At 45.5% G+C, this 143,974-nt stretch overlaps 2 protein-coding genes across 3 annotated transcripts; both read right to left on the bottom strand.

Annotated features, from left to right (window-relative positions):
• Nucleotides 1-33,090: 33,090 nt before the first annotated feature.
• On the bottom strand, nucleotides 33,091-50,096 carry LOC140723153 (uncharacterized). Its single transcript, XM_073037778.1, has 4 exons — nucleotides 50,033-50,096; nucleotides 45,445-46,315; nucleotides 38,237-38,496; nucleotides 33,091-33,213 (listed from the first exon to the last, which is right to left on the bottom strand). The coding sequence occupies exons 2-4, from the start codon at nucleotides 45,914-45,916 to the stop codon at nucleotides 33,091-33,093; spliced, it is 855 nt and encodes a 284-aa protein (XP_072893879.1). The 5' UTR covers nucleotides 45,917-46,315; nucleotides 50,033-50,096.
• A 4,243-nt stretch (nucleotides 50,097-54,339) lies between these two features.
• Nucleotides 54,340-105,851, bottom strand: LOC140723143 (NACHT, LRR and PYD domains-containing protein 12-like). Of its 2 annotated transcripts, XM_073037771.1 has the most exons (15): nucleotides 105,770-105,851; nucleotides 80,966-81,058; nucleotides 74,314-74,480; nucleotides 73,243-73,414; nucleotides 73,096-73,146; nucleotides 66,991-68,728; nucleotides 65,824-65,910; nucleotides 65,498-65,668; nucleotides 65,172-65,342; nucleotides 64,846-65,016; nucleotides 60,368-60,538; nucleotides 60,042-60,212; nucleotides 55,563-55,733; nucleotides 55,240-55,407; nucleotides 54,340-55,075 (listed from the first exon to the last, which is right to left on the bottom strand). In XM_073037771.1, the coding sequence occupies exons 2-15, from the start codon at nucleotides 81,024-81,026 to the stop codon at nucleotides 54,973-54,975; spliced, it is 3,573 nt and encodes a 1,190-aa protein (XP_072893872.1). In that variant the 5' UTR covers nucleotides 81,027-81,058; nucleotides 105,770-105,851; the 3' UTR covers nucleotides 54,340-54,972. The 2 variants fall into 2 exon arrangements, with proteins under 2 accessions (XP_072893872.1, XP_072893873.1); XM_073037772.1 differs by lacking the exons at nucleotides 73,243-73,414; nucleotides 74,314-74,480; nucleotides 80,966-81,058; nucleotides 105,770-105,851 and having other exon boundaries at nucleotides 73,014-73,129.
• Nucleotides 105,852-143,974: the final 38,123 nt, after the last annotated feature.

Here is a 143,974-nt window from a genome sequence, read left to right as displayed (position 1 = left end):
ATAGCAGGGTAGTAAATGTCTTATATCCGCCAGATTACTGGATATCCCATTTGAGTGAAGCAGTGAACGCGATTGCTCTGAATTCCACAGCTCGACAAGACACTCTGGGCTGATGTACTGCAACAGGCTCTGATTTATACAGGGGATCGATCTCCAGTGACAAGGTCCCACCTCTGACCATTGTTATTGAACAAACAAATTACATCACCGGCAGTGTCTCAGGTGCAATTATTGTGGGCATGTAACACGAGCACATCAATGACCACATTTCTATTCCTTTGTGTAATTAGAGCAAAATGTGTAATGAGACCTGTAAGTGAGCAATGAGCGGCTCTGTTTACAACTCTGCCACAGTTGTATTTACAGCAGTCACGACTGTTCACATTTTCCAAACTGAAACTTACACTGTGGTCCACAAGCACCCCGGAATCGACGTTTCCAGCTTTTTGAACCATTTTCGTTGTCACATCTGTTTCATCTACAAATAGATCCGGTTTCCCTGCAGTGTTCTCTGGATCCCGGGGCACATGAACACCCCCTCCAGTCTCCTCCTGCAGACTTCAGTTTAATATCGTCCAATTTTTCTTAATTCAGGAGCCCCACTCTGGCCGCTCAGGCACAAACCCACCCTAACCCGTCCCGCTACGTGCCACCAGATATAAAACATCCCCGCTGTATACACAGACATTCTGTCCGGTTCTCCATCGGCCCTGGACGACATCGATGCTTACGTCATTTTGATCAGCTTCTTCAGGTAAATGTTTATTTCCGACACCTCCATGTTCAGAGCGGTCCACGGATCCCTCCATCTCTTCAACTAACTTCTCCACTTCTATCGGATGTGTGTGTGTGTGTGTGTGTGTGTGTGTGTGTGTGTGTGTGTGTGTGTGTGTGTGTGTTTATTATTTTATCCTGTCGTTGAGAGAATTTGTATTTACGGACAACTGTATCCATTGTCTCAAGGAAAAGAGCACGTGAATTTACACAAATAAATACCGGTGTGAACGCCGAGTAAATTTCCCTGAACCTACGCAAGCAATCAAGGATTATAAAAAGTGACAGCCGGATAGGGTCTTGTGCTGGCCAAGTGTTCCCAATCTTATTTTCACGGGTACAACTTCGGATCATTTCCCTCAATACTCAGCGATGTTTCGTGTACGAGGAGTTTTTCTTTGAAGCTCCTTCAAACAGTACTTATCAGTTCAAATATTCCGCTTTAACCTCATCCCTTGACTTCATATCACGGACTTGGCTCACCTTCTAGTTGGCCCTGGACCAAGCCAGTATCCATTAATTGCCCTCTTCTCCAAGTGTCATTGCTAATTTATGGCTCCATGTTCTAAATCAGTTCGCAAACACGTAACCAGCTTGAATCACTCAGGGAATACACAGACCCCATCATTCAGAAACCTGCATGTTATTTCATTACAAAGAACACCACACAGATAAGTTCTTGCTTGGAAGTTATCTCCGGTCCAGCACATTACCTGGAGCACCATTGCGTTGAGTGAGCAGAGAAACACCAGTTCACATAATGGAGGATGCAGAGTAGCTTCTCAAAATGGCAGCCTCCTTTCTTTGTAAACATCACTTCACTCTTTCAGAAAGGGGACCATATAAAAAAATAATAATATAGGCCAGTTAACCTGACTTCAGTGGTTTGAAAGGTCTACCATTAAGAATAGGGTTTCGTAGTATTTGGAGACACGTGGTAAAATTTGCAAAGTCAGCTCCAATCTCCGGCCCTCTCCCCGTATCCCCTCATGGTCTAACTAATCAAGAATCTGTACACGTCTGCTTTAAATATATGCAATGACCTGGCATTTACAGCCGCCCGTGGTAAGGAATTCCCAAGATCCACCATACTTAGGCTAAATAAATTCCTCCATATTCCCGTTCTAAAAGGACATCCCTCTATTCTGAGTGTGTATTCCGCTCTCATACTCCCCCACCGCCGGAAGCATCCTCTACACATCACATCACCTCTACCGAGGCGTCTCGCGATTCGATAGGTTTCAGTTCGGTCATCTCTCATTATTGTCAATTCCAGTGCGTGGAGGCCCAGAGGCATCAATTGCTCCTCATATGACAAGCCGTTCAATCCGGGAATCGCTTTCGTGAAGTGAACCCTCTTTGAACATTTCCAATGTTAGCATATCCTTCCATAGATAAGAGACCCAAAACATGTTCATAATACTCCAAGTGAGGCCTCCCCGATGATTTATAAAACCATCCTTGTTTTTATCGTCTCGCCCTCTTGAAATGCCTTCCAGATTTCGCTGACAGATGGAGGGTCTAGGCGCGGTCATAGAGAAAATCTGGGGATGGTACAGAGACAAACATAGAGAAAGATGGGGGAGAATTTGGAGGGAGAGAGAAACCGATGGAAAGCGAGAGTCTGGGATTGAGAGCGAATCAGGTGGACAGGGTGAATCGATGGAATGGGAGACTGTGTGGGGCGAAAGAGCGCGGAGGGAGACGGATGGACACTGATACGGACGTGAGTGAAGGAAATGGAATGAAGGAGACCGGTAGAGAGGGACGTGGAGAAAGAGAGTCGGGGAGAAATAATGGGAAAGAGACAAAGAGCGATAGCTGAGAGGGAGATGTGGTAGCGAGAGGCTGATGGAGAAAGAGATACTGGGGAGAAAGGGTCTAGGATTCAAGCTGAGGGGTCAGAGACCTGGTGTAATGAGAAACTAAGGGAGTAGGGAGATGGAGAAATGGATGATAAGTAGACTAGCACGATCGTGAGTGGGAACTAAGAATAGTGGAGGATAAGCGAAAGTGGGACATTGAGGCCGAGAGAGACCGGAATGAGAGTGAGTGGGGTTGGAGACTGGGGGAGCAAGACGGGGCAGAGAGAGACACCAAGCTGACAGTGAGTGACTGTGGTAAAGATTCACCGTGAGAGAGATTGGGAGAGAGAGGGAGAATGGAAGAGTAAGATTTTGTGCGAAAAGGACAGGGTAGGAGGGCCGGGAGAGTTAGTGACACCGGAGGGACAGAGAGACTTAAGGAGAGAGAAAGGGTAAGAGTGACTAGGGAGGGACTAGTGAATAAGAGAGATAGCGAGTGAAGCAGGTGCCACGATGAGAGAGGGACTGAGGTGTAGAGAGCGAGACATATTGTGGAAAAAGAGACTGCGGTGTCAGAAAATCTTGTGGGAGAAAAAGAAAAGCAGGAAGATTAAGGAGCGAGAGAGGCAGACGAGAGAGCGAGAGAGAGAACGTGGGAATTAGACACTGTGAAGAGAAAGGAAACTAGAAGTTTGTGACGGGGTGTACGCAGATAGACTGGGGGAGGGGAGAACCAGACTCCGGGTTTGAGCACAGAGATAGCGTGAGAAAGACGTATGGCGGTACGTCGGGTTAACCCGCTCCTTCTGCGCCGTATCCAATATCCCCTCCCTCCTCCAACCCGACTTGAGACTATCACATTCCTTTCTTCGCCCTCTGATCTCCTACCTCCCTCTCTGTGGAAGACATTTTCGGATATAAAGTTTACAGGGCTCTATGGTGTTTTAGTTTTGTGACATAGGGGACTTCTGTGTTTTCCACGAGAATATCGTTCTTGTCACTACTACTCCTCAGAACGATAACACAGCTGCACAATTGAGATGAGTGTAAACGGATGAGCCACAAATCAGGTAAACAATATTGTGAACTATTTCAACTGTTCTAAGGTTTTGCACTCTCCTCTGCTACTAGATGTAAAGGCAAGCTTTTTACTTGTACCTCAGAGTACCGGACATGTGGGCTGTCCGTGATATCGTGCTAATATAAAAGATCGCTAGTTGAAGTCTGCTACTGAACTTCATTTTGAAACATCTCTGACATGTTGGCGTGATCGAGCAAGATCCCGACAAAACGGGGTCAAACGATGGAGTAACTGAGGGTCGCAAAGGCAACTAGAGTTAGTGCCCCGTTGCGAGGTCAGCTTTCAGCCTCCCCGATTCTGTCCCACGACCGGGTAGAGAGGACGGGATCGTCAAGACCAAGCAGGAAAGACCGCAGCGTTATGTGAAGTGTTCTGTGAAAAAAGGAAGTCAGGATCCGGACCCTAGTCACACCCTAAAGGGTCTCCGATTAGTAAATAAGACCAATAGATATAAATAAGACTTCAAGTTCTCAGTTTTCATTAAAGTACCTGGTATGTACGAGGGGTGATTGATAGGTTCGTGGCCTAAGGTAGAAGGAGTCAATTTTACAAAACCTAGCACATTTACTTTTCAACATAGTCCCCTCCTACATTTATACACAGTCCAGCGGCATTGCGCGTACGGATCTTGGACATGCAGGTCAACTCTTTGAGTGATTATGCTGAAATTTTAAAGTTAATAACTCATTAACTTCTTCCTTGGGCCACGAACTTATCAATCACCCCGATGAGTTATTAACTTCAGACTTACTGCATAATCAAAGCGTTGACCCGTACGAGAGCTGTATAACTCACCTCCTTCTACCTTAGGCTAAGATCTTATCATTCATCCATGCTGTGGACATTTTCTAGAGGTCCAGGATCCGTATGTTCCACGACCGCTGAACTAACTATAAATGTAGGAGCGACTATGTTGAAAAATAAATGTGGCAAGTTTTCTAAAATTGACTCCTTCTACCTTGGGCCACGATCGTATCAATCGCCCCTCGTAGATTGAAATAGAATGGGAAGTCGTAGCAGTAAATTTGATTTGGAATACGAGGCAGAGAGTTCACTGTAAAGATAAAGATGAAAACCAGTTAAGTAGCTTAAGGGAAGATGGTAAGTGATGACAGTCATATTGATGAGTGAAATGCGGGGAGATTTTTCTCTGTAAAGGTAAAGAAGAAAGCGAGAAAGAAACACCAGAAGATTAAACAAGTAAAGAAATCCCAGGGAGATCCGCTGGTGCCGTCAGTCTCCCCGGGTGATCAGGTCTGGTTGGAAAGTGGATGTAATAGACATGTGATTCCTTTTACTGGTGCTTTGTGTGGTTGAACACAAGGATGTTGGCCTCATACAGATTTTTTGAGATAAAGAAAATATATATTTTTAAATAAGATACTGGTGGCGGAATCGAAGATCAAAGTGACTATGAGAATATGATAACGTGCTTTGATTCATGCTCTTTACTCTGTTTATTTGGGCGCGGCTCATCGGAGAATCCTGTCCTTGCTTTCAGAAGTGTTTGTGTGTTGTGTGTGTTGTGCTGTGCTTTACACCCTGAGTTGGAGAAACGTTGTTCCGTTTGTCGGTGAGCATGTGTGTAGTTAAATGACAATAAACCGGACTTGACTTGACTTGAATAAGTGCTGGAGGAGGCTAAGTGACATCAGCCTCCGAAACAAAAAAAAAAAACACCGACTGTCCTAACGATGTCCAAACAAAAGAATCGGGGGGTGTCTCGGGGCTATCATCAGCACCTAGATAATCTAAGACAGCCGGAGCCCGGTCCCGATCATCCTCAATGTCGGCAGAAGCGATACGACAGAATCAAACACCCCAAACAATCTCACCTTTCAGCGCCCAGACAAACGAAGTCGAAGAGCAGGAGGGGGAGAAAACCCCAGACAAAGAACGATCCAGGATGAAGCCACACTCAAGTTGGAGGAACAACACCTCCTATTTCGTCTGTGTAGCGTCCAAACTGATGGCATGAACATTGATTTCTAACTTCCGTCAATGCTCCTCCTCCCCCTCTTACCCCACCCTTTATCTATCTATCTATCTATCTATCTATCTATCTATTTCTTTCTTTCTTTCTTTCTTTTCTTTCTTTCTTTATTTATTTACTTCCTTGCTTACTATTTTTTCCGGTTTTTTCTTTTCTTTCTTTCCCTCCGCAATAACTATTTCTCTATTCTCCATCTCCCTCTGGTGCTCCCCTCCCCTTTTCTTCCTCCCACGGCCTCCCGTCACGTGATCTTTTCCCTTCTCCAGCTCTGTATCATTTTTGCCAATCATCTTTCCAGATCTTAGTTTCATCCCACCCCCTCTGGTCTTCTCCTATCATTTTGGATTTCCCCCTCCCTTTCCCACTTTCAAATCTCTTAATATCTCTTCTTTCAGTTAGTCATGACGAAGCGTCTAGGCCCGAAACATCGACAGTGCTTCTTCCTATAGATGCTGCCTGGCCTGCTGCGTTCCACCAGCATTTTGTGTGTTTTCCAAGGAAAGATGAGCCCATTGTCAGGGTCGCATGTGCATTGGTGGAAGGGGCTGAAAAGAAACGGAACATCACTAGAATAGAAAATAGCGAGAAAGAAAAGCAAAGCGAAGTCACAGATAAATACTGTTACACAATATCCAAAAAAATATTATTGGCACCACCGCGGTAAACCGGCCGTTGACCCTATCCCAAGTTCGGGCTGTGGAACAAGTTTGTGAAATTTATAACCCCTTGCCAGAAAATGTTCAGATGTTATTGAAAGTGGTGTGCGGAACCCACTTGGCCTGCAGTGCCAGGCAATTTTGAAGTCCTCAGAGGAATAGAGAGAGAGAAACGATAATGACGGAGTTAACATTACCAATATAAAGTTGTTCAAGGGGACTGTGTAAGGCTTCCGCTGTGGGGCATTCCGTCAGCATAATGATTTTGAAGAGATTACCAGGTGTTGGCAAAAAGCAGAAAATATAACTGACTGCATTTCCCTTTCCTTGACACATGGGGATCATCTGTGGGAAGAGACCTGCAGGACAACTCTGCGCTACAGTACAGATAGTGCAGACAGTCTTAAACTGCCTAACGACGCTTATTATGAACGACAGCTTATTCTGACATGCCGACCTCTGATACGTTTCCATCGCACCGTCCGATACACTGAAACATCTCAGCCGAACGATCACCAGAAGCTCCTGTCCGTGATTAACAGAGCAGAAACTCTTTCTTTAACCGGACGCATCCATTACGGTTCAGAGGACGTAGTGGCAGAAGTTTGTTGAGTGCAGAACAGAATGAGCGGTTTAATTGCCAAACTCAAACCCTCATGTCACTATAGTCATCAAACTCCCTGCAACTCCTCAACTACTCGGACCCGTGCTTCAGACTTTACAGGAGGTAAACCGCACACAGCGGATAACTCTGCTAATACTAGCATTACTCGACAACTCCATTTCACTCAGGCTTCTTCATTTCCTTCTTCATCGTTAAAACAAAGTTTGATCTGATTGCTCACCCTGCTTTGCCTGAGCATGCCGGACACGTATTGCTTTCGCAGATTTCCCTCCCTCCTTGTGGGCGATAGACAAAAATCACGTGGGATCGTACATTCCGCCCCACCACAGGAAGACCAATGCTATTCTACTCTCTGTACGGCAATATAATTTGTCAACGGGGACAGTAAAAGTCATCATAAAAAGCATAAAAAAGCACTTTTGGATCAGGAAGTTCTGCTACCAACCTGTCGTCGCTGTAATTTTCCAATTTTACCAGTTCCAAAACCAGGTCGCGATAATGAGTAACAATTTGTACAAGAGATAAGGGGTATTAACAAGATATTTATACCTCTTCCTTCCGTCGTACTCGACTAAACTTATCCTCTAAACTTATCGACTAAACTTATCCGGTATTCATGCCGCATTTGAATTTTTTTTCTGTTATAGACCCTGTTCTGCCTTTCTCTCCATCCCATTACATAAGGTCAGTCAGTATTTGCTTGTTTTTACTAACAGTGAGAGTGGACAGTGAACTCGGACCAGGTGTATCATGGGTAAATTGAGAGACCCTCGGTTTATGCCGCAGCAGTCACATGAGATTTAAGCGCCCTGCGGTTTCCAGGGGAAAGTAGAATTTATGAAGTGCCGATTATCTGCTTCTTGCCTCTCCCGCCCGTGTTAATTGTGAAAAAAGACATTGTTGCTTTTTGAGAAACCTGGCTGAAAAAGGGAAACGGGGTAACCCTCAATAAACTGCACCATTGTCAGCCCACTCTCCATTATTTGGGACACATGCTTTCTTAAGGAACTGAGCAACTTGCCAAAGAACGAATTGCAGCTTTTATTAATTCGCCACCTCCCCGCACCCGAACTGAAACGCTTCCCGTTTTGGGAATGGTCAATTACAGTAGACATTAGATTCCTGAATATCGAGTAATGGAGGCTCCTCTTCGACAATCCTCATTATTGAGCATGTCTGTCGAAATACAGTGGACTCAGGAAATAAACACGGCCTTTAATGATATTAACTATCCATCTCCTTTCCAATTATTTGTAAATGAGCAGCAAGGGTTTGCTTGTGGCAGTTCAACACAACGACATGGGGGCCTTCGACGACCCATCGTATATTACTCGGTGAAATTGCCACCAGTTGTAAGAGGGATGTCTGTTTGTCTGAGATCTGTCGCCGACACTGCAGTTATGGTCGAAAATTCCAATCATAATGTATTGGAACGACTTTCTTGTTCATCAGCCTGATGGAGCGTCTAGGCCCGAAATATCGACTGTTTACATAGTTGCTGCCTGTCCTGTTGAATTCATTCTGGATGTTGTGTGTATCACTTTGATTTCCAGTATCTGCAGGCTTGCTATTGTTTCTAGTTGGACTCACAGAGCACTGAATGCCAGAAAGACGTGTGCTATATACAGTCAGCAAGGTTAATCCCATGTCACAACCATCTCCGGAATTTAAGGTCTTGCCAGGAAATTATGGGGTTGTGGGTACTAAACCACGCAATCTGATTGGGAGTTAAACTGGCCAAGACTAGAATGAGGTCCCTTACGTATTATTGGAAAATTATTTATGACAAAGCGTTGATTTATAGATAACAGGCGCGAGGTCCCAGTTCTGCGCACGAAAGGTTACCATCCGTGTCAACTCTTTCTTCGGTCAAAACCCGGGCGTGAACAGTCACCGGTGTTGTATAACGCTGAACGGTGGCAGGACGGGCCATCAGCGTGACGGAATTGGAAAGCAACAGTGAGTAATGTCCCGTCGGAAAGCGGCACAACATCATTTGAAGTAATTCTGCGATATTTCTATGTGTGGTTTCCTGCAGCGGATAATCAATGTGAAGGATACAACGTCCGAATCCTCAGACGAGAGTTATGTGATATTTTTATTTATCCCTGTGATGAACCGTAAGCACGGATGACTGAAATATTAATAAATATTTTAACCGACCGTACCTTACAAGCTGAGCGTTTCCAGTAATTTATATTGAATTCGGAATTCCTGTATCATTTTTTATGTTTCACAAAAGTCGATTACACTTCCAGGTAGAGCAAAGTTAGTTTAGAGAGAGAGAGGAAAAGTCAAAGAACATTTTCCCGTGACTTTAGAAATTTTCTAAGGTTTTACATAGGTTTATTTACAATGTAAGTATATTTTCCCACATTCTGCAGTGAGATTTAATTTGTTCATTAGTGGACCGACCGTGTGGTCAGGGAGAAACAGAGAGCAGAACGAGAACTATGGAATCAGATTGTCACGGGGACACGGGATGTGAACGGAGATAAAGACGGAGATGTGCACGGACAAAGTGGGAGAAGTCCTGAGAAGGAGCCGGAGTTGAAAAAGAAAATTTTATAATTTTATAATTCCAAAGAGTTAACATATTAGCTTTCGTCCACAATTGAATAACATTTTCCACCCTACAATCATCGAGTTCTCCTTCCGTCGCCAGCGAAGACACAAATATCCCGTCCAAAAGCTTAGGAATAACTTCGCTCGCCTTCCAAAGTTACCAGGACTACATCCTTTCTGGCACCGGAGAATCATCTATCATAAAGTTTTCTAAGTTTGCAGCACATCCTCTTTCTGAGCGTCGGCATATTCAAGCATATCTGCCTTTTTACACCGTGTTCACATTCATCAATATTATCAGTAAGGAGCTTCACTGCCTCCTTGACTCCAAACACAATTTTCCTTTCACCTCTGATCTGCCCACGCTATCTCTAGTTATCCTCCTGTTCTTCACTTACCTTAGTGCAAATTGCCATGACAATCTCACGTCCCTATCTACCTCTTCGAAGTCCATTGTTAAATTCTTCCCTGTCTTTTTTGTGACTCGCCGTAACCCCACTCGATCTTTTCTTCCTAAATCTTAAGTATCTTTCTTTCTTCCCCTTGGCGAGTTGTTGCAAATTCCTTGTCACCCAGCGTTACTTTATGCTCTCATCCTTGCCCTGCGTCAAAGAGACAAGCTTATACTGAACCCCAAGTTATTACTCACTAAGCAAACTCCACGTATCTGTCGCTCATTTACCTGAGTACACCATTTCCCAGCGTACGTTCCCAAGTTCCTGACAGGTAGCACCACACATCGCTAACCCAGAATTCCATGCTCCCTGGTCCTATCACTATGCAAGGTAAATGTCGGGGAGTCCTGCGCTATCGTTCTGAAATGCTGACCCGCGGAGAGATCTGTCACGTGATCCGTTTCCTTTTCTAATATTTGACCCGGTACGGACTGTTCGCTAGTCCTCCTGTCGACATATAGTGACATGAATCCTTCCTGGAAACAACTAAAAAGTTATCCCATAACTAAACCTTTTACCCTGGGGAAGTGCCAAAGAATATTAGGGAAGTTTCAGTTTTCCGCTCCAATAACCTTGCACATGTCCATTTTCCGCTTCCCGGTGGGCTCCTCACTGTTCCCGTTGCATTTTTTGTTAATCTAGGGATGGCTGTACAGAATACTCCATATACGGTGATCGTGCCCTTCAGGTTTCTGTGTTCGTCTCACAGTCTATCAACAAACGAACGCTCCACGTTGTCCTCCCTTTCTGCAGCTGCGATACTATCCCTGGTTTCCCATCGCACTCCCTTTACACTCTGTTACCCGACCCTGTCCATTTTGAAACATCTAAACCCCGGGAAGTCCTGCAGCCATCCCTGCCCTTGTGACAGTCGAGTGTCTGTGATAGTTCGGAACATACTTCAACCAAAGTGACAATCACGCCAGCAGCATTGAACGTTTGTATTGCTACCTACCTGAACTGTATGAAGTCAGCAATCTTCCGCCAATTCTGCAATTTCCGGATGACCAGCAATATGATTGTTTGAATTTATGACATATTTGCCAATGCTGTTCATTGCAAAACGGCTTTATTTGAAAACTCCGCTGAATTGTAATTGGACATGGGCGTTATCTACACAGATGGCCATTTAATGTAAACACATACTTCATTCCATTCCTCAGCTCTTTTCTGAATTTCCTCTGTGTCAGTGTATAGATACAAGTATTGGTGCACACGCTGAGCATTTGCAACATGAACGCAAATTGCTGTAGGATGTATACCGGGGAACTCAAATATCTGTCCTGGTAAAAATAGTTCTCTGGTTGCCATTTCAGGGAATGGACTACATAGGGCATCCAAAATAATATGAAATTAGCAGATATAGAAAACAACAAAATCATCGATTTTCTGCGTTTTTCCACCTCGGCATCTTTCTGATTGTCGCTGCTGTACCGAAGCTTTCTGCGGACTCTATTTGCTACAACGATATACCTTACGGTTAACCCGTTAAACACCAGGATTAATCCGATTGGTAGCAATGGTGTTAAAATACTGTCCAGTAATTCGTAACCTCTCCACACGGGTGAAGTAACGTATTCATGTATGCCGATGCACCGCCACGGCGTGTTGTCAATGATGACGTAAGGTTCAAGGGCAAAGTATAACGGGGCACTTCTCCCGCAGCTCACTATAACCACGGTCACCATAACCACCGTTGCTGTTCTCTCGGTGCAGTATCGCTCCCGCAGCTTTCGGCAACATATTGCGATGAAACGATCGAAGGTAAAACTGACCGTAAACCAAACAGAACAGTCTGTTGTTAAGACCCTAAGTACAAGTGTCAGAGCGCATACAGGAGTGATGAGCAAGGATCTGGAATAAATGTAGATATTGTTGATTTGTTCTACTAAAGCAACAACGATAATCACCATCAGATCCGATGTTGCCATTCCAAACAGGTAACGGGTGATGCATTTGGAGAGTCCGCATTTTCCACAAGATAGGATCACAATCGCCGTTAAATTAACTGCAATAAATTGGAAAATGGAAATAAAATTAGAATAAATGTAGATATTGTTGGTCTTTTCCACTAAAGCAACAAGAATAGTCACCATCAGATCCGCTGTTGCCATTCCGACCAGGTAACGGGTGATGCATTTGGAGAGTCCGCATTTTCCCCGAGAGAGGATCACAATTGCCGTTAAATTACCCTCAAGAAATTGGAAAGCAAAATAAAAATATGGACAACAGCAAATCTCTGAATGTCCCCATTCTTGCCATGCTATGCAGGGTATGGTCTGTTTGGAAGTGGAAAGCGGGAATCTAGTCTGTGCGGTCTCGGTCGCTGCGCTCCTGCTGGAGGACAATGACAGATGTGAATGTCAGAGGATTGGCGACATTCCGACAATTTTGAGCAAAGAATCTGAGTTCCACGGTTCACGGACCGGTGAACGGACGATCGTCCCAGTAAAGAACACCATTTCCATTATTAGGGGCGAAACAGTTGAAGGGATTGTTTGCAGCAGTGACAAAGTGGAATCAAAAGACAATTTATCATTTACTGACTTATGTAAGAACAGATCTATGTGTCGAAAATAGACTGGACCATCATTTAAATAAGCTGCCACGTTGTTATAAGGTCAAAGTGTCTGCACTGATAGAAACTGGGACCTAGAATAACATATACCAGCATCAGCTCAGAAAGTATAGCGAGGCGAAATTCTGAAACAATGTCAATATCGTCACGAACTTAATTGACAAAAAAAAAATCACTGCGGCCAAAATAGGGAAAATGAAAATAAAACAATCAGGTTCCGGAATCCTCCATTCCCAAAACACGTTTCAGCCGACGGTAGCATCTGTGCTCAGTATCAGTGCGGATACCGCAGCAGAGTAACGACGGCACCATACATAAAGTGACCAGCTCCGGCATCTTACCGGAGACACCAACCGCTACAAGTGTGGGATAGAAAATGGCCGCGATGTAGTAAATCGCCGGATATCCCATATTCCGTCAGAAGACGCGTTCAGTTGTACAGAGCGTTTCAGCTGCTCAGATGGACTGGTGATCGGTTTAGCAGAATTTTATTGAGGTGAGAGCTATTCCACTGAGGCAATTAGCGTGGCTATCACGTCAGGGACATTAGTGACAACCAACTGCACAAACACTTACGTTAAACTATTTTTACTCATTGTTCTCTCGTCATGAATTTGAGTCTTCAAGGGATATTGCAATCTATTTACTTTAAACCAAAATACGATGTGCTTTTCTCCAGGTTATTTTCCATGAGACCTGTCATCAGCTGTTTAAACAGCATATTTTTATATCATTCTTGCTTTAAAACAGGCATTCATCTTGAAGTCGATTTACTTTGTAATTTTTGACCGTGCCCATTCGCTTCTGAAATTGAGGGAAGGAGTTTGTTCTGGCAGGTGAAATGGAGAACACTTCTTTATTAAAGGGGAACATTCGCTCTTTCTTTTCTTTCGTTCATTGCAGTCATTCCATGCTCTTTGAGTGGTGGAATTGATAATGACAGCTGACTTATATTACAATAACACTGTACTTATGTTCCTCCAAACACTTTTAAAGATCCACAGCGATATTCCAGAGACGTGTGATCAAAAATCGAACGTGTGTTCAGGAAAGTAGCAAAGGCTGTGGACAGTTTGAAGAACAATATTTTCCAACGCACACATGGGCCGTTTGCCAGGAACCTGACCTCTACCAGTGAATGACTTGATCTCCCATTCCCGTGGCGTGCGATGCCGTTTATTGAACTTTAATGATATTCTCAAACCTGCCGAAACTATCATTCTCAGTTTGAATAAACTGTGATCTATCTGCAGGTTCCCAGGCTGTTCTATTATTTGCCACGAAGCTGTATTTTTTTCCTCCTGATTTACTGTCAGGTATATTGCCTTTCGAGCGTCACTATGAGCACTTCAAGCTCACCTGCCAATCACACTTCCTTCTGCTCCTGCAATGCATCGCTCCGTGCCGATTGTGGTTCTCGTACCGATGAGCGGCCCTCGGTTTATTGGAGAAAGTCTCATCACTCTGTTTCCATTTTGGAACTCGTACTAATTTGCGGCCCTCGGTTGACTCGAGAGAGTATCACCCAGCCTTCAAATGTATCCGTCCAAAGTGAATCACTTCGTACCTTTCAGGGTTGAGCACCATCTGTAACTTCTTAGCGCTGCTCTGCTTCCTGTCACTGTCCTGTTGTAAACTCTGACTACCTTCTATACTATCCCTAATTCCACCAACCTCCACATCATTGCAAATACAATGAACCGCTTATTTATTCACATCATTTTAAAGCACAAATAACCTGGGGACTCAGAACAGATCTCTGCAGGACACCACTGGCACCAGCATCCGGGGAGAAAACGCTCCATCCACAACTATCCTCTGCCTCCTGGGGCGTCAGTCCTGAATCCACAAGCCAACATTCCCAGGATACCAAGTCTTCTAAAAGGTCCTGCCATGGTTAACCGTAAGTATAACCGTCACATCCTCACAGAATTGAACCAGGGTTGTGAGACATGATCTGCCCCTCACAAAGCCATGCTGACTCTCCAAAATTGGGTAATGTTTCTCCAAATTCTCGTAAATCCTGTTTCTAAGAAAGTTCTCTGATAATTTCCCCATCACTGAAGTAGGACTCACCGCTTCCCGCAGTCACTCAGGCTTTCTCCCAACCACACAAGAAGACGTATTTAACCTACTGTATTTTTTTTTCAAAAGTTCCAGTACATCCTCTCTCTTAACCTCGGCATGTTGTCGCACATCGGCCTGTTTAACGCTCTCCTCACAAATGTCCTTCTGAATACTGAACTGAAGTCTTCATTCAGGACTTGCTCTTCTTCTCATCAGGAAAGTAGCAAAGGCCGTGGAAAGTTTGAAGAACAATATTTTCCTACGCACAAATGGACCGTTTACCAGGAACCTGATCTCTACGAGTGAATGACTTGACCTCCCATTCCCGTGGCGTGCGATGCCGTTTATTTAACTTTAAATATATTTTCAAACCTGCCAAAACTCTGTCATTCTCAGTTTGAATAAAAGTAGTAATTCAAATCTGTGATCTATCAGCAGGTTCCCAGGCTGTTCTATTATTTGCCACGAAGTTGTATTTTTTTACTCCTAATTTACTTTCAGGTCTATTGCCTTTTGCGCGTCACTATGAGTCTGTGCAGAACAGCGGATGCGGTCAAGCTCACCTGTCAATCACACTTCCTTCTGCTCCTGCAGTGCACCGCTCAATGCCTGTTGTGGTTCTCGTACCGATGAGCGGCCCTCGCCTTATTGCAGAGAGTCTCATCACTCTGTTTCCATTGTGGAACTCGTACTGATGTGCGACACTTGTTTGACTCCAGAAAGTATCGCCTCTGCCTTCAAATCCATCCTTCAAAAAGTGAACCACACCGTAACGTTCCGGGTTGAACTCCATCTGTAACTGCTCAGCGGTGTTCTGCGTCCTGTCACCGTCCTGTTGTAATCTGTGACAACCTTCTATACTATCCGTAATTGCACCAACATTCAAATCTCTGAAAATACAATAAACCACCCTTCCACCTCCTCATCCAAATCATTAATAAAAACACAACAATCCGGAGGTCTCAGAACAGATCTCTGCAGGGCTCCACTGCTCATGGACATCCAGGGAGAACATTTTCCATCCACAACTATCCTTTGCCTTTTGTATACCTGGATACCAAACCTTCTGACATTATGAATGGTCCTACCATGGCTAACCTTAACGTCTTGTTAAAATCCAGTCATATCAGATAAATTATCCCCCACTTTATTTCCAGAAGAGCACGCAACAAACACGTTCTCCCATCTGTTTCTCTCTTCCATTGTCTCCACCTTAGCTCGGGCGAGTGTAAAGATGTGAATTATCCTCATCCTCCGGGGGCAATCTGGAAATGGTTGCCCAACTCCTCCATCCACGTCACCGTCAATTTCCTGAGATATAACTCTAACAGGATAATCACATCTCGGTCCAGGACATCCCATTGACAATATGTTTTCCGGAACTCAGCTACTAGAGGATATTGAGTATCTCCAAGAGGTTTGCGTTGTTTAATATGATATCTCCCCAACTTGTTTGGAGCGGTCTGGATTCAATATACTGACGAAATTGCTTTGTCAGCGACATCATATGTCCCTGCAGATCGCGAAGCTCTCAAGGGGCTTGGCTGATGTAGTGAATTCCTAACTTTCTGTCCTATTTCCGACTCCCGCTGTTTTGTTCGCACCTCGAAATAAGCTTTGTTTTGCTGTTTCCTCCGTCCCTTATTATGGGCGGCATCATAAGAGGTACCTTAATAGAGTCAATTAATTGCTGCTTGCATTTGTCCTTTCCAATGCCATCATACCCGGTCTGTGATAAATCTAGCCCAAAGAGGGATTCCAACCATTTCATTTCGGATAACATTGTCTTTAAAGTTCTGTTCATCCTTTCAGCAATTACACTCTATTGTGGGCGATAAGGGATACCAACTTGTGTCGCTAGAGTGCTTTGCAATCCCCAACGGGTAGAAACTCTGTCCAACAAAATCCTGGCTGTAACGTCAGCGATCTTCATTATCTGGTTGGGGAATCCTCTATCCACTTGGTGAACGCATCCACTATCTCGAAGATATATTTCAGTCCTCCGGCGGATGGAGCTGAAGATCCAACAAAATAACCCTGCAAGTTAACACATGGTCCTTCTACGGGGCGTATCCTGAAACTGCCTTTCTAGCCGATTTATCTGGGTTATCACTGGACACAAATCAAACAATTCTTGCAATAATGTACATCTCCTCGCAGTTTTGGCCACCAACACAGATTCTTCAACTGTTCCATAGTTCTATCTGATCCTTGATGCCCACAAATGTCACGGTGCAAGTACATCATCTGGTTTCTTTCACAATCCCGCTCCTCAAATTTACCACTATCAAGTATAATCCAGATTTGTGCCTGTATCCAATCGAATTTTCCCAAACTCTTCAGAATCCTCTCCTGTTTGTACCTTTGCGCACCCCTGATCCTTTTGCGGTGTCATGGCTAAGTCTATATGTGTACAGTTTGATGGTTTCTCTGTCATCCCTACCTCTACATCTGCACTCACTTTCATCACCCAAGTTGATTCCAGTTATGAATAACTCACCAACCTTCCTGCTCCTTTCTGGGGATGCCTTTAAGTGAATCTCCACCTTGCTTGTAATAATGCTGGTACATGAAACAAGCTGCTTCAGTGGGTTTTATTTCGATCAATTTATGAAATTAATTACGTACTTATTTAAAATAATTCATATATTTATTTTGTTTATTGTCATTCAACGTTTCAGAAGTTGTGTTGCCGAACCACAGAGGTTTACGGATCAGATTCTGCTCAATTGGCGCTGCGTGGTTTAGCAGCGAATAGCATGCAGAATTATGCCGGGCCGAACGGTCTGTTTGCCAAATGACCCTATGACGCTGAAAGTGCTGCTCAACACAACCGTCATTATTCATCAGTTCACAGTCCCTCTCACAATTTTAACATAATCCAACTGTAGAAGACTCTTGTTCTAAGAATAGCTCAGTGAATACAGATACTATTTTAAGAGTATTCACTAGATTGGTGGAACAGTGGGAAAGAAGGAGAAAAAAACCCACCGGCTCACACTGAGTCAGATATTCACAGGTACGGGACTGAGACAACACCCGTAACGCTCGAGCAGACAGATACAGAACGAACCCCACACTTACACGATAGTAGAGACTGACAGATATAGAATGAAACCCACACTCCCACACTGTAACAGAGACTGACAGATACAGAATGAAACCCACACTCTCACACTGTAGCAGAGACTGACAGATACAGAATGAAACCCACACTCTCACACTGTAGCAGAGACTGACAGATACAGAATGAAACCCACACTCTCACACTGTAGCAGAGACTGACAGATACAAAATGAAACCCACACCCTCACACTGTAACAGAGACTGACAGATACTGAATGAAACCTGCACTCTTAGACTGTAACAGAGACTGGCCTGTACAGAATAAAATTCACACACTCACAGAGAACCAGAGAGTGACAGAATCCCACACTCCCAGTCTGTGGGAGGGACTGCTATCCACAAAATGAATCCGCCCCCCACTCTCACATTGCGACCGAGACCGGAGGGTACAGAATGTAGCACTCTTTTCACTTTATACCGGCGACAAGCAGGGGAAAATGAAACACACATCCTCACATTATCCATCAGAATGTCTCCCCTTTGTTGATTGTCTCTGCACTGCTGTCGTTCTATCTCACTAATTCTGCATCTTATGTGAAGTACATATCAACCATCTCTTCATTTTCAGCTTGAGACCTACTGAATCATGAATCCTTTGCTCTCTGGCAGCCTGGGCTTTGCTCTTTGCTCTCCCAGTTTACTGTTTGTGTGTCATTCTGCTATGAGTATTCTTAGTTTCTACAACATGGTCCTGCGGCTGTTTCAATGTCGCTTCTGTTTCTTTTATCTCCTGATCGACATGCTGAATCTACGCGGTCGCAGTGGGAAGGGAAAGTCATGGGCAGGGAGATCGGCAAAGGATTTCATAGATGCAAGGGCGTTTATTTGCCTGTGTGTTAGGGGTGGGGAGAGAGAGAGGGAGGGTGTCTGTATTTAGGTTTGTGTGTGTGTGAGAGAGGGAACGTTCTGGATTTATGTTTCTGTGCTTGTGTATATGTGTATGTGAGAGGGATAGTATCTGTGCGTGTGTGAATGTGCGCGCGTGAGAGAGAGAGCGAGAGATAGAGAGCTAATAATGGTTTCTAACATGGTTTTATGCGATGGTGTGACCTTATTTGGTGGTGCTGTATTTATTTATTCAAAGGCATTGCGGAGGTAATGCCAAGGTCACGGGTATTCTTATGTTAAACCATGACATGAAATTGGAATCGAATCTATACACGGTAGAAGGTATTTTGTTAAATCATGTCGGTATTCACACCAGAGGCAAACGTGTTGATGGTTGTGTTCGTAACCCACGGGACAGTGAATGACAGCCTTATCATCCCATTATATTCCTACACCACAGTATTTCAGCATCTAACTGTTCCTCAGGCGGATTAACAGAGGCTTTTCCGTCACTTTACCCTTCCAAATCCACAGCACGGGTAAGAAATTTTATACATATAAATTACAAGAAGTACACTCACACAGACAGACAGACAGACAGACACACACACACACACATACACACACACACACACACACACACACACACACACACACACACACACACACACACACACACAGACAGGCAGACACACACACACACACACACACACACACACACACACTTCTTCGGCTGCCCATCAATTTTCTTTTTTTAATACTTTATTTACAATTTTCAGTTTTACAAAAACAAAACATATTGAAGACGTACAAAACAATACAAAGGAAATGCAGCTCCAGGTGGAGCACAGACAAAACAAATCAAAAACAAGAACAAAAAGGCTGCCAGACAATTTACAAGATTACATAAATATACTTTCAAAAAGAAAGTTGAAAGAATAGTGGTATCACGGAAGCAATGTGAAATAAAATGAGTAAAGGAATCCGGTTAGGCACCACACCCACTCATGGGACTAGACAGGTCAAGGTCCCTATGTATGTGAGGTAATATGAAAGGTCCCCTTATTCTCACAAATATATTCCGTGTATTGGGGTTGTGCAGATGCACAAGTTCAATCTTCCAAATTCACAATTTTTCGCTGTCTCCAAGTTAGACACTACGTTAAGGAAAAGTGCACAATCTTCGAGCCTATTTCCACCACACATCCCTTCCTTGAAAACCTTTTGCTCCCTCCAGACTCCAAAGAGTTAATATCAACATTTGTGAATTGTTTTACTCCTTTGGTTTCTACAGATTTTATTAGGGAAGCCTGGGCTAGGGACTTGAACTCAGAGATATCAGCGGAACTTTGGGAGGAGGCAATGTCCCGGGTTCACGGTTGTTCTATTAACGCTGCAGCTTAATCCAGCACAAGGTGATGCATAGATTGCATTATTCAAAAACAAAACTGAATCGCATCTTCCCATCTGTGTCTCCTGATTGCGACAAGTGCCGCTCTGCCGAGGGCTCACGAGCACATCTTTTCTGGTTTTGCCCGACATTATACAACTTCTGCACTGCAATTTTTGAGTGGCTCTCAAAAGCCTCTTCTAGAGACATTCAGCCGAATCACGACCTCGCCATCTTTGGATGCTCTGCACTGACTCTTGAGTTGCCGCACGACATGCGGATTGCTCTGCATCTAGGAATGGTGGTGACTAAGAAACTTATTCTTCTGACCTGGAAGTCTACTAATCCACCCACATTTGCACACTGGCTCAAGGAGATGTCCATCGATTTTCGATGTTGACTGAGGCCTTCGCAAGCTTGTATGGGAGACCGGCAGTTGCCCATGCTGCAAGTCTCCCCTCTTCACGCCACCGATGTTGTCGAAGGGAAGGGCATTAGGACCCATACAGCTTGGCACCGGTGTCGTCACAGAGCAATGTGTTGTTAAGTGCCTTCCTCAAGGACACACACGCAGCTAAGATCGAAACAGCGATCTTCAGATCACTAGACCGACTCCTTATCCACACACGCCGCCCACGCACGCACACACACACACACACACACACACACACACACACACACATTCACACATTCACACATATGCATACACACAGAGATACACACTCACACAGATATACACACAGACATACATACACATCTACTCATAAACACACACACACACACACACAGACACACACACACACACACACACACACACACACACACACACACACACACACACACACACACACACACACACACACACACACACACACACACACACACCAGATGTAGAGAAGATAGTTTAAGAGATGGAGGGATGGAGGGATCCCTGGACAGCTCTGAGCTTCAAGATATCGAGAATATATATTGTACTGGGAACCTGATAAAAATGACTTCAACATCGATCTCGTCAGGGCTGATGGAGAACTGGACAGAGTATCCGTGTACACAGCGAGTATGTTTTATATCTGGAGGCACATAGCGTGACGGGGTGTAGCAGCTGATTTTTTTTTTTAATGTGGAATATATTAAACTGAAGTCTGCAGGAGGAGACTGGGAGGTGAGTTCATCTGTCCCTGGATCCAGACCACACTGAGTGGAAACCGGATTTATTTGTAGATGTGACAGTGAAAAGCGGCAGAAAATGCTGGAACCACAGTGAACGTTTCTGTTTGGAAAATAGGAACAGTCGTGACCGCTGCCAATACAACTATGAAAAGTTGTAAATAGGGCGGCTCATTGTTCACTTACTGGTCTCATTACACGTTTTGGTCAAATTAGATAGAGGGATCTGACTGAGGTAATGTCAATGATACTGACGTGTTCGCGTTACATCCCCACAGCATTCACACCTGAGACACTGCCGGTGATGTAAGTTGTTTGTTCAATAACGATGATCAGAGGTGGGACCTTGTCACTGGAGATCGATCCCCTGTATAAATCAGAGCCTGTTTCAGTACGTCAGCCCAGAGTGTCTTGCCGAGCTGTGGAATTCAGAGCAATCGCGTTCACTGCATCACTCAAATGGGATATCCAGTAATCTGGCGGATAGAAGACATTTACTACCCTGTTATTTCAGCCGTTGGTATTCCCGGTAAGCCGCTGTCACTCCTGCAAACGGCAGAAACTGAGAGTTAATTCCAATGTTCTGAAGTGTTTCTCTCGCTACTTGTTTCCACAGCCACCTGTCCAGTCCACGCATTTCAGTCATGGGCGGAAGGTACTGACGATATTAATCCCATTGCTTTCGCAGCAGGAAGAGCTCCATATTGGAGCCGAGATGCTGCCTTTGACTGAAATCCTCTCCGCTGTCTCGATGTCATGTAATAATGGTGAATGGAAATGTCTGTACAGGAGGACACCGGGCTACACTGCATCCGTGGGAGCCAGCCGACCTTCTGTTCTGTCCGTATGAATCGGCTGTGAATTGCCTGACTGGGTGATGGAACAACGCGAATGGCTCATTCATGTTAGAAATATGAGCAGAGGGAACCGCCGATGTGGATTTCATTTCATTCCTGTGCTGCTCAGACCAGTGACGTTGGTATATCAGACCCATTCCTTACTGCGGCCAGGAAGCGTTTAACCAGCTGTCATCTGGTCGGTTTGGGAATTCACCCAGATTGAACCCATTTACAAAACTCGCGGAGAGTTCTCTGTCGCGCCGATATTGCACACTGTCAGCGGGTTCATATGTTCTGGGTCCAGTTTCCACCATTTGAAGCAGAAAAAAAAACACAAGATGAAGTCTAATAATAATAATTTTGCTCTATTGCCCTGGCAGGTCAGTAATTTCTCTGTTTCTTTCCCTCTCTCTTGCAGTTAACCTGGTGGCGATTGTTATCCTGTCCCGAGGAAAGTGCGGTCTCTCCAAATGCATCACTCGCTACCTGCTGGGAATGGCAGCGTCCGATCTCCTGGTCGTTATCTCTGACCCTCTGCTGAAGTGGACTGTTCTCATATACTTCTGGTCTTCCTTCCTCTATTGGACTCCCGTTTGTAGGGTTGTTCGTTGCCTGCTTTTAGCAAGCACCGGGGTCTCTGTCTGGCTGACAGTCGCGTTCACCTGTGACAGATTTGTGGCTATTTGTTGTGAAAAGCTGAAAACAAAATATTGTACCGAAACAACGGCGGCTGTGGTTATCGGGACAGTGAGTGTTCTGAGCTGTTTAGAAAGTATCCCTTTCTACTTTACATTGGAGCCTTCGGTGATAATTGATGGAGTTTTCTATGGCTGTTTGAGCAAAGAGAGTTTCTTTACGTCCCCCTCGTGGGCCGCATTTGAGATGATTCATCGCGTTTTCATGCCTTGTCTCCCGTTTGTTCTGATGTTATTGTTCAATGCTCTGACCGTTAGGCGGATCTTTTCCGCCAATAAAGTCCGGATGGGGCTCCGGGGCCGCAGCAAAGGAAAGAATGAGAAAGACCCGGAGATGGAGAACCGAAGGAAATCGGTCGTTTTACTATTCAGTATAACCGGTAGTTTTATATTTCTGTGGTTAACACTGCTGGTTTTTGATATTTACATACGGATTGCAAACATCCCTCGTTACTCGGCCACGGATCCGATTTATATCGCAGACTCCACGGCGACGATGCTGCAGATCCTCAGCTCCTGCACCAACACATGTATTTACGCCGTGACTCAGAGCAAGTTCAGAGAGGAGCTGAAGAACGCAGTGAATTACCCGCTGGAACTATTAACCAAATTCATTAAATTGTAGAGCGCCCATCTGGTTTCTACAGTGGAATTAAATCAATCGCCATGTTTCCTCCATAATCTATCCACTTGCCGATATGTGGAACCACGGGTAACAACTGAGCGCTCTGAAATACTCATGTATTTAGTGGTGATATATTTCACTCGCTGTCTATCCCGTACAGATGAAATTTTTCCTTCATCAGATTCCACTCAAATATACGAAGCTCGCCTCAGTGGAACTTCACCCAGGTGGGCTCTCTGTAGAACTCTGGAACTGTCCGGGACGGTCCAGTCAGGTCCCGCCCGTTTTATTTCATTCTGTCACTGCATCTCATTCTTTGTTGTCCTGATGCTAACAACGTTTGGCTCCGGGTTTTGCTGGTCAAGATGGTTTCTCCCCCCTTTCTCCATTCTCTCTGCTGTTTCACGTCATTCCTTTTAGAGATGTTTACGGTGTTTTACCCCCAATCACTCTCAGGATGCCCTCGATTCCAGCATCAGCTCCCCCACCCCCGCTTAATTCTTCTCCCTCGCTGATACTGTACACCAGTCTACTACCAGTCTCTCTCTCTCTCTCTCTCTCTCTCTCTCTCTCTCTCTCTCTCTCTCTCTCTCTCTCTCTCTCTCTCAGCTCTATCTGAAAGTGTATTCGGCCTTTGAGAGAAACAAAGAATGATGCTCGGAAACTGACTTCGAACATAAATTGTTGGAAACGCTTACCTTGTAAGGTACGGTCGGTTAAAATATTCATTAACATTTCAGTCATGTCTGCTTTCCGTTCATCTCAAAGGTAAATAAAAAAGTCAAACTCCTCGTATCTGAGGATTCGGACACTATCTTTTATCTGATGCGGCAAGCCATACATGGAAATATCGCAGAATTACTTTAAATTATTTTGTACCGCTTTCCGACGGCACATTACTCCTTGTGTTGCATTTCCAGTTCCGCCTCGCTTATAGCTGTCCTGCAAACGATCACCGTTATACAACATCGGTGATTCTCCTCGCCCGGGCTTTGTCGGAAGTAAGAGTTGACACGACAGATTTATCGAGTGTAGAACAGATTCACGCACCTTGTGCCAGTTATTAGTAACTCAGCAATTTCTCATCAATATTATTTCCAATGATACGAAAGGATTATGTCCCATCTCCGGCCACCACGTGAACACAATAACAGTCTGAATCCCAAAGGACTACGAAACATAGAAACATAGAAAACCTACAGCACACTAGAGGTCTTTCGGCCCAAGATGCTGTGCCGAACATCTACTTAATTTTGAAATTACTTCGTGGTACCCACAGCCCTCCATTTTTCTAAGCTCCACGTACCTATCTAGTAAACACGAAGTACAGTGCAGATGCTGTGATCAAATCCACACGTACAAACAAGCTGGATGAACTCAGCAGGTCGGGCAGCATCCGTTGAAATGAGCAGTCAACGCATCGGTCCTGACGAAGGGTCTCAGCCCGACACGTTGACTGCTCATTTCAATGGATGCTGCCCGACCTGCTGAGTTCATCCAGCTTGTTGTACGTGTTGACCTATCCAGTAGTCTCTTAAAAGACTCTATCGTGTCCGCCTCCACCAAAGACGCCGGCAGCCCATGCCACGACCTCACCACTCTCTGCATTTAAAACTTACCCCTTGATATCTCATCTGTACCTACGTCCAAGCTCCTTAAAATTGTTTCCTCTCGTGTTAGCCATTTCAGCGCTGGGAAAGATCCTCTGACTATCTACACGATCAATGCCTCTCATCATCTTATACCCCTCTATTTGGTCTACAGTCAACTTAAGTCGCTCAAGGAGAAAAGGCCAAATTTACTCAACCGATTCTCATAGGGCATGCTCCCAAACCGCGGCAACATCGTCGTAAATCTCCTTTGCACTTTTTAAATAGTTTTCACATCCTTCCTGTCGTGAGATGACCAGAGCTGAACACAGTACTCCAGGTGGGGTCTGACCAAAGTCCTGTATAGCTGTAACATTACCTTTCGGCTATTAAACTTAATCCCACAATTGATGAAGGCCAATGCACGTATGTCTTCTTAACCACAGAGTCAACTTGCGTAGCAGCTTTAAGTGTCCTATGGACTCGGACCCCAAGATCCCTCTAATCTTCCACAGTGGCAAGAGTTAACTCCAGTCTTGGCCAATTTAACACCCAATCAGGTTAATTGGTTTATCAACTGCAACTTAACTGCCTGGCAATATTAAATGACAAGACCATCGCATTCCGGAGATGGTAACGGCCTGGGGTTATCTTATTGTCTGTATGTAGCGCATGTCCTTCTGTTGTTGACTGCTGTCTAAGTCCAATCACAAACAAGAGAAAATCTGCGGATGCTGGAAATCAAAGTAATACACACAAAATCCTTCAAAATCCGTTTTTTTTAATTTGGAGAATGAAGTCGGAAGATCAGAATGTGAGTGCGGCGGGAGCCATCTTGAATTTTTCTTATTCTCATCGGAGTTGAGAGGCGTGACTGCGTAGGCGTGTGAAGGCGGGCAGTGAAGCGGGGAAGATTTAAAAAGGCTATAGCCTTGTACAGCGGGCAGCGTTGTTTTGCGGGCAGCGAAGTGAGCCGGGAGCAGAGTGAAAGCTTACGGGCTTGGGCTCAACGGGCGTAGGTGGAAACGGGCGAGGGAAGGTAGGTTTAGGTTTCAGTTTTTCCTGTTATTTGAGGAAAAGGGAAGTATGAGTGTGAGAGCAGCTTGCTGTTCTCGGTGTCGGATGTGGGAGGTCCCGGAGTCTCGTAGCCTCCCGGACGTCCACATCTGTGCCAGGTGCGCAGAGCTGCAGTTCCTAAGGGACTGTGCCAGGGAACTGGAGCTGCAGCTCGATGACCTTCGTCTGGTCAGGGAGAGCGAGGAGGTGATAGAGAGGAGTTACAGGCAGGTGGTCACACCGGGGCCATGGGAGGCAGACAGGTGGGTCACGGTTAGGAAGGGGAAGGGGAAGAGTCAGGTACGAAAGAGTACCCCAGTGGCTGTACCACTTAATAATAAGTACTCCTGTTTGAGTACTGTTGGGGGGGGGGTGGGACAGCCTACCTGGGGGAAGCAACAGTGGCCGTGCCTCCGGCACAGAGTCCGGCCCTGTAGCTCAGAAGGGTAGGGAAAGGAAGAGGAAGGCAGTAGCAATAGGGGACTCGATAGTTAGGGAGTCAGATAGGCGATTCTGTGGACGCGATCAGGAGACCCCGATGGTACTTTGCCTCCCTAGTGCCAGGGTCCGGGATGATTCTGATCGCGTCCAAGATATCCTGAAGTGGGAGGGTGAGGAGCCAGAGGTCGTGGTACATACAGGTACCAATGACATAGGTAGGAAAAGGGAAGAGGTCCTGAAAGGGAGTTAGGTAGCCAGTTGAGAAGGACCACAATGGTGGTAATCTCGGGATTACTGCCTGTGCCACGCGTCAGTGAGAGTAGGAATGGAATGAGGTGGAGGATAAATGTGTGGTTGAGGGATTGGGGCAGGGGGCAGGGATTCAAGTTTCTGGATGTTTGGGACATCTTTTGGGGCAGGTGTGACCTGTACAAAAAGGACGAGTTACAATTGAATCCTAGGGGGACCAATATCCTGCGGAAGAGATTTGCTAAGGTTACTGGGGAGACTTTAAACTATAATGGTTGGGGGGTGGGAATGAATTTGAAGAGACTAGGGGAGAGGAGGTTAGTTCACAAATAGAGGATAGGATAGGCAGGTGATAGAAAAGGGGAGCGCTCAGACCGAAGATGAAGGGGAGAAGGAAGAAAAAGATAATAAAGTTGATCGCATTGTTAGGGAGAAACAGAGAGGAAAAGGTGGAGAGTTTCTTAAATGCATCTATTTTAATGCTAGGAGCATTGTAAGAAAGGTGGATGAAAGAGCATGGAATGATACCTGCAACGATGATGTTGTAGCTATTAGTAAAACATGGTTGTAGGAGCGGTGAGGTTGGTAACTATTCCTGGATTTCGTTGCTTCTAGTGTGATAGAATCAGAAGGGCAAGAGGAGCATTGCTTGTCCGAGAAAATATTACAGCGGTGCTTTGGCAGGATAGATTAGAGGGCTCATCTAGGGAGACTATTTGGATGGAATTGAGAAATCGGAAAGGTGTAGTAACACTTATAGAGGTGTATTATAGACCACCTAATGGGGAGCGAGAATTGGAGGAGCAAATTTGTAAGGAGACAGTAGATATTTGTAGCAAGCACAAGGTTGTGGTTGTGGGAGATTTTAATTTTCCATACATAGACAGGGAAGCCCATTCTGTACAAGGGCTGGATGGTTTGGAGCTTGTAAAATGTGTGCAGGATAGTTTTTTGTAGCAATACATAGAGGTACCGACTAGAGAAGGGGCAGTGTTGGATCTCCTGTTCGGGAATGAGATAGGTCAGGTGACGGACGTAAGTGTTGGGGAGCACTTCAGGTCCAGTGATCACAATACCATTAGTTCTAATATAATTATGAAGAAGGATAGGGCTGGACCCAGGGTTGAGATTTTTGACTGGAGAGAGGCTAACTTTGAGGAGATGCGAAAGGACTTAAAAGGAGTGGATTGGGACAATTTGTTTTATGGGAAGGATGTAATGGAAAAATGGAGGTAATTTAAAGGTGTAATTTTGAGGGTACAAAATCTTTATGTTCCTGTTAGGTTGAAAGGAAAGGTTAAAAGTTTGAGAGCGCCATGGTTTTCAAGGGATATTGGAAACTTGGTTCGCAAAAAGAGGGAGATATATAGTAAATATAAGCAGCATGGAGTAAATGATGTGCTCGAGGAATATAAAGAATGTAAAAAGAATCTTAAGTAAGAAATTAGGAAAGCTAAAAGAAGATACGAGGTTGCTTTGGCAAGTAAGGTGAAAATAAATCCGAAGGGTTTCTACAGTTATATTAATAGCAAAAGGATAGTGAGGGATAAAAGTGGTCCCTTGTAGAATCAGAGTGGACAGCTATGTGTGTAGCCGAAGGAAATGAGGGAGATTTTGAACAATTTCTTTTCTTTGGTATTCACTAAAGAGAAGGATATTGAATTGTGTAAGGTAAGGGAAACAAGTAGGGAAGTTATGGAAATTATGACGATTAAAGTGGAGGAAGTACTGGCACTTTTAAGGAATATAAAAGTGGATAAATCTCCCGGTCCTGAAAGGATTTTCCTGGGACCTTGAGGGAAGTTGGTGTAGAAATAGCAGGGGCTCTGACAGAAATATTTCAAATGTCTTTAGATACGGGGATGGTGCCGGAGGATTGGCGTATTGCTTACGTGGTTCCATTGTTTAAAAAGGGTTCTAAGAGTAAACCTAGCAATTATAGGCCTGTCCGTTTGACGTCACTGGTGGGTAAATTAATGGAAAGTATTCTTAGAGATGGTATATATAATTATCTGGATAGACAGGGTCTGATTAGGAATAGTCAGCATGGATTTGTGCGTGGAAGGTCATGTTTAACAAATCTTATTGAATTTTATGAAGTGGTTACGTGGAAATTTGACGAGGGTAAAGCAGTGGATGTTGTCTATATGGACTTCAGTCCAAAGGTTCCGCACGGAAGGTTAGTTAGGAAGGTTCAATCGTTAGGTATTAATATTGAAGTCGTAAAATGGATTCAACAGTGGCTAGATGGGAGATGCCAGTGAGTAGTGGTGGATAACTGTTTGTCAGGTTGGAGGCCGGTGACTAGTGGTGTGCCTCAGGGATCTCTACTGGGTCCAATGTTGTTTCTCATATACATTAATAATCTGGATGATGGGTGGTAAATTGGATTAGTAAGTATGCAGATGATACTAAGGTAGGTGGCGTTGTGGATAATGAAGTAGGATTTCCAAGCTTGCAGAAAGATTTAGGCCAGTTAGAAGAGCGGTCTGAACAATGGCAGATGGAGTTTAAATGTGAGGTGTTACTTTTTGGTAGGAATAATCCAAATAGGACATACATGATAAATGGTAGGGCATTGAAGAATGCAGAAAAACAGAGTGATCTAGGAATAATGGTGCATTTTTTCCCCTGAAGGTGGAATCTAATGTGGATAGGGATGTGAAGAAAGCTTTTGGTATGCTGGCCTTTATAAATCAGAACATTGAGTAAAGGAGTTAGGATGTAATGTTAAAATTGTACAAGGCATTGGTAAGGCCGAATTTGGAGTATTGTGTACAGTTCTGGTCACCGAATTATAGGAAAGATATCAACAAAATAGAGAGAGTACAGAGAAGATTTACTAGATATGTTACCTGGGTTTCAGCACCTAGGTTACAGGGAAAGTCTGAACAAGCTAGGTCTTTATGCATTGGAGCGTAGAAGGTTGAAGGGGGACTTGATAAAGTTATTTAAATAATGAGGAGGATAGATCGAGTTGACATGTATAGGCTTTTTCCATTGAGAGTAAGGGAGATTCAAACAAGAGGACATGATTTGACAGTTAGGGGGCAAAAGTTTAAGGGTAACACGAGGGGGAACTTCTTTACTCAGAGAGTGGTAGGTGTGTGGATCGAGCTTCCAGTAGAAGTGGTAGAGACAGGTTTGGTATTGTCATTTAAAGTCAAATTGGATAGGTATATGGACAGGAAAGGAATGGAGGGTTATGGGCTGAGTGCAGGCCACTGGGACTAGGTGAGTGTAAGCGTCGGCACGGACAAGAAGGGCCGAGATATCCTGTTTCCGTGCTGTAATTATTATATGGTTATATGGAACTCAGCGGTCCAGACGGCATCTATGTAAAAGAGCAAACAGTCGATGTTCCGGGCCTATATCTTTTTCACAATATCTTTTTCACAATTAACCCGGGCGGGAGAGCTAATAAACAGATAATCGGCACTTTGTAAAATTCCACTTTTCCCTGGCAACCGTAGGGCTCTTTAAATCTTGTGTGACGGCCGCGGCATAAACCGAGGGGCTCTCAGTTTACCCATGATGCAACCTGGTCCGAGTTCTCTGTCCACCACTGTATGAGAAAGCAAACAATTACTGACTGTCCTTATGTAATGAGATGGAGAAAAAAGGCAGAACAGAGTATATAATAGAATAACATTCACATGCGGCAGTAATATGGAGAGGATGACGACAGTACAGTATTGGCTAGGACGGAAGGAAGAGGTACAACTATTTTGTTAATAGCCCTTAGCCCTTGTACAAATTGTCACTCATTATCGCGACATGGTGTCGGAATTGGTAGAATAGGAGATTTACAGGGACTGCAGGTTGGTACCAGGACTTCCTGAACAGAAAGTGATTTTATGACAGACTTGATACCTTCCACTGCCTCCGGTGACAAGTTATATTGCCGTATGGAGGGTAGAATAGCATTGGTCTATGTGTGGTGTGGCGGAATGTACAAGTTCCACATGATTTTTTTTGTGTATCGCCCACAGGGAGGGAGGTATCTTCGAAAGCAGCAAGTGCACGATATGGTCAGCCAAGGCAGGGGGAGCAAACAGGTCAAAATTTGTTTAAACGCGGAAGAAGGAAATCTTATAAAACCAGCCTGAGCGAAATGAGCGGAATGACGTCATACAGAAGCATCAGCAGTGTACGGTTTAACAACTTTACTTACCACGGGAATTCACCACTGCCCTCATAGTCAGTGTCTGCATTCTCCCCAGCGCTAATGCTCAGGCGACGCTTTGTGAACTGTACGGGGCTATTGCAGAACTGCTAATACCCTGATGGACAGTTTATTGTCGCTGGTGATTCCCAAATTCCATCAGTATGTGTACTTTGCAACGAGAGGGGAGAACGTGTTGGACCAGGTTTACACAAACATCCCCGACGCGTCCCGGGCGGAGCCCCGCCCCCACCTCAGTTACTCAACCACATCTCTGTTATGCTAATCCTAGCATACAGACCGCTCGTCAGAGGCTCCAAATCTGTTGAGAAGTAGGTGAAAACCTGGACAGCAGGAGCCATCTCCGCTCTTCAAGACTGCTTTGAGCACACTAACTGGCACATGTTCAGGGAGGCTGCAACCGATGGCGACTCTATCAACTTAGATGAGTCCACAGCATCAGTGACCAGCTACATCAGCAAGTGCATTGATGACGTTACCCTGTCCAAGAAAATCGCTATGCGCGCTAACCCGAAGCAATGGATGACCGCAGAAGTGCGTGCGCAGCTCTCCGCCTTCAGAGCAGGCGACAAGGCAGCCCGAACAACAGCGAGGGCCAAACTGTCCCGGGTCATCAGAGGGGCAAAGCGTGCACACGCCCACCTAATCCACAGCCATTTTCAGGACAGTGACGACACGCGGCGTATGTGGAAGGGCATCCAGGAGATGACCAATTACAGAACATCACCTGACTCTGCGGGTGATGCCTCCTTCCCTGATGCGCTGAATAACTTCTACGCTCGTTTTGAGGCGGAAAATGACGTGGTGGTGAGGAAGTCCACCCCTCCTACGAATGACCAGGTTCTGTGTCTCACCGTGGCCGATGTGAGAAGAACCCTGTGGAGAGTCAACCCACGGAAGGCTGCTGGACCAGATTACATTCCCGGTAGAGTGCTCAGAGGATGTGCAGACCAGCTAGCAGATGTTCTCACTGACATCTTCAACATCTCCCTGAGCAGCGCCAGCGTTCCAACTTGCTTCAAGGCCGCCACCATCGACCCCGTGCCGAAGAAGTCTTCAGTGTCCTGCACTTACATCCAAAATCATGGAGTGTTTCAAGAGTCTCGTCATGAGGCATACCAAGACCCTGCTGCCCCCCACACTGAACCCCCTGCAGTTTGCGTGCCGTCTCAACTGCTTAACAGACGACGCCATTGCCACCACCCTCCACCTGGCCCTAACCCACCTGGACAAAAAAGATATACGTTCGGATGCTGTTCATAGACTTCAGTTCAGCATTCAACACAATGATCCCTCAGAAACTGATTGGAAAGCTGAGCCTACTGGGTCTGAACACCTCCCTCTGCAACTGGATCCTAGACTTCCTGACTGGGAGACCTCAATCAGTCCAGATCGGAAGCAGCATCTCCAACACCATCACACTGAGCACAGAGGCCCCCCAGGGTTGCGTGCTCAGTCCACTGCTGTTCACTCTGCTGACCCACGACTGTGCTGCAACACACAGCTCGAATCATATCATCAAGTTCGCCGATGACACGACCGTGGTGGGTCTCATCAGCAAGAACGACGAGTCAGCTTACAGAGAGGAAGTGCAGCAGCTAACGGACTGGTGCAGAGCCAACAACCTGTCTCTGAATGTGAACAAAACAAAAGAGATGGTTGTTGACTTCAGGAGGGCACGGAGCGACCACTCCTCGACGGCTCCTCCGTAAAGATCGTTAAGAGCACCAAATTTGTTGATGTTCACCTGGCGGAGAATCTCACCTGGTCCCTCAACACCAGCTTCATAGCAAAGAAAGCCCAGCAGCGTCTCTACTTTCTGCGAAGCTGAGGAAAGTCCATCTCCCATCCCACATCCTCATCAGATTCTACAGGGGTTGTATTGAGAGCATCCTGAGCAGCTGCATCACTGACTGGTTCAGAAATTGCACCATCTCGGATCGCAAGACCCTCCAGCGGATAGTGAGGTTAGCTGAGAAGATCATCGGGGTCTCTCTTCCCGCCATCACGGACATTTACACTACACGCTGCATCCGCAAAGGAAACAGCATTATGAAGGACTCCACGCACCCCTTCATACAATCTCTTCTCCCTCCTGCCGTCTGGGAAAAGGCTCTGAAGCATTCGGGCTTTCACGGCCAGACTATGTAACAGTTTCTTCCCCCAAGCTATCAGACTCCTCAATACCCGAAGCCTGGACTGACACCTTGCACTATTGTCCTGTTTATTATTTATTGTAATGCCTGAAGTTTTTGTGCACTTTACGCAGTCCTGTGTAGGTCTGTAGTCCAGTATAGCTTTCACCATATTGTTGTAGTTGGTTCTTTTTTTACGTAGTTCAGTCTAGTTTTTGGCCTCACGATGTCAGCGGAGAAGGCCGCAGGCGGAGAAATAGTCCGAATGTCAGTGGAATAAGAATTAAACTGAGGTGAAGCAAGAAGCTCAGGATTAAACACGTGGACCGTAAGCAAATATTCGGCACTCCGAGCACCCAAACTCGCTTGTTGTTGTATTTTTTTTCTCTCTCTGGTGTGATGGAGACATCATTGTGGACACTGAAATTGCTGTAGCCTCGGTATGCAACTAGGCAGGTCTGCACCTAAATCTCTGCGTCAATTAATTACATGAAAATGAACAAAGAAAGCCAACACCTCACGCGAACTTACGCTAAAGCTTCCACTTCCACTCCTACTGCGTCCATTGTATTATCCACTACTGAACATTTGTATGTCGCTAATATCAACCCGCATCCCTGCCTTCAGTGAATTCTGGCCGTCCATTTCCTTGTCCGTCCCTGCATCAGCACTCTCCAGATCCTCTCACTCTTTGTGAATATTCCAGCCCTACTCATCCGTGGAACTGACTCAGTGGGTACCTCAATATTGACCCCTGTGTGCCCGTCGAGGACTATCTGAGAAGCTGATCAATTCCATACCATAACCGACGGCCCATTGGCTTATTACCGCACAGAGTAGCTGGACATGTGAAAGACTGTTCATGTGTGTCATTCATTTCAGACAGTTTAATGCATGTGCGCATCAAGGCAGCACGTCGGGGAAAAACACGGAATAGACAATGGTTGCCATGAAAGTGCAGTTCACATTGTCCAAACAAGTAAGTACGAATTTCTACCTCACTGTCAACAAAGCTATCAATTTTGTGCATCTGTAAAATAATTTTCATTGTCAAGTGTATTGAATCTTTCAAAAGTCGATAGTTTCTGGCCTGGTTCCGGAGGACTGGAAGATTGGAAATGACAGTCCGCTATTTAAGAAGGGGGCAAAAAAGCAAAAAGGAAATTATAGACCTGTTAGCTTGACATCAGTGGTTGGGAAGTTGTCGGAATCGGTTGTCGAGGATGAGGTTCCGGAGTACCTGGAGGCATATGACAAGATAGGCAGAACTCAGCATGGTTTCCTTAAAGGAAATTCCTGCCTGACAAACCTAGTGCATTTTTTTTTGAGGAAATTAAAAATAGGCGAGATAAGGGAGATGCAGTGGATGTTGTGTATTTGGATTTTCAAAAGGCCTTTGACAAGGTGCCGCACATGAGGCTGCTAAACAAGATTTCCCCGCTCATGGAATTGCGGGGAAGTTACATACGTGGATAGAGCGTTGGCTGATTGGCAGGAAACAGAGAGTGGGAATAAAAGGATCCCATTCTGGTTGGGTGCCGGTTACCTGTGGTGTTCCACAGGGGTCCATGTTGAGGCCGCTTCTTTCTACGTTGTGTATCAACGATTTGGATTATGGAATAGATGGCATTGTGGCTAAGTTTGCCCATGATACAAAGATAGGTGGATGGGCCGGTAGTGCTGAGTATCTGAGTAGTCAGGGCATCAAAACTTATGGTGAGAAGGCGGGGGAATGGGACTAAAGGGGAGATTGGATCAGCTCATGATGAAATGGTGGAAAAGACTTGATGGGCCGAATGGACGACTTCTGCTCCTTTGTCTGATGTTCTTATGATATTGCACTGAATGTCTCCCGTTTGTTGATTTTCTCTGCTCTGCTGTCGTTCTCTATCACCTATCCGTAATTCATGTGAATTCCATATCAATCGTCTCTTCATTTTCTGTTTGAAACGTATTGCATTCTGAATCATTTTCTCTCCAACAGAGTGGGCTATCACTCTCTGTTCTCCCAACTCACTTTTTTATTTTCTCTCATTCCGCTATGAATATCGTTTGATTTCGCAACAAGGTTTGCACTTCTGTTTTTTCATCGCTTAATCAATATGTAGACTCAACCGTAAAACATATTGTTTAACGCGTTCAGTGACGGAAGAGAAAGGAATGGAAAGAGTGGAGAGAAGGACACGGGACACTTCGATGAGGTAGAGAGAGGGACCAAGTAGGAAAAAACTTAATTGTGCTTATTTGTGCCCAGTCCATCTGTGGATATTGTCATTGCTTTCATAAGTGTCTGTGTGCTGTGTATGCCATTGTGTTTTATACCCATGGAACCTGGGAGTAACGATCCATCGGTGAATCCCGTACCTGTGTGCTCCTCCCGCTTGAAGGGAATGTTACCCCAAGAGGGCAGGGAATGTAGATGCGGAGGAGTCCCAGAAAGGGGTGGGAATCCGGGTGGAAGGTGCTTCTAACCCTGAACCCCCAGATGTAGCCACCAGTCCTGTGGTAGGTGGTGTGGTTGTGCAGGAAGCTAGTGCTAGGCCTGTTGGCACAACTAAAACAGACCTGGAGTCCTCCACCCAGGACTTAGCAGTAAGCGCCTCCCTGGAGGCAAGTGTATTAAACATTATGAGCGGAGAGGAGACCAAGCTCTCTCACTGTCAGCATCAGGCTGCCGGTGAATTCCTTGGACCAGAGCTGCTGGGGTCCCCTTCATACTTGTCTCCTGGGGAGGGTGATATAACCTGCATGCCGACCCCCAACAACTAATGGCCTGCAGGGAGTCACTGGGGATTTTCCCTCCATCGTCGCAACTGTGGATAAGACTGATGCGACGGTGGAGCTGGAAGGTATGAGGGAGGTACCCGCTGTGCAGTGTGGGTTACAGGGGCAGCCACCTTATACACCACATGAGGAGGAAGATGGGGAATCTGTCTGCAGTGAGGGATTGGAGGGAGACTCTTTTGATAGCGAGACAATGGACATACTCACCCCTCCTGAGAAATCCCCATTGATACCTGTGGAGGAGATCAGAGAGTTTATTCACTCCTCTGTGGGTGCAAAGCATCGGCCTAAACTAGCCTCGCTTCGCTGGCCTAGCATGTCGAGGCTGGTGAAGTCCCTGCGTGTCACCCTCAGACGGAAGGGGAAGGGGAAGGGGAATGTTGTGTCGGGGAATGACAGACGGCAGCTGAAATCCTTCCTGGATGACCTGGTGAGGGACATCAGGGTGAAAAGCAGCTTCTCTCCTTCGGGAGACGGTGGGTCACAGGGCGACGTTGGTACCAATCGGGCCCTGTCCAGTCTCTGGCTCGGAGTCCTAGACCAGGTACCGAGTACGAAGTTCCTTATCCTGGTCCCGCTTTCCTTGTCTGACTCCTGGCCCCGGCCCTGAATCCTAGTCTGTGTCAATGTCCAGCGTTGTTTCTGCCGTTGCTTTCCTGACAAACCGAGCCCTGTTCCTAGCACCTCAGTGGCTGTGTCTTGCATTTGGCTCCACTACCTGCACCCCCCTTATGACACCCGGAAGGTTCATTTACAGGTCGTTTCTATGGTAAATAAGGCAAGTGCAGTGTTAGTGTTTATTTCAAGGGGAATCGAATATAACTGCAAGGAGATAATGCTGAGCCTTTCTAAGACACTAGTCAGGCTGCATTTGGAGAATTGTCTACAGTTTTGGACTCCATATCGCAGAAAGGATGAGTTGTCACTGGAGAGAGTCCAGAGGAGTTTCACGAGGATGATTCCGGGAATGAAGGGGTTAACATAAGATGAGCGTTTGCCGGGTCTGGGCTTGTACTCGCCGGAATTCAGAGGAATGTATGGGGATCTCATTGAAAGATACCGAATGTTGACAGGACGAGATAGTATGAAGATGATTCCTCTGGCGTGGTTACCCAGAACATCCTGTCCGCCCCCTCTCACACCATCTTCACCCTTTCAATAAAATCCCCCCCCTGTCTTCTGTCGGGATTTCCACAGATGAGCCCCTCCTGTCCCCACCGGGACAAACATCCTGTCCGCCCCCTCTCTCACCATCTTCATCCTTTCAATAAAATCCCTCCCCGGGGAACCGGCATCAAACCGACGGGCCGAGCGGTCTCGTCCTACCTCTCAGCGATACATCAGACTCCGGCCGCAGGAGACGCTTCACAAACGCCCCCAATTTCCCTCGGAGGGAAATGGAAATAAATCAGAAAGCGGACATTTACTTTGAGGTTTTCTCCGCTCTGAGGAGGCGGTCGGCGCTTGAGCGGGAGACGAACTCAGCGGGGTAACGCCCACTCGGCTTGTCCGCCTCCGCGACTGGTTGTAACCTGCGATTGACATCGCTTCGCACCAATGGGAATAGCGCAGCTCCTGAATCCTCTGTTGACAGCGGTGGGGGAGGGGCTGGTCACGTGATTATTAGCCCAGCCGTTTAACCGATAAAGCTCGAGCACAGCAGCGCGTGGGTGACGTAAGACACCGCGCACGGGAGTGCAGATCCCGGTGTGGGGAGCCCATGTGTGACGTCAGGCGCGTGGGGGGAGGAGCTGTGTGACGTCACCTGTGGGAGAGCGCTGGCATTTAAAAGCACCTTAATGGACTTTTCAGTGGGACAACAACATTAATCACGGGTTTCATCACTGAATCCAGTGTTGTGGGATGTAAAGTCCGCTGTTATGTGTCCGGCTGTGCCGTGTTGTTGGTGGAGTGGGCAGCGTGGTGTTTGTCTCGATTCGGGTCACAACACCAGAATTGCCAGCGGGGTCCACACACAGTGTATTAGTCAACAGAAAACCTCTCGTCCCTGCAGTCTTTGTCTCCTGGTAAACTCAACACCCTGACAGTGTGGACCATAGATACCCCTTCCTCTCAGAGTCAGGGAATCACTCATACAGCTGATCGCTGAGAGGAATTATATTTATTGGTCATTAAAGTTCACCCAGATTTGTTTGGACGGATTTGATGTGGAGTTCGGGGTGTCACAGTGAAAGGGCCGGACGGTCGAACTCTCTCCATTGTCCAAACATCCTTCCAGGTGAGGCGACACTTCACCTGTGAATCTTCCGGGGTCGCCTGTTGTGTCCGCTGCTCCCGATGCGGCCGCCTCTACACTGGTGCTTATCCCCACCCCCCTTTATCTTTCCTCTGATTGGTTCTCCACCTGGCGTCTCTAGCCCTTCCCCCTCCCCTATCTCTATTACTGGGCTTCGGCCCTCTCTTCCCCCCCATTCCTGATGAAGGGTCTCGTCCCGAAACGTTGGCTACTCTTTTCTCACGGATGCTGAGTTCTTCCAGCGTTGTGTACGTATTATTTGTGATTTACCTCTCCGGTGCCCCTTCCGCCTCCGGCCACTGGTGGCGCTGTGCAGACCTCTGTCCACCGGTGTTGCTTCGGAGTACCTCCTGCTAAACGCAGGCGCGGCGTTTTCCTATTCGGGCAGCGGTGAGTAAGGGGCTGATCCCGGGGTTGTGTAAATCGGGGCCGACTGCAGAGGGAAAGGCCTGGGATCGAGCTCTGCCGGACGGCTGGAAGCTCCGGGCTTTCCGGTCCCGCAGCCCCGGTTTTAGCTTTGCGCCCGAACCCTGTGGGATCGGTAAGTTGTGGTTCCCCGAGCCGGAAGGATGCTTGGAACGAAGGGGATCTGTCTGTGTGTGTGGATAGAGCTGATAGGTGGATGTATAGGTGTGGGGTGAGTGGTCGGATGAGGGATGTGGGAGCAGAGTGGTGATCGGACTTTCCGTAACCCGGGGAAGAGAGGGCCCGGGACAAAATAAGTTGTTAATTAGGGAGAATCTGAGCAATTGGATGAGCCAGTTGGCGTGTCCTTTCAGGAAACAGCAATTCTCTGTTCATATTAATTACTGTGCAATCTTGCTGTTAACACTGTGTTTGTTACAAAGCCGTAGAGTCTGCGAGCCGCTGTCACCATCATGGGCTGCGACTGCTGATTGGGAAGGGGGGGGGGAGGTCAGTGACCTTTGCATCAGAGGAGGACACGGGTTTGTACAGATGGTTCGGATCTAGTGGGACATCTGGAGTTTGCAAAGGGAGAAAGAGTTATAACCAGCGCAGCATGGTCAGAGGTGGAGGGGTACAGGAGCTGTCTGATAGATCGTTTTAATAGTGTTTTTATAATCTCACAGGTGGTGACTGAGGAAGAGGTTTGTTGATGGAGGATACCCGGAGGTGAGCAGGTCAGACACGGTATCAGGAGAGTGACAGTGATGTGATTTCCTGTGTCACGGGTACAGACAGTCGTCTCAAGTGAGGAGTTTGTGTGGAGATGCAGCTTCCCTGGAGGTGGAGGAAAGAGGACACACCAACAGGTGGAACCAGCTGTGGGAAGACATGGTTTGTCAGGTCTGACGACGAGCTGAATGTACCATAACCTTCAGACTGAATGAGAAAACCATTCTGAGGGTATTTGAAATGTCAGAAGCAGGGGAGATGTGATCCCATGTCTCCATCAGACCCTCAGTGAGATGGTTCCAGTTATAACGTGCAGGGGTGAAAGCACAGTGTTTGGGGTCTGATTTAATCACTGATTCTGACACAGTGAGAGGGTTAGTTTTGCTGTAAGGCAGCAACATTAATGGAAGAAGACACAGGAACTTCATCAATTGCCAGTTGTTTAGCAAAAGTGAACAATTTGTATGTTACCTTGAGAGAAACTGATATTCACAGTGGTGACAAAGGGGTGCAGTCTAGTTTATTTCAGGTTGGAGAGGGGTGTGGAGTTTTGAAATCAATGCCTTCCAGTGCCACCATCGTTAATTTAGCATGTCCGGAGTGGTGGATCACACAGCACGGAAACAGGCCTTTGGCCGGCCATACCTGTTCTGACCATCCACTCACTGTCTACACTGGTCCCATTTATCAGCACTTGGTTCACAGCCGACTGTATCTCGGCAGTTTCAATGCTCATCCACTTCGTAAATGTTGTGAAGGGACCTGCCTCCACTGCCACCTCGGGCAGTGTGTTCCAGATTTCAGCTACCCTCTAAGTGAGAAATCTCCTCCTCAGATCCCTCTAAACCTCTTCATTCTCTGTTTAAATCCATGCCGTCTGATCGGTGACACCTCTGTCCCAGGATCGGGGCCGATATGGGCATCAGTGAGGCCTTTGATAAGGTTCACATGGTAAGTTGCTGTGGAAAGTCAGATCACACGGGATCCAGGGAGAGCTGGCTCACTGGATGCACAGTTGTCTTGATGGTAGGAAGCAGAGAGTGATGGTGGGAGGCTGTTTAATGGACTCAAGGCCCGGGCCTAGTGAGGTTCCCCAGGGTTACACCACATTGCTCTCATTATTCATTGATATTTAATTATATTTCCATTTGCACAGTTTATTGAATTCTATGCTCCACTTGATCTTTCATTGATCCTGTTATTATTCTAAAGATTTTCTAAGTGTTCCTGTAGGAAAAACAATCTCAGGGTTGTATGTAGTGACATATACGTACTCTGATAATAACAATTACTTTGGAAGTCAACCATTATTGTCATCTGGGTCAATAATTTGGTTAAGAATGTACAGGATATGGAGAGTAGGTTTGCAGCAAGTTCAATTACATTTTTCTGAAAGATATTAAGTATAAACTCTTCACTTTGTTTCCCTCTCCGCACTCGACCATCCCCTCCCCTTACTGTCTTCCCTCCCTGCCCCATCCTCCCTCTCACCCTGACATTGGACATACGTTCAGGGTGAAAGTCAATTATTTTAGGGGAATCTGAAGGGGAATTCTTCACTCGGAGGTTGGTGAGAGTGTGGAATGAGCTGCCAGTGGAAGTGCAGGATGTGGGTTTGATTTAGACACTAAAGAGGAATTTGGGTGAGGACGTGGATGGGAGGTGTATGGAGGCTCTGTTGCAGGTAGTTGGAACCAGGCAGTAACAACAAAAACAGGTCAGCGTGGATTAGAAGGGCCTGTTTCGGTACTGCTGCTCTCTGTGACTCGAATAATATTCTCATTTGTAATTTCCACAGTCAGTACTTTGCTACTTATGAGTGAACCCAGAAATTTACTCAAACAAGAACTGAAAGACTGTTGGTTGGCTACAAATAGTGTTCACAAGCTGTGATACTTGCCAAAGGGGGTGCTACTCAGTAATGACCATGCAGGGCACCCAAACTTTTGCTTCGGGCCCTTTCCCTTTTTTGTTATTTTGAAATTTTAAAAGATGGAAATAAAAATGTAATCTTGCTTAAAATATATTTTTTTAAAGTGTCATCTTTAACTTTATGCCTTTTGTAATCAGGTCATCGCTTACTCGCTTAGCTATTCACAGTAACAGAAATTTTGAACAGGGGTGCCCAAACTTTCCTGTGCCTTCCAAAAATTCCAGACATTGCTGCTCTGTTTTCGTCCCGGCCCATGTTTTTTTAGATCAATTTTGACCAATTTTTCTCTCGTGCCTCTCTAATTCTCTTTATTCCACCTGACTTTAGCTTCTCCTTCTCTAATGTCAGGGTGAATTTGATCACATTAAGATCACTTACCCCTAAAGGTTCTTTGGGCTTAAGTGACCTAATTAATTCTGGTTTATTACAACACCCAATCCAGAATAGCTGACCCCCAAGTGGGCTCAATCACGAGCTGCTCTAAAAAAGCATCTTGTGGGCATTCCAGGAATTCCTCCTCTTGAGACCAACACCATCCTAATTTTCCTAATCACCTGCATGGCAATCCCCCATGACTACTGTAACATTGCCCTCTTGGCACGCATTTTCTATCTCCCATTGTAATTTGAGGACCACATACTTACTACTGTTTGGGGGTCTCTGTACAATTCTCATCAGGGATTCTTTTTTACATTTGCTGTTCCTTAATTCTACCCACAGATTTTACACCTTCCAACCCTATGCCACTTCTTTCTAATGATTTTATTTAATATTTTACCAACAGAGCCACACAACCCCACTACCAGCTTGTTCTCTCAAGAAACATATAGGTATCTGGGAAACAAGAGGACCTGCAGATGCTAGAAATCTAGAAAACTACACACAAAGTGCTGAAGGAGCTCAGCATGTCAGGCAGCATCTATGGATGGGAATCAACATTTCGGGCCAAGACCCTTCACCAGAACTCTTGATACCCACGTATCTGGAATATCAACAGGCAAAGAAAATAGTAAGTAGTGCGGAATAGGGAAAACCTTTGACAAAATTTCGTCCAAGGCTTTAAAAAAAAACTACCAAATAGAGCTCAATAATTAACAAATACAACACAGGCAATAAACACTTTCATCAATACTGACATCAACTTTTTTTAAAATAAAAATATCTTGGTCCCATTTCAATCAGTAAAATTTAAAAAGATAAACAAGAACTTAAGAAAGCTTTAGAAAAGACTATTTACACTCAAACCCACTTAGATTAACACTACCTTGGACAGAAGGAGGAAGAGAAATAACACACATAAAATAAAAAAAAAATCACAGAACAGTCAGATAAAACTTCTAGGTATATATCTTTCCATCAAAAATGAACTGGATTCAGCACTCCATGTATGTATATACAATTGTGATAAGAAATACAGACCGGAAATCTTAAATGAGAGGCCAATTCAGAAAAATTAATCATCACTCTGGAAGGAAATATTAATCAGTTGAACGAGTATGATCCTCCATGGGAGACATCCCAATGATCTGAGCAGATGAAATGGTGACAAAATTATACATTAATCAATACATTATTTCAGATAGGACAATCCATAATAACCATCTGGATACAATATTACAAGATAAACAAGCAGGAACAACTCCCTTAATAGATAAAGCATTTCCCAAGACACACATGTTCCTCGACCAGTGGAGCACTTCACCACAGGTATTGTTCGTGTCATCAGTCAGACAAACAAAAGATTTTCTCTGTCAATCAGCTTCAAAATGTTTCTACTCTGACATTGCCACGCCCCACTTCTGATTTCCATCTCCTCGACTTCTTCACTCTGCAGAAAACTCAAAGGAAACCTCTTCACCACAGAGTGGTGTCTGTTTGGAATCCGTCACCACTGGATGATGGATCCAGTGGTGGATCTCACCACCCAGGGAGAGCAAGAGATGAACAACAGGAGAGGATTTAAAAGGACTGTCGTGGAACAGAATCACTGGCAGGGTCCAGCTGGCTTGAGTTGACTCTACTGTACACTAGGTGTGTTATAAATTCAGTAAGTACCAGAGACAGAGTTTAAAATAGAACTGATTTATTTGTCTCAGATGCAGAATATTAAACTCCAGTCCCATTAAAGGTGAATGTGCAGCAGAAGAAAATCCTCCCATGCCCAGTGACCAGGGTGCAGGACTGGGTGTGGTGAGTAGCAGCAATAATTGCAGAGTTCAGCACCGACAGTCACTTTCAAAATTGCATTCAGCAACAGTGATGGACAAATATCCAGCATGCAGCTCATTGAAACTTTCTCCCCAGTGTGAACCGGCAGTGTGTCACAAGTCTTACATGCTGTAAGGTTTCACTGCTGATGTAACAACCTCTCAGTAATGTTTCCCAGCTGAGGTAATGGTTTTTCAGTAGCAGCAATGTTCAGGCTATGACTAGAGATAACAGGGTTTTGGAGTGTGGGGCTGTCCAATGACAGAAATGTCCTTTCTTGTGAGTCTGGAAGAGTGATTTTCATGGTCTTTTGCCAGGGAGAGATGAGAAAATGCAAATGGAGAGAGTGGGCCCTTTTTCTTTTTTTTATTTGTTTTCTTTACTAACCCTCTGGTCAAAGTAAGAATTACAAAGCTCAATTGTTTAATCACATATTGTTTACTGTTATTTCAGGGTACTGATTTGTAGCAGGGGACACATCACACAGCATCCATCCAAACGAGATTTCTTAAGTTTAGCCAGGCTGGGGTCTATCACCCCTTATATTAAGCTGCTAGCTGAAGTGAGAGTTACGCAAGGATATTTCACTGAGTGAATCGCTTCCCACATTCACAGCAGGTGAACGGAATCTCCCCAGTGTCAACAGTGATACACATTTGGTGGATTTGGCTGAGAGAATTTTTCCCAAAGTCTGAGCATGAAATCGGCCTCTCCCCAGTGTGAACTCTCTGATGTACTTTCAGTTGGGATGACGAAGTGAATCCCTTCCCACAGTCTGAGCAGGTGAATGGCCTCTCCCCAGTGTGAACTCTCTGATGTACCTTCAGATGAGATGACATAGTGAATCCCTTCCCACAGTCTGTGCAGGAGAACGGCCTCTCCCCAGTGTGAAATCGCTGATGTATCTTCAGTTGAGATGACGAAATGAAACCCTTCCCACAGACTGAGCAGGTGAACGGCCCTTTCCCTGTATGGGCTGACTGGTGTGACAGCAGGTGAGATAACCGATTGAATCCCTTCCCACAGTCTGAGCAGGTGAACCGCCACTTCCCAGTGTGAACTGACTGGTGTCTCTGCAGGAAAGATGATTCAGTGAATCCCTTTCCACAGACTGAGCAAGTGAATGGCCACTCCCCAGTATGAACTAACTGGTGTCTCAGTAGGTGAGGTGACAAAGTGAATCCCTTCCCACAGACTGTGCAGGTGAACGGCCTCTCCCCAGTATGAACTCGCTGATGTACCTTCAGTTGAGATGAGCAAGTGAATCCCTTCCCACAGTCTGAGCAAGTGAACGGCCGCTCCCCAGCGTGAACTCGCTGATGTAACTTCAGTAGACATGACTGAGTGAATCCCTTCCCACAGTCCGAGCAGGTGAATGGCCTCTCTCCAGTGTGAACTCGCTGATGTACCTTCAGTTTATATGACCGAGTGAACCCCCTCCCACAGTCCGAGCAGGTGAACAGCCGCTCCCCACTATGAACTCGCTGGTGAGCCATTAGGGTGGATGATTGAGTAAATCCTTTCCCACACTCTGAGCAGGTGAACGGCCTTTCCCCAGTGTGAACTGACTGGTGTACCAGTAGGTAGGTTGACTGAGTGAATCCCTTCCCACAGTCTGAGCAGGTGAATGGCCTCTCTCCAGTGTGAACTCTCTGATGTATCTTCAGCTTAGATGACGAAATGAATCCCTTCCCACAGTCTGAGCAGATGAATGGCCTCTCCCCAGTGTGAACTCTCTGATGTACCTTCAGATGAGATGACATAGTGAATCCCTTCCCACAGTCTGTGCAGGAGAACGGCCTCTCCCCAGTGTGAAATCGCTGATGTATCTTCAGTTGAGATGACGAAATGAAACCCTTCCCACAGACTGAGCAGGTGAACGGCCCTTTCCCTGTATGGGCTGACTGGTGTGACAGCAGGTGAGATAACCGATTGAATCCCTTCCCACAGTCTGAGCAGGTGAACCGCCACTTCCCAGTGTGAACTGACTGGTGTCTCTGCAGGAAAGATGATTCAGTGAATCCCTTTCCACAGACTGAGCAAGTGAATGGCCACTCCCCAGTATGAACTAACTGGTGTCTCAGTAGGTGAGGTGACAAAGTGAATCCCTTCCCACAGACTGTGCAGGTGAACGGCCTCTCCCCAGTATGAACTCGCTGATGTACCTTCAGTTGAGATGAGCAAGTGAATCCCTTCCCACAGTCTGAGCAAGTGAACGGCCGCTCCCCAGCGTGAACTCGCTGATGTAACTTCAGTAGACATGACTGAGTGAATCCCTTCCCACAGTCCGAGCAGGTGAATGGCCTCTCTCCAGTGTGAACTCGCTGATGTACCTTCAGTTTATATGACCGAGTGAACCCCCTCCCACAGTCCGAGCAGGTGAACAGCCGCTCCCCACTATGAACTCGCTGGTGAGCCATTAGGGTGGATGATTGAGTAAATCCTTTCCCACACTCTGAGCAGGTGAACGGCCTTTCCCCAGTGTGAACTGACTGGTGTACCAGTAGGTAGGTTGACTGAGTGAATCCCTTCCCACAGTCTGAGCAGGTGAATGGCCTCTCTCCAGTGTGAACTCTCTGATGTATCTTCAGCTTAGATGACGAAATGAATCCCTTCCCACAGTCTGAGCAGATGAACGGCCTCTCCCCAGTGTGAATTCGCTGGTGAGCCATTAGGTCAGATGACCGAGTGAATCCCTTCCCACAGTCTGAGCAGGTGAACGGCTCTCCCCAGTGTGAACTCACTGGTGAGCCATTAGGTCAGATGACCGAGTGAATCCTTTCCCACAAATTCAGCAGATGACCAGCCTCTGCCCAGTGTGAACTTGCTGAAGTACCTTCAGTTGAAATGACCGAGTGAATCCATTCCCACTGTCTGAGCAGGTGAACTCCCATGTAAAATGACGGGCATGCCAGTGAGTTAGATGATAGAGTGAATCCCTCCCCACCGTCTCAGCAGGAAGGATGATCGTGTGAATCCCTTGCTGCACTTCTTAAATATCTGGACAAAGACAGCAAAACTGGCGTGTTGTGTTTGAGATTCCCGTAGACAAATTCCTTGTCATTTTTAACCTGTAAAAAAGATTTACAAAATCCATCAATGGGTGTAGGACAACATTTCAGATGAGATCACTTGAGTTGTCAAGGTGTGATCTGACATCACACTGTTACAGTGAAGTTCATCCCAAGTTGGAGAGAGAAATCATCTTCTAACTGGGCACAATGCTGGTATCTGGAATGACCATCAAACTCTCTGATGCTCCTCCTGTCTCTATAAGAATGGGACATTTCTGCCATCTCCAATCTGTGACTTGGCTCAGTTTGACTCTCTCCATTGGTATTATTCCCTGTTACCACTGAGCTGCATGGGCTGCTGGCCCCACAGTAACTGAACACTCTGACGCAAATAACCTTTGTTAACATGCAGATGGGAATCTCACACAAATGTCTGGAAGCGCATTTCACGCACCCACCACTACCTGTGTAGAAAACGTACCCCAAAATCCCCTCGGTATCTATTTCCAAGCAGCTTAAAACTATGCCCCCTCATGTTAGCCATTTCATCCCTGGGAAATTTCAACCATAGAAACATAGAGCATTACAGTACAGAAACAGGCCTTTTGACTCTTCTTGGTTGTGCCGAACCATTTTTCTGCCTAGTCCCAATGACCTGCACCTGGGCCATATCCCTCCAAACCCATCTCATCCACATACCTGTCCAAGTTTTTCTTAAATGTCAAAAGTGAGCCCACATTCACCACTTCATCTGGCAGCTCATTCCACACCTCCACCACTCTCTGAGTGAAGAAGACACCCCAATGTTCCCTTTAAACTTTTACCCCTTCACCCTTAACCCATGACCTCTGGGTTTATTCTCCCCTGGCCTCAGTGGAAAAAGCCTGCTTGCATTCACTCTATTTATACCCATCATATTCTTATACACCTCTATCAAATCACCCCTCATTCTCCTACGTTCCAGGGAATAAAGTCCTAACCTATTCAACCATTCTCTGTAACTCAGTTTCTCAAGTCCCAGCAACATCCTTGTAAACCGTCTCTGCACTCTTTCAACCTTATTAATATCCTTCCTTTAATTAGGTGACCAAAACTGCACCCAATTCTCCAAATTCAGTCTCACCAATGTCTGATACAACCTCACCATTACATTCCAACTCTTATACTCAAAACTTTGATTTATAAACACCAATGTAACAAACCTTTGGCTATCCACACGATCAACATCCCTCATCATTCTATAAAATTAAAAAAGTCTCTAAACATAAACAAGGAAATTACACATTGCTTTGAGGATTTGTTGGAAGTATACAAAATGATGAGGGAGAAGATTGGGTAAATAAATGCACGCAGCTTTTTCCACTGAGATTGGGTGGGATGACAACCAGAGGTCATGGGTAAGCGGGGAAGGTGAAAATTTAATGGGAACATGTGGAAAAGCTCTTCACTGAAATGTTCGTGACAGTGTGGAATGAGATGTCAGCAAAGTGTTGGATATGAGTTTGGTTTCACCATTTAAAAGAAGTTTGGATGGGAGCCTGGATGGTAGGGGTATGCCGGCGATGGTCCCAGTGCAGTTAGTTGCATTAGACAGCTTAAATGGAAGCATTGGAAAGTCAGGAGGACACAACCATGGCTGAAATGAGAAGCCAAAGCCAACATAAAAGCCAAAGTGAGGGCAAACAAAAGAGCAAAAACTATTGGGAAGCTTTTAGAATCCAACTGAAGACCACTAAACAAAAAGTCAGATAAGCTCAGGGTGTGGCATTAATTACTGTACTCATTAATGAGTCTTGGTTGCACCCAGCAGTCTGAGGCATTTAGAGGAACAAAATATCTGGGGTCTCAATATCTCTTGAAAACCAAGGTTCCCCGCACCAGTTACCTTACAACTTTTATTTTGACAGGCACATACAAACTCTACACCCTCACTTCTGAAGAACTCCCACTTACAAGTACTCCTTTACTAGAAAAACAGCCAGTCCCAATCCACACTTGTTAGATCTTTCTGATACCATCAGAATTGACCTTTCTCCAATTTAGAATCTCAACCCATCGTCCAGCCCTCTCTTTTTGCATGTTTACTTGGAATCCTATGTCATTACGATCGCTAGATACAAAGTGTTCCCATACACTAATTTCAGTCACTAACACTGGATCATTTCCTAACAGTTTATTGCACACTTCTACGTTAGGAATTCTACATCCAGATTAAGAGCACATTTGACAAGCTCTTCCCCATTTAGTCCTTTTACAGTATGGGAGTTCCACTCAATATATAAAAAGTTAAAATTGCTTACTATATCAACCTTTGTTTCTTAGCACAGTCTGTGATCTCTACAAAGTTTGTTCCTCTAAATCTCTGAGTGTTGGGTGCAACCAAGTCCCAATAATGGCTACAATATCATAATTCCCTGTCCTGAGCTCATCGGGCTGTCCTACGATGCTTCTTGCATTGTGATATACACAGCTCAGCACATTCATCGCACCAGGCTCAACCATTTGATTGCTGACTCTGTCTGAGGTCTGAACAGCATCTGTCTGGGTGTCTAGAAAGCAACCTCTCCCTCAATGTCACAAAAACAAGGGAACTGGTTGTGGATTACAGAAAGAATGGAGACGGGCTAACCCCTATTGGCATCAATGGATCTGGGGTTGAGAGAGTGAACAGCTTTAAGTTCCTCGACATAAACATCACTGAGGATCTCATGTGGTCTGTACATACCGACTGTGTGGTATGTGGCCGTATCCACATATGGTATGTATATGGTATTTATCCACCCCCCCCCAACGGTTTATAAAGTGGTCTACCTGTTGTTGTAGGAGATGGCCCCAAGGCTATTCTGCGATGGTTGTTTAACCTCATTCCCCTTTCTGACTCTCACCCAGTTTGATGTGTCCTGTACCTTGGGTGTAACTCCCCTCTCTTGATGTCATAACTATCACCCCCTCTGACTCCCAGATGATCCAGAATTCATACATTTCCAGCTCCAGCTCCTTAAAGTGCAGGGCTACAAGCTGCAGCTGGATGATATCTTGTATGTGAGGGCATCAGGTACACTGGAGGTCTCCCCACCTTTCCACCAATGTCCCATATAATTTGCGATGACAGGTGTGTCAAAACACCTTGTGCTGTGCAATTTTCACCCACTGACAACAAGACGTGCACACTGAATTTTAAATAGGGTGGTATTTCTTTTAACAGCTAGCTAGTATTGTATGTAGTTTTGCTACAATAAGTGTATGGGACTTTGGAAAAGATGTTGAATTTCCCCATGGGGATGAATAAAGTATCTATCTATCTATCTAAATCACTGTCGATAAGAGCTTTGATCTCATCTGGATTTGATCGAGTTCATCTGCACTCTCACACAAAATATGTCGCAAGCCTGTTGCAGGTTATGAAGGATTTTCTCACTAGAGCTTTTGCACACCCTCCGTATGTGATTTGCTTGCTAAATGATACTTTACAAAGACAGATTTCCAAATATCACTCCACTTCTTCCCACTTGTAAATTTTCCAACTGTAATCGCCACAATACTGTAACACCAGTTTCTGTATTGTACATAAATATTTCCCCTGAACCCTCCCCCAAGTGACAGATGGTGTTGAACTCAGTGTGGCAATGCCATTGAACATAAACGGAAGGGCAGTAGTCTTTCTGTCTCATTGGAGTCTGGCACATTTGTGATGTGAAAGCTATTAGTTACCCAGGACAAAGGTGTTTGATATCATTATGTGCCCAGAGAGAATGGGACAAAACATGTTCTCACCGGTAGAAAAGTGCAGACCGAGAGGCGGTAGCTCAAGCAACACACACAAAATGCTGGAGGAATTCAGCAGGCCAGGCAGCATCTATGGAAAAGAGTACTAATGCTGAGTTCCAGCATCTGCACATTTTCTCTTGTCTACGATTGGAGAAAGAACAAAGGTGATTTTCTCAACTGGTGATGTAAAAGATGTTTTTTTCCCTTTCTCCGAGTTCCTAATCCTTGCATTTAGATAGCTGGAGATCCATCGGTTCCCATTCCCTCATCAGCCGGAAGCTCCCCGGGGCCCGCGTACGGATCGTGGGACTGAGAGAGAGGGAACCGAGCAGGACTGTCCCAGGATTGCGGACTATGAGGTCCAGAGTTCACAGAAAATGTCCCTCAGTCGGTGTTTAAGATAGTAGCCCGGAAAATCATTCTTACCTTTACCGATCATCCGGAGGTCCTTTGTGTACGGTTGTGACCCTCCACAGGAAAAGGAGGAGGAGTCCATGGAGGAGGGGAGAGCCGAGGGGGAGGAAGGCTGGAGCGTTGTGGGCAAACGAAAGAATGCCCAAAAAGCTCCGGCCAAACGACAGAGGGCGGAACGGAAGGAGCTCGTGAAGAGAAAGGCAGGGGACCACGCAGCCTCCGGTAACCTGTCCACGTCAGACGAGGAAGGAGTTGGGGGAGGCCAGCAGCAGCCCCAGAAGACAAAGCAGCGGGCAAAGCCAACGGAGAGGAGGAGAGAGAGGGTGGGGAAAGTCTGCTGGCCACCCCCGAAGAACAAGCACAGGAGGCGGAGACCACCAGAGACCCCCAGCTCCGGGAACCCGGGAGCGGAGCCACGTATGGAGCCTCGCAGCCTGAAGGGGCAGCAGGCCTGGGAGACACCAAGTCCCCAGGCACAGAACAGGAACTGCCACACCCAGGGGAGGATGACCTGCAGTTCCTGAGCACACAGAAGGTGAAGGACTTCACAAAGGCCGTGGGCATGAAGGCTCAGGACTGCGAAGGTAAGGACAGTGTGCTTCTGAAATAAAGAACCGGTAAAGGCCGACGTGACCTTCCTCCAGGAGTGCGGACTGCCACACCTCCGTAACTACCGGAGGTGGTCGCGTTGGTGGACCCGGGGTTTGTCGGTGTGGTCGGGGACGGTCTGGTAGCAGACGTCAAATACCGGGACACTCCGCTCCGGCTCCCACCGCTGCTGGTGACGTCCCGGCTGGACCATCCGGCAGCGCCGACGGCAGGCTGGACAGTACCTCTATCACGCAGATCTTAGACGACGGCAAGCGGGAGTGTCTGGAGCAGCCACTGACCCTGGACGAGCTGTCTGGCTCCGTCCATTCCTCTGAGTCGGGTAAGACTTCCGGAAGCGACGGCTTACCGGTCGAGTTGTACTCGGCTCTGTGGAACCGGATGGGCCCCGACCTGCTGGAAGTGTACAACGCTACGCTCCTGGCAGGCAGCATGTCCGAATCCATGAGGAAGGGCATCATCACCCTCATCTACAAGCATAAGGGGGAGAGGGAAGACATTGGGAATTGGAGGCCCATCTCACTCCTGAATGTGGACTACAAGATCCTGTCCAAGGCTATCGCCAACATGGTCAAGTCTGCACTGGAGCTGGTGATCCACCAGGACCAAACCTGTGCTGTACCGGGCAGGAAGATCTCAGACAGCCTCGCGCTGCTGAGGGACACCATCACCTACGTGCAGGACGGGGGGGGGGGGGGGGGGGTGGACGCCTGTCTGGTCGCCTTGGACCAGGAGAAAGCCTTCGACAGGGTATCGCACACGTACATGGCGGATGTACTCTCCAAAATGGGATTTGGGGCGGGAATCCGGAATTGGATCAAACTGCTCTAAACGGACATCTGTAGCGCAGTCCAGGTCAACGGGTGGGAAACAGACAGCTTCCCCATCAGGTCTGGAGTCAGGCAGGGCTGCCCTCTCTCCCCTGTCGTGTGCTGCATAGAACGCTTTGCCGAAGCCATCAGGAGGGATGAGGGCATAAGAGGGGTGACGCTGCCAGGCAGCGGAGGGGCACAAGTCAAAACCTCCCTGCACATGGACGACGTCACCGTCTTCTGCTCCGATCCGAGGTCAGTTCGCAGGCTGATCAGCGAACAGTTTGAGCTGGCGTCGGGGGCCAAGGTCAACCGCACGAAGGACGAATCCATGCTCTTCGGCAACTGACCCGACCGATCCAGTGTCCGCTTCGCCATCCGGTCTGATCACGTGAAGGTGCTGGGGATCTGGTTCGGAGGTGCTGAGGCGTGCAGGAAGAACTGGCAGGAGCGGACTGCCAAGGTGAAACAGAAACTGGGACTGTGCTGAGGACGCTCCCTTTCGATAACGGGCAAGAACCTGGTCATCAGGTGTGAGGTGCTCTCAGGGCTGCTGCACTTGGCGCAGGTGTGGCCAGTGCCCCGCTCCTGCAGCTTGGAAATCACCAGAACCGTCTTCAGATTCGTCTGGGGATCGAGGATGGAGTGAGTCAGACGGGCAGTCATGCACAAGTTCCTGGACAATGGGGGCAAGAACGTTTCCAATGTCGCCCTCACCCTGATGGCCAGTTTCGTGTGTGGATGCATCAGGTTGTGTGTGGATCCCAGGTACGTGGGCACCAAGTACCGCATTGTGCCGATGTTCTACCTGTCCCCCTGGCTACGAAGGATGGGTCTGGTCCCTTTCCCGCGCAACACCCAGTCAGCTGGTCGTTGCCGCCATGTCTGTCCTTCGTAGAAAGGTTTTTCCAGGTCAACGCCTTTGACCACAGGGCCATCAGGCAGTGGTCAGCACGTAATGTCCTGCAGGCACTGCAGGAGAAGGACATGATGGACACAGTGGGGTGGTTCCCTGAGCAGACCATCCAGTTCATTTGGCAAAATGTCTCATAGCCAGACCTCACCAACAGGCAGCAAGACCTCGCCTGGCTGGCCGTGAGAGGGGCATTCCCAGTCTGATCCCTCCTGTACACCCGGGACGTCGCCTCCACAACCTGCTGCCCACGGGAGGACTGCAGTGAGGAGGAGTCGGTGACCCACCTCTTTGCACACTGAGGGTTTGTGGAGAAGGGTGGAAGGGACGGTGTCGAGATTCATCCCCAGCAGCTGCGTGACAGAGGACTCTCTGATCTACGGGCTGTTCCCGGGGACGCACAAGGAGACCAACATCCGGTGCTGCTGGTAGATCATCAACTCGGTGAAGGTCCAGAAACTTGATGGTCTTCCAGCACACGGAGATGACCGTGGGGGAATGCTGCTGACTGGCACCTTCTCGGTTGCAGGAGTATGTGCTGAGGGACGCGCTGATACTTGGTGCAGTCACCGCAAGGGCCCAGTGGGGAAGGACCAGGGTTTAGGGTTCTTCTCCAGCAGGAGTGTGTGGGATTGGGTGGTGGGGAGTTCACCCCTCAACAATGGTGTGTAAAGATGAACCAACAGAGTGCCACATGAGTGGCTGAAAGTGTGGAAATGCATAGAAACATCTGTAAAGGGCAGAGTCATCAAATGGTTTGTTGTAAATAATTTTATTTTTGAATACAGTATATCTTGATTTAAAAAAAATCTCACGCCACAGAACAGGAGAGGGCGAAATGGACAGCACAGAGGAAGGCAAATTCACTCTCTGACGCTGTGAGTGTGTGATGGGACGGTGTGGAGGGAGATTTTCTCCTCGTCTCACCCCGGGAGTGTGTGATGGGACAGCGTGGAGGGAGATTCACTCTGTGTCTGACCCTGGGATTGTGTGATGGGACAGTGTGGAGGGAGATTCACTCTGTGTCTGACCCCGGGTGTGTGTGTGATGGGACGGTGTGGAGGGAGCTTCACTCTGTGTCTGACCCCGGGAGTGTGTGATGGGACAGTGTGGAGGGAGATTCACTCTGTGTCTGACCCTGGGATTGTGTGATGGGACAGTGTGGAGGGAGATTCACTCTGTGTCTGACCCCGGGAGTGTGTGATGGGACAGTGTGGAGGGAGCTTCACACCGTGTCTGACCACGGGAGTGTGTGATGGGACAATGTGGAGAGACTTCACTCTGCCTTTAACGCTGGTATTTCATCCCCCATCCGTACTTGTACTTGGGACTTCATGGACACACCTCTATTATAGTCGATTTTATCTGATGCGGGGCAGTTAGCCACGATGTGGGTTGGGTGGAGATGAGATCCTGGGCACCCAGACTCTGCCAGTCCGACCTCCCTCAGCCTGGAGCTGAGACGCTACTGTGTCAGTGTGAGGAGCTCCGACCCACTGTTGCAGTGCACAGGGTGCGGGGGGCAGCAGAAACCTCAAATAAAACTCGAGTCCGGCACCAGGACAGGAAGTTACAGCGGTTTATTGATTTCATCATGACAAATGTAAATTAAACAACGTGTGAGCTGCTGACGTGCGGGAATAAATAAGCTGCTCCCGACTCACTCACAGTCACACACAATTAACTGACCGGCGACAAGGAGTGACCGGTTGAATAATCAGTCCCGTTTCTCACCGTCACTCTGCATCGGGGAACCGATGATTATAAAATCACAATTCAGGGCCGTGTCCGGGATCGCTGCAGATCCAGGGTCACTGCCGAGGGATTTGTCCATTTAACATCATTATATCGGCCAGACTGCCGAATGCACTGTCCTCAGCAAAGGGAGCAAAAAGATTCTCACCTTGGATAATCCCACCCCGGGACACCGCTGTCCCAGACTGAGCCCTGGACCCCGGGCTCTTCTGGTCTTTGTACTTCCTGGGGCAGTCTCGAACCCACACAGGTGGCAGCTGGACAACAGGCGGAAATAGGTCACTGCGGAATGGCTTCCGATGTCACCGAGCCCGATACTGGAGCCGGTTCCGTTAAAACCATTGGGAACTAAATCCGGCGCGCGGCCATTAAAGGTAATGGCGGGCGTTAAAGGGGAGGGTGGAGAATCGGGCAAAATGCCACTATTCCACGGACAGGGATGTTCACACATTCAGATGTTCACAGATCACTCTCAGTCCGGGTCTGACTCCCTGCAGACATCTCAGTTCCTTACCCCCGATCTCACTGAACTGATTCGACCCCAGGCTGAAACAGTTGGGAGAATAAAGATGAAATAAACAGATTACACAACAGTGTCAGTAACAGGGGACTGGGGTTAATGTTTTAACAACTCTCACAGACAAATATCACCAGAAAACCCGTAGATCTGCTGATATTTTATCACATTAAACATTAACACAAACACTCACCAGATCCACTCCAGACTCGGGAGGGTCAGTATGAGGCGGCAGATAGCGGGGACAGATCGGTCTGTCAGCGAGTTGTATCCCAGGTTCAGCACCGTCAGTGATGGGTTTGTACTGAGAGCGGAGACGAGATCCTCGGCACCAGAATCTGTGAGACCGACATTGTCCAGCCTGGAGATGAGTGAGAGTGAGGGTGAAGGAGACAGAGAGACAGGAGATGGTACAAATCCCCAGTGTTTATCAGTAACACAATTACTGATCACATTAATGTTCACTGTCAGACACCCAGTGACGGTAAACACAATCTCCCACAGTCTGGTACTTACCACAGTTTCTGTATTTTACACTCCGGGTTCCTCAGAGCCGCAGACACCAGTTTCACTCCTGAATCGCCCAGGTGATTATCACTCAGGTTCAGCTCCGTCAGTGATGGGTTTGCACTGAGAGCGGAGGCGAGATTTTCGGTACCAGAATCTGTGAGACTGACATGGGTCAGCCTGGAGATGAGAGAGAGTGCGGGTGAAGGACACAGAGAGACAGGAGACGGTATAAATCCCCAGTGTTTATCAGTTACACCATTACTGATTTTTTTCTTCAGCACGACTGTGCAAGTCAGCCAGTGAGAACAGCAGAAAGAGTTTAAAAGGAAGACAGATTTACAAAGCGAGCGTCAGAGGAGCGGGAGACAGAGTAGGAAGGCTTTGGCTCAACGGGGCTTCGGCGATAAAGAGTCGAGGCGAGGTAGGTTATCTGTTTACAATACAGACAGAGAGTATGTGTGTGAGGCTGGTTTTCTGTGCTCGGTGTCAGATGTGGGAGATCCTGGAGACTCCCAGCCTCCCGGACGGCAACATCTGCACCCGGTGTGTCGAGCTGCAGCTCCTTAGGGACCGAGTTAGGGAACTGGAGATGCAGCTCGATGACCTTCGTCTGGTCAGGGAGAGCGAGGAGGTGATAGAGAGGAGTTACAGGCAGGTGGTCACACCGGGGCCACGGGAGACTGATGAAGTGGGTCACAGTCAGGTGAGTGAAGGGCATGAAGCAGGTACTAGAGAGTACCCCTGTGGCTGTCCCCCTTGACAATAAGTGCTCCTGTTTGAGTACTGCTGAAGGGGGGGACGGCCTCCCTGGAGGAAGAGGATGGCAGCAGTGATAGGGGACTCTATAGTTAGGGGTTCAGATAGGTGATTCTGTGAACGCAGGAAAGAAACGCGAATAGTAGTTTGCCTCCCAGGTGCCAGAGTCTGGGATGTTTCAGATCGCGTCCAAGTTATCCTGGAGTGGGAGGGAGAACAGCCAGAGGTCGTGGTACATATTGGTAAAGAAAAAGGGAAGAATTTCTGAAAACAGACTACAGGGTGTTAGGAAGTAAATTGAGAAGCAGGACCGTAAAGGTAGTAATCTTGGGATTACTGCCTGTGCCATGTGGCAGTGAGAATGGAAATAGAATGAGGTGGAGGATAAATGCGTGGCTGAGGGATTGGAGCTGGAGGCAGGGATTCAGATTTCTGGATCAATGGGACCTCTTTTGGAGCTGGTGTGACCTGTACAAATAGGACGGATTGCAATTGATTACCAGGGGGACCAATATCCCGGCAGGGAGGTTTGCTAAAGCTACTGGGAAGAGTTTAAACTAGAATTGCTGGGGGGTAGGAACCGAACTGATGTGTTGGAGGAGAGGGAGGTTGGCTCACTAATGGAGAAAATTTGGAGACAGTGCGAAAGGGAGGATAGACAGGTGATATAGAATGGACGCGCTCGGTCCAATGGTTTGAGATGTGTCTATTTTAATGCAAGGAGTATTATGAACAAAGCAGGTGAGCTTAGAGCGTGGATCAGCACTTGGAGATATGATGTTGTGGCCATTACAGAGACTTGGAGGGTGCAGGGGCAGGAATGGTTACTTCAAGTGCCGGGTTTTAGATGTTTCGGGACGGACAGGGAAGGAAGCAAAAGAGGTGGGGTTGTGACACTGTTGATCAGAGATAGTGTCACGGCTGCAGAAAAGGAGGACGTCATGGGGGGGTTGTCTATGGAGTCTCTGTGGGTGGAAGTTAGGAACAGGAAGGGGTCAATAACTCTACTGGGTGTTTTGTATAGACCACCCAACAGTAACAGGGGCATCGAGGAGTAGATAGGGAGACAGATTCTGGAAAGGAGTAATAATAACAGGGTTGTTGAAGTGTGAGATTTTAATCTCCCAAATATTGATTGACATCTCCCTAGAGTTAGGGGTTTAGATGGGGTGGAGTTTGTTAGGTCTGTTCAGGTAGGTTTCCTGACACAGTGTGTAGATAAGCCTACAAGAAGAGAGGCTGCACTTGATCTGGTATTGGGAAATGAACCTGGTCAGGTGTCAGGTCTCTCATAGGGAGAGCATTTTGGAGATAGTGATCACAATTCTATCTCTTTTACCATAGCATTGGAGAGGGATAGGATCAGTCAAGATAGGGAAACCTTTAATTGGAGTAAGGGGAACTATGAGGCTATCAGGTTGGAACTTGCAAGCATAATTTGGAAACAGATGTTCTCAGGGAAATGTACCGAAGAAATGTAGAAAATGTTCAGGGGATATTTGCGTGGGGTTCTGAGTCGGTACATTCCAATGAGACATGGAAAGGATGGTCGTGTACAAGACACATGGTGCACAAAGGCTGTTGTAAATCTAGTCGAGAAAAGAAGGGCTTACGAAAATTTCAAAAAACTAGGTAATGATATGAATCTGTAAGATTATAAGGCAAGCAGGAAGAAGCTTAAGAATGAAATTAGGAGAGCTAGAATGGGCCACGAGAAGGCCTTAGCGGACAGGATTAAGGAAAACCCCAAGGCATTCTGCAAGTACGCGAAGAGCAAAAGGATAAGATGTGAGAGAATAGGACCAATCAAGTGTGACAATGAGAAACTGCGTATGGAACCGGAGGAAATAGTGAAGGTATTTAAAGAAGCATTTGCTTCAGTATTCATGACGGAAACGGATCTTGGCGATTGTAGGGGTGACTTGCAGCAGACTGAAAAGCTTGAGAATGTAGATATTAAGAAAGAGGATGTGCTGGAGCTTTTGGAAAGCATCAAGTCGGATATGTCACCAGGACATGGCGGGATGTACCCCAGGCTACTGTGGGAGGCGAGGGAGGAGATTGCTGAGCCTCTGGCAATGATCTTTGCATCATCAATGAGGACGGGAGAGGATGCGGAGGATTGGAGGTTTGTGGATGTTGTTCCCTTATTCAAGAAAAGGAGTAGGGATAGCCCAGGAAATTATAGGCTAGTGAGTCTTACTTCAGTGGTTGGTAAGTTGATGGATAAGATCCTGAGAGGCAGGATTTATGAACATCTGGAGAGGCAAAATATGATTAGGAATAGTCAGCATGGCTTTGTCAAAGGCAGGTCGTGCCTTACGAGCCTGACTGAATTTTTTTGAGGATGTGACTAAGCACATTGATGAAGGTAGAGCAGTGGATGTAGTGTATATGGATTTCAGCAAGGATTTGATAAGGTAAACCATGCAAGGCTTATTGAGAAAGTCATGTGGCATCGGATCCAAGGGGACATTGCTTTGTGGATCCAGAACTGGCTTGCCCACAGAAGGCAAAGTGGTTGTAGACAGGTCATATTCTGCATGGAGGCCGGTGACCAGTGGAGTGCCTCAGGGATCTGGTCTGGGACCCTTACTCTTTGTGATTTTTATAAATGACCTGGATAAGGAAGTGGAGGGATGGGTTAGTAAGTTTGCTGATGACACTAAGGTTGGGAGTGTTATGGACAATGTGGAAAGCTATCAGAAGTTACAACGGGACATTGATAAAATGCAAAACTGGGCTGAGAAGTTGCCCATGGAGTTCAACCAAGATAAGTGTGAGGTGTTTCATTTTGGCAGGTCAAGTGTGATGGAAGAATATGGTTTTTATGGTAAGTCTCGGCAGTGTAGAGGATCAGAGGGATCCTGGGGTCCCAGTTCATAGGTCACCCAAAGCTGCTACGCAGGTTGACTCTGTGGTTAAGAAGGCATACGGTGCATTGGCCTTCATCAGTCGTGGGATTGAGTTCAAGAGCCGAGAGGTAATGTTGCAGCTATATAGGACCCTGGTCAGACCCCACTTGGAGTATTGTGCTCAGTTCTGGTCGCCTCACTACAGGAAGAAAACCACAGAAATGGTGCAGAGAAGATTTTCAAGGATAAATCAACAGGCCCGAAAAGTTAGCTGCTCCTTTCAACGGATGCTACCTGACCTGCTGAGTTCATCCAGCTTGTTTGTACGTGTTGATTTGACCACAGCATCTGCAGTGTGCTTTGTGTTTCCAAGGATGTTGCCTGGATTGGGGAGCATGCCTTATGAGAATAGGTTGAGAGAACTCGGGTTTTTTCCTTGGAGTTACGGAGGATGTGAGGTGACCCGATAGAGGTGTATAAGATGATGAGAGGTATTGATTGTGTGGGTAGTCCGTGGCTTTTTCCCAGGGCAAAAATGACTTGCATGAGAAGGCTTAGTTTTAAGGAGATGTCAGGGGTAAGTTTTTTTACGTAGAGATTGTTGAGTGTGCGGAATGTGCTGCCGGTGGTGGTGGTGGAGGCGGGTACGATAGGGTCTTTAAGAGACTCCTGGATGGCTACATGGAGCTTAGAAAAATAGAGGGCTTTGAGGAAAGCCTAGTTAGTTTTAAGGTTGGGACATGTTCAGCACAGCTTTGTGGGCCGAAGGGCCTGTATTGCGCTGTAGGTTTTCTTTGTTTCTACTGATCACATTAATGTTCAGTGTCAGACACCCAGGGACTGAAAACACAATCTCCCACAGTCTGGTACTTACCGTAGTTTCTGTATTTTACACTCCGGGTTCCTCAGAGCCACAGACACAATTTTCACTCCTGCATCTCCCAGTTTATTCTCACTCAGGTCCAGCCCCGTCAGTAATGGGTTCGTACTGAGAGCGGAGGCGAGATCCTCGGCACCAGAATCTGTGAGACCGACATCGATCAGCCTGGAGATGAGAGAGAGTGAGGGTGAAGGACACAGAGAAACAGGAGATGGTACAAATCCCCAGTGTTTATCAGTAACACAATTACTGATCACATTAATGTTCAGTGTCAGACACCCAGTGACTGTAAACACAATCTCCCACAGTCTGGTACTTACCACAGTTTCTGTATTTTACACTCCGGGTTCCTCAGAGCCGCAGACACCAGTTTCACTCCTGAATCGCCCAGGTGATTATCACTCAGGTTCAGCTCCGTCAGTGATGGGTTTGCACTGAGAGCGGAGGCGAGATTTTCGGTACCAGAATCTGTGAGACTGACATGGGTCAGCCTGGAGATGAGAGAGAGTGCGGGTGAAGGACACAGAGAGACAGGAGACGGTATAAATCCCCAGTGTTTATCAGTTACACCATTACTGATTTTTTTCTTCAGCACGACTGTGCAAGTCAGCCAGTGAGAACAGCAGAAAGAGTTTAAAAGGAAGACAGATTTACAAAGCGAGCGTCAGAGGAGCGGGAGACAGAGTAGGAAGGCTTTGGCTCAACGGGGCTTCGGCGATAAAGAGTCGAGGCGAGGTAGGTTATCTGTTTACAATACAGACAGAGAGTATGTGTGTGAGGCTGGTTTTCTGTGCTCGGTGTCAGATGTGGGAGATCCTGGAGACTCCCAGCCTCCCGGACGGCAACATCTGCACCCGGTGTGTCGAGCTGCAGCTCCTTAGGGACCGAGTTAGGGAACTGGAGATGCAGCTCGATGACCTTCGTCTGGTCAGGGAGAGCGAGGAGGTGATAGAGAGGAGTTACAGGCAGGTGGTCACACCGGGGCCACGGGAGACTGAAGAAGTGGGTCACAGTCAGGTGAGTGAAGGGCATGAAGCAGGTACTAGAGAGTACCCCTGTGGCTGTCCCCCTTGACAATAAGTGCTCCTGTTTGAGTACTGCTGAAGGGGGGGACGGCCTCCCTGGAGGAAGAGGATGGCAGCAGTGATAGGGGACTCTATAGTTAGGGGTTCAGATAGGTGATTCTGTGAACGCAGGAAAGAAACGCGAATAGTAGTTTGCCTCCCAGGTGCCAGAGTCTGGGATGTTTCAGATCGCGTCCAAGTTATCCTGGAGTGGGAGGGAGAACAGCCAGAGGTCGTGGTACATATTGGTAAAGAAAAAGGGAAGAATTTCTGAAAACAGACTACAGGGTGTTAGGAAGTAAATTGAGAAGCAGGACCGTAAAGGTAGTAATCTTGGGATTACTGCCTGTGCCATGTGGCAGTGAGAATGGAAATAGAATGAGGTGGAGGATAAATGCGTGGCTGAGGGATTGGAGCTGGAGGCAGGGATTCAGATTTCTGGATCAATGGGACCTCTTTTGGAGCTGGTGTGACCTGTACAAATAGGACGGATTGCAATTGATTACCAGGGGGACCAATATCCCGGCAGGGAGGTTTGCTAAAGCTACTGGGAAGAGTTTAAACTAGAATTGCTGGGGGGTAGGAACCGAACTGATGTGTTGGAGGAGAGGGAGGTTGGCTCACTAATGGAGAAAATTTGGAGACAGTGCGAAAGGGAGGATAGACAGGTGATATAGAATGGACGCGCTCGGTCCAATGGTTTGAGATGTGTCTATTTTAATGCAAGGAGTATTATGAACAAAGCAGGTGAGCTTAGAGCGTGGATCAGCACTTGGAGATATGATGTTGTGGCCATTACAGAGACTTGGAGGGTGCAGGGGCAGGAATGGTTACTTCAAGTGCCGGGTTTTAGATGTTTCGGGACGGACAGGGAAGGAAGCAAAAGAGGTGGGGTTGTGACACTGTTGATCAGAGATAGTGTCACGGCTGCAGAAAAGGAGGACGTCATGGGGGGGTTGTCTATGGAGTCTCTGTGGGTGGAAGTTAGGAACAGGAAGGGGTCAATAACTCTACTGGGTGTTTTGTATAGACCACCCAACAGTAACAGGGGCATCGAGGAGCAGATAGGGAGACAGATTCTGGAAAGGAGTAATAATAACAGGGTTGTTGAAGTGTGAGATTTTAATCTCCCAAATATTGATTGACATCTCCCTAGAGTTAGGGGTTTAGATGGGGTGGAGTTTGTTAGGTCTGTTCAGGTAGGTTTCCTGACAAAGTGTGTAGATAAGCCTACAAGAAGAGAGGCTGCACTTGATCTGGTATTGGGAAATGAACCTGGTCAGGTGTCAGGTCTCTCATAGGGAGAGCATTTTGGAGATAGTGATCACAATTCTATCTCTTTTACCATAGCATTGGAGAGGGATAGGATCAGTCAAGATAGGGAAACCTTTAATTGGAGTAAGGGGAACTATGAGGCTATCAGGTTGGAACTTGCAAGCATAATTTGGAAACAGATGTTCTCAGGGAAATGTACCGAAGAAATGTAGAAAATGTTCAGGGGATATTTGCGTGGGGTTCTGAGTCGGTACATTCCAATGAGACATGGAAAGGATGGTCGTGTACAAGACACATGGTGCACAAAGGCTGTTGTAAATCTAGTCGAGAAAAGAAGGGCTTACGAAAATTTCAAAAAACTAGGTAATGATATGAATCTGTAAGATTATAAGGCAAGCAGGAAGAAGCTTAAGAATGAAATTAGGAGAGCTAGAATGGGCCACGAGAAGGCCCTAGCGGACAGGATTAAGGAAAACCCCAAGGCATTCTGCAAGTACGCGAAGAGCAAAAGGATAAGATGTGAGAGAATAGGACCAATCAAGTGTGACAATGAGAAACTGCGTATGGAACCGGAGGAAATAGTGAAGGTATTTAAAGAAGCATTTGCTTCAGTATTCATGACGGAAACGGATCTTGGCGATTGTAGGGGTGACTTGCAGCAGACTGAAAAGCTTGAGAATGTAGATATTAAGAAAGAGGATGTGCTGGAGCTTTTGGAAAGCATCAAGTCGGATATGTCACCAGGACATGGCGGGATGTACCCCAGGCTACTGTTGGAAGCGAGGGAAGAGATTGCTGAGCCTCTGGCAATGATCTTTGCATCATCAATGAGGACGGGAGAGGATGCGGAGGATTGGAGGTTTGTGGATGTTGTTCCCTTATTCAAGAAAAGGAGTAGGGATAGCCCAGGAAATTATAGGCTAGTGGGTCTTACTTCAGTGTTTGGTAAGTTGATGGAGAAGATCCTGAGAGGTAGGATTTATGAACATCTGGAGAGGCAAAATATGATTAGGAATAGTCAGCATGGCTTTGTCAAAGGCAGGTCGTGCCTTACGAGCCTGACTGAATTTTTTTGAGGATGTGACTAAGCACATTGATGAAGGTAGAGCAGTGGATGTAGTGTATATGGATTTCAGCAAGGATTTGATAAGGTAAACCATGCAAGGCTTATTGAGAAAGTCATGTGGCATGGGATCCAAGGGGACATTGCTTTGTGGATCCAGAACTGGCTTGCCCACAGAAGGCAAAGTGGTTGTAGACAGGTCATATTCTGCATGGAGACCGGTGACCAGTGGAGTGCCTCAGGGATCTGTTCTGGGACCCTAGTCTTTGTGATTTTTATAAATGACCTGGATAAGGAAGTGGAGGGATGGGTTAGTAAGTTTGCTGATGACACTAAGGTTGGGAGTGTTATGGACAATGTGGAAAGCTATCAGAAGTTACAACGGGACATTGATAAAATGCAAAACTGGGCTGAGAAGTTGCCCATGGAGTTCAACCAAGATAAGTGTGAGGTGTTTCATTTTGGCAGGTCAAGTGTGATGGAAGAATATGGTTTTTATGGTAAGTCTCGGCAGTGTAGAGGATCAGAGGGATCCTGGGGTCCCAGTTCATAGGTCACCCAAAGCTGCTACGCAGGTTGACTCTGTGGTTAAGAAGGCATACGGTGCATTGGCCTTCATCAGTCGTGGGATTGAGTTCAAGAGCCGAGAGGTAATGTTGCAGCTATATAGGACCCTGGTCAGACCCCACTTGGAGTATTGTGCTCAGTTCTGGTCGCCTCACTACAGGAAGAAAACCACAGAAATGGTGCAGAGAAGATTTTCAAGGATAAATCAACAGGCCCGAAAAGTTAGCTGCTCCTTTCAACGGATGCTACCTGACCTGCTGAGTTCATCCAGCTTGTTTGTACGTGTTGATTTGACCACAGCATCTGCAGTGTGCTTTGTGTTTCCAAGGATGTTGCCTGGATTGGGGAGCATGCCTTATGAGAATAGGTTGAGAGAACTCGGGTTTTTTCCTTGGAGTTACGGAGGATGTGAGGTGACCCGATAGAGGTGTATAAGATGATGAGAGGTATTGATTGTGTGGGTAGTCCGTGGCTTTTTCCCAGGGCAAAAATGACTTGCATGAGAAGGCTTAGTTTTAAGGAGATGTCAGGGGTAAGTTTTTTTACGTAGAGATTGTTGAGTGTGCGGAATGTGCTGCCGGTGGTGGTGGTGGAGGCGGGTACGATAGGGTCTTTAAGAGACTCCTGGATGGCTACATGGAGCTTAGAAAAATAGAGGGCTTTGAGGAAAGCCTAGTTAGTTTTAAGGTTGGGACATGTTCAGCACAGCTTTGTGGGCCGAAGGGCCTGTATTGCGCTGTAGGTTTTCTTTGTTTCTACTGATCACATTAATGTTCAGTGTCAGACACCCAGGGACTGAAAACACAATCTCCCACAGTCTGGTACTTACCGTAGTTTCTGTATTTTACACTCCGGGTTCCTCAGAGCCACAGACACAATTTTCACTCCTGCATCTCCCAGTTTATTCTCACTCAGGTCCAGCCCCGTCAGTAATGGGTTCGTACTGAGAGCGGAGGCGAGATCCTCGGCACCAGAATCTGTGAGACCGACATCGATCAGCCTGGAGATGAGAGAGAGTGAGGGTGAAGGACACAGAGAAACAGGAGATGGTACAAATCCCCAGTGTTTATCAGTAACACAATTACTGATCACATTAATGTTCAGTGTCAGACACCCAGTGACTGTAAACACAATCTCCCACAGTCTGGTACTTACCCCAGTTTCTGTATTTTACACTCCGGGTTCCTCAGAGCCGCAGACACCAGTTTCACTCCTGAATCTCCCAGTTCATTATTACTCAGGTTCAGCTCCATCAGTGATGTGTTTGTACTGAGAGCGGAGACGAGATCCTCGGCACCAGAATCTGTGAGACCGACATCGATCATCCTGGCGATGAGAGAGAGTGTTGGTGAAGGACACAGAGAGACAGGAGACGGTACAAATCCCCAGTGTTTATTAGTAATACAATTGCTGTTCACATTAGTGTTCAGTGTCAGACACCCAGTGACTGTAAACACAATCTCCCACAGTCTGGTACTTACTCCAGTGTCTGTATTTTACACTCCAGGTTCCTCAGAGCCGCAGACACCAGTTTCACTCCTGAATCTCCCAGTTCATTCTCACTCATGTCCAGCTCCGTCAGTGATGTGTTCGTACTGAGGGCGGAGGCGAGATCCTCGGCACCAGAATATGTGAGACTGACATCCCAGAGCCTGGAGATGAGAGAGAGTGAGGGTGAAGGACACAGAGAGACAGGAGATGGTACAGATCCCCAGTGTTTATTGGTAACACAATTACTGATCACATTAATGTTCAGTGTCAGACACCCAGTGATTGTAAACACAAACTCCAACAGTCTGGTACTTACCAAAGTTTCTGTATTTTACACTCCGCATTCCTCAGAGCCACAGACACCAGTTTCACTCCCGAATCTCCCAGTTCATTCTCCCCAAGTCTAAACACAAACAGACAGATTGATCAACAAAGTGATTCAAACCATGGGTCTGAGGGAATTTCTCTCACTCGGATATTTCAGGAAACATTAAACCCTTCAGTAAATCACTGATCGAGGTTCCCATCACTGTCAATGTCCCTCACTGTCCAGCTCCAGCGTATTCACCGAATGTCAGTAATTTAGTTTGTTGGTGTGACCCTGTAATCTGCACATATTCTGTCTCTTTCCCTGATGGTTAGAAAAGTGTTCCTGACGTGAGAGGGTCGGGAGGGGCAGAGATGAAGGATGGGAGAAAGTCCCACAGTGAGGAAGAGTTGTGAATATGGAAATGTCGATAGGAGACGGTGGAAGATTCCCCACCTGAGGAAAAGGGATGGGAAGACAGAATCTGCAGGAGGAAGGGGGATGAGGATTAGAAGACACTCAGGAGGAAGAGGAATGAGGATGAGAAGTCCCGCAGCAGTATACCGATGGGAAAAGATAATCCAATAGGATAAGAAGATCCAGAAATAGATTGCAAGGGAGGGGTGTGTCTGAACTGAGACCCACAATCGGGAGAGGAGATGCACCCATGGGGTCTGGGTATCTGATAGTGAGCACAGTCACACAGGTGGACTGATGGTGATAATCACACACGGGGAAGGGCAAGGGAGGACAATCTCACGATGGTATTTCTTTCCTTCTCACTGGGACAGTCTGCTGACGGTCTCTTGTCCGTCACCGGGAAGCGCGTGGGAAACTCTGACCCACCTGCTGCAGTCAGTATCGGTCTGGGTGTTAGTAACAGTGAGAAGGAACATTGTCAATGGATGTGTCACAGACAGCAAGAAACACAGCCATTCCTGTGATTTACTGCCATTAAACCAATGGCCGATGTTCACTGATCTGATGAAGTCTCCAACATCCCTTCACAAGGAACCACAGAACCCTCCCATCCTTGGGGAATTACTGACGGATCCCTGGGTCATTTGTCACCATTCTTCACAATCTGAATTACTGCAGTTTTAAGCAAATCCCTTTACATTGAAACAACATAATGGAACAGTTTCACAGTTCAGAGTGAGAGATAAATCAAGTTACCTCAACTCCTGGCACTTGTGCAGCCCGGGTCCCAGCCGCTGGATTCCTTCGCACTGAATGTGGCAGTTCCCCAGGTTGAGGTGTTTTATTCTATCACAGAGTCCGATGACATGAGACAGGACCGCGCAGTCAATCGGTGTCAGTGTCATTCCACTGAATGAAAGTGTTTCCACAGATCCCAGTGCGGCCTGAGCCAGTCCACGATTCTGAGACTCAAACAGGTAGTGCAATGTGTTCAGGAGGCTCCTTTTACCAGCTTCACTCCCCGTGTTTCCACTCCGGCGTTTAATCTCCTCCATCATCCAGTCAATCACCCGGCAGGTTGTTTGATGAGGAAATGGACCCAGAAACTCCTCCAGGCCCCGAGCTGTCATTGGGTTGGAGAGACCAGCAACAAAACGGAGAAATACCTCAAATCGACCATCTGTCGTGTAGTGAGCTTCAGTGAGGAGTTTCATAATATCTCTGCCATCTGAAATCAAGAATTGTGCGACTGCAGCTACAAACTCTTGGATGGTGAGGTGAGGGAATGTGTACACCACGCTCCGGGCCGAATCCTCTCTCTCCAAAAGCTCCATCAGGAACCCGGACAGGAACTGGGAAGGCTGCAGATTGTACTTGATTAAATCTCCATCTGTAAACACAATCTTCTTCTCGGACACCCCTCTGAAGGCCATCTGACCAACCCTGAGTAACACATCACGGGGGTTCTCAATCTCACGGCCGTGGTTTTTCAGGATGTTGTAAATATAGTAGGAGTACAGTTGGGTGATGGTCTTGGGAACTCGGTGTGAGTCCTTGACTCTTTGTGTGAAGAAGGGGCCCAGTGCCAGAGCGAGGATCCAGCAGTAGGAGGGGTTGTAGCTCATGGTGTACAGGATCTCGTTCTCGTTCACGTGTTTGAAAACAGCTGCCGCCACCGTCTGATCTTCAAAATGTTTGATGAAGTATTCCTTCCTTTTCTCACCAACGAATCCCAGGATTTCAGCCCAGACACTGATCTCAGCCTTTTCCAATAAATGTAATGCAATGGGACGGGTGGTCACCAGCACTGAACACCCTGGGAGCAGCTTGTGCTGGATTAAACTGTACACAATGTCAGACACCTTGCACTTGAAATCAGGATCTGTGCATGTGGACCGAGGTTCTGTGTCTCTTTGACTGTCAGTAAAAACAATTTTGTCATTGAATTCATCCAAACCATCAAATATAAACAACAATCCCTCTGGGTTCTTCCAGACGTCTCTCAGGATATTCCCAAAGTAAGGATACTGATCTAGAATCAGTTCCTTCAGGTTTATTCTACAGTTAATGGAGTTTAAATCCCGGAATTTGAAACTGAATACAAACTGGAACTGTTGGTATATTTCCCCCGCGGCCCAGTCATAAACAATCTTTTGTACCATTGTTGTTTTCCCAATCCCCGGTTCTCCAGCCATTGCTGTCGAACTCCCAGATTTGGATTTACTCCGGGTAAAGCTGCTCTGGAACAACTGATCAGTCCGGATTTTTTCCAGCTTTCCGCGGAGATGGTTCTGTCTCCACTCATCGTTGTCTCTGCCTCTTGCCAGCAGCTCATGTTCCACCAGTCTTCGATCTCGAACAGTAGAAATGACCGTGAGCTCAGCGTATCGATCAACCAGCTGGAAAACCTTCACCTTCTCCCTCATCAGGATCGTGTTCACTCTCAGTGTTTCAGTTTGTGCCCGCAGAGTCTCCTTGTGTTTCTGTTGAACATCTTCAATGGGAACAGACAGCAGACAAACTGTTAGATGCCTCAACTCAGAACTCAGTATCTAAGCACACGAGAGTTATCTCAAACCCATGGCATTAATGGATTCATCAATGGATGTTCGTACAGTAAAGTAAATTTGATTAAAAGACCCCTGACTGGACAGAGAGGCCTGGTCTAGATAAACACCAGATGATCACATTTCCACATTAATTGTGCAGTGAAGGTGAGTATTTCCCTGGTAGTTTACTGATGCCCGACTGTCCCGTACTGGACAACATCCCACTACTGCCACAGATATCATTATTCCTGTGGAAGAAACTTTTAATCCCCTGTGTTGATGTGGTGTATAGACATAGCAAAGAGGGTAGTGGGAATGCTACCAAAGGAACAGGTCAGGGAATCACAACTTCCCCCTCTTAGCATCACTGATTCAAAATGCAGAGGCAGATTTGCTGATCAGCACATGCACTGTGGGTGGCTGGTTGGGGTGTGCGGGATCTCAAAATGTGTTCGAACCCTTTCATGGGTGTGTGGGGTCTTGCAATGTGCCTGGCTCTCACAGTGTGTCAGCATACTGTCGGGATGTGTGGATTCTCACAGCGTGAAAGGGGTGTGTGGGATCTCATACTGTGTCAGGAACCTGTTAGGGTTGTGTGGGGTCTCTCAGTGTGTCCGGACCCTGTCAGGCGTGTGTGGGGTCTCACACTGTGTCAGGACCCTGTCAGGGGTGTGTGGGATCTCACACTGTGTCAGGACTCTGTTAGGGGTGCGTGGGATCTCACAGTGTTTCCCGACACTGTCAGGGGTGTGTGGGATCTCACACTGTGTCAGGACCCTGTCAAGGGTGTTTGGGGTCTCTCAGTGTGTCAGGACCCTGTCAGGCGTGTGTGGGGCCTCACAGTGTGTCAGGACCCTGTCAGGGGTGTGTGGGGTCTCACAGTGTGTCAGGACCCTGTCAGGCGTGTGGGGTCTCACAGTGTGTCCGGACCGTGTCAGGGGTGTGTGGGGTCTCACAGTGTGTCAGGACCCTGTCTGGTGTGTGTGGAGTCTAACAGTGTGTCAGGACCCTGTCTGGTATGTGTGGGTCTCACAGTGTGTCAGGACCCTGACAGGGGTGTGTGGGGTCTCACAGTGTGTCAGTACCCTGTCAGGTGTGTGTGGAGTCTCACCGTGTGTCAGGACCCTGTCTGGTGTGTGTGCAGTCTCACAGTGTGTCAGGACCCTGTCTGGTATGTGTGGGGTCTCACAGTGTGTCAGGATCCTGTTAGGGGTGTGTGGGATCTCACAGTGTGTCAGGACCCTGTCTGGTGGGTGTGGAGTCTCACAGTGTGTCAGGACCCTGTTAGGGGTGTGTGGGATCTCACAGTGTGTCAGGACCCTGTCAGTGGTGTGTGGGATCTCACAGTGTGTCAGGACCCTGTCAGGGGTGTGTGGGATCTCACAGTGTGTCAGGAGCTTGTCAGTGGTGTGTGGAGTCTCACAGTGTGTCAGGACCCTGTCAGGGGTGTGTGGAGTCTCACAGAGTGTCAGGACCCTGTCAGGGGTGTGTGGGGCCTCACAGTGTGTCAGTACCCTGTCAGGGGTGTGTGGGATCTCACAGTGTGTCAGGACCCTGTCAGGGGTGTGTGGGGTTTCACTGTGTGTCAGGACCCTGCCAGGTGTGTGTGTGAATTCACAGTGTTTCAGGACCCTGTCATTAGTGTCTGGGTTCTCACCGTGTGGCAGGACCCTGGCAGGAGTGTGTGCGGTCTCTCACTGTGTCAAGAACCTGCCCGGTGTTTGTGGTGTCTGAAAGTGTCTTACAGTGTGCCAGGATACTGTCAGAGGAGTGTGGGGTCTCACTGCATATCAGAACCCTGTTACGGGTGTGTGGGGTCTCACAGTGTATCTGGATCCTATCAAGGGTGTGGGGTCGCACATTGTGTCAGGACCCTGTTAAGGGTGTGTAGTGTCTCACAGTTTTCTGGACCATGTTAGGCATGTGTGGGGTCTCACAATGTTTCCCAACACTGTTAGGGTGGGTGTGGGGTCTCACAGTGTGTCAGGACCCTGTCAGGGTTGAGTGGGGTATCAAAGTGTGTCTGTGCCCTAACAGTGGAGTGTGGTGTCTCAGTGTCTTTCAGGACCGAGTCAGTGGTGTGTGGTGTATCACACTGTGTCAGGACCTTGTCAGGGATGTGTGTGGTTTCACAGTGTGTCAGTACCCTAACAGGGGTATGTGGGTTCTCTCAGTCCTTCATCATCTGGTCACTGGTGTGTAGTGTCTCACAGTGTATCTGGATCCTATCAAGGGTGTGGGGTCGCACATTGTGTCAGGACCCTGTTAAGGGTGTGTAGTGTCTTACAGTTTTCTGGACCATGTTAGGCATGTGTGGGGTCTCACAATGTTTCCCAACACTGTTAGGGTGGGTGTGGAGTCTCACAGTGTGTCAAGACCCTGTCAGGGGTGTGTGGGGCCTCACAGTGTGTCAGGACCCTGTCAGGGGTGTGTGGGGTCTCACAGTGTGTCAGGACCCTGTCAGGGGTGTGTGGGGTCTCACAGTGTGTCAGGACCCTGTCAGGGATGTGTGGAGTTTCGCAGTGTGTCAGGACCCTGTCAGGCGTGTGTGGGGTCTCACAGTGTTTCAGGATCCTGTCAGGGGTGTGTATGGTCTCACAGTGTCCGGATACTGTCAGAGGTGTCTGGGGTCTCACTGTGTATCAGAACCTTGTTACGGGCGTGTGTGGTCTCACAGTGTATCTGAATCATATCAGGTGTGTGTGGTGTCTCACAGTGTGTCAGGACCCTTTCAGGGGTTGGTGGTGTCTCACACTGTGTCAGGACCCTGTTAGAGGTGTGAGGGGTCCCACAGTGTTTCCTGACACTGATAGGGGTGTGTGGGGTTTCATAGTGTCTCAGGACCCTGCCCGGCGTGTGGGGGGTCTCACCATGTGCCAGGACACTGTCGGTGGTGTGTTGGGTCTCACAGAGTGTCAGGTCTCTGTGACATCTCACAGTGTGTCAGGACCCTGCCCGGTGTGTGTGGTGTCTCTCAGTTTTCAGGACTCTGTCAGGAGTGTGTGGTGTCTCACAGTGTATCAGTATCCTGTCAGCCATGTGTGGAGGCTCACCGCGTGTCAGAACACTGTCAGGGTTGTGTAGGGTCTCACTGTGTGCCAGGACACTGCCAGGTGTGTCTGGGATCTCACAGTGTGTCAGGACCCTGTCAGTGGTGAAAGCAATAACAGATGACAGAGGCGTGAACAGCTTGAAAACATCCTCTGTTACCATTTGAAAATTAACGTCCTTGGAATTTGTTCTTGGAAATGAGACAGGCTGAATGAACGTTGTGGCCTTATATTTCTGTTCAAGGGCTTCGAGTAATCAGTTAAAGCATGGGTTACTGTGAGATTAATAATTTTTACGATGTCTGTCTTTCCTTCGCCCTCTCCTCTGTTAAATGTGCAGTTGAGTGATCCAACTCAGTCCGCGATGATGAACCCTCACAATCTCTTGAGCCCAAGAGATACCAGTTGCATTTTCGGAGACACAATGTGCTTACGGATGTAGTGAGTTTCTTATCCAGACGATCACAATTTAATTAATTGCAATATTATTTATAGATATCTTCAGTACTTTCTACCTTTTTGCTGCAATCCCACAACCCTCGGTTTCTCTGTCCAAATTCCCATCTCTTACCCTTCCACAGTGTCCACACAACACAGACACACATGAATTTCAGCTGAGGATTTAGTCTCTGATCTCCCCCTCACTAACATTGTTTCCTGATGGAATTCCAGGATTACTGAGTGGGAAATTGAGCTGGATAATTTCAGCAGAGTTGGCACTAAGGGGTTGCAAAGTTGGAGCGAGTGGGGTTCATATGCTGCTCTGGGATTAAACAGACTAGTTGGGGTGTTAACTGCTTTTCTCATTAAATGGATGTTGTCATGCTTATTCTGTGACGATAACTTCAATGGATTCCCAATTCTAAAAAATGATAACCTGTAGGATCTGAGGGAGTTTAGAAATGTGGTTCAGGATGAGGGTGTTGGGTTGGGTGGTAGGGATATTATTTCATTTTTCAGAGTGAGAAATTTCCCATAGTTTCGCTCCTCAGATTGCCCTCTTCTCCATTCTGACCCCGGTAGGGGGACCTGTCTTTGCAGGACCCGGAGAGGAGTGATCCCTTTCAGCAACGCCCCCAACTCTCTGCGTGCTTCCTCATAATGTCCTGTGAAAACTCTCCCTCCAGCAAACATTTTTCCATGTGTCTCACTGTGTGTTGTGACACGGTGGAACATTTACCTGATCAAATCCTCCTGGCTCAGCAACGATAGGTCCCTACACAACATCAACCATTGATGGAAACAGCGGTTTCTTCATTTACCTTTCAGCTCCCTGGGAATCTCCGGTAAGGGTTGATGGACCGGAACACAACCTGTTCAGATTTAAAATAATTTTACACGTTTCAATTCCTCAAATTTTAAGTATGTAATATTTGAATCCAAAAGTAAATTAATATCTGATATCTCACCATGTTCCTGTATTTCTTTCAGTATTTTGTCCAACTCTGGGACACCAATCCGCATTTTCACAAAGGTTTCCCACATCACCCTCCGGGCGCGGGAGCCTTTCTCCATCACCAGGCTCAGGAGGAGTTTAGAACTGTCCGCCCGCTCTCCCTTATCAGCGAGATCAGAGATTTTCTGTGAAGAGTAACAGTGAACATATTGGGGACTGACAGATTCACACAGAGAATGAGAAGTAAATGATGTGCTCTGTAACGGGATCACACTGAGCAGTCACCCGGACGGGTGCTGATCCTGTCTGGACATGGACTGTACATTCTGAGTGCAGAGCACACGGAGGGACATTCACCGTGAACCTGGTCCACCAGTCAATGAGATCCTGGCTGGTCTGTGACCGCTTCATTGACGTGGCTCCAAATCCATAAATAATTCCTCACCGGATTTGACGGTGTAAAACAGAATCAGAAAATATTGATCACAGATGAAGAAAGAAGTCAGGAGGGTTTTTATAACAGAGTGAACAGTCTCAGAGAAGTTGCAGAAAAGATGATGTGATTCATCCCCTCAGTCCGCCAGTGTCCAACATGACAGCGGATTACCGGCTGACTCCTGATGCCTTTCCTTTGCCTTTTCCAGTGGAGGTTTATTCAGTGATTACACATTACAACATGGCAGTATTCCCCAATCCACACTGTTTGCAGTTACAGATTGTAACAGAATGATCTCCACCCAGAACAGAACACACTCGAGCTCCTGTGACATCCAGTCGTAATGCCCCGGTTCTTACTGAATCCTGCCGTCACACTGTACACTCTTCCCGAAATAAAAATTCCTACCGTATTTCCATTTAAGCTCGTTTATTGCAACATCATAGAACTGTTGCCTCGCTCTGAACATTGAGCTGCAGCAGGGGTATTTACAACTCTTTCAATCATTCCTTCAGATTCACAGCTTTAAGAATTATATATATTTATTTCTGATTTGTTGTTATGCTCTATTATCCGATGAGTGAGAGTCCCGACACCCATCAGTCCTGTGATGTGTGAAAATTCAAACCCATTCGCTCTCCCACTCACCCGATGTTCCTCTCCGCTGAACTGATTCTCGGCCGTTAACGCCAGACTCACTCCGTGCACCCCTCTTTCCATGGTCTGTTCCAGCCTGTCCCGGTAGAAATCCGTCAACTGCAGCAGCTGGAAATCGTCCCAGCTTGCCAGGAGCTCGGTGATCACTGAGCTCGGACCTGTGAAGGAAAATTAGGAGCATTAAAGACATTTCAACACCATACAGGGTAGTAACTTTCTCTCTGGAAACTAAAGATCACAAAACACAGTCCGGGCGGGGTGGGGGGGGGGGACGTCACGTGATGACGTAGGATGGAGACGCGGGAAACCAGCTCCCGTAAAAAATCAGTAGATTGATGTTTACGTGAAGAAAAGTTAGTAAATACTTTCTAAAAGTTACTTATAAACTACTCCGGATTGTTTCAAACTGTGTCTCATAAACAGAAGACGAAGAAAACTATTACCGTGAAGACACCGCAAATTGGAACAGAATCAAGGCCCACCTCTGCGAGAGAACCGCGGGCTCAGGTACATTTCACCTGCGGTGATACAGAACAGGAAACTGCGGCAACATTGACCATTTCTAAAGAAAAAGACCAACAAGAACTGCGCAAACGTGAAGGAAGGAGCATGCGCAAACGCGAGCAACTCAAACTACAAATCCCAGTTACGATTGAAACCGGAAGTGCAAGTGAATCTGCGGCCGATTCAGATTCTCTGGATAAATCAGACGAAGATGGAGATAAAAGTTTTTGTGGAAATATAGAAAAAACTTTGATGCAAATAATGCGTAAATTAGAAAAATTAAACGCATTAAAAGAAATAAAAAAGATAAATATGGAGATTATGTTTGATAAAATGATAAAAAGACAGGAAAAAATGATAAAGAGAATTATAGACATGGAAGCAACAACGGAAGACATGGTTGAAAGAATGAATAAAATGGAAGATAATATCTCTGCCTGGACATTAGAAAGAAAACAATTGTTGGAAAAAGTGGATAAGCTAGAAAATTTTAGCAGACGAAACAATATTAAGATTGTTGGACTTAAAGAAGATATAGAAGGAGAAGATCCAATAATTTTTTTTCAAGAATGGATCCCTGAGAACTTGGAAATGGAAGAAGAAACTCTAATTGAAATTGAAAGGGCTCATAGAGCCTTAAGATCAAGACATCAAGCTGATCAAAATCCGCGATCAATTTTGATAAAATGCTTAAGATACCAAGATAAAGAAAAGATCCTGAAGGCGGCTGCCCAATGTGCCAGAAAGAGTAAAGTGACATTGATGATAGAAGGGAAAGCAGTTCTTTTCTATCCTGATATAAATTATAACCTTTTGAAGAGAAAAAAGGAATTTAACCCAGTGAAAAAAGCTTTATGGGAAAGGGGTTATAAATTCATAATGCGTAACCCAGCAAAACTGATAATTTCCAAGAGATTTCCAAGCGTAATGGATTAAAGATGAAGACAGAGACAGTGAATGGAATTGATGGACATTTGAGGATGATACAGGGGGAGAAATATTAATTGCGAGTAGTATTTTTCTTCACATATATATACTTTTTATGTCGTGGGGGAGCTGGGTGAGCTTTGGATCGATTGCTACGGGATTCACGTGTGTAGTCATGGCGATTGCCATGACCCGTAAAACAGAGGGGGGTAATGTTGTGGTTTTTTTCATCCACAACATTAGTAGGGGGTATTTTGTTTTTTTCTTTATAATCTATTTTTCTTCTATCTTTCTTTATTTGCCTGGATGATCGGTGGGGACACACATAGCAACATGGAGAATTTTAAAAAGATTCCCCAAAGTACCACAAAGTTGAAAGATTATGTATTATTATAGATTGGAGTAACCCAATTAAAAATAATGACCAATTTACTAAATTTTTAAAGTTTTAATGTTAATGGGCTTAATGGACCGGTGAAAAGAAAAAGAATCTTAACACACATTAAAAAAATGAAAATGGATATACCTTTTTTTACAAGAAACACACTTAATAGAGAAAGAACATCAGAAATTAAAAAGAGATTGGGTTGGAAATGTTATTGCAGCTTCATTTAACTCAAAGGCGAGAGGAGTTGCAATTTTGGTTAATAAAAATTTACCAATTAAAATAGAAAATGTATTAATTGATTCGGCGAGGAGATATGTAATTATACATTGTCACTTTTTTCAGAACTATGGACTCTTATGAATATTTATGCACCAAATGAAAATGATGAAAAATTTATATGAGGTCTTTTTGAATTTGGCTAACGCACATGACAAGATATTAATAGGTGGAGATTTTAACTTTTGTCTAGATCCAGTTTTAGATAGATCAACAAAGGTTGTCACAAAATCAAAAGTAGCAAAATTAACTTTATAATTGATGAAAGATTGATATATGGAGAAGAATTAACCCAAAAGTAAGAGATTATTCATTTTATCCAAATAGACATAAAACTTAGTCAAGGATAGATATTTTTCCTATTAACAATGAATATTCAAGACAGTGAAAAATATGGAATATAATGCAAGAATATTGTCAGATCATTCTCCTTTGATAATGACAATGATAATGATAGATAAAGAGGAATCAATTTGTAGATGGAGATTTAATTCAATATTACTAAAACGTCAAGATTTTTGTGATTTTTTGAAAAAGCAGATTCAGGTTTTTTTAGATACAAATTCACATTCAGTTGATAATAAATTTATATTGTGGGAAGCAATGAAGGCATATTTGAGAGGTCAGATAATAAGTTATACTTCTAAAATTAAGAAGGAATATATGATAGAAATAGATCAATTGGAAAAAGAGATTACAAAATTAGAAAATGAATCTCAAAGATATCTGACAGAAGAAAAACGAAGACAACTTGTTAATAAGAAGTTACAATATAATACACTTCAGACATATAGAACAGAAAAAGCAATTATGAGAACTAAACAGATATATTATGAACTAGGTGAAAGATCACATAAGGTTCTTGCTTGGCAGTTAAAAACAGACTAGACTTCTAAAACGATAAATGCAATTCGAACAAGTAAATAAAATTACTTATAAACCTTTAGAAATTAATGAAACTTTTAAGAATTTTTATTCTGAACTGTATAAATCAGAACCACAAAATGATAATGTCAAGATAGAAAGGTTTTTATCACAAATAACTCTTCCAAAATTGAATTCGGAAGAACAGAAGGCATTAGATGTGCTTTTTACATTAAAAGAGGTCGAAAAAGCTCTAGGATCATTTCAAAGTAATAAATCCCCTGGAGAAGATGGTTTTCCACCTGAATTTTATAAAAAGTTTAAAGATCTATTAATTCCTCCTCTTATGGAGTTAATACATCAAGCGGAAAGAATGCATAAACTTCCAGAATCATTTTCGACAGCTATTTTAATAGTATTGCCAAAAAAAGATAAGAGATCTTTTAAAGCCAACATCATATAGGCCTATTTCTTTGTTAAACACTGACTATAAAATAATAGCAAAAATCTTATCTAACAGATTATCTAAATACCAAAATTAATACATATGGATCAAACAGGATTTATCAAAAATAGACAATCGGCAGATAATGTAACCCAGTTACTTAGCATAATTCATTTAGCACAAAAGAGGGAGGAAATGAGTGTGGCAATTGTCTTAGATGCAGAAAAAGCATTTGATAGATTGGAATGGGATTTTTTATTTAAGGTATTGGAAAAATATAGATTAGGCGTATCCTTTATAAAATGGATTAAAACCTTAAATACTAATCCCAAAGCTAAAGAAGTGATAATTGGTCAAATTTCAACAGCATTTCAGTTAACAAGGTCAACTAGGCAAGGTTGTCCATTATCACCTGCTTTATTTTGTGTTGGCGATAGAACCATTAGCTGAATTAATTAGAATGGACCCAGATATTAAGGGTTTCAGAGTTAACCAGGAGGAATACAAGATTAACTTATTTGCTGATGATGTTCTGCTTTATTTAACAAACCCATTGTACTCGTTGCGTAAATTATCCTCTAGATTAGAAGAATATGGGAAAATATCAGGCTACAAAATAAATTGGGATAAAAGTGAAATTTTACCTCTTACTAAAGGATATTATAGTCAATGTCGATTAATAACTCAATTTAGATGGCCGATAAACGGTATAAAATATTTAGGTATAAGAGTTGATAATGATATAAAGAACTTGTATAAATTAAATTATTTACCATTATTGAAAACAATTCAAGAAGATCTTGATAAATGGATGATATTACCAATAACATTAGTAGGTACAGTAAATACCATAAAAATGAATATATTCCCTAGATTACAATACTTATTCCAATCACTAACAATACAACTGCCCCAGAAGTTTTTTCAAGAGTTAAATAAATATGTGAGGAAGTTCCTTTGGAAAGGTAAGATGTCAAGAATATCGTTGAAAAAATTGACATGGAACTTTGATCTAGGAGGGTTACAACTTCCAAATTTTAAGAATTATTATAAAGCAAATCAACTTAGATTTATTGCATCTTTTTTTGAGAAAGATAGACCGTCATGGATTAGAATAGAACTAGATAAAATAGGAGAAGATACACCAGAAGTTTTTATATATAAATGGGAATCTAAATGGATACGGGAAAAGAAAGAATCTCCTATATTAAAACATTTGATTTCTGGAATAAGATAAATGTTGATGATGAGATAAAGAAATCTTTATTAGCAAAGAGATCTTTAATTCAAAATTGACATTCCTTTTATAATGGATAATCAATTTTTATATAATTGGTTTCAGAAAGGGATTAGATATATAGGAGATTGTTTTGAAGGAGGTATATTAATGTCATTTGATCAATTAAAGAATAAATATAAAATATCAAACAACACTCTTTTTTGTTACTTCCAATTAAGGGCTTATTTAAGAGAAAAATTGGGTCAAACAATGTTATTGCCGAAATCTAATGAAATAGAAACTTTAATTCAAAAAGCAAGAACTCAAAAAAATTATTTCTTTTATGTATAGTTTGATTCAAAAACAGGCAATTAAACAAGGAATCCATGTCAAGACAAAAATGGGAAATTGACTTGAATATTAAAATTGAAGAAACAAATTGGTCAAGACTATGTCTTGATAGTATGACAAATACAATAAATGTCTGGTTAAGATTAGTGCAATATAATTTTTACATCACTTATATATTACACCACAAAAAATAAATAAATTAAACCAAAATTTATCTGATCAGTGTTTCCGATGTAACCAAGAAATTGGTACTTTTTTACATTCTACTTGGTCTTGTTCTAAAATTCAACCTTTTTGGACAAATTTAAGAGTTTTACTGGAACAAATTATTGGAACACAACTTCCACATAACCCAATATTATTTTTATTTGGCGATATTGAAGGGATAAAACCAAAACCCAAATTGAATAAGTATCAGAATGAATTCATAAAAATTGCACTGGCAGTAGCCAAAAAGGCTATTGCAGTTACTTGGAAATCGGATTCATACTTAAGATAGATCGTTGGAAGAATGAAATTTCTAGCTGTATTCCACTTGAAAAAATTACTTATAATTTAAGAGATAAATATGAAACATTTTTGAAAATTTGGCACCCTTTTTTTTTTACAAAAGACAGGATTAAATATATAGGTGCTCCGAAGATAAAATAATTGGTTATTTGGGGAAATAAATAAATATATATACTAAAGTTATTATGAACTCCGTGGAGCATGTGGGGATCTTCCAATATCGAGGCATTCTTTCTTTCTTTCTTTCTTTCTTTCTTTCTTTTTTCTTCTTTTTCTTTTTCTATTCTTCTATAGGGATGTTAGGGGGGAGGGGGGAAGGGTAGATTTTTTTTTCTTTCTGTAATCATTTGAAAACTCAATAAAAAATTTTAAAAAACAAAACACGGTCCGAAATATATATATGGGAGAACGGGTTTGGGCCGGAGGGTAGGGGTCGCCGGTGGTGTAGGAGGTGGTATAGTTCCATCTGTTGAAGTCTGCTCTTTCATGTCCGCAGGAATATACCTCCCTGTTTTGAAAGGACTCTGCTTATTCCTGAGAATATAGTAACCCATCAGCATCACTCTCCTGGTACTACCCATCACCACCGCTTTGCTCTCGGTTACTGTCTGCCTGCCTGGTCAACCCCTTCCTTAGCAAATCTCTAGGATTTCTCACAAAATGCTGGAGGTACTCAGCAGGTCAGGCAGCATCTATGGAGGAGAATAAACAATCAACGTTTCAGGCCAAGGCCCTTCATTGGACTGGAAATGAGGGGACAGAAATTCCAGATATTTCCACATTACTTTGTATTCCTTGTTGTCCTGATCTGAAATGTTGACTGTTTATTCCTGTCCATGGATGCTGCCTGACCTGCTGAATTCTGCCAATATTTTGCGTGTCTTTTTGTTGCCCGAAACTTTCAGCACCTGCAGAATGTCTTGTCTTCTGGAATGACTCGCTATTTTAATGTGCATCACAATCTGTAAGAGGAGCAGGAGCAGACGGTAACTGTACTCCTTCCACGTGTGACTGTGTTTCCCCAGAGATGTTAACTCTCTCTCTCTCTCTCATCTCCCTGCTCAGTTTTCACAAATACTTTGTGAATTGCCTATATTGCATTAAACCCAGACGCAGAATCCGCAGAGTATTTATAAATTAAAATAATTCGCCAACATACCCGTGTCCTTTCTCGACGTTGACGTCACTGGAGCTCCTCCACTGCTCGAACCTTGATGCATTTTGGGGACAGGTGTGATCAGTTTTTACTGTTCTGTAACAAAACAAAACAACAGGAGGGTCAGACATTAATTAAAGGAGAATACTGTTTTGTTTTTAAACAGAGGCAAACACTTCCAAACATCTTGGGCCGATCCACTGAAGCCTTGACATGGCCTGATCCACCTGTGCCCATCCACCCACAGTCACACAATGTCCATTTCCGATCTCTCCATGGATTGTACACTGGACCAGGATTTTCCAGGGTATCTACTCTCTGTATTGCAGGCAATTCCCTTTTTGGAACCAATCTTGTGTCCTGGACCAGGTGTGTTGCGTCTACGGAATGGCAAGGCAGATTGGGCAGACAGCGGCCACGGCTTTGGTCCTCCTACCACTGGTGGCGCTGTGGTGAGTAATGGACAAGTGTTACAGCAGTGTGGGGTGAATCATTTCTGCTGATGATGAGACTTCTATTCCTCTCGTCACTGGATTATACAGATTTCTCGGTCAGACCTGATTCTCACCGTCTCCTTTCAGTTTAACATCGCCTGGCATTGACACCTACGGCAATATAGGATTTGAGTCTACAGATAGACACTCCGACATCCTGAACAATGCAATATCACCTATAGCATCGTGACATCTTGTCCTGAACCAGTATAGCTTTTTTTCCGGCAGGACTTTAAGACCATTATTAGCACCAAAACTCAGTTACGATTTCTTTCAGCATATCACCTGGCTATTATCAGATAGTTAGTTATATGACACAATGTCGACATGCCATACATCCAAAACAACAAGTTGGGGAAAGTCATTAACATAAATAAAATAAGATGCTGGAGTTAGTCAACAAGACAGAGAGTATGTTAACATTTCAGGTGGAAGACTCTGTATCAGAGCTGAGCCTGTGTGTAGGAGCCATGTATCTGTTCTCTATCAGCATTGTATCCTGCGTTGTGAATTTATGATGTTTTTTATGGTAACTGGTTGCATCAGTGAGGGTGTGGTATGCGCAAAGGGAGTCAGTTATATATTTGTGCTTTGTTCCATGCAGTACACAGCCCTAATGCCCTTCCTTCAGACAACATTGGTGGCGTGGAGAGGGGAGACTTTCAGCTTGGGCGACTGCCGATCTTCCATAAGAAAAATACCTTGCCCAGGCTTGCGCCCTGGAAACTTTCCAAGGTGCAAATCTATGTCTATCGAGACTAACGGGGGCCTACTACACTACCCAGCTGGGGACTGACGGATGTCATATATTTTGTTATTATCCACTCAAATACGCTGAACTTAAACTTGGGTACAGATCAGTTTCATCGCTTCAAGATTGTATGTTTACTGATTGCTAATAAAGGATCGAATACTTATCACCGACATTTGTACCAATCATTATTGGATTTGAGGGCACGTCATGTAAGTTGAACAAACCTGGGGGGAGACGCCAGTAACGACAAATTAGCTTGGTTGCATTTCACCGCTACATTGTCAACAGATGTTTCTCAACCTGCCGATCATTGAAATGTTCTGAGATGCTGAGTATTTTGCTTCAGTTTTCACCAGTGAAAAGGACCTTGGCAATTGTGGGGATGATGCACAGTGGACTAAAACAAAAGTACAGACTTTAAGAAAGAGCATGCGCTGGATCTTTTGAGAGGTGTTAAGTTAGATAAGTTGCCGGGACTGAACGAGATATACCCCATGCAAATGTAGGAATCGAGGGAAGAGATTGCTAATCCCCTGACGATGATCTTTGCATTATCAATTAGGTGTGGAGAAGTACCAGAGGATTGGAAGGTTGCAAATGTTGCTCTCTTGTTCGAGAAATGGAGTAGAGATAACTCAAGAAATTATAGACCAGTGAGTCTTACTTCAGTGATGGACAAGATTTAGAGAAGATCCTGAGAGGCAGGGTTTATGAGCATTTGGAGAGACATGGTCTGATTAGGGATAGTCAGCATGGCTTTGCCGAGGGCAGGTCATGCTTAAAACCTGACTGAATTCTTTGAGGATGTAACAAAACACATTGATGAAAGTAGAGCAGTGGAAGTACTGTATATGGATTTCAGGAAGAGGTTAGCAAAGGTTCCCATTGAAAGCTCATTCAGAAAATAATGAGGGATGGGATTCAAGGAGACCTTGCTTTGTGGATCCAGAATTGGCATGGCCACAGAAGGCAAAGGGCGGCTGCAGATATTTCGTATTCTGCCTGGATGATGATGACCGATAGTGTTCCATTGGGCCTGTTCTGGGACCCCTTCCCTTTGTGATTTTTACAACTGACCCAGATGAGGAAGTTGAAGGATGGGTTAGTAAGTTTGCTGAAGACACAAAAGTTGGGAGTGTTGTGGATCATCTGCAGGGTTGTCAGATGTTACAGTGCAACATCGATAGGATGCAGAACTGGGCAGAGAAGTGGCAGATGGAGTTCAGTACTGATAAGTGTGAAGCGGTTCATTTCGGTCAAATTTCAAGATAATATAATATTAATGGTAATACTTTCATCAATCTGGAGGATCAGTGAGATCTTGGGGTCCGTGTCGATAGAACACTCAAAGCTGTTGTACACGTTGACAGTGTTGTTAAAAAAGCATATGGTGTGTTGACATTTATCAGCCATGGAATTGAGTTCAAGAGCCTGAGGTAATGTTACAGTTATATAAGACCTTGATTAGACCCCGCTTGGGAGTACTGTGTTCAGTTCTGGCCACCTCACTACAGGAAACAATATGGCTGCTATAGAGGGAGCACAGAGGAGATTTACAAGGACTTGCTTTGGATCCAGAATAACAATTATTTTGTTCTCCTTTACACTTGTAAACAATCTTGAATCTTGAACCCTGGGGATAATACCACGACCAACCACATTATCTATGCTCCCACTTGATTTCATCAACTCCTACAATGTCACCCTCATTCTCCTCTGGAATAAAGATCCAGCTCGGCCAACCTCTGCCTATGACTCGGCCCTCTAATCCAGGCAACATCTTCAGTAATCTCGTCTGCACCCTATCCAACTTGATAGTATCTTTCCTACAGCAGGGTTAATACAGCTGTACAGAATACTCTGTGTAGCCACACCAACAATATAATGCCCATAATCCAGAACTCAATGTCCTAACTGATGAAGGCCAGCATGATTAAATCCTTCTTTTCCACTCTCTATACTTGCCCGTCCACTTTCAGTGACTGTACTCTTGTATTCCCAGGTCGCTCTGTTCCAACAACAACCCTGGAAAAGATGCAGAGGAAAACTTCACAATGAAGACAAAGTTTGAAAGAGAGATTGCTGATATCTATCATTGCAGCAATGGGATATAAAATGATGGTTGATATATATCATTGATGTGGTGGGATACAGACTGAAAAGAGGTTGAACAAGATGGTTGATATATATCATTGACGTGGTGGGATACAGACTGCAGATTTTGAACATAATGGTTGATAGATATCATTGATGTGGTGGGATACAGACTGGACAGAGATTGAAGAAGATGGTTGATATATATCATTGAGGTGGTGGGATACAGACTGGACAGAGGTTGTAAAAGATTGTTGATATATGTCATTGAGGTGGTGGGATACAGGCTGGACAGAGGTTGAACAAGATAGCTGATATATATCATTCAGGTGGTCAAATAGAGGCTGGACAGACGTTGAACCAGACGGGTAGGGGATGAGCTGATGGATCCGGATGGGAGAATGGGATGAAGGGCGATCTCTGATGGTCCTGCCGCAATACACAAATCTTGAATTAATAGTACGCACTGGTACATAACAGAATTCCAATATAACAAAGCCGGTACAAACAATAAAAAAAACTTGGTATATGCCCTTTTCTACTCTACGCACTTTATCAATGCTCCGCAGGAAGTATCCCATCCCGATACTTCACATCTTCATACGGCTACTGCTCTTCCTTTAACTGAATGAAATAGCGGAGAGCTGTGGACACAGCTGAGTACATCATAGAAACTAACCTCCCCTCCATGGACTCTCTCTATACTTCCCACTGACTCAATAAAGCGGCCAACATAATGAAAGATCCGCCCAACCCTGATCGTTCTCACTTCTCACCCTCCCCTCGGGTTGAAGATAAAATAAAACAGAAACATGCCACCCAGCTCAAGGACGGTGTCCATTCTGCTGTTATAAGCGAAAAGCGTGATGAGTGGACTCCTGACCTCACAGTCTAAATCGATGTGACCTTGCACCACATATCTACCTGCACTGCACTTTCTCTGTAACCAGAATAATTTGTTTCACCTCAATGCACTGCTGCAATGTATTGATCTGTGTGGAGAATACCGGAGACACGATTTTCACTCTACCTCTGTACATGGAAAACAAAATAAAGATTCCCCATTTAAATCGTGTGGAAATATTAGACAGCCTCGGTTGCTCCTTTGGAAATTCCGGAGGGAGTGTACACATGTCCGAGAAACCCAGATAAATGAACAAGACTTAATTCTCGCATTAATAGGGCCAGATACCGGGGAACACTGTCAGCATTTCGGCGAATCGTAGCAATGGAAAGAAGATGGAAATAAACTTCCTAGTCCCCCGAGAGGACGTCAGAGATCTGGATCTCACTGTCCTGTCTGAACGGGGAAAGATGAAACTACTCATACACGTGCAGGAGTCTCCCGAGGGTGTGATTACTCTTTTTAACCCTCTGTCTGCAAGAACACAACGGACCGAACGGCCGCTTCCAGTGTGCTTGAAATATGTAAAACAATTACCGACCCCAGGCGTCGATCCAGGTGAAGCTTGGATCCGATTCCGGGACGGGTGATGGAGGTAAAGCTCACCAGGTACATCTTAATGGATGGGTTCAGTCTCGGCATCACCACCTCATCCCGCTCCTGGGACCAGAACACCAGGGGCTGAGCGGCGGCTCATCTCAGGCGGTTCGGTGTGAAGGTCCCATAACCCGGATCGACCACGACAGGTTGTATCCCGGAAGCGGGGCGAGGCCGCCAGTTCGAGGAAGTTGACGGGACTCTCTGCCCAACATCAGGTTTCCCTCCCCCGGGATCGGCTTCAGTACTCACCGATGGGAAATTGTCGGTCGCGTTCACCCCGAGTGACAGGCCTCAATACTCACCGATGGGAATTTGATCAAATTGTCCTGCAGACAGCGATCGGTCCACCGGCTCCCCGCCGACGATCCGCTTCAACAGAGAACGGAACGAAAACCACCGCCCATCCGGAGACTGGGAGCGGGGGCGGGGCCTCGGAAGCGAAAAGCGCAGATGCAGCTGATCTGCGTTTGAAATGGGAATGGAGAAGTGGATCAGGCGATGGGTGGAGGATCTCCCGACCGAACCGGTGACTCCGCTCCACGCCCATCTCACACTGCCCGACCTATCTGCCGCATTTTACACATTATTTCATATTTACATCAGCTACATTGTTAATTTTTCCCTCTGTATCTTCCCCGTCCCCATCTCTCCACCTCCCGGTTCTCAGAGTTACGGGTTCAATTCCCATCCCGGTCCGATCCACAATTACCACCCGAAGAGGAAATGTGCAGGATTCATTGAAACGACTTCTTTGTTTCTAAACACTAATTTCTATTCACATTCCTCTTGAGCCTCACTGGACAGGAACACTGAAACATCAAGCAAGAAACAGCAGGCGGTGGCCATTCAGCCCCTCAAACCATCAACAAGATGGCGGCTGCTTTCCCATCTCAGCCACACGTTTCTCCACGATCCTCATTTCCTCGACCCCTTCGGTCTTCACACATCTGCCGGCCTCTGTTTTATGTGAAGACGATCATTGATCTTCATCGTCCTCCAGGAATCATTCTAGTCAATCTCTATAACAAATATTCTCTAACCTCTTCGATAATCCTCCATAGAATTAAATATCTTCTGCAGCCCCGTGTTCCCCCAACCACTCACCTCCCACCCCGTCACTATTTCCACCTTCCCACCTCCCCCTCACCTGGATCCACCTCTCACTACACAGCTCTTGCTCCATTCCCACCCCTCACCTCTTTTCTCTGACTATTTCTCGTCCTCTCTCAGTCTGGAGGGAGGGTCTCGGACCGAAATGCTGACGGTCCATTTCCCTCCACAGATGCTGCCCGACCCACTGAGTTCCTCCGGCAGTTTGTTCTTTAGTCTGTATAACCCGTGTTAGTTTGGGGAGTGGGATTTTACACCATATTCCAGGTACAATCTCAACAAAGCTCAAATAATTACTTCAAACACGAGAAAGCCTGCAGATGCTGGAAATCTAAAGCAACAGACACAAAATGCCGGGGGAATTCAGCACAACAGGCAGAATCTTTGGACAAGAGTAAACAGCCGACATTTTGGACCACCAGCCTTTTTTCATTCCCGAGGAGGAGGGGAAGTGATCTGAATAAATAGATCGGGGAAGAGACAGAGGCAAGCTGGGAGGTAATAGGTGAAGTCAATGTTGGGCAGGTCAAGGGCTGGAGAATAAAGAATCAGTGCATTGTCAATAGGAGAAAGGAAAATTGGGGATCCAGGGGGAAGTAAGGAGCTCGTGAGCAGAAATGGAAGTTCAGAGTGGGGAATAGAGAAGTGGGTCGGGGGATTTGTTTACTGGAAGGAGAATTCAATATTCATACAATCAGGTTGGAGGGTACCCAGATGGAATATATCCTGCTCCTCCACCCTCTGGGTGGTCTCCTCTTGGCACGAGAGAAGGCCATCGGTAGAGACCTCTGAATGGGAATCCGAATTGAAATGTCTGACCACTGCGGAGTCCCCCTTGTGGCAGATGATACAGAGATGCACGACAAAACGGTCTCCCAATTTGTGGTGGGTCTTACCAATGTAAATTAGGTCGCATTTGGAGCACCGGACACAATAGACGACCCCAGCAGGTACGCAGGTGAAGTGCTGCCTCACCTGGAAGGACAGTTTTGTGTCAGAATGGAGCTGAGGGAGGGGATGTACAGGTAGGTGTAGCGCTTAGTCCGCTTGCAGGGCTAAGTGGCTGGAGGGAGATTAGTGAGGGGGATGAATGAACAAGGGAATTGTGGAGGGAGTGATCCCTGTTGAAAGAACAGAGTGGGGTGGTGTTTAGTTGTTAGATCTCTTTGGAGATGATGGAAGTTGCAGGGGCTGAAGGCGTGGTAGACAAGGACAAGAGGAAGTCTGTCAATAGGAGGGCAGTGGGAAGGGGTGAGCACGGACGTACTAGAAATGGAGGTGATGCGGGTGAGGACAGCATCCATAGTGGGATCAAGTTCAGCGGATGCAAGAAAACTGAGACGAGTGAACAGTATCTTAAAGATGATAGGTTGGGAAGAGGTATGGTATAGATTATCATGAGGATCAGGAGGTTGATAATAGAAGTAGATTCACAATCTGTCTCCAGAGATGAAGACAGAGAGAGAGTGAGAGAGAACATGAAAGGGCACGAAGATGTGAGAGATCGACCAACTTATACCAAATAGCTCTTACAATAAGTTCACTGTACCTTTGACTTCTCTCCCTACCCACTGCACCTCAGTCCCTCACCATTTAAACACACTTAGTGTTTCCGTTTCTCCGACAGAACTGGGTGATCTCACATTCCCCACATTGGGCTCCAGCTGACCTGTTGTTCCCACTCACTCCTTTTGCCTCCGTTACCCCGAACTTCTCAATAGCGCACACAGACCATAGAACAGTACAGCACAGGAACAGGCCATTCGGCCCACAATGTTGTGCCAAACCAATTATATTTGTAATCAACTGTCCAACTAAACTAATTCATCCTGCCTACACAATTCCCACAATCCTTCCATTTCCCTCACGTTCACGTGCCCATCTAAATATCTCTTACAAGTTCCCATTATATTGGCCTCTGGCACCATCCTAGGCAGGACCTTCCAGCTACACCACTTCCTGTGGGAAAAAAAAATACTTGACTCTCACACCTCCGATGAAATAACACGACCTCATTTTAAATGCATGACGTCCGGCATTAGACATTTTAAGTCTGGGAGAAAGATATTGTCTATCTACTCTCCCTTTGCCTGTCATAATCTTATAAACGTCCATCAAGTCTCAGCCCAGCCTGCACCACTCTGGAGAGACAACCCAAGTTGTGATCCAAGGTTCCTGGGAAATGGACTTGTGTAGAACACTCAATATAAATTAATTCACCCAGATAGTGGTGGATATGTGGAATGGTCTGCCCCAGAAGGCAGTGGAGGCCAAGTCTCTGGATGCATTCAAGACAGAGTTAGATAGAGCTCTTATAGATAGCGGGGTCAAGGGATATGGGGAGAGGGCAGGAACGGGGTACTGATTGTGTATGATCAGCCATGATCACGGTGAATGGCGGTGCTGGCGAGAAGGGCCGAATGGCCTACTCCTGCATCTACTATCTATTGTCTATTGAGACGCTGCTGGACTTTCTTTGCTATGGAGCTGGTGTTAAGGGACCTGGTGAGATTCTCCACCAGGTGAACACCAAGAAATTTGCTGCTCTTACCGATCTCTACCAAGGAGCCGTCGATGTTCAGCGGAGAGTGGTCGCACCGTGCTCTCCTGAAGTCAACAACCATCTATTTTGTTTTGTTCACATTCAGAGACAGGTTGTTGGCTCTGCAACAGTTCGTTAGCCACTGCACCTCTACTCTGTATGCTGACTCGTCGTTCTTGCTGATGAGACCCGCCACGGTCCCCATAACATCTTGTCCCCATTCGGTCAACCCAGACCTCAGCATTTCATCGAGGTTTCTGTTCCCAGAGTCACACTCTTCCATTGGGAACAGGCCCAGAGACACCAAATGCCCCAAACGTTTCATTCCCGAATCACTCTTGTGAACCTTGTAAACAACAACTCTAACGAGAACATTTTCATGTATAATAGACAATTTGGTGGCAGGATAATTCATTGAGAAAACCTCAGCCTGCACCACTCTAGAGAAACAACCCAAGTTTTACAGTGAAATGATCCAAGTTTCCTGCGGAATGGACTTGTGTAGAACACCCAATTTAAATTAATTCCCCTACAGCACAGAGTTTGTTCAACCTTTCATCATAACTCATGTTCTACAACCTCTATCCAACAATCCGACCGGAAACCTGCTCTACTGCAGAAGGAGGAACATTCAACCTCATCTGCAGCAGCACAAACCTAGGCCGGAGCCAAACCCTAACACTGCCAGTCCCATAATCCTGGAGCCCCATTCCAGGATTATAGCCCAAGCACCAACACTCCCAGGACTCTTTCTTGTCGGTAAGGTGCTGCAGTGTCTTGGCTATTCCCAGTTATAAAGTTAACACCCCCTCATCCCAGACAGAACAGGAACCTGATGATGCTTTCAGTGGTCAGGCGAACCGGGCTATGGGTCACCAGGTCTGGTGGGCTGTTACCCTGGTGTGGAGGAGGTGGCTCAGCAGAAGTAACTGAAAATATGAAATAAGGAACTCAACCTCACATGCTGTGAGTTTCATTATGACAAAGTGAATACTGGGCTCTCAGCCATTTTGTAATGGGGAAGCTAAAATTTCAGTGGCTGTTTTAACCCTGTCCCGAGGTGCCTCCAGTACATCTGCTGGTCGTTCCATCTCTGAACTTCCAGTAGTGCAGAAGCTGTTACAAAATAAAAACAGGTTGTTGGATGTTATCTGTCGGCTCCAACTGTCCACTACGGGCTATTTACAAAAGACATCACACAATACATTGTGGTGATAATCATGAATTTCACTCTTTTTCCCATTAAGTGGTTAAATATTCCGTTATATTCTTGTGTCTGCAAGTAACTTATAATTACGATCAACCCCCGGCATTGATACAGGTGCAATTCAGATCCTGCTACCGACAGAATGATGGAAGGGGAGGTCCCCAGATACAATTGAATGGGTTCAGATGGTGACCTCAGATCCTAGACTCTCCTTCTGTTGGACGCATCTTGTCCCCATCCAATCTATCCAGGCCGCAGGATATCATTGAGGTTACTGTTCGCAGAGTCACCGCCCTTCCAGTGAGCACAGGCCCGGAGACACTAAAAGCCCCTCCTACACTATTTTTTTTTCATTCCAGAATCACTCATGAACTTTGTAAACCCACAACTGTATTGTGCACATCTCCATGGATAACAGACAGTTTGGTGGCAGGATAATTCATTGAGAAAACTTGTGGTTTCCTCACCGCCCCAATAACAGTCACAAAATTTCTCCTGAGGATCAGCGTTCTCATCTACCAATGGAGCCGAAAGAGATGGGGAGATTTTTAATAGCTTCTCTGTGTATATATTTAACTGGGAGTCGGGCCATGGATTGTATGCAGGTTGCACAACAGGTGCTTGCTGTGTTGACATGAATTAGGATGGATGAATATCCAGTGCCTGACAAGGTGTCCCTCGCACCTTGCGGCACGCTAGTGTAGAGACTGCAGGAGCCCTGGCAGACAAAGGTTTCAAAGGTACGTTTAATGTCAGAGAAATACATACAATATACATCCTTGGCAAACATGTTGCTGGTATTTAAGGAACTGAGTTACAGGGGTTCGCAAACTTCTTTATACCATGGATCCCTGACATTATCCGTGGGGTCCGTTGGGAACCACTGCTAGATGTATTCAAACTATGATGGTATAAATAGGGAGATGGCATGTTGGCGTTCGTCCCTTAGGTTGGTTGCGTGGGTTTAGGGTGAAAATTGAACTATTTAAGGGGAGTCTGAGGTAGACTGCTTCATTCAGAGAGTGGAATGTGGAATATGGCGATCTGCGGATCGTTTCCTGTATTTTCTCCTTCTCGTTTTAAATTTCCTACAACTGTAGATTTTTCCTCTTCATTTTATTGCGCAGATGTAACTGATTGCAAAATGTCATCAACACCCCAAGCTGTGTAAATGCCACCCCATCCCACCGGTTTGTTAGTTCTGAGTCCATTCCGGACCTGGTGTAATACATTCCGTACAGTCAATGCTCACGGCATCCTTTCCTCCCACTACCACTCTGTTACCCTTGCTCTGCGATGACCGCAGAGCCATAAATATGTTCAACACTTCCTGCAGCTCTGTTGGGCTGTTACCCTGGAAACGGAGGAAGTGACATTCCAAACGTAACCGAAAAGGGAATTAAGAAACTCTACATCATATGCTGTGAGTGCCATTGTGACACATATTAGCACTGCAGCCATTTTGAAATGAAGAATCTAAAATCGTGAAGGCTGTATTCAACGATACCTCACGCTATATTCAATTTATCCTCTGGTAGTTCTGGCTAACAAAAAAAAATCACACTATGCCATAAATATACTCAATAAGATTCTTAGCCATCATCTGTTGTAACAAACTCGACAGACCGACCTTTCTTAGGCTGAAAAAGTTTCTCTCATCTCAGTTTTAAAGGGAAGCTGCTTTATTCCGAGGCTGTGCTCTCAGACCCCAGACTCTGTCTGATGGAAACATCCTGTCCACGTCCACTGTATCCAGGCTGTTCAGCACTCTGTAGGTTTAAATAAGTTCCCGTCCACCTCTATACTTCTGAACTCCATAGAGTACAGGCCCAGAGTCATCAATTGCTTGTCATACATAAACCCTCTCATTCCTGAGATTACCCTTGTGAGCAACAGCTGTAATGAACACATTTCAGTAAAAACAGGGAATGTGGTACCAGGATTATTTACAGGGGAAAACTAAGGTTTCTTTACTGTTCCCCTAGCAGTCACAAAACATGCGCTTGTGCACAGGTCCACTTCAAGAGGAACTAAGTTAGCGATTTGGTTTCACAACCGTACGTCAGAATGATTTCAACAATTTCCCATTTTTAGTCTAGATTTCCCGCATTTTCAGGTTCTTCCTGTTTTCCACCCACTGAGAGGCAGAGGACAGTGTGGAGGGTGGGGGGGGGGTGAATTTCCAAAGACAATTTGAACACCAAATTCACGGGTCTATTTCTGTTGCAAACACGGAACAGCCCATTTACTTTCAGCCTCTATCTGAGAGGGATGGAATGGGAACACATCCTCTCCCCAGATTAGCAGTCATTAATTCCAAAGGAACTCCAGAAACAAACGTCTGAGCTTAGAAAATAAATACTGGCTCAACACCTCAAAACCCCTGAGCAGCTTCATCCCCGGGTGCATTGTACTTGGACCCAACCTCACAGGGTCACACAGCTGAATCTGCTACTCACCGACCCCGGAAACCTGTTCGCCCCAACAGACAGGATCTCCCGGTTGCCACCCACTTCGACTCTGCTTCAAATTCCCATTCGGATATGTCCATACATGGTCTCCTCTACTGGCATGATGAGGCCAAACTCAGGTTGAAGGAGCAATTCCTCATATACCTTCTGGGTAGTCTCCAGCCCCTTGGTATGAATATCGAATTCTCCAACTTCCGGTAATTCCCTCCCTCCCTCCTCCCCCTCCCACTTTCACTCTGCCTCCTCTTCCAGCTCCCTATCACCTCTCTCATAACTCTGCCTTCTTCTGCTACCCATAGTGCTTTCCCCTTACATTCCTTCTTCACCTCTCCTGCCTATCCCCTCCCTGCTTCCCCTCCCCCACCCCTTGATCTTTCCTCTGTGGTTTTACACCTGGTACCTTCCAGCCTTATCCTTCCCACCCTCCCCCCACCTTCTTTATAGGGCCCCTGCCTCCTCCTTCTTCAGTCCTGACGAAGGGTCTCGGCCCGAAGAGTTGACTGCTCGTTTCCACGGATGCTGCCCGACCTGCTGAGTTCCTCCAGCGTGTTGTACGTGTTGATTGGACCACAGCATCTGCAGTGTACTTTGTGTTTACTATCCGGAAACCTCAGACATCTTCCCCACATCTCACAGCGAGTGGTGTACATAGAACACAGAAAACCTACAACACAATACATGCCCTTCGGCCCACAATGCTGTGACGAACTTGTACTTATTTTATAAATTACCTAGAGTTATCCATAGCCCTCTATGTTCCTAAGCTCCATGCACCTATCCATAGACCCTTCAAAGTCCCTATCGTATCCGCCTCCACCAGCGTCTCCGGCAGCCCATTCCATGCACTCACCACTCTCTGAGTAAAGATATTACCCCTGACATCTTCTCTGTACCTACTTCCCAGCACCTTAAAACTGTGCCTTCTGGTGTTATCCATTTCAGCCCTGTGAACCCACCCTGTTTCTGACTACCCACCCTGTGATCTGACTACCCACACGATCAATGCCTCTCATCGTCTTATACACCTCTATCAGATCACCTTTCATCCTCCGTCGCTCCAAAGAGAAAAGGCCGAGTTCACTCAACGTATTCTCATAAGGCATGCTCCCCAATCCAGGCAACATCCTTGTAAGTCTTCTTTGCACCCACTCTGGCTTCCACATCCTTCCTGTACTGATGCGACCAGAATTAAGCACACTACTCCAAATGTGGTCTGACCAGGGTCCTATATTGCTGAAACATTCCCTCTCGGCTCCTAAACTCAGTCCTACGGTTGATGAAGGCCAAGGCACCGTATGCCTTTTTAACCACGGAGTCAAGATTCGAGCAGCTGTGTAGCAGCTTTAAGTATCCCATGTACTCGGACACATAGATCCCTCTGATCCTCCACACTGCCAAGAGCCTTACCATTAATTCTATGTTCTGCCATCATATTTGACTACCAAAATGAACCACCTCAAACCTATCTGGTTTGAACTCCATCTGCCACCTTTCAGCCCGGTTTTGCATCTTATCGATATCCCGCTGTAACGTCTGACAGCCCTCCACACAATCCACAACATCCCCAACCGTGTTCTCAGCAAATTTACTAACCCATCCCTCCACTTTCTTATTCAGGTCATTTATAAAATTCACGAAGAACAGTGGTCCCAGAACAGATTCCTGAGACCCACCACTGGTCACCGACCTCCATGCAGAATATGACCCGTCTAAAACCACTCTTTGCCTTCTGTGGGCAAGCTAGTTGGATCCACAAAGCAATGTCCCCTTGTAACCCATGCCACCTTACTTTCTCAATAAGCCTTGTAAGCGGTACCTTATCAAATTCCTTGCTGAAATCCTTATACACTGCATCTACTGCTCTATCTTCAAATGTTTAGTCACATTGTCAAAAATTCAATCAGTCTCACAAGGCACGAACTGCTTTTGACAACGTAATGTTGACTATTCCTAATCATATTATACCTCTCCAAATGTTCATAAATCCTGCCTCTCAAGATTTTCTCCGTCAACTTAACAACCACTGAAGTAAAGCTCACTAGCCTACAATTTCCTGGGCTATCTCTACTCCATTTCCTGAATAACAGAACAATATCCGCAACCCTCCCATCATCCGGAATCTCTGTTCCCATTGATGATGCAAACATCATCGCCAGAGGCTCAACAATCTCCTTCCTCGCCTCCTACAGTAGCCTGGGGTAAATCTCGTCCGGTTCCGGCGAATTACCCAGCTTGATGCTTTCCAAATGCTCCAGCACATCCTCTTTCTTAATATCCAAATGCTCAAGCTTTTCAGTCAGCTGTAAGTCATCCCTACAATCGTCAAGATCCTTTTCTGTAGAGAATACTGAAGGAAAATATTCATTAAGTACCTCTGCAATCTCCTCCGGTTCCAGCCACATTTTTCTACTGTTACACTTGATTGGTCCTAGCCTCTCACGTCTTATCCTTTTGCTCTTCACAAATTTGTAGAATGCCTTGGGGTTTTCTTTCAACCAAACCGCCAAGGCCTTCTCATGGCCCCTTCTGGTCCTGCTAATTTCATTCTTCTGCTCTTTCCTGCTACTCTTATATTATTCTAGATCTCTATTAATACCAAATTTTTGATCCTTTCGTAAGCATTTCTTTTCTTCTTGATTAAATTTTCAACAGACGTTGTACACCACAGTTCCTGTACCCTACCATATTTCCCTGGTGGTGTGAGTCCTGAGGCTCCTGTACCTCCTTCCTGATGGTTGAGGTGTAATAACTGTCCCTGAACCTGTTGGTGTGATTCCTGAGGATCCCATACCTTCTTTCCGATGGCTGCGGGGTGTAGTAACTGTCCCTGAACCTGGTGGTGTGGGGCCTGAGGCTCCTGTACCTTCTTCCTGAACATTTGCCACTTTTCGGCCGTCCATTTCCCTGAGAACATCTGTTCCCATTTTATGCTTCCAAAATCCTGCCTGCTAGACTCATATTTCCCCTTACTCTAACTGAACGCTTTCATAATTTGTCTATTCTTATCCCTCTCCAATGTTATGGTAAAGGAGATAGAATTGTGATCACTATCTCCAAAATGCTCTCCCACTGAGAGATCTGACACCTGACCAGGTTCATTTCCCAATATCAGATCAAGAACAGCCTCTCTTCCTGTAGGCCTATCTACGTTTGTACATATTGTATCAAGAAACCTTCCTGAACACACCTAACAAACTCCACCCCATCTAATCCACTTGCTCTAGGGAGTTGCCAATTAATATTTGGGAAATTAATATCTCGCAACACGTTGACCCTGTTATTATTACAACTTCCCAGAATCTGTCTTCCTCTCTGCTCCTCGATGTCCTTGTTACTATTGGGTGGTCTATAAAAAACACTCAACAGAAGTATAGGCCCTTTTCTCTTCCTAAATTCCACCCAGAGAGTCTCAGTGGACAATCGCTCCAAAGATATACGGTGTATCGGAAAGATAAGTTAGTAGGCAGAGGGAAGTGGTGTGGCCCTGTGTATAAGAAATAATATTAAATCATGTGAAAGGGATAACATAGGATCGGAAGTTCTAGAGTCTGTATGGGTTGAATTAAGAAATGGCGAGTGTGAAAGGACCCTAATGACAATTTTATACTGGCCTCGAAACAGCAGCAATATAGTAAGAAACAGCAGAAAAATAGTAAGGGATAGAAAAAGCGTGTCAGTAGGGCAATGCTATGATAATCGTTGGAGATTTTAACATGAAAGTGGATTGGGAATACCAGGCTAGTACAAGAAAGAGAATTTGCAGAATGTTTAAGGGATGGCTTTTTAGAACAGTTTGTTGTTGAGCCCACTGGGGCATCGGCTGTGTTGTATTGGGAGTTGTGCAATGATCCGGAGATGATAAGAGAGTTTGAGGTTAAGGGACCCTTAGGGAACAGTGATCTCAATATAATCGAGTTCTCTTTGAAATTTGAGAAGGAGAAACTGAATTCTAATGTATCGTTATTTCAGTGGAATGAGGCAAATTACAATGGGATGAGCGGGGAACCGGCAAAGGTTGACGGGAAAGGGACTGCAGCAGGAAGGACAGCGGGGCAGCAATGGCTGGAGATTCTGCGAAAAATGAGGGAAGTGCAAGACAGCGAGATTCCAAATAGGAAGATAATTTCGAATGGAAGGAGGACACTGTCGTGGCTGACAGGTGAAGTCAGAGCCAATGTAAAAGCAAAATCCGAGGCCATAGAAGGAAGTCGAAGCTAGTGATGGATAGAGTATTGGGAAGCTTTTAAAAACTTGCATAAGGAAACTAAGAAGGTCATTGGGAAAGAAGAGATGAATTATGAAAGGAACCTGGCGATTAATATCAAAGAAGCTACTAAGAGGTTTTTTTTTTAGTATATAAAGCTTAAAAGAGAGTTGAGGGTAGATATAGGAATAATAGAAAATGACGCCGGAGATATTGTAATCAGAGGCCAAGTGGAAGACATCTGCAGTATACCCAACATTTAAGAATGCCAGGGAAGCGGATTATGTGCAGTGAAAATTACGACTGAGCAAGTGCTCAGGAAGTTTAATAGTCTGAATAGTCTGAGGGTGATGCAATGCACCCTTCGGTTCTGTGTGGCCGTTGCAGAAGGAAGAGAAGGAGCGAATGAGATAATTGGCAGGGACAAATAAAAGGACGTGTAACTGAAGAGGAGCGGCCAGTGTGTGAGTGGCTCAGGGTAGGAGTGGAGCTTTGAGGCTCTGGCTCTAGAGGCTTCGGCAAGCAGAGGCTGAGGACGAGTTTGCTCCCAGTGAGGTAAGGCCGGGTAAGTTTCTTTAATTAATTTAATTAACTTCGGAGTAGGTAATGGAGGCAGCAGTTAGGGCATTGGAGTGCTCCGTTTGCAGACTGTGGGAAGTCAGGGCGAGCACTGTTGTCCCTGATGACTACACCTGCAAAAGGTGCATCCAGCTGCAGCTCCTGACAAACCGAATTAGGGAACTGGAGCTGGAGCTGGATGAACGTCGGATCATTCGGGAGGCAGAGGCAGAAATAGACAGGAGTTTCAGGGAGATAGTTACCCCTAAGAGTCAGGAGGCCGGTAGCTGGCTGACTGTCAGGAGAGGGAAGGGGAATAGACAGGAAGAGCAGAGCACTCCTGTGGCCATTCCCATCAACAATAAGAATACCGTTTTGGATACAATTGGTGGGGCCGACCTACCGGGGACAAGTTGTAGTGGTCGCGTCTCTGGCACCGAGAATGGACACTCTGCTCAGAAGGGAAGGAAGGAAAAGAGGAGAGCAGTAGTGATAGGGGATTCGATAGTTAGGGGGACAAAGAAAAGGTTCTGTTGGAGAGATCGAGATTCTAGGATGGCCTGTTGCATCCCTGGTGCCGGGGTCTGCGCTATCTCCGATCGAGTTCTCGGTATGCTCAGGAGGGAGGGTATGCAGTCAGATGTCGTGGTCCATGATGGAACATATGATGTGGATAGGAAGAAGGAAGAGGTCCTGCAAAGAGGTTAAAGAGTTAGGTGCAAAGTTGAAGGACAGAATCTCCAGGGATGCAATCTCAGGATTTCTCCCCGTGCCACGTGCTAGTGAAGTTAGAAATAGGAAGATAATGCAGCTAAATACGTGGCTAAGGAGATGGTGCAGGTGGGAGGGCTTCATATTTCTGGACAATAGGGCTTTGCTCCAAAGAAGGTTGACCTGTTCCGACGGGACGAGTTGCACATGAACTTGAGGGGAACTAACATCCTTGTGGGTAGGTTAGCTAATGCTGCTCCGTGGGGTTTAAACTTGATTTGCAGAGGGACAGGAAGCAGAGAGTTAGAGCTGGTGGTGAGGTGCGGGAGGATAAGGGTCATTCGAGGACTGCGTGTGTGGATTGAAATCAAAGGTTTGTATGTGATAGAAATGTTCTCAGGTGCCAAACTGAAGAGACTGGGGAAGAGGCGTCTGGCTCTCAAATAGAGAAAGACAGAGCAGCAGAAGTAGTGCATGGAGTAAAGCCAGATCTAACATATAAAGAGGCTTTGAGGAACGAGAAGCAGAATAAAGGGTCTAAAGGTAGTAAGGTAGAAGTGCTAAAGTGTGTGTACTTCAATGCAAGAAGCATCAGGAACAAAGGTGATGAACTGAGAGCTTGGATACATTCATGGAATTATAATGTAGTGGCTATTACAGAGACCTGGCTGGCACCAGAGCAGGAATGGATTATAAATATTTCTAGATTTCAGTGCTTTAAAAGGGATAAAGGGGGGGGGGGGCGTGAAGGGGTGGAGGGGTGGCATTACTGGGTCAGGGATACTATTACAACTACAGGAAGGGTAGGTAATGTAGCAGGATCCTTTTGAGTCAGTATGGGTGGGAGTCTGGAACAGGAAGGGAGCAGATAATCTATTGGGAATATTGTGTAGGCCCCCTGGTAGGAGCAGATTAGGAGGCAGATTTTGGAAAGGTGCAAAAGTAATAGGGTTGTTATCATCGGTGAATTTAACTTCCCTAATATTGACTGGCACCTGATTAGTTCCAAGGGTTTAGACGGGGCAGAGTTTGTTAAGTGTGTCCAGGACGGATTCCTGTCACAGTATTTTGACAGGCCGACTAGGGGGAATGCCATACTAGATCTAGTATTAGGTAACGAACCGGGTCAGGTCACAGATGTCGCAGTGGGTGAGCATCTGGGGGACAGTGATCACCGCTCCCTGACTTTTCGCATTATCATGGAAAAGGATAGAATCAGAGAGGATAGGAAACTTTTTAATTGGGGAAGGGCAAATTGTGAGGCTATTGGCTAGAACTTGCGTTTGCGAATTGTGATGATGTTTTCTTTTGCAGCGAATTGTACTATGGGCATGTGGTCAATGTTTGAGTATCTCTTGCAGGACGTTAGGGATAAATTTGTCTCGGTGAGGAAAATAAAGAATGGTAGGATGAAGTGAGGTGGATAATCTAGTCAGGTGGAAGGTTTAGGAAGCAAGGATCAGAGGAATATGTTTTTATTAACGGCATCGATGTGGGGGTAGAAGGGTGGGTTTCCAAGTTTTCAGCAGGCAAAAAGGTTGGTCGTCTTGTGAAGGTTGAACAAGATGTTTGATATATATCATTGAGTTGGTGTGATACAGACTGGACAGAGGTTGAACAAGATGGTTGATATATATCATTGAGGTGGTGGGATACAGACTGGACAGAGGTTGAACAAGATGGTTGATATATATCATTGAGGTGGTGGGATACAGACTGGACAGAGGTTGAACTAGATGGTTGATATATATCATTGAGGTGGTGGGATACAGACTGGACAGAGGTTGAACTAGATGGTTGATATATATCATTGAGGTGGTGGGATACAGACTGGGCAGAGGTTGAACAAGATGGTTGATATATATCATTGAGGTGGTGGGATACAGACTGGACAGAGGTTGAAGAAGATGGTTGATATATAACATTGAGGTGGTGGGATACAGACTGGGCAGAGGTTGAACAAGATGGTTGATATATATCATTGAGGTGGTGGGATACAGACTGGACAGAGGTTGAAGAAGATGGTTGATATATAACATTGAGGTGGTGGGATACAGACTGGACTGATGTTGAACAAGATGGTTGATATATATCATTGAGTGGTGGGATACGGACTGGACAGAGTTTGAACAAGATGGTTGATATATATCATTGAGGTGGTGGGATACAGACTGGGCAGGGTTTGAACAAGATGGTTGATATATATCATTGAGGTGGCGGGATACAGGCTGGACAGAGGTTGAACAAGGTTATTGATATATATCATTGAGGTGGTGGGATACAGTCTGGACAGAGGTTGAACAAGGTTATTGATATATATCATTGAGGTGGTGGGATACAGTCTGGACAGAGGTTGAACAAGGTTATTGATATATACCATTGAGGTGGTGGGATACAGGCTGGACAGAGGTTGAACAAGGTTATTGTTATATATCATTGAGGTGGTGGGATACAGGCTGGACAGAGGTTGAACAAGGTTATTGATATATATCATTGAGGTGGTGGGATACAGGCTGGACAGTGGTTGAACAAGGTTATTGATATATATCATTGAGGTGATGGGATACAGGCTGGACAGAGGGTGAACAAAATCGGCATGGAATAAGCTGGATGAAACAGAATGGAGAATGGATCAAGCTCAATCACAAGTGGTTCTCCAGCAATACACAGACATTGAATTTACTAGACCTTCTATTGCATGGAAAAGATACTAAAACGACAGAGATAGAACTAACAATAGGAGATTTGGCATATAACCATTGTCTTTCACGAAATTTCATCAACGTACCATAGAAAGTATCCCAACAGGATACTTTACGCGTTCGTACTGCTACTACTTTACTCATGACTGCCAGGAACTGGAGAGAACTGTAGACACTGCGAAAACCAGACTGCCCGCCATGAGCTGTGTATGAACTTCTTGATATATATCAGTAAAGCAGGCAGAATAACCTCACGGTCCTGGCCATCCTCGCTTTACACCTGGGACGAAGATTACACACTCAGTGGAAAACACAAAACACCAGAGTCAAGGACGGCTTCCATTCTGCTGCTATAAGCAAACTGAATGCACCCCAGCTAGATAAGATGAACCTTAACCTCAAAATGTAACTTGAAATTATATAAATTATATAACTCAAAATTATCACCTTTCACCGTATTCCAAAGTGCGCTTTGGTTTCTCTGAAACAATGATGCTTTGTTACCCTCTGTAGCTCCACTTACCCTGTATCTCCTCAATGTTCTGTTGTGCTCTATTGATCAGTATGGATGTTATGCAAAACAGGATTTTCATTGCGCCTCAGTACATGATAAAAACAAACTGATTTCCCATTTTAATTGTGTGGAGATCGTGGACAGGTTGGGTCAAAATTTCGAAAATCAAAAAAACCTACTAAGGTGCAAAGAGACTTGGGAGTGCTTGTGCAGTTTTCCCAACAGGTTAATATACAGGCCGAGTCGGTGATGAAGAAGACAATTGCGATGTTTGAATTCATTTCAAGAGGGCTATAATATAGAAAGAAGGATGTACTGTTGAGAATGTATAGAGACCTGATAAGGCAAAACTGAGAGTATTGTGCGCAGGTTTGGGCCCCTAACATGAGAAAGGATGATTGAAATGGAGAGGGTTAAAAGGCGGTTCAGGAAAATTATTCCAGGTTTGATTCCAAAGAGGGTGTTCCCGTGATGTACTATTCTATGCTCTAAGTTATGTTCTATCTCCATTCGACCATACGATATAGGAGCAGAATTAGGCCATTTGGCCCATCGAGTCTGCTCCGCACTTTCATCATGGCTGATCCAGTTTTACTGACATTCCCAAGCTCCTGCCATCTTATCAAATCCTTCCATGCCCTCACCAGTCAAGAGCCAATCAAACTCAGTCTTAAATATATATAAAGATTTGACCTACATAACTGCATGAGGCAAAAAAAAAACTTCCACAGATTCAACATTCTCTGATAAAATAAATCCTTGCTCGCCATGTTCTAATAGGGGGCCTTCTATTCTGAAGTAGTGTCATCCGCTCGTAGAGTATCCCACCAGAGGAAACATCATCTCTACATCAACTCTATCAAAACTTTTCACCATTCGATATGTTTCAATAAAGTCACCACTGATTCTTCTGAATTTCAGTGAGTACTGGCCCAGAGCCATCAAACGCGGTTCACATGAGAAGCCATTCAATCTTCGAATCACTTTTGCGAACACCCTTTGAACGCTCTGCAGTTTCTCCACATTCCTTTCGAAGTTAAGAGGCCCAGACCTGCTCTGAATACTGCCTCACCAGTGCTTTATACAGATTCAACATCACATCGTTGCTTTAATATTCTAGTCCTCTTGAGATGAATGCTAACATCGCATTTGTCTTCCTCACCACAGACTCAACCTGCAAATTAACCTTCAGGGAATCCTGCACAACGACCCACAAACCCCTTTGCACCTCAGTTTTCTTTTGTATTTAGAAAATAACTAACCCTTTCATTTCATCTACCATACACTTCTCGACACTGTATTCCATTTCCTTGCCCTGTTTCCTAACTGTGTAAGTCCTTCTGTAGACTTTCTAATTCCTCAAAACCGCATGCCCTCTACCTATCTTCATTCTGTCTGCAAACTTTGCAACAGAACCATCAATTCTATTGTCCAAATCATTAACATATGACGGAAAATAATCGGTCCCAACACAAACCCCTGTGGAAAATCACTGTCACTGGGACCAATACAGAAAGCTTCCTTTTGTTCCGACGCTTTGCCCCTTTCCAATCAACCACTGCTTTATCAATGTTAGAATCTTCCTTGTAATACCATGATCTCGTAGCTTTTTAAGCAACCTTACGTGTTGAAGCAAACAAAGACCTTCTGAAAATCCAAACACACAGCATCAACCGATTTCCCTTTGTCTATCCTGCTTGTTATTTCTTCAAAGAACTCCATCAGATTTGTCAGACAAGACTACGGCATATTTTCTGACGGGTCTCCAAGTACCCTGCGACCACATTCTGGGGTACACGCCATCAAATCCAGGTGACAGATCTAATTTCAGACCTTTCAGTTTCCCAAGAAACCTCTCTCTGGTTTTGGTTACTTCACACACTTGATGCCCCCTGAACTTCCAATATACTGCTAGTGACTTCCTCTATGAAGATCAGTTCAAAATACATCTTCAGTTCGTCCGCCATTCCTTGTCCCGCATTTACTACATCCCCAGTTTGCAGCGTTCTGATATCCCGTCGTGCCTGTCTTTTACAACTTACGTATCTGAAGAAACGTTTAGGAGCCTTTTTAATGTTATCGGCTCGATTACTTTGGTATACTACCTCTGATTTTTTAACAACTTTTGTTGCCTTTTGTTTGTTTTTACAACCTCACCCAACCTCCAACTTCCCACAAGTTGCTGCTCTGTTGACATCCCTGCGAGTGATTCTGGCCAATTCCCCTCTCCTGCCTCGGTAATTCCCTGTACACCACTGTAATGCGGGTACTTCTGTCATATCGATACGTCTGTCTTTAGCTTCTCCTTCTGGAGTTTCTATTTGACTCCCACTAACTGACTGTAGGGGACAGTGAGAGGGACTTTCCAAACACGGATTGAACACTGAACCCCGGTTATCTTTACTGCTGCAAACACGGAGCGGCCCATTAACTCACAGCCTCTCACTGTGAGGGAAGGAGTGGCAACTTATTCTGTTCTTTGCTTCCAAAGGAACTCCAGAACCAAACATCTGAGCACAGAGCATTAATACTAACGCATTACCTCATACTCCTGGGCAGCTTGAACGACGGGTCCATTATATATGTATCAAAACCTGTGTGCTGTCCCAGGACCCATCCTCACAGGGTCCCAACCCACCCCCAAGATGATCACACATCTTTCCCCTGTCTCACACAGTAATCAGAATTCCCCGCAACCCGTGACTATCTGTCCGAGACGTCTGCTTCATCGCGGAAGGAGGAATGTCCAGTGCCATCTGTAGAAGCAACAAGAACGGGCGAACACCAAACACTGGAATTTCCATGTTCCTGGACTCCTCATCCCAGGATGATAACGAATGGCCCAGCACTCCCAGAACTCTTTTCTACCGCTATGTGCTGCAGTGTCTCAGCTGTTCACAGTTCAAACAAACAATAACACTCCTACACAAACCCATGACAGAACTGTAAAATGAGGAACCCGTTGTCTGGACGGGGATCGAGTTGACTTTCGTTCTGGGATTTACAAAATGGCCCCGGATACATTTCATCATGTCTCTGGGCATATTATTGATTATTATATTGTTGAGTGGAATCTACACCAAATCAGCTGGCCGCCTCTTTTCCCGTAGTGGAACATGAACAATATATCTCAATATTAAATGGTAATGATAGCCCTGGAAACAGAGATTTTTCTCTTTTTTTTTTGATTCGCAAATATTGACCGATTACAAGATGTTTGTGACATTCTAAAAAGATTTCCATGAATACAATCACAAGATTCATTAGTCATCTGTTCATTCCAGCATAGACATTATATATTCCATACAGTAAATGCATCCTCGAATCCACACTGGATCCTGTGGCCACTGAATTTCTGCTAAAGGGCTGTGTAGAGTGATCAAAATCTTCAACACTCCTTGAAGCTGTGGTGGGCTGTTTCCCTGGTGACTGAGGAAGAGGCCCACCAGAACTAAACGAAAAAGGAAGTTACATTCTCAACCTCACATGCTCTGAGTTCCCTTATGACCACAATGAATACTGAACACTCTGCCATTTTGTAATGGTTAAACTAAAATACCAGTTGCTGTTTTAACCCTTTCGAGGTGCAATAAATCTGCTGCCAGTTCCAGCTCTACACAACTTCAGCATTGTAGACACCGGCTATCGATCCAAGGGAAGTTTGGACCCGATGCGGGGCCGGGTGACGAAGGTAAAGTTCCCGGGATAAACCACAATGGATGAGTGCAGTCTCGGTATCACCGCCCCATCACGCTCCTAGGACCAGGGCAAGAGGGGCTGAGCGGCGGCTCATCTCAGTCGGTATGTTGTGAAGGTCCCACAACACAGACCGACCCCGGCAGGTTCTGTCCAGCAAGCGCAGGGAGGCCGCCAGATCGGAAGTTAACTGGGTGCATTACCTTACATCAGGCGTCCACACTCGGGACCAGCCTCAGTACTCACCGATGAGAACTTGTTTTCACGCCCGGACAGTGAACCCTTCCCCGGATTCCCGACTCTGGGGGTGATGGTTTTCTCCTAGTCCGGATCCTACAGACGATCCGACGCCGCCGACCCGCTTCAACACAGAACTGAAGGAAAGTCAGGACTGTAATTCATGTCATCAGAGCTGGGGGCGGAGCCTCGGAAACAAGGCAGATCTGCGGTAAAATGGGAGCGGGAAAAGAGCTCACGTGACTTACACATACATGTACGTCCATGAAATTTTGCAAAGATTTTGCAATTTTCACCGTTAGCTGAGATTCTAAAAACAAAACTTTCTTAAGAATTTACGAATATATCACAGATCTTGTAGCTATGTTTAGATTGTGACGAGATCTGAAGGATAATTCTAAAGTGGACTGTTCCTTTAAACGAGAGAGAGGGGGAGCGAACAGCTTGTCTGCTAATTCAGCAGCAGGGAGACAGAAAGTCCGTGAGTTGCCTTGGAAACTGAAAGGCGGAGCTATGTGATGGACAGCTCGTGTTCAGCACTTGGAGATATATACAAGGTCGTTGACTTTTTAATTAGACACATACCAGAGACACACAAGACACACCACAGGAGACACACACCAGAGACACACAAGTCACACCACAGGAGAGACACGAATCCAGAGGCAAGGAGGACACTGGTGAGCTTTGTGTGCCCACGACAAGGGTGGGGTTTTTGCTCACAGTGTGGACAGAGGGGTGACCGGTGAGGAGCTATCGGTGTGTTTAACCGTGGTCTGGGGTTGATAACTCCACCACAGAAGATGGAATCCCCTTTTCTGTGGTCAGAAGTTGGTGACATTAAATAAGTTTCAGCAGCAAGGAGGACGACGTGGAGGATCGGCATCGGCATTGGAAGATAAACCAACACTCTAACTCTCTCTCTCCAACTCTACTCAAACCAAATTCCAGAACTGAACTGATCACTTACCATCCCACCGTGAGACTGTATCACCGAATCACCTGAGCTGGGGAAGCTTATTTTCTCACCTGTATATATGCATATACTTTGCTAACCTGTTCACCTTATCTTGTTTTATATTACTTTATTCACGTAGTTACTGATAAAATAGAGTTTATAACGCAAGACTCAGAATCCAGGTGTGCCCATTTCTGCTGGTTATTTAACTCGTTACGGGGTACGTAACAACTCCATCCCTCCCTGTCACATTGATCCCCTTCTCCATCCTATCTCGCGATCTGCTTCTCTAACCCGCCTTCGCGATGACTCTCCCTTCCTCTCCCGACTACCCTCTTCTGCATGACGCCCTGCCTCCCCTTCTCCGACCTGACCCTCACTGCCTCGGTGACCCTCACTGCCTCGGCGACCCTCCACTGAAATCGACTTCCTGCCCTCTTTGGCGCCCCTTGTCCTTCCCGATCGTGACCGTGCCTGCCTGGCGGCGAGAGGTGGAGTGCCCCGGGGGGCGAGGTTGGACGCGGATGGGATACAGCCAGCCCTCTTTCCAGTCTGCAGTCCTGTGCCAGGCGGTAAGGGTGCTGAAGGAGCGGGAACATCCCTAGTCTGTCTACCGAGGGGCCTCGCTTGCGAAGTGTTTCGGGTCGATAGGTCCTGAGGCCGAAGAAACTGTAGAAAGATGAGGGAAGGTTGGAGATTCAACTCACTCCGTGATCCACGGGGGAGAGCCTGGCCGGTGGGTGGGTGATCAAAAGTCCAGGCACTCGTGTGTTTGGCGGTGCCCCTGGGCTCGGGGATTCCGTAGCCTGGAGGTCAAAGGAAGGCTGGAGTGAAAGCATGGTAATGCGGGGCTGGGCCGTTAGGGGGAGCTACTGGATGGAGGGATGGGGCGGGGTAGCTCGATTTGTCATTTTAGCTATTTATGGAACAACACAAAACCTAACACTTTTGATAAATACAGTGAAATTCGTATTTTAGTGTGCTTCACTCTGTACTAGCACCCACCTTTCGTAAACGGGGACACACACTACTCCTAGAGGCCTGTGCCAGTACCAAAGTAATGCCACCATCTCGCTATCTCCCCAGCCTCGTGTCACCCCAAACTAACCCCACTGCCGCGTTAAGTCCCAGCTTATTCCCCATAGCCCTGTGACAGTCCTTAAATTAATCCCTCCCTCTCCACACCATCGTGTCAGTTCCCAAACGAATCCCGTTACCCTGATCTCTCCCTACGAACCTATGTCAGTCCCCGAAATAATCACATTGCCCTTCTCTCTCCCCACACCCGCGTGTCAGTCCCCAAACGAATCCCGTTACCCCGATCTCTCCCCACAAACCTATGTCAGTCCCCGAACTAACCACACTGCCCACTCCCAACAGGCCAGAAGTTTCCAAATTAATGAATTGGCTAAATGGAATTATAATGTTTTAGGCTGGAATCTCAGAGCTGAAACTGGGAACGGATGCACCCTGGAAAATGCACAACGGAAATGAGAAGTTATTTTAGACAGCACTTGCATAGGGTTCTGGATAGATGAAGGAGTCATGTTTGACAGAGATGTGGATCATCTGGTCAAGAGGAAGAAAACAACTGACCAGGTTTAGAAAGCTAGGATCGGACACGGCTGTAGAGTTACAAGGCAGCCAGGGACGAGCTGAAGAATGGAATTGGGAGAACTTGAAACCTCTACAGAAGGCCTACAGCGGGATTAATGAAGACCCCGTGACACTCTAGATGTGTGTGAAGAAGAGGATGACTAGAGTGACAGTAGGACCGGTCGGGGATAGTGATGAAACATACGGCTGGAGCTGGTGGAGGTGGGACAGGTCCTTAATGAGGACTTCACTTCAATTTTCACCAGTGAGAGATCCTGGCGTTTGTGAGGAAGCGTCAAACGGGCTTATGTGCGATAACAGGACGAGGTTAGAAAACAGGATGTACAGGAACTTTTGAAGAATAGATAAGTCCTCTTGTGAGGTTGCGAGAAACCCCAGGTTACTGTGGGAAGCGGAGGAAGAGATTGCTGCGCCCTTGGCGATTATCTTTGCGTTATCACTGCCGCACAGGCAGTATCAGGGGATTGGAGATGGAAATATTATCCCTTTGCTCAGGAAAGGGAGTAAGGATAACCTTGTAAATTATAGCCCAGTGAATTCTACTTCAGTGATGGGCAAATTATTGGAGAACATTCTTAGAAACCGAATTTCCGAGGTTTGGGAGACCCTGATTTGGGAGAGTCAGAATGGTTTTGGGAGAGGCAGGTCATGCCTCACGTGCCCGGTTCAGTTCTGTGAGGATGTGACAAAGATCCTCACATCCTTTGTAAAGATGTGAGGATAAAGGCAGAGAAGTTGATCTCGTATAAATAGATTTTAATAAGGCATTTGATACGGTTAACCGTGGTAGGACCGTTCATAGCGGCAGAAGGCTTGGTATCCAGGGAGAGTTGGCTGGTGGATTCAGGACTGATGCCCACAGAAGGCAGACTGTAGTTGTGGATGGAGCGTTTTCTCCCTGGATGTTGGTGACCAGTGGAGTCCTGCAGTGATCAGTTTGAGACTCCCGGCTTATGTGTTTCTATGAATGATTTGGATGAGGAGGTGGAAGGGTGGATTTTTGTATTTGCAGTGATGTGGAGGTTCGTGCAATTATGGACAGTATAGAAGGTTGTCGCAGATTACAACAGGACAGTGACAGGACGCAGAGTAGCACTGAGAATTCACAGATGGAGTTCAACCCGAAAGGTACGAAGTGATTCTCTTTGGGAGAATGCATTTGAAGGCAAAGGTATTACTTGCTTTAGTCAACCGAGGGTCGCACATTAGTGCGAGTTCCACAATGGAAACAGAGTGATGAGACATTCTCCAATAAGCCGAGGGCCGCTCATCGGTACGAGAACCACAATCGGCACGGAGCGATGCACTGCAGGAGCAGAAGGAAGTGTGATTGACAGGTGAGCTTGAACACTTCCGCTGTTCTGCACATACATACGGTGACGATTGTCTTATGAAAACAGTTGAGTAAACTCGGCCTTTTCTCCTTGGAGCGACGGAGAATGAGAGGTGACCTGATAGACGTGTATAACATGATAAGAGCCATTGATCGTGTGGATAGGCAGAGGCTTTTTCCCAGGGCGGAAATGGTTGTCACAAGAGGACACAGGATTGAGGTGTGGGGATTAGGTACAGATGAGATGTCAGGGGTAATTTTTTTTACGCAAAGAGTGGTGAGTGCATGGAATGGGCTGCTAGCAACGATGGTGGAGGCGGATAAGATAGGGTCTTTTAAGACACTTTTGGATAAGTAGATGGAGCTCAGAAAAGTAGAGGGCTATGGGTAATCCTAGAAATTTCTAAGGTAGGGACATGTTCGGTACAGCTTTGTGGGCCGAAGAGCCTGTATTGTGCTGTACGTTTCTATGTTTCTATGTTTGTATGAATGACAATATACCTGAAAGCAAATCTGGAGAAAAACAGACAATTTCGTGGCAAATAATAGCCTGAGCACCTGCGGAATGTTCACAGATTTTACTTGTTACTTTTGTTCAAACAGAGAAAGCATGGCGAAATACTAGCAGAATTGTAGCTGGTTTGAGAATATCTTTAAAGTTAAATAGACTGCATCGCAGGTCACGGCTATGATTTGGTCAGGTCATTCACTGGAAGAGGTCAGGTTCCTGCCAAACGCCCCATGTGTACGCTGGAAAACATTGTTCTTCAAACTGTCCACAGCCCTCGCTAATTTCCCAGGACACGTTAACTTTTTGATCACGGGTCTCTGGAATATCGCTGTGGATCTTTTACAGTGTTTGGAGGAACATAAGTGTAGTGCATTTTATTGTAACACATGTCTGCTGTCATCGTGATTTCCATCACTCGCACCACCCGGAATGACTGGAACAAACGAAAGAAAAGAATGAACGAATGTTCCCCTTTAATAAAGAAGTGTTCTCCAGTTCACCTGCCAGAACAAACTCCTTCCCTCAATTTCAGAAGGTAATGTGCACGGTCAAATATTACAAAATAAATCGACTTCAATATGAATGCCTGTTTTAAAGCAACAATAATATAAAAATATGTTATTTATATGCTGAAGCCAGGTATCATGGAAAATAACATGGAATAAGGCACATCATATTTTGTTTTAAAGTAAATAGATTGCAAAATCCCTTGATGAGTCAAATTCATGCCACGGGGACAGAGTGAGTAAAAATAGTTTAACGTAAGTGTTTGAGCAGTTGGTTGTCACTAATGTCCCTGACGTGATAGCCACGCTAATTGCCTCAGTGGAATTGCTCTCTCCTCAATAAAAGTCTGCTAAACCGTTCCCCAGTACATCTGAGCAGCTGGAACGTTTCGTACAACTGAACGCTGCTTCTGACGGAATATGGGATATGCGGCGATTTACTACATCGCGGGCATTTTCTATCCCACACTTGTAGCGGTTGGTGTCCCCGGTAAGATGCCGGAGCTGGTTACTTTATGTATGGTGCCGTCGTTACTCTGCTGCGGTATCCGCACTGTTACTGAGCACAGATGCTACCATCGGCTGAAACGTGTTTCCGGAATGGAGGATTCAGGCATCTAATGGTTTTATTTCCATTTTCCATATCTCGATCGCAGTGTTTTCTTCTTTTGTCAATTAAGTTGGTGCCAATATCGTCACTGTTTCATAATTTCACCTCGCTCGGCTTTCTGAAGTCATGCTGGTCTCCGCTTTTCTAGGTCCGAGTCTCTATCAGTGCAGACACTTCGAACTTCTAACAACGTGGCAGCTTATTTAAATGAGGGTCCCGTCTATTTTCGACACGTAGGTCCGTTCATCTGCAAGTCAGTAAATGAGAAGTCGTGCTTCATATCTCCTTGACTCCACTTTCTCGCCGCTACAAACAATCCCTTCAGCTATTTCACCTCTAATAATGGAAATGGTGTTGTTAACAGGGGCGATCGGGTGCTCACCGGTACGTGAGTCGTGGAACTCGGATGCCTCGCTCTAAACTGTGGGAAGGTCGCCAATCCACTGACACTCACATCCGTCATTGTCCTCCAGCCGCAGTGCAGCGACTGAGACCGGACACACTGGTTTCCCGCTTTCCACTTCCAAACAGACCATACCTGCGTGCATTCAGAGAGTTGCTGCTGACCATATTTTGTTTTCATATTTTTTGTAGTTACCTGTTTGGATTGGAAACAAGGGATCAGATGGTGGTTATCGTTGTTGCTTTATGGAACAGACTAACAATATCTTCAATTATTCTGATTATATTTCTTTTTTTTCCCAATTTGTTGCAGTTAATTTAACGGCGATTGTGATATTATCTCGGGGAAAATGCGGACTCTCCAAATGCATCACCCGTTACCTGGTTGGAATGGCAACAGCGGATCTGATGGTGGTTATCGTATTCGCTTTAGTGGACCAGACCAATAATATCTACATTTATTCCAGATCCCTGCTCATCACTCCAGTATGCGCTCTAACAGTTGTGTTTCGGGTCGTAACGACGGACTGTTCTGTTTGGTTCACTGTCATTTTTACCTTCGATCGTTTCATCGCAATATGTTGTCGAAAGCTACGGGAGCGATACTGCACTGAGAGAACAGCAACGGTGGTTATCGTGACCGTGGTTATAGTGAGCTGCGGAAAATGTGTCCCGGGTTACTTTGCCATTGTACCTTACGTCATCATTGACAACACGCCGTGGCGGTGCACCGCCAAATATGAATACGTTACTTCACCAGTGTGGAGAGCATACACATTACTGCAGAGCATTTTAACACCATTGTTACCAATCGGCTTAATCCTGGTGTTTAACGGGTTAACCGTAAGACATATCGTTGCGGCAAATAGAGTCCGCAGAAACCTTCGGCATAGCAGCGACAATCAGAAAGATGCCGAGGTGGAAAAACGCAGAAAATCGATGATTTTGTTGTTTTCTATATCTGCTAATTTCATATTATTTTGGATGCCCTCTGTAGCCCATTCCCTGAAATGGCAAAAGGAAAACTATTTTTACGAGGACAGATACTTGAGTTCCCCGGTATACATCCTACAGCAATTTGGGTTCATGTTGCAAGTATTCAGCATGTGCACCAATACTTGTATCTATACACTGACACAGAGGAAATTCAGAGAAGAGCTGAGGAATGGAATGAAGTATGTGTTTACATTAAATGGCTATCTGTGTAGATAACGCCCGTGTCTAATGAGAATTCTGCGAAGTTTTCAAATAAAGCCGTTTTACAATGAACAGCTTTGGCAAATATGTCTTAAATTCATACAATCACATGGCTAGTCAACCGGAAATATCCCAGGACCCATCCTCACAGGGTCCCAACCCACCCCCAAGATGATCACACATCTTGACATGAGACGCCTCATCAGACGTGAGGCGTCTGCTTCATCTTGGAAGGAGGAATGTCCTGTGCCATCTGTAGAAGCAACAAGATCGGGCGAGCACCAAACACTGGAATTTCCATGTTCCTGGACTCCTCATCCCAGGATGATAACGAATGGCCCAACACTCCCAGAGCTCTTTTCTGCCGCTAATGTGCTGCAGTGTCTCAGCTATTCCCAGTTCAAAAAAAAAAGAGCACTCCTACACCAACCCATAACAGAATTGTAACCTGAGGAACCCGTTGTCTGGACGGGGATCGAGTTGACTTTCGTTCCGTGATTTACAAAATGGCCTCGGATACATTTCATCATGTCTCTGGGCATATTATTGATTATATATTGTTGAGTGGAATCTACACCAAATCAGCTGGCCGCCTCTTTTCCTGTAGTGGAACATGAACAATATATTTCAATATTAAATGGTAATGATAGCCCTGGAAACAGAGATTTTTCTCCTTTTTTTTTTGATTCGCAAATATTGACCGATTACCAGATGTTTGTGACATTCTGAAAAGATTTCCATGAACACAATCACAAGATTCATTAGTCATCTCTTCATTCCAGCAGAGACATTATATATTCCATACAGTAAATGCATCCTCGAATCCACACTGGATCCTGTGGCCACTGAATTTCTGCTAAAGGGCTGTGTAGAGTGATAAAAATCTTCAACACTCCGTGAAGCTGTGGTGGGCTGTTTCCCTGGTGACTGAGGAAGAGGCCCACCAGAACTAAACGAAAAAGGAAGTTACATTCTCAACATCACATGCTCTGAGTTCCCTTATGACCACAATGAATACTGAACACTCTGCGATTTTGTAATGGTTAAACTAAAATACCAGTTGCTGTTTTAACCCTTTCGAGGTGCAATAAATCTGCTGCCAGTTCCAGCTCTACACAACTTCAGTAGTGCAGAAGCTGTTCCATTGTAGACACCGGCTATCGATCCAAGGGAAGTTTGGACCCGATGCGGGGCCGGGTGATGAAGGAAAAGTTCTCAGGATAAACCTCAATGGATGAGTGCAGTCTCGGTATCACCACCCCATCACGCTCCTAGGACCAGGGCAAGAGGGGCTGAGCGGCGGCTCATCTCAGTCGGTATGTTGTGAAGGTCCCACAACACAGACCGACCCCGGCAGGTTCTGTCCAGCAAGCGCAGGGAGGCCGCCAGATCGGGGAAGTTAACTGGGTGCATTACCTTACATCAGGCGTCCACACTCGGGACCAGCCTCAGTACTCACCGATGAGAACTTGTTTTCACTCCCGGACAGTGAACCCTTCCCCGGATTCCCGACTCTGGGGGTGATGGTCGTCTCCTAATCCGGATCCTACAGACGATCCGACGCCGCCGACCCGCTTCAACACAGAACTGAAGGAAAGTCAGGACTGTAATTCATGTCATCAGAGCTGGGGGCGGAGCCTCGAAAACAAGGCAGATCTGCGGTAAAATGGGAGCGGGGAAGGGGCTCACGTGACTTACACATACATGTACGTCCATGAAATTTTGCAAAGATTTTGCAATTTTCACCGTTAGCTGAGATTCTAAAAACAAAACTTTCTTAAGAATTTACGAATATATCACAGATCTTGTAGCTATGTTTAGATTGTGACGAGATCTGAAGGATTATTCTAAAGTGGACTGTTCCTTTAAACGAGAGAGCTTCTGTGCTAATTCAGCAGCAGGGAGACAGAAAGTCTGTGAGTTGCCTTGGAAACTGAAAGGCGGAACTATGTGATGGACAGCTCGTGTTCAGCACTTGGAGATATATACAAGGTCGTTGACTTTTTAATTAGACACACACCAGAGACACACAAGACACACCACAGGAGACACACACCAGCGACACACAAGACACACCACAGGAGACACACACCAGAGACACACAAGACACACCACAGGAGACACACGACCCCTGAGGCAAGGAGGACGCTGGTGAGCTTTGTGTGCCCAAGACAAGGGTGGGGTTTTTGCTCGCAGTGTGGACAGAGGGGTGACCGGTGAGGAGCTATCGGTGTGTTTAACCGTGGTCTGGGGTTGATAACTCCACCACAGAAGATGGAATCCCCTTTTCTGTGGTCAGAAGTTGGTGACATTAAATAAGTTTCAGCAGCAAGGAGGACGACGTGGAGGATCGGCATCGGCATTGGAAGATAAACCAACACTCTAACTCTCTCTCTCCAACTCTACTCAAACCAAATTCCAGAACTGAACTGATCACTTACCATCCCACCGTGAGACTGTATCACCGAATCACCTGAGCTGGGGAAGCTTATTTTCTCACCTGTATATATGCATATACTTTGCTAACCTGTTCACCTTATCTTGTTTTATATTACTTTATTCACGTAGTTACTGATAAAATAGAGTTTATAACGCAAGACTCAGAATCCAGGTGTGCCCATTTCTGCTGGTTATTTAACTCGTTACGGGGTACGTAACAACTCCATCCCTCCCTGTCACATTGATCCCCTTCTCCATCCTATCTCGCGATCTGCTTCTCTAACCCGCCTTCGCGATGACTCTCCCTTCCTCTCCCGACTACCCTCTTCTGCATGACGCCCTGCCTCCCCTTCTCCGACCTGACCCTCACTGCCTCGGTGACCCTCACTGCCTCGGCGACCCTCCACTGAAATCGACTTCCTGCCCTCTTTGGCGCCCCTTGTCCTTCCCGATCGTGACCGTGCCTGCCTGGCGGCGAGAGGTGGAGTGCCCCGGGGGGCGAGGTTGGACGCGGATGGGATACAGCCAGCCCTCTTTCCAGTCTGCAGTCCTGTGCCAGGCGGTAAGGGTGCTGAAGGAGCGGGAACATCCCTAGTCTGTCTACCGAGGGGCCTCGCTTGCGAAGTGTTTCGGGTCGATAGGTCCTGAGGCCGAAGAAACTGTAGAAAGATGAGGGAAGGTTGGAGATTCAACTCACTCCGTGATCCACGGGGGAGAGCCTGGCCGGTGGGTGGGTGATCAAAAGTCCAGGCACTCGTGTGTTTGGCGGTGCCCCTGGGCTCGGGGATTCCGTAGCCTGGAGGTCAAAGGAAGGCTGGAGTGAAAGCATGGTAATGCGGGGCTGGGCCGTTAGGGGGAGCTACTGGATGGAGGGATGGGGCGGGGTAGCTCGATTTGTCATTTTAGCTATTTATGGAACAACACAAAACCTAACACTTTTGATAAATACAGTGAAATTCGTATTTTAGTGTGCTTCACTCTGTACTAGCACCCACCTTTCGTAAACGGGGACACACACTACTCCTAGAGGCCTGTGCCAGTACCAAAGTAATGCCACCATCTCGCTATCTCCCCAGCCTCGTGTCACCCCAAACTAACCCCACTGCCGCGTTAAGTCCCAGCTTATTCCCCATAGCCCTGTGACAGTCCTTAAATTAATCCCTCCCTCTCCACACCATCGTGTCAGTTCCCAAACGAATCCCGTTACCCTGATCTCTCCCTACGAACCTATGTCAGTCCCCGAAATAATCACATTGCCCTTCCCTCTCCCCACACCCGCGTGTCAGTCCCCAAACGAATCCCGTTACCCCGATCTCTCCCCACAAACCTATGTCAGTCCCCGAACTAACCACACTGCCCACTCCCAACAGGCCAGAAGTTTCCAAATTAATGAATTGGCTAAATGGAATTATAATGTTTTAGGCTGGAATCTCAGAGCTGAAACTGGGAACGGATGCACCCTGGAAAATGCACAACGGAAATGAGAAGTTATTTTAGACAGCACTTGCATAGGGTTCTGGATAGATGAAGGAGTCATGTTTGACAGAGATGTGGATCATCTGGTCAAGAGGAAGAAAACAACTGACCAGGTTTAGAAAGCTAGGATCGGACACGGCTGTAGAGTTACAAGGCAGCCAGGGACGAGCTGAAGAATGGAATTGGGAGAACTTGAAACCTCTACAGAAGGCCTACAGCGGGATTAATGAAGACCCCGTGACACTCTAGATGTGTGTGAAGAAGAGGATGACTAGAGTGACAGTAGGACCGGTCGGGGATAGTGATGAAACATACGGCTGGAGCTGGTGGAGGTGGGACAGGTCCTTAATGAGGACTTCACTTCAATTTTCACCAGTGAGAGATCCTGGCGTTTGTGAGGAAGCGTCAAACGGGCTTATGTGCGATAACAGGACGAGGTTAGAAAACAGGATGTACAGGAACTTTTGAAGAATAGATAAGTCCTCTTGTGAGGTTGCGAGAAACCCCAGGTTACTGTGGGAAGCGGAGGAAGAGATTGCTGCGCCCTTGGCGATTATCTTTGCGTTATCACTGCCGCACAGGCAGTATCAGGGGATTGGAGATGGAAATATTATCCCTTTGCTCAGGAAAGGGAGTAAGGATAACCTTGTAAATTATAGCCCAGTGAATTCTACTTCAGTGATGGGCAAATTATTGGAGAACATTCTTAGAAACCGAATTTCCGAGGTTTGGGAGACCCTGATTTGGGAGAGTCAGAATGGTTTTGGGAGAGGCAGGTCATGCCTCACGTGCCCGGTTCAGTTCTGTGAGGATGTGACAAAGCACATTGGTAAAGGCAGAGAAGTTGATCTCGTATAAATAGATTTTAATAAGGCATTTGATACGGTTAACCGTGGTAGGACCGTTCATAGCGGCAGAAGGCTTGGTATCCAGGGAGAGTTGGCTGGTGGATTCAGGACTGATGCCCACAGAAGGCAGACTGTAGTTGTGGATGGAGCGTTTTCTCCCTGGATGTTGGTGACCAGTGGAGTCCTGCAGTGATCAGTTTGAGACTCCCGGCTTATGTGTTTCTATGAATGATTTGGATGAGGAGGTGGAAGGGTGGATTTTTGTATTTGCAGTGATGTGGAGGTTCGTGCAATTATGGACAGTATAGAAGGTTGTCGCAGATTACAACAGGACAGTGACAGGACGCAGAGTAGCACTGAGAATTCACAGATGGAGTTCAACCCGAAAGGTACGAAGTGATTCTCTTTGGGAGAATGCATTTGAAGGCAAAGGTATTACTTGCTTTAGTCAACCGAGGGTCGCACATTAGTACGAGTTCCACAATGGAAACAGAGTGATGAGACATTCTCCAATAAGCCGAGGGCCGCTCATCGGTACGAGAACCACAATCGGCACGGAGCGATGCACTGCAGGAGCAGAAGGAAGTGTGATTGACAGGTGAGCTTGAACACTTCCGCTGTTCTGCACATACATACGGTGACGATTGTCTTATGAAAACAGTTGAGTAAACTCGGCCTTTTCTCCTTGGAGCGACGGAGAATGAGAGGTGACCTGATAGACGTGTATAACATGATAAGAGCCATTGATCGTGTGGATAGGCAGAGGCTTTTTCCCAGGGCGGAAATGGTTGTCACAAGAGGACACAGGATTGAGGTGTGGGGATTAGGTACAGATGAGATGTCAGGGGTAATTTTTTTTACGCAAAGAGTGGTGAGTGCATGGAATGGGCTGCTAGCAACGATGGTGGAGGCGGATAAGATAGGGTCTTTTAAGACACTTTTGGATAAGTAGATGGAGCTCAGAAAAGTAGAGGGCTATGGGTAATCCTAGAAATTTCTAAGGTAGGGACATGTTCGGCACAGCTTTGTGGGCCGAAGAGCCTGTATTGTGCTGTACGTTTCTATGTTTCTATGTTTGTATGAATGACAATATACCTGAAAGCAAATCTGGAGAAAAACAGACAATTTCGTGGCAAATAATAGCCTGAGCACCTGCGGAATGTTCACAGATTTTACTTGTTACTTTTGTTCAAACAGAGAAAGCATGGCGAAATACTAGCAGAATTGTAGCTGGTTTGAGAATATCTTTAAAGTTAAATAGACTGCATCGCAGGTCACGGCTATGATTTGGTCAGGTCATTCACTGGAAGAGGTCAGGTTCCTGCCAAACGCCCCATGTGTACGCTGGAAAACATTGTTCTTCAAACTGTCCACAGCCCTCGCTAATTTCCCAGGACACGTTAACTTTTTGATCACGGGTCTCTGGAATATCGCTGTGGATCTTTTACAGTGTTTGGAGGAACATAAGTGTAGTGCATTTTATTGTAACACATGTCTGCTGTCATCGTGATTTCCATCACTCGCACCACCCGGAATGACTGGAACAAACGAAAGAAAAGAATGAACGAATGTTCCCCTTTAATAAAGAAGTGTTCTCCAGTTCACCTGCCAGAACAAACTCCTTCCCTCAATTTCAGAAGGTAATGTGCACGGTCAAATATTACAAAATAAATCGACTTCAATATGAATGCCTGTTTTAAAGCAACAATAATATAAAAATATGTTATTTATATGCTGAAGCCAGGTATCATGGAAAATAACATGGAATAAGGCACATCATATTTTGTTTTAAAGTAAATAGATTGCAAAATCCCTTGATGAGTCAAATTCATGCCACGGGGACAGAGTGAGTAAAAATAGTTTAACGTAAGTGTTTGAGCAGTTGGTTGTCACTAATGTCCCTGACGTGATAGCCACGCTAATTGCCTCAGTGGAATTGCTCTCTCCTCAATAAAAGTCTGCTAAACCGTTCCCCAGTACATCTGAGCAGCTGGAACGTTTCGTACAACTGAACGCTGCTTCTGACGGAATATGGGATATGCGGCGATTTACTACATCGCGGGCATTTTCTATCCCACACTTGTAGCGGTTGGTGTCCCCGGTAAGATGCCGGAGCTGGTTACTTTATGTATGGTGCCGTCGTTACTCTGCTGCGGTATCCGCACTGTTACTGAGCACAGATGCTACCATCGGCTGAAACGTGTTTCCGGAATGGAGGATTCAGGCATCTAATGGTTTTATTTCCATTTTCCATATCTCGATCGCAGTGTTTTCTTCTTTTGTCAATTAAGTTGGTGCCAATATCGTCACTGTTTCATAATTTCACCTCGCTCGGCTTTCTGAAGTCATGCTGGTCTCCGCTTTTCTAGGTCCGAGTCTCTATCAGTGCAGACACTTCGAACTTCTAACAACGTGGCAGCTTATTTAAATGAGGGTCCCGTCTATTTTCGACACGTAGGTCCGTTCATCTGCAAGTCAGTAAATGAGAAGTCGTGCTTCATATCTCCTTGACTCCACTTTCTCGCCGCTACAAACAATCCCTTCAGCTATTTCACCTCTAATAATGGAAATGGTGTTGTTAACAGGGGCGATCGGGTGCTCACCGGTACGTGAGTCGTGGAACTCGGATGCCTCGCTCTAAACTGTGGGAAGGTCGCCAATCCACTGACACTCACATCCGTCATTGTCCTCCAGCCGCAGTGCAGCGACTGAGACCGGACACACTGGTTTCCCGCTTTCCACTTCCAAACAGACCATACCTGCGTGCATTCAGAGAGTTGCTGCTGACCATATTTTGTTTTCATATTTTTTGTAGTTACCTGTTTGGATTGGAAACAAGGGATCAGATGGTGGTTATCGTTGTTGCTTTATGGAACAGACTAACAATATCTTCAATTATTCTGATTATATTTCTTTTTTTTCCCAATTTGTTGCAGTTAATTTAACGGCGATTGTGATATTATCTCGGGGAAAATGCGGACTCTCCAAATGCATCACCCGTTACCTGGTTGGAATGGCAACAGCGGATCTGATGGTGGTTATCGTATTCGCTTTAGTGGACCAGACCAATAATATCTACATTTATTCCAGATCCCTGCTCATCACTCCAGTATGCGCTCTAACAGTTGTGTTTCGGGTCGTAACGACGGACTGTTCTGTTTGGTTCACTGTCATTTTTACCTTCGATCGTTTCATCGCAATATGTTGTCGAAAGCTACGGGAGCGATACTGCACTGAGAGAACAGCAACAGTGGTTATCGTGACCGTGGTTATAGTGAGCTGCGGGAAATGTGTCCCGGGTTACTTTGCCATTGTACCTTACGTCATCATTGACAACACGCCGTGGCGGTGCACCGCCAAATATGAATACGTTACTTCACCCGTGTGGAGAGCATACACATTACTGCAGAGCATTTTAACACCATTGTTACCAATCGGCTTAATCCTGGTGTTTAACGGGTTAACCGTAAGACATATCGTTGCGGCAAATAGAGTCCGCAGAAACCTTCGGCATAGCAGCGACAATCAGAAAGATGCCGAGGTGGAAAAACGCAGAAAATCGATGATTTTGTTGTTTTCTATATCTGCTAATTTCATATTATTTTGGATGCCCTCTGTAGCCCATTCCCTGAAATGGCAAAAGGAAAACTATTTTTACGAGGACAGATACTTGAGTTCCCCGGTATACATCCTACAGCAATTTGGGTTCATGTTGCAAGTATTCAGCATGTGCACCAATACTTGTATCTATACACTGACACAGAGGAAATTCAGAGAAGAGCTGAGGAATGGAATGAAGTATGTGTTTACATTAAATGGCTATCTGTGTAGATAACGCCCGTGTCTAATGAGAATTCAGCGAAGTTTTCAAATAAAGCCGTTTTACAATGAACAGCTTTGGCAAATATGTCTTAAATTCATACAATCACATGGCTAGTCGACCGGAAATTGCAGAATTGGCGGAAAATTGCTGACTTCATACAGTTCAGGTAGGTAGCAATACAAACGCTCAATGCTTCTGGAGTGTTTGTTACATTGGTTCAAGTATGTTCCGAACTATCACAGACACTCGGCTGTCACAATGGGCAGGAATGGCTTCAGGACTTTCCGGGTTTCAGATGTTGAAAAATGTATAGAGCCGAGTAACGGAGTGTAAAGAGAGTGCGATGGGAAACCAGGGATGGTATCGCTGCTGCAGAAAGGGAGGACAACGTGGAGCGTTCGTTTGTTAATAGACTGGGAGACAAGCACAGATACATGAAGCGAGAGAGCACCCATCTGGAGTATTCTATACTGCCGCCCACCAAATTAACACCAAAAAAAAACGCAACGGAAACAGTGAGGAACCGATCGGGAAACGGATCTTTGACATGCGCCATGTTATTGACACGGGCATCTGAGACTTACACAATATTATGTATGTATTATATATTACACAACATATGAGCAGGCATATGGCATAATTCCTCAGTCGTGTCCAGGAAGGATTCATGTCACTATAAGAAGAAACGCGGACTAGCGAACAGTCCAAACGGTATCTAATATTAGAAAAGGAAACGGATCAGGTGACAGATCTCTCCGCGGGTCAGGATTTCAGAACGATAGGGCAGAACACCCCGATATTTACCTTGCACAGGGGTAGGACGAGAGAGTATGGAATTTGGGGTCTGCAATGTATGGTGCTACCTTGCAGGAACTTGGGAACGGACATTGGGAAATGATGCACTCAGAGAAATACACAACAGATATATGGGGATTGCTTAGGGAGCACTGACATTGGGTACAGTAAGAGTCTGTCTCATTCATGCAGGGAAAGGATGATAGCGTAAAGTAACCCTGGCTGACAAGAAAGTTGGGACAGCTCGCAAGGAGGAAGAAAGAAAGATACTTAAGGTTTAGGAAGAAAAGATCGGGTAGGGTTGTGGCGAGTCACAATTGAGAGAGGAAATAATTTAACAACGGACTTAGAAGAGGTAGAAAGGGACTTGAGAACCCTTGGCGAGTTGCACTGTGAAGAACAGGAGTAGACTGGAGAGAGTGTGGGCAGATCAGAGGAAAACATGTGTCTGGGGCCAAGGAGGCGGTGAAGCTCCTCACCGAATACATTCATGAATGTGAACACAGCGTAAAAAGGCAGGTATGGTCGAACATGCCGAGGCTCAGAAAAAAGATGCGCTGGAAACTTGGAAAACATGATGATAGATAATTCCCCGATACCGGAAGGGATATAGTCCAGATAATTCTGGAAGGCCAGCGAAGATATTAGTGCACTTTTTGACAAGATATTTGTGTCTTCGCTGGCCCTGGAAGTAGACTTTGAAGATTTGGGGACGGCAAATGTAATCCCGCTGTTGACGAAAGATAATAGGTACACTCTTTCGAATTAGAGACCAGTGAATATTATGTCAGTAGTGGTAAACTATTGGAGAAGACTATTGTGGATGGAATTTATGTGCATTTGGAGAAACGTAGTCCTGCTACGGAGAGTCAACATGACTTTTTGAGAGGCATATTGCCCTTAATGAACCAGATTGAATTATTTGTAACAGTGAAAAACAAACAGATGAATCAGAACAGTCGATGTGGATGTATTAATTTTGATAAGCGTTTGATTCGTTCCCAATAGTAGAATCACTCAGGAAGTCAGGAGGCATGGGATCTAGAGAAACCAGGCTGCGTTGATTCCGAATTGGATGATGTAGTAGATAGAGTGAATTTTGGCTGGAAGACTGCGGGCACCCGTGTTCCGCAAGGAGGGCCAAAATTTTGGTACAATTTATAACTATATTTGGACTCTGTAGTTATAGAGGGAAATAATCGATTTAATCTGACCACCGAGCCTCAGCTGGATAATTTATGGAATTCGGGCTGACGACGTAAGCAAATCGCTGAGATATTGACTACACCGCCACTTTCTCTGAACTGACCTGCAATTTACATATTACAGGGCAGATGCTACAATGATTTCAAAACGTGGTTTCCAATGGAACCCTACAACTTAAAACCAGCATTTCAAAGTGTTCAGCAGCAGCTTTTGGAGCTCGTTAAACGAGTCAACCTTCCAAAATGCCAATTCCAAATTCCCAATTCAAGTACACAACATTTTATCCTAATGTCAATTTTCCTCTGAATCGTGGCTTTATCGTATATCCAGATAACAATATAAAACTTACAGCACGGAAACAGGCCATCTCGGCCCTTCTAGTCCGTGCCGAACGCTTACTCTCACCTAGAACCACCGACCTGCACTCAGCCCATAACACTCCATTCCTTTCCTGTCCATATATCTATCCAATTTTAGTTTAAATGACAATATCGAACTAGCCTCTACCAATTCTACTGGAACTCGTTCCGCACAGCTACCACTCTCTGAGTAAAGAAGTTCCCCCACGTGTTACCCCTCAACTTTTGGCCCCTAACTCTCAACTCATGTCCTGTTGTTTGAATCTCCCCTACTCTCAATGGAAAAAACCTATCCACGTCAACTCTATCTATCCCACCATACTTTTAAATACCTCCAGCAAGTCCCCCTTCAACCTTCTACGCTCCAAAGAATGAAGACCTAACTTGTTCAACCTTTCTCTGTAACTTAAGGTGCTGAAACCCCCCAGGTAACATTCGAGTAAATCCTCTCTGTACTCGCTCTATTTCATATATGTCAAACTCAAGGCCCGCGGGCCAAATCCGGCCCGCGGTGGAATTATCTTTGGCCCGCGAGATAATATCTAATTACTATCAAAGCTGGCCCCAGTAATCGAAGCGCCTATGGCGTATGATATGGCTAATGCTGAGTTTATTCAGGTACCAGGTTTTCAGGGTTTTTAGTGTTTATTCGGCAGTCTTGCTCGGCAGTCTTCTTCATAAGAAACGGAATTTGTAAAGTGAAACACTTTGTAGTTATAGCAGAGACTGAGACACATGAGAGCAGGCTGAAAAAACGGAGGCAACGAAAGCTGCGTTCGCAGGCGTCCGACTGATCCGGCCCGCATGAAGCTGCATTTTGCTCAATCCGGCCCGTGACCTAAAATGAGTTTGACACCCCTGCTATTTTGTTGACATCTTTGCTATATTCGGTGACCAGAACTGTACTCAATTCTCCAAATTGGCCTTACCAAAGCCGTGTACAATTTTAGCGTTACATCCCAACTCCTGTACTCAATGCTCTGATTTATAAATGCCAGCATACCAAAAGCTTTCTTCACCACACTAACCACATGAGATTCCACCTTCGGGGAACCATGCACCATTATTCCTGGATCACTCTGTTCTACTGCATTCTTCAATGCCCTACTATTTACCATGTATGTCCTATTTTGATTATTCTTATCAAAATGTAGCACCTCACAGATATCAGCATTAAATTCCATCTGCCATCTTTCAGCCCACTCTTCTAACTGGCCGAAATCTCTCTGAGAGCTTTGAAAACATACTTCATTATCCACAACACCACCTATCTTAGTATAATCTGCGTACTTACTAATCCAATTTATCACCCCAGCATCTAGATCATTACTGTATATGACAGGAAACATTGGACCCAGTACAGATCCTTGAGGCATACCACTCGTTGCCGGCCTCCAATCTGACAAATCTGAAATACCTAACGACTGAACATTCCGACCTAACCTTCCATGTGGAACCTTGCCATAGGCCTTACTGAAGTCCATATAGAAAACAACCGCTGCATACCGTCGTCAACTTTCCTGGTAACTTCTTCAAAATATTCAATAAGTTTTGTCAAACATGACCTTCCACGCACAAAGCCATGTTGACTGTTCCTAATCAGACACTGTCTATCCAGACAATTATATATACCATCTCTAAGAATACTTTCCATTAATTTACCCACCACTGACGTCAAACTTACAGGCCGATAATTGTTAGGTTTATACTTTATAAACAATGGAACGACATGACCAATACGCCAATCCTCCGGCACCATCCCCGTTTCTAATGACATCTGAAATATTTCTGTCGAAGCCCCTGCTATTTCTAAACTAACCTCCCTCAAGGTCCCAGGGAATATCCTGTCAGAATCCGGAGATTTATGCACTTTTATATTCCTTAAAAGCGCCAGTATTCCTCCTCTTTAATCGTCATTGTTTCCATAACTTCCCTACTTGTTTCCCTTACCTTACACATTTCAATATCCTTAGTGAATACTGAAGCAAAGAAATTGTTCAAAATCTCTCCCATCTAATTCGGCTCCACACACAGCTGTCCACTCTGATTCTCTAAGGGACCAATTTTATCCCTCACTATCCTTTTGATATTAATATAACTGTAGAAACTCTTTGGATTGATTTACACTTTACTTGCCAAAGCAACCTCGCATCTTCTTTTAGCTTTTCTAATTTCTTTCTTAAGATTCTTTTTCCATTCTTTATATTCCTCGAGCTCCTCATTTACTCCATGCTGCCTATATTTATTGCAGATATCTCTCTTTTTCCGAACCAAGTTTCCAATATCCCTTGATATTGGCTCTCTCAAACTTTTAGCCTTTCCTTTCAATCTAACAGGAACATAAAGATTCTGTATCCTCAAATTTTCACCTTTAAATGACCTCCATTTCTGCATTACATCCTTCCCATAAAAACATTTGTCCCAATCCACTCCTTCTAAACCCTTTCGCATCTCCTCAAAGTTAGCCTTTCTCCAATCAAAAATCTCAACCCTTGGTCCAGACATATCCTTCTCCATAATTATATTGAAACTAATGGTATTGTGCTCACTGGACTCGAAGTGCTCCCCAGCACATACCTCTGTCACTGGACCTATGTCATACCCTAACAGGAGATACAACACTGCCCCTTCTCTAGTTGGTACCTTTATGTATTGCTGGAAAAGCCTATACTGCCCACATTTTACAAACTTCAAACCGTCCAGCTCTTTAACAGTATGGGTTTCACAGCCGATGTGCGGAAAGTTAAAATCTCCCACAATCACAAACTTGTGCTTACTACAAATATCTGCCGTCTCCTTACAAATTTGCTCCTCCAATTTTCACTCCTCATTAGGTGGTCTATAATACACTCCTATAAGTGTGACTACACTTTTCCCATTCCTCAATTGCACCCAAATAATCTCCCTCGACGAGCCCTCTAATCTATCCTGTCAGAGCACCGCTGTAATATTTTCTCTGACAAGCAATGTAGCACCTCCCACTCTTGTCCCTCCGATACTATCACACCTGAAGCAACGAAATAGAGGAACATTTAGTTGCCTATCACACCCGTCCTGCAACCATGTTTCACTACATCATCATATTTCCAGGTATTACTCCGTGCACTAAGCTCATCCACCTTTCTTCCAATGCTCCTGGCATTAAAATAAATGCATTTAAAAAATTATCCACCTCTTTCTCTCTGTTTGTCACTAACGATGCAAACAACTTTACTATCTTCTTTTTTTCCTTCTTCACTTCATCTGTTCCTACTGTCTGGGTCCCCGCCCCCATTGTATCTAGTTTAAATAGACTGGAGCCTCTCTAGCAAACCTACCTGCAAGAATATCTGTCCCCCTCCAGTTCAGATTTAAACCGTCCCGCCAGAACAGGTCCCACCTTCCCTGGAAAAGTACCCAATTATCTATAACTGAAGCCCTCCCTCCTGCACCAGCTCTTCAGCCACGTGTTGCTCTGCACTATCTTACTACTTCCTAACCCTCCTGCACATGGCACTGGAAACAATCCTGAGATTGCTATCCTGGAGGTCCTGTCCTTTAACTTGGCGCCTAACTGCCTAAACTCACCTTTCAGGACTTCCTCACTCTTCCTACTCACGTCATTGGTACGTAGAAGGGCCACGACATCCGGCTGCTCCCCTTCCCTCTTGAGAATACTGAGAACTCGATCCGAGATATCGCGGACCTTGGTTCCAGGGAGGCAACGGGCCATCCGGAAATCTCGATCTCTTCCACAGATCCTCTTATCTGTCACCCTCACTATCCAATCCCCTATCACTACTGTTCTCCTCTTTTCCCTCCTTACCTTCTGAGCAGAGGGTCCAGTCTCGGTGCCAGAGACGCTACCACTGCAACTTTTTCCCGGTAGGTCATCCCCACCAACAGTATCCAAAACGGTATTCTTATTGTTGATGGGAACGGCCACGTTGGTTCTTTGCTCATTCTGTTAATACCCCTTCCCTCTCCTGACAGTCATCCAGCTACCTGCCTCCTGACTTTTAGTGGTGACTATCTTCCTGTAACTGTTGTTTATTTCTGCCTCTGGCTCACGAATCACCCGAAGTTCATCTAGCTCCAGCTCCAGTTCCCTAACTCGCTTTTTCAGGATCTGCAGCTGGATGCACCTTTTACAGGCGTAGTCATACAGGTGTAGTATCGGGTGTAGAAACAGTCATATTTCGATCCCTTTAACCCTGAATCCACATGGCCAGTGTGGAGCCCGTGTTTCCACCTGAAATCAATAATAAATGAAACATACAAATCCTCACAAAAGAAAAACACAGCGAGAGCAACGCAAACACCCGGTCTCACACTTGTCTTCCTTCAAAACCATCGCAGGCAATTGGAGAATGCAGAGTAAACAACTTCCAAAGCAAAACGCCTCAAGACGTATTCTGAAGAATTTAGGATAGTGAGATATGGAGAGCTGAGGCTCACATACACTAACACTTCACAGAATTCCGGAAGGATACGCAGCCTCCGAATTTCGCATCAGTTCCTAGATATCACTTATCGCAAGAAGACACGAATTTTCTGCAACATGTATGATGAAAAAGGTGATAAATTCAATCGCCCACCCAAAACATACTAAAGAAACGCATGACTTCCATATAGCCATTCATGACCGTCGTACTTTTCTTTCTCTTTCAATTGAAATCACTTATGTCCACACCTCCTGCAATATCTTAAATCCGCAATGCAATCATATTTTAAAAATATGGCAGAAAATGGCATGATCTTATTTGTTCAACCTTTGACAAACATCTGTAATCGCAATCATAAAACATTTAATGAAGCCTTCCGACTCCAAGACAAAGAGACGCAGAAAGTAACGTATCGTCCACGAGTTAATATTCAACACAATTAAAATATGACGTCTTCACAACTCGAAACATCCAACGACTTCCAGAATTTCCCACGTCCAATTTCTGATTAATGATAGGATTCGGATTAAGTGAACCCCTTGTCGTATAGTATCGAGGCTAATAATCCCCGTTACCACCGCTGAAGCAACAGATTTGTTCACTGTACTGGGATCACTGTCATACACACCTCCAGCCCGGAACTATTGTCTTTACCGCATTACTGAATGAGTGAAGGTATATTCCTGCAGTGTGATACTCCCTTTATCATCTCACATCTGCACTTCATTCTTCTCCTGCTATAACCATCCATTAACTCAGTCTCCATGCTTCAGTGTGTGCAAGGACAAAGGGATCTAACAGTATCTACGACTTTCTAGATTGGTTGGTGCAGTGAGACAGTAAAGATCTAACCCAGATGTACAGTCGGACAGCCACAGGAAACCGGTGTACAGAAACAGGGTCTTCAACCCGTCAGGCCAGTGAGGAATTATTTACACTGCCTACTGCCATCGAACTCACCCGGACCGTGGCCATCCATATCCCTCTCATCCATGTACTTATCCAATCATCTCTTAAACGTTGAAATCGGAATCTCAATTAGCACTTGCGTTGGCAGCTCTGTCTACACTCTGACCACCCTCTGGGTGAAGAAGTTTCCCCTCATGTTTCCCTTAAACATTTCACATTTCACAATTCACCCATGATCTCTAGTTGTATTCTTGCCCGGCATCAGTGGAGAAAGCCCGCTTGCATTTACAGTCTCCATCCGCCTCATATTGTTGTATACCTCTATCAAATCCTCCTTCAGTCTTCTAACCGCTCGGGGATAAAGTGCTAACATCTGTAATCTTTCCTTTTAATTCAACATATCCAGTCCAGTTGGTTGATCAAAATCGTACGCATCTTTTTTTTTTCCAAATTAGGCCTCAGTAAAGTCGTAAATAGCATCAACATAACATCCCAACTCCTGTACTCAGCACCTTGCTCTATGAAGACCAAAGTGCGAAAAGCTGTTTTTACGACCCTTTATAACTGTGCCGCAATTTCAGTGTATTATGGACCTGCATTCCCAGATTCGTTTATTCGATCGTACTCCTCAGTGCCCTATTTCTCATTGTGTCAGACCAACCCTGGCTGGTCCTCTCAAAGTGCAACATCTGACACTTGTCTGCGTTAAATCCGATCCACTTTTTTTCAGCCCATTGTTCCAGCTGCTCCAGATCTCGTTTCAGGTACCATGCTCTGGGACTCTTCCTCGCTGTCAACTACACAGGTAATGCTGCTGTCTTCGGCAGTTTGCCGATCCAGTTAACAACATCATTATCCAGATCATTAATATAGATGACAAACAACAATCAACGCTGACAGCAATGATCCGTGCGGCACTCCACTCGTCACAGGTCCCCAGTCAGAGAGACAACCATTTATTACCACACTCTAGTTTCCCCAACGTAGCCAATGGCGAAGGCAATTTAATAGTTCATCATGAAAGCAAGCGACTGAACCTTCTCGAGCATCCACCCGACGGAACTTTGAGAAATTCCTTGCTGAAGTCCCTGTAGACGGCATCCACTGCCTTGCCTTCTACACCATTCCAGGTAAATATCTCGTAAAGCTCTTTGAGATTGGTTAGACATGACCTACTACGCACTGGCCCATCCTGACTATCGCTAATATTCCTGCCTGTCCAGATATTTCCCTTCATACCTCATGACCGGCGTAGTCCTAACTCCGAGGGCATTTCCTCATTACGTAATTCTTGGCGAGTCCCTTCCAAGCAAAGTCCTTTCACAGCAATGCAGGTATGCTTGGGAATAATGCACAAAGTGGAAAATCAGTTCATCCCCCGGAGAAGGAAGAATTCAAATGGGTGAATGGGGCCATAGTGGCTGACAAAGGAAGTCAGAGATTGCATCGCATTAAAAAAAGTATGACAGAGCTAAGGTGAGTGGGAAGACAGATGACTGGGAATTTTTTAAGGAACAACAGAACTTAACTAAAAAGGCAATACGGGGAGAAAAAATGAGGTACGAACGCAAGCTAGCCAGGAATATAAAGTAGGATAGGAAAAGCATTTTTTAGGTATGTGAGGTGAAGAAGATAGTTAAGAATAATGTTGGGCCCTTGAAGAATGAATTGGGTGAAACTGTTATGGGAAACAGAGAAATGGCCGAATAATTTAATAAGTACTTTAGATCTGTCTTCACTAGGGAAGACACAAGCAATCTCATAGATGTATGGATGGGCCAAGGACATAAGGTAACAGAGGAACTGAAACAGATTGACATTAGGAAGGAAACGGTGATGAGTAGACCAATGGTACTGAAGGCTAACAAGTCCTCAGGTCCAGATGGTATGCATCCCAGGGTACTAAAGGAAGTGGCTCTGGAAATTGCGGATGCATTAGTAATCATTCTCCAATGTTCCTTAGATTCAGGATCAGTTCCTGAGGATTGGAGAATGGCTAATGTTATACCACTTTTTAAGAACGGAGAGAGGGAAAAAAACAGACAACTATCGCCCTGTTAGCCTAACATCAGTAGTGGGGAAGATGCTAGAGTCCATTATTAAAGATGAAATAGTGGCATATCCAGATAGCAGTGACGGGATTGGGCCGAGCCAGCATGGATTTACCAAGGGAAAATCATGCTTGACTAATCTGTTGGAGTTTTTCGAGGATGTAACCAGGAAGTTAGAGAAGAGAGATCCGGTGGATGTAGTGTACCTCGATTTTCAGAAGGCATTTGATAAGGTCCCACATAGGAGATTGGTGGGTAAAATCAGAGCTCATGGCATTGGGGGGAAGATATTGACATGGATAGAAAACTGGTTGGCAGATAGAAAGCAAAGGTTAGCTGTGAATGGGTGTTTCTCGGAATGGCAGGTGGTGACTAGTGGGGTGCCACAGGGCTCGGTATTGGGACCACAGCTATTTACGATTTATATCAACGATTTAGATGAAGGCATTGAGAATAACATCAGCAAGTTTGGTGATGATACTAAGCTGGGTGGCAGTGTGACATATTATGAGGATGTTAGGAGAATTCAGGGAGACATGGATGGGCTGGGTGAGTGGGCAGATAATTGGCAGATGACGTTTAATGTGAATAAGTGTGAGGTTATCCACTTTGGGAGCAAGAACAGGGAGGCAGATTATTATCTGAACCGTGTAGAATTAGGTAAGGGAGAAATACAAAGAGATCTAGGAGTCCCTGTTCATCAGTCACTGAAGGTGAATGAGCAAGTGCAGCAGGTTGTGAAGAAGGCTAATGGAATGTTGGCCTTTATTACAAAGGGAATTGAGTACAAGAACAAGGAAATCCTTTTGCATTTGTACAGGGCCCTGGTGAGACCACACCTGGAGTATTGTGTACAGTTTTGGTCTCCCGGGTTAAGGAAGGACATTCTGGCTGTAGAGGAAGTTCAGCGTAGATTCACAAGTTTAATTCCTGGGATGTACAGACTGTCTTACGCAGAGAGTTTAGAGAGACTGGGCTTGTACACGCTGGAATTAAGGAGATTGAGAGGGGATCTGATTGAAACATATAAGATTATTAAGGGATTGGACAAGATAGAGGCAGAAAATATGTTCCAGATGCTGGGAGAGTCCAGTACCAGAGGGAATGGTTTAAGAATAAGGGGTGGTTCATTTAGGACGGAGTTACGGAAAAACATCTTCCCCCAGAGAGTTGTGGAGGTGTGGAATGCACTGCCTCAGAAGGCAGTGGAGGCCAATTCTCTGGATGCTTTCAAGAAGGAGCTAGATAGTTATCTTATGGATAGGGGAATCAAGGGAAATGGGGACAAGGCAGGAACCGGGTATTGATAGTAGATGATCAGCCATGATCTCAGCATGGCGGTGCAGGCTCGAAGGGCCGAATCGTCTACTTCTGCACCTATTGTCTATTGTCTATAAAGCTATCGAGATCATCCAGCAGTCGGTACTGATATTTATGGCCTATTGTTTTTTTTTTTATTTCCTGCTCTTTATTATCCGACGCATTGAGAGTAGTCTGGAAAAATAAGGCGTCATAGCCTTAAATAATTAATGGACTTGCTTAACTATTGCAAGATACGGTACGCTCGATCTAGCACAGAACATAGAATGTTACAGCACAGTACACGAGTTTCTGATAGGCTTTCAACTAATGTAAGTTCGATCTGACAAATCCCCCACCCCCGCATCTGAATCAGAATCAAAGGTTTCAAAGGTACATTTAAAGAATCAGAACCAGATTTAATATCAAAGCCATACAACGCGAAATTGTTAAGTTTACGGTAGCAGTACAATGAAATACAGGATAAATAAATATAGAGAAAACAAAACTGAGATACAGGTGGCAGCGGGGAAAAAAGCTGTTTCTGAATCGCTGAGCCTGAGCTTTCAGGCTTCTGTATCTCCTTCCCGATGGTAACACTGTGTAGAGGGCACGTCCTGTTAGTGGGCAATGTTAATGATGGACGCCACTGTGACAAGAACCATCCCTTGTAACAATGACCAATGAGATACAGAGAATCTGTATTTACCAACAAGTATCTGTTATTATTTCTACTAAACGCACGTAGAGTTACACACTATCTTCCTGTTTGCACCCTACTGGAAACCCTGACACTCCATGAACAGTCAATGAAGAAAAAAGGTATTACCCGGGAAAAGAGTCTATGCCGGCCAGGCATTCCATAGAAACATAGAAAACATAGAAAATCTACAGCACAATACAGGGCCTTCGGCCCACAATGTTGTGCCGAACATGTCCCTACCTTAAAAATGACTAGGCTTACATATAGCCCTCTATTTTACAAAGCTCCATGTACCTATCCAAAAGTCTCTTAAAAAGACCCAATCATACCCGCCTCCACCACTGTTGCCCGCAGCCCATTCCACGCACTCACCACTCTCTGAGTAAAAAAAAAACTTACCCCGACATCTCCTCTGTACCGACTCCCCAGCACCTTCAACCTGTGTCCTCTTGTGGCAACCATTTCAGCCCTGGGAAAAGCCTCTGAATATCCACACGATCAATGCCTCTCATCATCTTCCGATCCTCATGTTTCCGATCTCCACGTGTCCGTGTGGTCCTACTTTTCGGCAATGGTTGGTCTCTGGCCGCTGGAGAGTTATCACCCCGGCATATCTGAAGCTCCGGAATCTTATACTGTTCCTCATCAATTGAACCATTGGATCCCCAAACCATTGGCTCACAGTCACCTGACCTACCTGGGTCACCTGGTTACTGATCATTGTACAGAGCTACAACCAACATATTTTACGTGGCTCTGCACACCCCAGCCTTGTGTATTCGTATCTTTACACCCTGACTGGTCCGAACCAGTTAAATGAGGCAACCCAGACAGAGTCTAACGAGACTACAGATTGCTTCTTTGATATGTCTGGCATTTCACATAACAAGTAGCTGCTCCTCTGAGCATGGTCTCAGGTTTATTGCTCTGATTAGATTGTCCCAGAGTCAGGAATCAGTTCAGAGTCCACACCCTTCACATAACAAATGGCGACTTGATTGAGAATGGGCTCAGGTTTATCAGATCATTACCTGAAGCTTCCTGTGTCCACATTCAGTTCCTCTAATTAAATTATTCCAGTGCAAGAATCAGTTCATTATCCACAAAATGGGGGGAAACAGAGAGAGCAGGTTTGTCTGCTTCCCCAGTCCTTGATCAGTCTGTAGTTTCTTCTGGCCAACAGTATTTTATGAGCCATTCAATCTGACACGACGGTATCTTTCTCGGGTCTGCTGTCGTCTGAATGCACCGGGGTGGATGATGGAGGTTTTGCAGAGATGCCGAGTGTGTATGGGTCCAAGGGGTTTACAGAAATGCGGTGTGATGTAGGGGTTGGAACGGTGTTGTTACATACCCCGTAATAGGTTAAAAGAACCAGCAGAAATAGAACACACCTGGAGTCTGGTATTGCTACAAACAAAACTGTTTATTAGTTTCTACGTAATATAGTAATATAAAACCAGATAAGCCAAACAGGTTAGCAGAGTTTATGCACATATAAGTGTGTAAATATAAAACCCCAAACTTCTTCATGTTTAGGTGATAAATGATACAGTCTTACGATGATATAGGAATGACGTCAGTTCAGTACGTGATTTTAAGTGGAGTAGAATTGAGCAGACAGAGAGCAGTGATTTGTTTTCTAAGTAAGCCGATGCCGTCGATCTTTCCGTTGTCCTCCGAAGTCCTGTTAAAGTTACTGACTGTGACCACTCAAAAGGGTACCGTCTTCACAAGGTAATGCTGTCAACCGTGTCAATGGTTAAACACATCGATAGCATTCCACCGGTCACCCCTTTTCCACACCGCGAGCAAAACCCACCCTTTCGTGGGCACTGAAAGCTCAACCAGTGTCTATTTCTTCTGTATTTCTGTCCGTGTCCTCCGTGTGTCTGTGTGTCTGTGAGCATGGATTTAAAGGCAGAGGTGATACATTCTAGAGACAACCGAGGGCCGCACGTTAGTACGAGTTCCACAATGGAAACAGAGTGATGAGACTCTCTCCAATAAGCCGAGGCCCGTTCATCGGTACGAGAACCACAATCGTCACGGAGCGGTGCACTGCAGGAACAGAAGGAAGTGTGATTGACAGGTGAGCTTGAACACATCCGCTGTTCTGCACACACATATAGTGACCGTTACTTAAGAAAACAGATTGAGTGAACTCTGCGTTTTCTCCTTGGAGCGACGAAGGATGAGAGGTGCCCTGATAGAGGTGTACAGGGTGATGTCAGGCATTGATCGTGTGGAGAGTCAAAGGCTTTTTCCCACGGCGGAAATGGTTGCCACAAGAGGATACAGGATTAAGGTGCTTGGGAGTAGGTACAGATGAAATGTCAGGGGTAAGTTTTCTACGCAGAGAGTGGTGAGTGCGTGGAATGGGCTGCCAGCAACTGTACTGGAAGCAGATACGATAGGGACTTTTAAGAGACTTTTGGATAGGTACATGGAGCTTAGAAAAATAGAGGGCTATGACTAACCCTAGTAATTTCTAAGGTAGGGGCATGTTCGGCACAACTTGATGGGCCGAATGGCCTATACTGTGCTGTACGTTTTCTATGTTTCTATGTTTGTATGAAAGACAATATACCTGAAAGCAAATCAGGAGAAAGACAGACAACTTCGTGGCAAATAATAGATCAGCCTGAAACCCTGCGGAATGTTCACAGATTTTACTTGTTACTTTTGTTCAAACTGAGAAAGGATGGCGAAATACTCTTAGAATTGTGGCTGGTTTGAGAATATATTTAAAGTTAAATCGACTGCATCGCAGGTCACGGGTATGGGGTGGTCACGTCATTCACTGGCAGAGGTCAGGGTCCTGCCAAACGGCCCATGAGTACGTTGGAAGACACTGTTCTTCAAATTGTTCACAGCCGCCGCCAATTTCCCAAGGACTCGTTCCCTTTTTGACCACAGGTCTCTGGAATGTCGTTGTGGATCTTTTAAATTGTTTGGAGGAATATAAGTGCAGTGTTATTGTAACACATGTCAGCTGTCATCGCTTATTCCACCACTCACACCGCCCGGAATGTCTGGAACAAACGAGAGAAAAGAATGAACAAATGTTCCCCTTTAATAAACAAGTGTTCTCCATTTCACCTGCCAGAACAAACTCCTTCCCTCAATTTCAGAAGCTAATGTGCTCCGTCAAATGTCACAAAATAAATCAACTTCAATATGCATGCCAACTTTAAAAGCAATACACTTCAATAAAAAAAAGATAAATTACAAAAAAGAAAGAAATTTAAAAAAGCAACACGGATATTAAAAAAATCATATTTAAATACCTGAAGCCAGGTATCATGGAAAATATCATGGAAGATTCACATCATATTTTGTTTTAAAGTAAATAGATAGCAATATCCCTTGAGCAGCCAAATTAATGACACAGGGACAGTGAGTAAAAATATTTTAACGTAAATGTTTGTGCAGTTGGTTATCACTAATGTCCCTGACGTGATCGCCACGCTAATTGCCTCAGTGGAATTGCTCTCTGCTCAATAAAAGTCTGCTAAACCGATCCCCAGTCCATCTGAGCAGCTGAAACGCTCCGTACAACTGAACGCTGCTTCTGACGGAATATGGGAAATTGCGGCGATTTACCACATCGCGGGCATATTCTATCCCACACTTGCAGCGGTTGGTGTCCCCGGTAAGATGCCGGAGCTGGTCACTTTAAGTATGGTGCTTTCGATACTCTGCTGCGGTATCCGCACTGTTACTGAGCACAGATGTTACCGTCGGCTGAAACGTGTTTCCGGAATGGAGGATTCAGGCATCTAGCGGTTTTATTGCCATTTTGCATTTTTTGATCACAATGTTTTCCTCTTCTGTCAATTAAGTTGGTGCCCATATCGTCACTGTTTCATAATTGCGCCTCGCCAGGCTTTCTGAAGTGATGCTGGTCTATGCTTTTCCAGGCCGGAGTCTCTATCAGTGCAGCCACTTCGACCTTATAACAACGTGGCAGTTTATTTAAATGACGGTCCAATATATTTTCGACACGTAGGTCTGTTCTTCTGTAAATTAGTAAATGAGAACTCGTGCTTTATATCTGCACGATGCCACTTTGTCACCGCTACGAACAATCCCTTCAGCTATTTCACCTCTAATAATGGAAATGGTTTGTTTACAGGAGCGATCGACTGCTCACCCGTACGTGAGTCGTGGAACTCGGATGCCTCGCTCTAAACTGTGGGAAGGTCGCCAATCCACTGACACTCACATCCGTCATTGTCCTCCAGCCGGAGTGAAGCGACCGAGACTGCACACACTGTATTTCCGCATTCCACTTCCACAGACCATACCGTGCAGGAATCGGGGGGAGGGGTCATTGATCAGTTGCAGCTAAACTATATTCTGCATAGCATCGTTATAATTGATGTTCAGTGAGTTGCCACTGACGATGTTTATTTTTTTTATTCAAATTTCTTGCAGTTAATTTAACGGCGATTGTGATCCTATCTCGTGGGAAATGCGGACTCTCCAAATGCTTCACCCGTTACCTGGTTGGAATGGCAACAGCGGATCTGATGGTGGTTATCGTTGTTGCTTTAGTAGAACAGACCAACTATATCCACATTTATTCCAGAACCCTGCTCATCACTCCTGTATGTGCTCTGATCCTTGTATTTCGGGTCATATTGATCGATTGTTCTGTTTGGTTTACGGTCAGTTTTACCTTCGATCGCTTCATCGCAATATGTTGCCGAAAGCTGCGGGACCGATACTGCACCGAGAGAACAGCAACGGTGGTTATGGTGACCGTGGTTATAGTGAGCTGCGGGAAATCTGTCCCGTTATACTTTGTCATTGAACCTTACGCCATCATTGACAACATACCGTGGCGTTGCGCCCTCACACAGGAATATGCTACTTCAGATGTGTGGAGAGGATACGAATTACTGGAGAGCATTTTAACACCATTGCTACCAATCGGCTTAATCCTGTTGTTTAACGGGTTCACTGTAAGATATATCATTGTGGCAAATATAGTCCGCAGAAGGCTTCGGCACAGCGGCGACAATCAGAAAGATGCCGAAGTGGAAAACCGAAGGAAATCGATGATTTTGCTGTTTTCTATATCAGCTAATTTCATATTATTTTGGATGGCCTATTTAGTCCATTCCTTGACATGGCAAGTGCAAAACTATTTTTACGAGAACAGATATTTGAGTTCCCCAGTATACATCCTACAGCAATTTGGGTTCATGTTGGAAATACTCAGTATGTGCACCAATACTTGTATCTATGCACTGACACAGAGGAAATTCAGAGAAGAGTTGCGGAATGGAATAACGTATGTGTTTACATTGAACGGCCATCTGTGTAGATAACGTCCGTGTCTAATGGTAAGTCAGCGGAGTTTTCAAATAAAGCCGTTTTACAATGACCAGGCTTGTCAAATATGTCATTAATTCAAACAATCATATGCCTGGTCATCCGGAAATTGCTGAAATGGCGGAAGTTTGTTTGCTTCATACGGTTCAGGTAGGTAGCAATACAAACGTTCAATGCTGCTGGCGTGATTGTTACACTGATTGAAGTATGTTCCAAACTATCACAGACACTCGACTGTCACAAGGACAGGGATGGCTTCAGGACTTTCGGGTTAACAGAGAGTGAAGTGAGTGCGATGGGAAACCAGTGATAGTATCGCAGCTTCAGGAAGGGAGGACAACGTGGAGCGTTCGTTTGTTAATAGACTGGGAGACGAACACAGAGACATGATCACCTCATTTAGAGTATTCTGTATAGCCGCCGACCTGTTTACACAAAAAAAACAAAATCTGCAACGGGAACGGTGAGGAACCGATCGGGAAGCAGATCTTTGACATGTGCAATGGTATTGGCACGGGTAAGTGAAACTTCCACAATATTCATTGGCACCTCCGAGGGTAAAAGTCCGGCGTAATCTCTCAGTTGTGTGCTGGAAGGATTCATGTCAATGTAAAAAGAAAGGCGGTCTAGCGAACTGTCCAGACCGGATCTAATATTAGAAAAGTGAACGGATCAGGTGACAGATCTCTCCGCAGGTCACCATTTCAGAACGACAGGGCAGAACTCCCCTCCATTTACCGTACACGGGGATATGACCAGGGAGCATGAGATGTATTGAACTGGAGATCTGCGATGTGTGGTGCTAACTGGCCAGAACATGGAATGGTAAATAAGGAAATAATGTACTGAAGGAAATGCACAACAGATATGTGGAGATTATTCAGAAAACACTTAGATGTGTTCAGTATAGACTTGTCTGACTGAGGCAGGCAAAGGATGACAGTGTAAAGTAACCCTTGCTGACAAGAAATATGGAACAGCTCGTCAAGAGGAAGAAAGGAAGATACTTAAGGTTTAGGAAGAAAAGATCAGATAGGGTTATGACGAGTCACAATGTAGACTGAAAAGAATTTAACAATGGACTTCAAAGTTAGAAGGGGAGTAAAGATGCACAAAGATAAGTGAAGTACAGGAGGAGACCTGAGAGAGTGTAGGCAGATCAGAGGTAAAAAAGGAAAACCTGTGTCTGGAGTCCAAGGAGGCAGTGAAGCTCCTAACTGAATATGTTGATCAATGTGAACACAGCGTCAAAAGATAGATATGCTCGAACATGCCAACGCTGAAAAGAGGATGCGATAGAAACTTGGAAAACATTATGATAGATGATTCCGCGATACCGGAAGGGATATACTCCAGGTAATATTGGAAAGCGAGCTCAGATATTGCTGAGCTTTTGGACGGGATATTTGTGTCTTCGCTGGTCATGGAAGTAGAACTAGACGATTGGAGGGTGGAACATGTTATTCATTTGTTGACGAAAAATAATAGGGATACTTCTTGGAATTATTGACCCGGGTGTCTTACATCAGTAGTGGGTAAACTACTGGAGGGGATTATTGAAGAAGGAATTTATGAGTATATGGAGAAACGTAGTCTGGTTAAGGACAGACAACGTGGCATGTTGTCCTTTATGAGTCAGATTGAATTATTTGAAAAAATGAATATAAAACAAAGAAAAGAATCAGATCAGTCGATGTGGATGTATTAATTATGGTCAAGTATTTGATCACTTCCCCAAAGTGGACTCATTCAGAAAGTCAGGAGGAATGGGATCGAGGGAAACCTGGCTGCGTTGATTCAGAGTTGGCTTACTAACAGAAGGCATATGATATAGTAGACAGAGTGAACTCTGGCTGAAAGACAGCGACCAGCCGTGTTCCGCATGGAGAGTCGAAATTTCAGTACACTTTTTAACTTTATTTCGAGTTTGCAGTTAAACGGCTGCAAATGGAGGGTCGGAATTTCGGTACACTTTATAACTTTATTTCGAGTTTGCAGTTAAACTGCTGAAATAGGGCTGAGGGAAATAGTCGATTTAATCTGAACACAGAGCAGCAGCTGGATAATTTATGGAATTAAGACTGACGGCATAAGCAAATCGCTGAGCGATTGACTGCACCGCCACTTGTCTAAACTGACCTGTCAATTACATATTACAGGGCAAATGCTACATTGAATTCAAACCAGCTTTTCCAGTGGAGACCTACGACTTAAAACCAGCATTTCAAAGTGTTCAGCAACAGCTTTTGCTGCTCATTAAAAGAACCAGCCTTCCAAAATGCCAATTCCAAATTCCCAATTCAAGTACACACCAATTTATCATAATGCCAATTTACCTCTGAATCGTGGTTTTATCGTATCGGGTGTAGATACGCTCATATTTAGATCTATTTAACCGTGAATCCATATGGCCGGTGTGGAATCCGTGTCTCCCTCTGGAATCAATAATAAATGAAACACACAAAACTACACAAACTAAAAACGCAGCAAGATCAAAGCAAATATCCGGGCTCACACTTGTCTTCCTTCAAAACCATCGCAGACTGTTGGGGAATGCAGAATAAACATCTTCCAAAGTTTCCATCTTCTCATGCTGTAACCATCCATTAACTCAGTCTCCATGCTTCAGTATGTGCAAGGACAGAGGGATCGAACAGTATCAACGACTTTCTAGATTGATCGGTGCTGTGAGACACTAAGATTCTAACCCAGACATACAGTCGGATAGCCATAGGAAACCACTGCACAGAAATAGGGTCTCCAGCCAGTCCAGTCAGTGAGGAATTATTTAAACGACCTACTGCCATACACCTCACCCGGACCGTGGTCATCTCGTCCGTGTACTTCTCCAATCAGCTCTTAAACGTTGACATCGGAATCTCTATTACCATTTGTGATGGCAGCTCTGTCTACACTCTGACCACCTTCTGAGTGAAGAGGTTTTCACTCATGTTTCCCTTAAACATTTCACATTTCACCCTTCACCTATGATCTCCAGTTGTATTCTCGCCCAACATCAGTACAGAAAGACAGCTTGCATTTACACTCACTGTACGCCTCATAATGTTGTATACCTCCATCAAATATCCTTTCTCTCTTCTACCCTCTCGGGAATAACGTGCTCACATATGTAATCTTTCCTTTTATTTGAAAACATTTAGTCTTTCACGGCCATAACCGTGTAATTTTTTTCTGCATTATTTTAATCTTATTTTCATCTTTCTTGCACACAATATTCCAAATTAGACCCCAATAAAGCCTTTAACAACAGCAACGTAAAGTCCCATCTCCTGTACTCACTACCTTGCTCTATGAAGGCTCAAACTGGGCCCCAATAACTCCGTAAACAACAGCAACGTAAAGTCCCAACTCCTGTACTCACTACCTTGCTCTATGAAGGCTCAAACTGGGCCCCAATAACTCCGTAAACAACAGCAACGTAAAGTCCCAACTCCTGTACTCACTACCTTGCTCTGTGAAGGCTCAAACTGGGCCGCAATAACTCCGTAAACAACAGCAACGTAAAGTCCCAACTCCTGTACTCACTACCTTGCTCTGTGAAGGCCGAAGTGCAAAAAGCTTTTTTTTACGATCCTGTCTAACTGTGGCGCAACTTCCATTGAATTATGGACCTGCATTCCCAGATTCGTTTGTTCTATCGTACTCCTCAGTGCCCTATTTCTCATTGTGTCAGACTAATCGTGGCTGCTCCTCCCAAAGGGCAACATCTGACACTTGCCTGCGTTAAATCCGATATTGTTTTTTAGCCCATTGTTCCAGCTGGTCCAGATCCCGTTTCCGGTACCATGCTCTGGTACTGTTCCTCGCTGTCAACTACACAGTTAATGCTGCTGTCATCGGCAGTTTGCTGATCCAGTTAACGACATCATTATTCTGATCATTGATATAGATGACAAACAACAAACAACAATGACAGCAACGATCCCTGGGACACTCCACTCGTCACAGGTCCCCAATCAGAGAGACAACCATCCATTACCACACTCTAGTTTCCCCAACGTAGTCAATGGCGACTGCAGTTTAATAGTTCATCATGAAAGCCAAGCGACTGAACAATCTGGAGCATGCTTCCCTACGGAACCTTGAGAAATTCCTTGCTGAAGTGCCTGTTAGACGGCATCCACTGCCTTGCCTTCCACACCATTCTTGATAACGACCTCGGAAAGCTCTGTGAGATTGGTTAGACATGACCTACTCCGCACGGGCCTATACTGACTATCGCTAATGGTCCTGATACTTCCAGATACTTCCCTTCATACCCCATGACCAGCGTAGTCTGAACACCGAGGACAATTCATCATTTCGTAATACTTGGTGAGTCCCTTGCAAGCAAAGCTATCGAGATCATCCAGCGGTCGGTACTGATATTTATGGCCTATTTTTTAAAAAATTCTCCTGCACATTATTATCCGACACATTCAGAGTAGTCTGGAAAAGCAAGGCACTGTAGCTTTAAATAATTAATCGATTCACTGAACTATAGCAAGATACTGTCCGCTCGATCGAGCACAGAACATAGAATATTACAGCACAGTAAACGAGGTTCTGATAGGCTTTCAACTAATGTAAGTTCGATCTAACACATCCCCCCTGCATCTGACTCAGAATCAAAGGTTTCAAAGGTACATTTAAAGAAACAGAAACAGATTTAATAGCACAGACATACGTCATGAAATTTTTAACTTTTACGGTAGCAGTACAATGAAATACAGGATAAATAAATACAGAGAAAACAAAACTGAGATACAGGTGGCAGCGGGGAAAAAAGCTGTTCCTGAATCGCCGAGCCTGAGCGTTCAGGCTTCTGTATCTCCTTCCCGATGGTAACACTGTGTAGAGGGCACGTCCTGTTAGTGGGCAATGCCAATGATGGACGCCACTGTGACAAGATTCATCCATTGTAACAACGAACAATGAGATACAGAGAATCTATATTTACCAACAAGCATCATTTATTATTTCTACTAAAATCACGTAAATTTACACACTATCTTCCTGTGTGCACCCTACTGGAAACCCAACACTCCATGAACAGTCAATGAAGAGAAAAGGTATTACCCGGGAAAAGAGTCTACACTGGCAAGGCATTCCATAGAAACATAGAAAACATAGAAAATCTACAGCACAATACAGGGCCTTCGGCCCACAAAGTTGTGCCGAACATGTCCCTACCTTAGAAATGACTAGGCTTCCCCATAGCCCTCTATTTTTCTAAGCTCCATGTACCTATCCAAAGGTCGCATAAAAAGACCCAATCGTATCCGCCTCGACCACTGTTGCCGGCAGCCTACTCCACGCAATCACCACTCTCTGAGTAAAAGAAAAACTTACCCCTGACATCTCCGCTCTACCGCCATCCCGGACCTTCAACCTGTGTCCTCTTG

Source organism: Hemitrygon akajei, unplaced genomic scaffold (genome assembly GCF_048418815.1).
Source record: "Hemitrygon akajei unplaced genomic scaffold, sHemAka1.3 Scf000102, whole genome shotgun sequence".
In the NCBI taxonomy this organism is placed as follows: Eukaryota; Metazoa; Chordata; class Chondrichthyes; order Myliobatiformes; family Dasyatidae; genus Hemitrygon; species Hemitrygon akajei.
The sequence above is the reverse complement of the archived record's forward strand: the minus strand, read 5'-3'. Positions and strand labels throughout refer to the sequence as shown.

Bases quoted from the DNA above. Each gene is read 5' to 3' on its own strand.
- LOC140723153 (XM_073037778.1), bottom strand. From the start codon at position 45,916: ATGGCTCACCAGCGAATTCACACTGGGGAGAGGCCGTTCATCTGCTCA. The intron at 38,497-45,444 runs GTGGGAAGGGAT...CCGATCCCACAG, and splicing joins GCCGTTCACTTGCTCAGACT to GGTTCGGGCGCAAAGCTAAA. The intron at 33,214-38,236 runs GTAAATCACAAA...GCTTCACCTCAG, and splicing joins GCGGAAGGGGCACCGGAGAG to TTTAATTCTTATTCCACTGA.
- LOC140723143 (XM_073037771.1), bottom strand. From the start codon at position 81,026: ATGCATCAAGGTTCGAGCAGTGGAGGAGCTCCAGTGACGTCAACGTCG. The intron at 65,017-65,171 runs GTAAGTACCAGA...TCTCATCTCCAG, and splicing joins TGTAAAATACAGAAACTGGG to GCTGATCGATGTCGGTCTCA. The intron at 55,076-55,239 runs GTGAGTGTTTGT...CAACTGTTTCAG, and splicing joins CCGAGTCTGGAGTGGATCTG to CCTGGGGTCGAATCAGTTCA.